Source organism: Amblyomma mixtum, chromosome 9 (assembly GCF_055824585.1).
Source record: "Amblyomma mixtum isolate Tamu chromosome 9, ASM5582458v1, whole genome shotgun sequence".
Lineage (NCBI taxonomy): Eukaryota > Metazoa > Arthropoda > Arachnida > Ixodida > Ixodidae > Amblyomma > Amblyomma mixtum.
Genome location: NC_143020.1, coordinates 17,561,176 through 17,705,354, shown reverse-complemented (window position 1 = coordinate 17,705,354; position 144,179 = coordinate 17,561,176). Strand labels below are relative to the sequence as shown.

Genomic DNA, 144,179 nt, shown 5'->3' with positions numbered 1-144,179 from the left:
GTAAGCGGGTATTCAGGCACCTTCCTGTCTGGCCTATATACCTTGTTTCATTTCAGAGCTGTGACTTCCAGGGACAGTTGGACTGCATTTTAAAGATTTTTAATGATTGCAGACAGGGCTTAAAAATCAAATTTAGAACACCACAAAGGACTCAGCGACAATTCCTTAATTCTTGTTTCATGTTATTTCAGAGGTCAATGAAGCCTTTGCTCAGTTAACGTTCTGGCCAGAAAAAGCAAATGGCGCTAAGGTAAAGCTGATCTTTGATAAAATTAGCATTGATAGTGTTATGTTTGCTTGGGATGCCCAGAAAGGAGAGCGTGTCAGATTGGTCAATAAGAAAAATAACTGACAGAAAAAGCATGATCCTACATCTTTGAAAATCTTAAACATTAACTGCAGAAGTGTAATCAATAAAGTAACCGAGCTTGAAGGGCTCCTTTTTACTAACGATTGAGACAATGCTGTGCTAACAGAACCATGGTTACATGATGCAATTTTCGACAGTGAATTCGTGCCTACTGGTTACAATGTACTCCGGAAAGACCGTACTGGAAGAGGTGGCGGCGTCTGTATGATATACAAGAAATCATTACGAGTTTTAAGGATAACTGACGTGCCTAATGTAGAGTGCATTTTCAGTAAAACGTATTGTGGTACAATCAGGTACAATTTAGGTGTGTTGTACAGGCCCCCTTCTTCTTCCATATCGGTTTTAAATGATTTGAAAACTTACATGAACACATATTTAAAACCTGGCGATCGGATAATTCTAGCTGGCGACTTTAATCTGCCTAATATTGACTGGCGCACGATGTCCCTCAAAAACCATAACGACAAAACAGGTGATGCCATGTTGGACATAGCATTTGCATTTGATTTATCCCAACTTGTTGCCGAGTACACCAGGGTACACGATAGTGCTAAATCTATACTGGACCTTTTCTTCGTAAGCGGATCTATTAGTACTAAAACAAAATGCGAAATAATCCCAGGAATCTCTGATCACCAGGCCGTGTTCCTTACCTTATCTGATGCCGCTATTGACAGGCATCCTAAGCAGACATGTTTTCCTAACTTCTTACGCGCTGATGACACATCAATAATCGATACCTTATCCTTTTATTTTGATAGCTTTTCGAGGTCTACCGCAAATGTAGACGATCTGTGGATTTCTTTCAAGGATCTGGTTATGATGTGTATTAGCCGTTTTGTGCCAAGCATTGTTAAAAAGACAAAACGTGACAATCCCTGGATTTATCGCACTTCAATACAAATGTGTAGAAAATTAAAAAAGTTGAAGAAGCAAAGGCAAGCAGTTGTCCATCCTGAAGGCCTGCTGGATAAAATTTCCGCTCTGTCAAGTCAACTACGAGGACAAGTAGCACTTGATAAAGAAAATTATTTTGGCGATTTGTTGCCTAATTTTATAACTAGCTCACCTGAAAAATGTTGGCGTACACTCTCACCAGTATCTAGGGATTCCGATGCATTTGAAATCAATGGCACATTAACACATGACGGAAAGGTAATATCAACCGCTTTTAACGAATACTTCAAATCCGTTTTTACTAACGATAATGGCATACAACCTGTGTTCGAAACATGCTTACCTCCGATGCCTGATCTTGTCATCAGTGAACAGGGTATAACTAAAATGCTTTTGAATCTTAACGTAAAACAATCCCTTGGGCCTGATAAAATACCCAATGCATTCCTAACGAGGTATGCAGAATGGGTGTCCAAGTATTTGTTTATAATTTTTTCTAGGTCTCTAAACGAAGGACAGGTTCCGGGCGACTGGAGGACAGCCAGAGTCCAACCACTTCATAAAAAAGGGAAAAAACAGTACATTAATAATTACTGACCGATTTCATTAACATCGACAGTTTGCAAAATTATGGAACACATAATACACACCCACATTTCCCATTTTCTTGAACAACACAATTTTATTACAAATTTCCAACACGGATTCCGGAAAGGTTATTCTACTTGTACCCAATTAGTTCAGACTATACACGATTTTGTGAAAGCTATTAACAATAGTAGCCCAACAGATGCCATTTTTATGGATTTCGCCAAAGCATTTCATAAGGTCTCTCACAAAAAACTGCTTTCCCAAATTAATAGCACACTCAGAAATAACAAAATCATTAATTGGATTTCAGCATATTTGAATAACCGTCAGCAATATGTCTCTTTCGGGGAACATTCCTCTCAAACTGTTTTTGTATACTCTGGCGTTCCTCAGGGCTCAGTGCTTGGGCCACTCTTATTTATCATTTACATTAACGACATCGTTAAAGACATTCCAGTTAATATTAAACTATATGCGGATGATTGTGTGCTATACTCCGAAATTAAAAACATGTCAGATCAGGTAAAACTTAATGAGGCTTTTCAGAAAATTAATGCCTGGTGTGATGCATGGCAGATGCCTATCAACTTTCAAAAAACCGTGTATATGAGAATCACTCACAAGAAAAGTCCACTGATGTTCCAATATTCATTTGATAACAACATTCTTTCCGAAGTCTCACACTACAAATATCTAGGGCTATGGATTACTAACAACCTTGACTGAACTAAACACATTGATCAAACTGTAAATAATGCAAACCGTAAAACTTTTTTTTTTCTTAGGCGTGCATTGAGACTTTCCACACCCCGAGTTCGGCTTCTAGCGTATAAATCGATTGTCATTGCAATATTAGATTATGCGGCAAAAATCTGGGATTCATTCACCAAAACAAACGTAAATAAAATTGAAAAAATACAAAAGAAAGCAGTACGTTTTGTTTACAATAGCTATGGACGCACATCAGTAAGTGACCTCTTAAACAGGGCTGCTTTAATATCTATAACCGAAAGGAATCGCGTTGCTCGACTAAAGGTCTTATACCAATTGGTCAAAGGTCATTTTAAAATTAACATTGATGGACTATTATCCTTCTCTTCATGTTATTCTGCAAGACAGCGTCACAATCTTACAATCACCCCTTTCACCCAGCGTAATAACTGCTTTAAATATTCTTTTTTTTTTCCGCGAACAGTAACGGAGTGGAATCAACTTACTAATGACGAAGTCCTACAGCTATCTGCAACATCATTCATCGGCAACCTCAGTACACAATAATGTCCTCTGTCATGCATTCCCGTTTCCCCTTTTTTTTTAACTGAATTTAATATTGTGATCGTTTTGGTGCTCTTTCTTCATTTAATTAATTCCCTGTTGGCTATGTTCACTGATGACTTGATAGTACTGTATTTATATGCCCCAAACCTTAGTGTTTTTTGTTGTGTTATGTCATTGAGCCTTTCATTTTTGCTGTTGTGTTTTTGTTGCTTATTTTTAATTTGTGGCCTTTGTACTTTTTTTCTTAATATTTGTACTTACCTATTTTCTGTATGCTCACCCTGCGAAAATCCCTTCCTGGGATTGCAGTATTAATAAATAAATAAATAAATAAATAAATAAATAAATAAATAAGATAGTCAATTGTGGTACAGCTATTTCTTGTTTAGGTTCTGTGAATAAAAGTCGTGTGTGCGTGCTGTCAGTCAGAGTTTTAACCAGCAGGTTAAGAGGCTGAGCACAGCAGGCTTTGCAGATGATGCTATATCACTTGCAAAAAATAAAATACTTAAAAAGATCAAGTCAACTTGAAAGCACGGGACGCTAGAGCCTTCAAGTCTGGAAAAAAGAAATTTGCGGTGTTGCCCTACGTTCACCAGTTCTCCCAGCGTTTAAAGCACGCAGGCCGCAGATATGAAGTAGTCGTACTTTTTTCAGCAGCTATTAAGCTACACGAGATATGCGCCATTGTTGCTAGGAAAACCAGAGAAGACAAAAAAGAGGGAAAAGGAAAAAAGCGCGTCAAGTAAATCATGACTGAAAGTTTGTCCCTTGTGCCAAGGGTGGGGTGTATAGTGTTCCCTTCACGTGGGGCAGGAACTATATAGGGTAGAACTGAAGGTGCCTGAATACCTGCTTGCGTGTACACACCACCTTATCGGAAGGCGCCCTTTCATCAAACCTATCCGTGCAGTACAAATAATGTCGTCGTAACACCTTAAAGAAAACTGCAGAACCATGTATTCTTCTTTTTAACGATTATAAGGTCCTGCACAATTACAAAGACAAATTAACTAGAGAAATCGGTAAAGCGTTTCATATTCACAGAAACCGCGACATACGCGTGAGCACCCTATCCGCACTATTTCATGATTATGAACTATTGTATCTTGACCAGCATGAATTAAGTTGACATCTTATGAGTGTTGGTGGTGTAGCTGACACGTGCTCCTGGTTGTTAAGAGAGTATATTTTATCTGTTCCTTTTCAAGAAACTTTCAGCTTCTACTCAGCGCTGTCCAGTTATCTCTCGTGTACCTGTTGCTGCGCTGTTTCCTTCAAGATTAATAGGGAGATGGTGTCGACTTGAGTCGAACGGCGGCTAGTTTTTGTGCCCGTTTCCGGCGGGCGTCCGGGCATGGCGCAGCACGATGTTGTTTACGATTCTGCGAACTGCGCAGTGGTGTCCCTGCTCATCACAGGTGGGTGATGTCCTCGGGCACTGTTTGCGTCGTTCGGATATTTTTCAATATGCCAGGCCTTCGGTGGCAGTACCGCCTGACTCCAATTTATCCTCTCAGCCTCATGTAAACCTCGCTCTACATGCGTCTACTCTGTGTTCCAATCGAGATTACAGGTTTGAGCGCTGCTACGCCAAGCCATTGCTTCGCGGGTGGGTGCAATACGCCCTCCCCGGCGTTGAAATAGGAGACAGAGAGGGAAACGCAGCTCAGCCAAGCATCGGTTCCGATGTGTCACACTTGAAGAAGTTATTTCGAACCAACCACTTATTCTTGTAAAATTGACCAAGATTAATCTGCTCAGAAAGCACGGGAGTGTGATCAGACGCTGACCTCAAATCACTGTCGAATATTGGACAGAACGAACGCCGATCGCGCCTGCGACTGACTTCTGGTGCATTCCTAGTTGCAATCACAGGCAGTGACGAGATTCCCAGCCTACATACCAAAAATGCTTCCGACCTTCGATAAGTGTAGGCTCTAGCTCTGCCTTACTGGTTCATGCATGCGCATTACGCCCGCAGGAAATTCAAGTCTTGTTTGAGATTACAATTAGGTTGGTATAAGTAAAACTCTAGTTTGGGCGAGTTGGTTCATGTTGAAAGAAAACTGGTAATGGTGCAAGAAACGGGGACACAGAAGGCACACAGGCATCAGTCCTGTCTTTTTTGTGCCTTCTGTGTCCCAGTTTCTTGCGCCATTACCAGTTTTCTTTCAATAGGTTGTTATCTGGGCCTAAGGATGCAAGATTGCGTTCGTACAGGTGGTCCCTCATTAGGCCAAGAGCCGAATATTCGCTATCACTGAGATGCACTGCTCAGCGCTGTTCGAAACACAAAAGTAGTGGAGAAATGAAAGCTGAATGGCGTAACGATAACCGACAGGCCCGGTCTTTGGCGGGCTCATGCTCTGGTCACCTACTTAGTGCGGCCAAATGAAAAATATGCGTTTTTAAGCGGAGTTTGTAGTCTGGGATGATTAGTGAGTGCTGCTTACAGTCAGTCTCCAGCGCTACCTGTTCGATTGTGCACCTGAACACACCCTTCGATCGCCCCTTGGGCCGCGACAAACGCAGGACTACATTCTGAAGCATTGAAAGTGCGTGTATATCTTATAAAATGCTTGTCTAGGTATTCACGGCGCAGCCGAATCAACTTAGCCGTGGCTTCCATAGAACGCCGAAGCTTATTCTTACGAAAGGAGACACGTTGGGTGGGAAAGCTCTGTGGGTGCACAAAAAAAAAAAAGAAACACTTGCTCCTCTCGATAGGGTACATGTTACAATGGAACGATCGATGATGACTTCTACGCAGGTTTCTGTAGCACGCAGTAAGATATATAGCCGAGTACACAACAGGCTAAAAGCACTGGATGCCAACAAAAACAACACTACGAGTGAATAACTGTTTTGTGATCAAGGCGCCGGTTCTTAACCATGTAAAAGGTCCAAATAACTCACCAATATGGGGCGCTGATTTATGAGTTACTTCGTGGCGGGTAGAAAAACAGGCAAAGTTTTCAGGGCGCCTATAGCGGGTCTCAACCAGGCGGTCGTTCTTCAATTTCCAGCGGCACTGCCTATGGTCAGGGTGTCGAACCGGAACCGAACCTGAAACCGAAACCGAAGCCGAACCCGAATTTTCACCCGGAACCGGAACCGAACCAAACCCACATTTTTTCGCCCTCTTGGAACAGAACCCGAACCGGAACGATTCAAAGGAACCGTTCCGAACCGGTTCAGGACTCGGTTCAGCCCCATTTTTTTTTTTGCACATTTGCCGCACTTTTTTTTTCAGACAAAATGTGATAGTCTAGCGCGTAGGTTTGCCCATCCGAAACTGTCTGCGATGGAAAGTGCGAAAATGGCACCCAGTACATCCGACAACAAAATTGAATGAAGTCTGGTGTCCGGGATGAAGCCTAATTGACGCTACTGTAATGTTCTAGAACCAATTCTAAAGCATTATACTTCAGGTTTATGTAAAATTTTGAGTTACTACCTCTCCCCTTAAATTTTTGCGTATGGTGTTAATCAAATTGCTAGCACTTATCTAGCCCAATAAAGGACTATAGACACCAATTTTTGCTTCCGTGTTTTCTTCTTTCAAACGATGCTTCCGACATTGATGTATAGGAGCTCCTCGTGCTATTCGCCTCCGACCAAGAAATACTTTATATTTGAATTTCTTCTTGACGCGCTTTTGGTTTCATCACCAGAGCATTATTTTAATTCATAAGAAAGGAGACGTCAAGGACTTGAAATATTACAGGCCGGTAAGCTTACTGTCTGTTGGCTACAAGGTATCTACTGAGGTAATCGCTAATAGAGTAAGGACAACCTTAGAATTCAATGAACCAAATTATCAGGCAGGCTTTCGTAAAGGATACTCGACATTAGACCGTATTCACACTATCAGTGATTTCATACAGAAATGCGCAGTATATAACCTAGCCCTATATACAGCCTTCATTGATTCGAGGAAGCATCTGACTGAGTGGAAAATTCAGCTCTCATGCAGGCATTGCGCAATCAGAGCGTAGAAGACTGTTATGTGAAAATATTGGAAGATATCTATAGCGACTGCACAGCTACCATAGTCCTCTATTAAGTCAGCAATAAAAATCCAATAAGGAAGAGTGTCAGGCAGGGGGACATGATCTCGCCAATGTTATTCACCGCCTTTTTACAGGAGGTATTCCGAGGCCTGAACTGGGAACAGTTGGAGATACGAGTTAATGGAGAATACGTAAGTAATCTGCGATTCGCTGATGACACTGCCTTGCTAAGTCCTTCAGTACATGAACTGCAAAGCATGTAGAAAGGGAGAGATAAACGATGGGTCCAAAAATAAACATACAGAAAAGAAAAGTAATGTTCAACAGTCTAGCAAGGGTAGCGAGGGGCTGGAAGTAGTAAGGGAATATGTCTACTTAGGGTATGCAGTGACCGCTGATTTGGATCATGAGAGGAAAATAACTAGAAGAATACGAATGGGGTGGAGCTTATATGACAGGTTCACTCAGATCATGAATGGCAGTTTACCGATATACCTCAAGAAAAAGTATACAATAGCTGTATCTTACCGGTACTCACCATGGAGCAGAGGCATGGAGATTAACAAAGAGGGTTCAGCTTAATTTAAGGACAACCCAGCGAGCTATGGAAATAAAAATGGTAGCTGTAACGTTACCAGATCGGATGCGGGCGGAGTGGGTGAGGGAACAAACGCGGTCTAATGACATCCTGCTCCAAATTAAGAGGAAGAAATGGGCTTGAGCAGTGCATGTAATGCGAAGGAAAGATGTTCCTTAACAACAATAGAGTTTATTCCAAGAATCGGCGAGCGTAGCAGCGGGCGGCAGAAACAATCCGCCTGACAGGTGGGCGATGGGTTGACGGTGAAGGTTGTTGAAAGTGCGCTTTTAGCAGTGAGTGCCCGGATGTGCGCCCACCGGGGTGTGGCGTGCACCAAGAGTAGAGGCGGCATGCAGCACCGCACGCGCACCCCCCGCACCCCCCACACACACACTATGGTTCTTTTTGGGAAAGGAGGCTATACTGCTGACGCAGTAAAAAGAACAACTAAAGGGTATCCTTAAGCCGAGATGAATTCGTACCACTTGCGGCTCAACAGAAAAGCTCCGTTTTGAGATGCCTTAGGCTACTCGGCCATCTCCGAGGCTTCTTGTTATCTTTGTTGCATGGAATATTCGGAACCTTTTTGACCCTCCTCCTGCCTGCCTTGATCTCGGTCGAATTCAGAAATCTCGGTATAAGCGCTGCGGACTGCAGTGCCGCCCTTTATTGCATTTTTGGGTCGACGTATTCTTTCCCGGGGGGTGTTTTGAAGGTTGAGGGGCGCTCTCTCAACTCCGCGCTTACTTGAAGCACAACGTCTTCAACTCCGGGGGTAGTTTACGGCGCCTCCTCTTCGTTCGCTATAACCGAGTGGTACGGCCAAATTTTTTGGTTGTATCTGCGACGAATTGCCATTGATCGTATGCATATTTTGACGGTAGCACCGTGCCCGTTCGTAATAAGCAAGCGTTCGTTATCTCTGCAGTCGTTATAAGTGGGCTCGACTACATCCGCTGAATTCGATTTAATACACTGGCATCAAAAAGGCTAAGTAAGTCTGCATATATATGGGTAAAGGAAGTAGTGACCGTTCAGAACCTTTGTCATTTGCCTTGTGGAGAGGTCGTACAGGTGTCCCAAGGAAAAGCGAATAGTGAGAAAACCGATTGTATCAGTTTAAAGTTCTCTCACGAACATGTCCAGCAAAGACAGACGAGCACTTAGTCGCTATTTAGCACAGCGGCCACAAAGTGGTTGTTTTGTAGTTTTTGAAATAGATGCCCTGAAACAAGTTGGTGGACAAATGGTGCACGGCTGATTCACCAGACTCCATCAAGGGCCCAAAAAATCTGCAGACGCACAGGCTCCCTCTGATAGCACTCCAGAAAAGTTACAAAAATTCTATTTAGTGCAAGCATAGTTTCTTCCAAGCAGAATGCTGAATTAGCAAGAATGATGCAACGCAAGATCCCAACGAAGATGTTACCAGTTTGTGTCTGTGCAGAAAAGGAGAGTTCTCAACCCATCCAAGCGTCTTTTTTTATCATACTGTTTTTATCAGAACAAAAGAGATCGTCGTCGTTATAATAGGCAAAGTCGTAATTTTTCACTCTACTAGCGAGAAGCCACGATTAGCTGTGGTTTTGAAGATACTGAGCTTAAGGGGCTCGAGATATATAACGCGGGTCACAAAAGTGATATCGAAGAGGTTATTTAAATAAAATATGTATAGTAAGCTCTGAATAGGGAGAGCCAGTGTTCCGAAGAAGCTCTCGTTGGGTGGGGTATGGGCGGCTGAAGGTGTTCTCGCATATTCTTGTACCATGTAGAAAAGGAGGAGGGTGACTGGCAAGTCGATTTCGGGATGACGGAAAGGTATCTGTCTGTATACAGGCGCCGATACATGACAGTCTCGTTAATAGTACGCGGTAACGTAGAGGCCGCGTGCGGCGGTCATGTCGGTACCCGCGTAAGTGCGCTGCATACGAGAAATTCCCGACCGACTCGACCTTTAGGGTTGCCAATTACTGCCGCGACGGTGTCTCCGAAACTGCTCAAGCTGTTTCGTTTTGAAGATGCTTTTCGCCTTACACCTAACCAGATGGATTAAAGCATACGCAGTTGATATACATTAATTTCGAGTTCATTTCGTTTAGCGGCAATTGCCGCAAATTCATCCTTTTGCCACGGACAATAAATAAAGTTGGTAAAGTGAGAACAACTCACATTAAGGTGGCGGTCCCATTCTGACTATGAGCGGGAATCATTTTTGGTGATATTTGTACGTCGACTGTACCTCGCTCGTTCACTTCATATATATTGTTCAGAGATCTCCGAAAAGCTAGTTTTCTCTGCTTTTAAAAGATGCGTTTTGTTTAACGATAGCTGCAAATTTGTTTCAACTGGAAAAGAAAACGCAAAGATGAAAACTGGCAGTTGAGCTCAACTTGTCTCAGGAAATGCAAAATTGTGAAAAACCTCTTCCACCTAGAGAAAAATCTTTCGAGATACTTTGAGATCTGGTGCTAGTGAGCGTGGGTAAGCATTTAGGAGTACGTGTATAGGTTGGTTTATTAGTCACGCATGTCTGAAAAGCATAGAAAACAGAACAATGTAATCAACAATAACTTTTGGGATATGCATTCTACTGCGGCGAATTTTTGCACAGTTTGAGATCGTCTAATTGCTCTTCCTTTCTGAAAATATCATTCATCTGCCTTGTTTAGTTTAAAAGTAATTTCTGATCAGGGGAAGAGAAAGAAGTTGTTCGGTGTCAGAACACCGGCTTCATGTCTTTGCAGTTTTTTTATATTATTTGTCGTAATTACGGAGGCGCCGCTCCTTTTGTGTCACGGCGATGGAAGTGGAGGCCGCTGTGCCTTCTGTGGATCCCGATGGGTCGGCAACGGCCGCCCAGAGGAAGCGCCTGTACGCCCCGAGTGACGCAAGCAGCCAGGACACCGTTGTGTACGGCGATGACTCCTCGACTCCTCGAAGTGATGACTCCTCGACCGACGATAGGTTCGTACCCGTCGTTAGTAAGAAGGCCATGCGCAGACTGCGCAGACAAACTGAGTCGACGTCAACGACGTCCTCAAGTGAGGATACGATCATCAGGGTGCGAAGTGCCGAGGCACATACAGCCTTGTTCGTGCCACTGGAGTCTACGGACAACTTGAATCTTCTAAACAGCAAGCCATCTCTGTGTTTCTTGAGAGTCTCGTACCAGGAGGGATTAAAGACATTAGAATGAACCCCCACAAGAACATCATTGCCATTAATGCCATGAAGCGAAGCGAGCTAGACAGTTTGGCTGCCATAACCAAACTTGGCAATTTCAGTGTACGTGCTCTTATTCTAAAAGACAGCGGAACCGCGGCTGGCGCTATTTACAATGTCGACATCGCCATCCCTGACGCCGACTTGCCCCTCTTAATCAAGCCGGCAACCAACAGCATTTCCATAATTCAAGTTCAGCGCCTTGGAAGGTCTACATGCATCAAGCTGACGGTCAAGGGTGACTGCAATCCATCATACGTGAAGGTGGGGCACTTTCGTCACCCAGTTCGTCCATTCGTACCTAAGCCGCTGCAGTGTAGGAAATGTATGAGGATTGGACATGTGAGTGGCGTCTGTCACAACTCCATCGTGTGCCCAAGATGCTCTCCCCAAGGTAAAATTAATGTTGTACAATGCACTGGTGGTATCTGTCATGCAGTATTGCATCATGGTGTGGGGCACAACTGGCGTGACAAACTTGCAGAAACTACATTTGCTACAAAAAAGAGCTGTACGTTACATAGCTGATGTCCATTATACATACTCCATAAAACCACTTTTTCCAAAATATGAAATTCTTCCTGTGTTTTGTTTTTATAATTACAGGTTGATGTTGTGCTACAAAGGTTTTGTAAAGTTTGGCATCGATTACATAATTCGTCTGGCAAAACTCCAAAGAAACACAAATATTCGTCAGACCCGACATAAAGAAATGTGGTTTGTACACACCCCAAGAACCTCCTATGATGAACAATCTCTATCTTATACATTACCTTCGCTGTTAAACTTACTAGACCGACAAAATTTTGATCCCTCCAGAAACCGAAACTGTCGCATTAAACATTTTTGTCAACTTCTTCATTTGCAAAACTAAACCATGCCTTCCTATTCGCCTAATTTTGTTCACCACTGTTGCTTATGTGTGTTGATTTATCTGTATTACCTTTTGTTGCTTCTCCGATTGATTGCCGTCTTGTTTCATTCTGTATTACCCGTTGCTTTGTGATATTTTTTCATTTTTGTGTAAGACTGGCCGTCATCCTGCTGTCATGCCAACTAACAAGGGGTCGGGACCTCGTCAAGCTGTTCGAGCTTTTAGTCCCGTACTCCTCCTTTTCTAAGGAAATAAAATGATTGATTGATTGATTGATTGATTGAACAGCTGCCGCGCGACTGCCTTGAAGTGCGTCAACTGTCGTGGCCCTCACGACTCTTCCTCGAAGGACTGCCCTCTCCTAAAGACCGAGAGGGCGGTACTGAAGCAAATGGTGCGTGACCATTCCACCCACAGAGAAGCCGCTGCAAAGGTGCGACGATGTTGTTCGCGCCGCCGCCGAAGGTCGTTGAAGGAAACAAATACCTTCGAAGAGAAGACCCCAAGCGGCACTGCAGTTTGTCCGCCTCCACCGACAACAAATCAGGAAAGCCCGGCGACCAGTGACTCACGACCTGCTGCCTCTGATACCACGTGGCCACCACTACCAAAGCCTAGAGCGCGCACTGCGTCAGGTACGTTGCCGCATCCCATGTATGCGACACCTACGACTGATCTGGACAAAAGGCATGATTCCGACCATGGCCAAGATATGCAAGTGATTCCAATCCTCACGTCACTGCTGAATGCCATGCGTGATCTGCTGTCCAGCTTACGCACGCCAGTAGCACACAACGCATTGTAAGTACTGGACGCGCTACAGCCAGATCTTGCAGCTCTACAATAGAAGACACCATGGCTCCCCCGGAACTATCTTTTCCGAAGAAAGTCAAGCAAGTTTTTATTTTTCAGTGGAATGCCCGCGGGCTCCAGTCCCGGATTTCAGACACAACCGCTTCCCATTCTGGTGATCTGTGAACCGAATATGCCCAACATTTTACGATTATCCCCGCCCTTTCACAGAGGCCAAGACCCTCGGCCCGTGGCCACAACAGCCGACTACCATCAAGGCTCACAAGGCACTGTTTTGTCTTTCCGAGAGACTGCCTTGCTTGCTAGATTGTGACTTTGTCTCTCGTTCCTTCTCTCTTGCCTTTTTATCCCCTCATTCCCTTCTCCAGTGCAGGGTAACCAACCGGAAACCTTTCTGGTTAACATCTCTTCCTTTCCCCCTCTCTTTATCTCTCTCTCTATTCCTGATCAAAGTTAGCGTTTTTTCGAAATAGTTAAAAACAGAATGCTATATTCTTCAGGTAACCATCACGTGGCAGTTCTGAGATTTTGCGGGAAGAAACTTAATACTTCTCTCTACGCGGCTAAGCATCGCCTTTACTCTACGGCTTCTGGGGAATGTGCAATGTCTAGTTGATTTTAGCTATCTTTTCTGTTCTCCTCATGAAGGGCACAAGCTCTTGAAACGTTCCGCGGCTTCTTTTTTCTGGTAAATATACTCTTAAAATGTCGCTCTGTCATTTTTTTAATCAACTTGTAACCATTACCAACAACAAAGTCCACAAAATACAAACAATAACAGTAATAACGCAGCGACATGCGATAAATGTAGATCAATGTAGTAAGCAGCGCCATCTACACAAATGCACGTGTACTAAATAATCACAGAAAAAATAACGAGTGTGCCGCTGTTAAACATTTAAAATCTGGAGGTGTTCACGAGAGGGAAAGATATCTCTACGATGATTGCACTTTTCCCTCCATTTTGCCCTCTGTAGTGTGTATCGAACTTCCCAGCAGATTTCCGTGTTTTGTAGCGTAAAGCTACACTACGCGGGTCAGAGCCGAGCTTTGCTAGGGTGTGCGCCGCCGGTTATGCGCATGCGCGAGAACCGCGTGACGTCACGAGAGGCGCAGGTGCGTCGCCTCCTCTCCACAGCCGGTGCGAGCTCCTCTCTATCCTCGCTGCTAGCGCCGCCGGCGCGCCCTTTAGGCGTGACCTTTAGCCGGAGCCGCGTTTACGGCAGTTCCGCCGCGCGCTACTGCGCATGCGCGAGGAGAGTGCGTGAAGAAAAGACGGTCGCGCTTGACATGTAAGCAATTTTTTTCACCTGACGGTACGAAACGCATTCTGGGCGTCGTATTATTTTTCGAGGACAGCTTTGGCATTGTTAAAGCGACAGGAAAGGGAAAGAGACAGGCTTTCGCTTCGTGCTGCCAGTTGTTCGTTGTTCCGGCTGGCGCTGTGGAGAGGAAGTTAGAGAGCGCTTGATTCTCCTGCACTCACTGCATCAGTTCGGCAAAGTTCTGCGGGGTGGGGTCCCTGGTAGAACCCTGGTAGAACTAAGGGGAGTGCGTTGCGGGGAAGCTAACCACAGAGAACTAGTGAGTTGCGGGAAAGCGAACGCAAGCTAATTTTATCAAAGACCAGCTTTACCTTAGCGCCATTTGCTTTTTATGGCCAGAACGTTAACTGAGCAAAGGCTTCATTGACCTCTGAAATAACATGAAACAAGAATTAAGGAATTGTCGCTGAGTCCTTTGTGGTGTTCTAAATTTGATTTTTAAGCCCTTTCTGCAATCATTAAAAATCTTTAAAATGCAGTCCAACTGTCCCTGGAAGTCACAGCTCTGAAATGAAACAAGGTTTATAGGCCAGACAGGAAGGTGCCTGAATACCCGCTTACTTGAACAAACCAGCTCTTTGGAAGGAGCCCTCTCCCTAAACCTAGCCTTGCACAACAAAGAACGTCGTTCTAACATCTCAAGGGCCTACAGAGCCATGTACTTTCCGTTTTAACGATACTATGGTCTTGTACAATCAGAAATCAATGAAGCATTTCGTATTCACGAAAACCGCAACTCTTGCGTAAGGACCCCATCCATCCTCGTGCATGGCTGTGAACTATAGTATCTTGACCAGCATAACTTATATTGACATCTTACAGTGTTGTCGGTGTACCTCATGCGCCATCCTGTTATTAGGATTGTATAATTTACCGGTTCCTTTTCAATAAACCTTCAGCTGCTACTCAGCGCTTCTCCTGACTTATCGCTTACCCTTTTGCTGCGAGGTTTTCTTTAAGTATACACTAACTCCTGTGTTGTGTTATTCAAGTTTGTACCAATTCGCCCAACTCGTCGTTTTCCTACTTGTAACAGCATTTTTCTTCCTTACAAAGCTTTGTTAAGCTTGGTTCGCCGCTACTGGTCAGGTTCCGCCGTTCTCTATTATTTCTCGAAGAAACTTCGGCGCTCATATTGTGTACTGCACAACAGAGCCAAACCTAACTGCTGGTTCTGTTCGAATACGTACCATTTCAGTTCCTAGCGGCTCATGTTGTAGGGTGTTCTTCACGCAAGAAGTTAGGGAACGATGCCATCTCCATAGGGCGTTCAGAACTCCCAGCCATATGCGGACGTGTGATTACTGAAGAGTTAGGGTCTGTTCATTAGTCATCTTGTACATTGGTACAGCGTCTTAAATTTTCGGGGCAAGCAGATGGTCATCGTCTTAGTAAATAATTGGGATAAGCTTGTTGGAAGTTCATTTTCGCGGCTTCTTTTATTAACTCGCACATTGTCATCGAACACTGAGAAGATGAGTTCAGTGTTCACGTAGCGCTCAACTGCTGCTCTCTCTATCTGTCCGCCCTACGGGGTCCGTTTTCATTCAAGCAGCGCAGTTCTAGTAACGTAAAAAGTAGCGCACGAACCTGTCGATCGCAGGCTTAAAACAGCCAACGCAACATAAAATATCGCCCTTTCCTATACAGTTGTCTGGAGGCGCACAGAGTTCACTTCCATGCCCAGGAGAAGTTGAATAGGTACTGAACAACTCCTTGACCCCAAGCCATCGGTGGGAAACGTATCCCATTTGCTATGGCATTTCTCGGTTGAAATTAACATTGTAAAACAAACCTTGAGTAAATAAATGTTCTGCTGTTTTTTGAGTAGAAGCCAGCAAGCCGCGGTACCTAGAATAAACTTTCATTTATCTATAGCATTCTATGCTAGTTTGTTCCTTGAGAGTGGATATTTTATAGGGATGTATGCGCATGTACAATTTTTGCCGCTCATCAACATGGAAGACGCCTCAATTTCCGAAGTACCCCTCATACTCAATAGAGTACTAAGACATGCAGAAGATTCTCTCAACGAGAGACGGTCGATGATGCAGCCGAGCATCGAAGCTCTTGGCGCGAAGACAAGGTCGATCTTCCTCTAGTGCTGTACTTGCTCTTGCGTCGTCTTTCTTTCCTCAACAGGTCATTTATCTTTTCTATCGACTATTCATTGCTGCAGTTTGCGTTGTAATTACTTATACCTTGCTATTGTTTCATGATTTGCGAGTAATGGGAATCCAGTCAAACCAACTATGCACTAGAAAGAAAACACACGAAGTAAAATGTTTGTCAAGCTCCCGTCAGCATGAAAGTCTTTGCGATGTTAGCGTTCCTACTCTTATCTCGAATTCTTTGTTCACTAAATTGCAGAAAGCATTCCCTTAGGAGCAATGTGGCTACCTGAAAAGGGGAGAATTAAAAAGTTATGCTCGAATTCGTTGCTAACATATCTCTACAACTGTTCTCAGCAGCCGGCTCTCATCAAATGAATCGTTAACTATGAGGATTTTTACAGAGAATTAGATACAACAGTAATTAAAAAAAAACATTTTACGAAACATAAGCAGCCACAACTTGGAGTCATTAAGGAAGTGCGTAATTTGAATGAAAGAAATGAATGCATAATGAGAAAAGCCTATGCGACCACGTCGACATCTGTGATGTCTGCGCCGCCACTTTATATGCCCCTTTATGCATGGCTTTAATTAATTCCATCGAAGCACATGGGAAGTGTGTTTTGAAATTTTCAAACTACTATTGCGCGCATAGCCTTTGCGAAAATGACTTTTTTGCAACTTTCTGCAAGAACCATTCAAAAAGCTGCGCCTACGTGCACAGTTTGGCTGAAGCGACGTATAATTCCGGAATCAATCATTTATACTTCGCCTTAAAACTTTTGCGGAAGACATGCCTGACTTCTCTGTTGCCTCTGCTCCGCTCGCGAATTCTGTCACTTCATCATTGGATTACTTTTCTTTTCACTTCTCTCTTTGAACTCTTTTACATTCGCTTGTTGCTGACAAAGTAGCCAGGTTTGGGAGTGGACAAGCCCGTGGTGTTTTTATGTTGCTTTATAGTGCTCATTCACCGATAAATGCTCAGCTTTAGCTGCAAACAGTGCATCTTCATTTAGCTCATGGCATGTTAAATTATGCCGCTGACACCAGGCAAACAGAGCTGCCGCCGTGGCCCAATACACAACAATGCCATAATACCTGCGCAGCACAAAGCAGAGACACCGCTGCAGACGACACTCTTCTCACCTCGGCTCTTGCCGACTCATAGTGAAGGCTATGCTCTGTTCGCCTTGCCGCGACAGAAGCGCTGATTAGGGACTTATTGAGCCGTGCGAAATTGCTCTTCTTCCTCTAATGTTCGCATATTGGCAGCGCCATAAGGAACGCTGTTGAACACGAAATACAAGAGAAGCCTGAATTTCCCGGCTTCTTGTGCTGGGGATTTCATAATTAGAGGTGCTCTGTTGAAATAACGAAGCATAAAGCACAGCCCGTTGAGTAGTTTCCGGCTCTGTAGTTAGACTGCTGCGTACGAAGGAGTTTAGCTATTTCTGCGTTGCGAAAACCTTCCCATTGCGCGTCGAAGCCCGAAAAGACAGAGGAACGCTCAAAGCAAAGCCTAGCTGGAAAAATTGTATATGTCTACGGCGCCTTCGCAACCCGCCAATGTAGGCAGACAGACCAATGTCACTACAGAGCGCTATAGGTCAGCAGACGACGAAAGCTGTGGTGCTACAAACTGTCAAAAACACAGATAATTTTCGCCTGGTTTGCATGTCATAGCTTTTGAAATTTCGTTGCGTTAATATGAACAGAAGTCATGGGAGAAAACAAGATAACAGTGGTAAAGAAAAATACACGAGGCACAAACAAGCCCTTGGCTAGAAATTTCAGGGGTTTAACTACTTCCATACAATTTTCCAGTTGTACAAGAATGTGTTTTATCATGCATGCAATCCATGACCTTGTGACTACTATCGGTGAAGACATATACTGAAAATGTTAGTAAAGATTTTCATTTCATTTATTGAATTGAAAATCTTTACTATCATTTTTAGTGTTTTATGTGTTTTATCATGCATGCAATCCATGACCTTGTGACTACTATCGGTGACGACATATACTGAAAATGTTAGTAACGATTGTTATCCATTTTTTAGTCTGTTATGTGGGCATTTATTAAAAACGGTGTGTAGTTGGTTGAGGTACATCTTGTGAAAAACAGCGCTTGTAGACAAAGGACCAGAACGAGAAGGACAACCAACTAAAAAAGTTACAAATTCTTGGTGTGCGCATGGCCCCTCTCACTTGTCGTAGTGAAGTCTCACTAGAAAAGTAAATAGACAATGAAGAGAATTATTACAAAGCACTGCAGCAGTTCCTATCTTATTTGTGACGCATGTTAATGCCTCCATCTCTTTTCAGAAAAGCAGATATTTGAGGTAGTTTCCGTCTTGATTCTGTGATATTACTTATTGGACGTCAAGAAACTATTTTCAAATGTCGTGTGCATATGCACAGTTTCCGTCTTGATTCTGTGATATTACTTATTGGACGTCAAGAAACTATTTTCAAATGTCGAGTGCATATGCGCAGCGTCAGGGACTATGTATAGCATCTGCTGCTGCCCCTACTTCATGCAATATTTTTTGGGCTGCTATTGGCAGTTGATTTTATTTAGCTTTTCACACTAGAAACGTTCTCAAATCGAGGATGTTTGTCGAAGACTATTTAATTATTTTCATGAAACACAACTACAACGTCAATGTAAGAGCAACAAACAACTCGCCGAAAATTATCAGATTTGATTGTGAAGTCGAGTGATTAAGACCTGTGCTGCTGTCACCGCCTGAAAGTTTGTAAGTACTAGCTTCCACAATATTTCACTGGATCGGAGATAACCAACAGGGATATAGCATGGCAGGCTTTACATTGTGCCTTTCAACATCCTTATGTCACCTGTTTAAGCTTGGCCTTAAGAGCCAGCGCCAACAGGCTACCTTGATCGCATGGGGTTGTTCTAACAGAGCCAATGCTTCAAATTATTAATAAACGGCCCCGCTAACCTGATGATGTCCTGGAGGGGGGGGGGAAGGGAAATTCAGACCCGCTGTTCTGTTTTAAATTCATAAGGTGGCAGATAACCCTAAGAGAGTGGCCAACGATCATGAAATCATGACGATTTCTAGCGCCGCCCTAATATTGCTTACCTCTAAAGGATCCGCAAGAGGCACTAAAACGACAAGTCAGTTTTGCAAATGAAGGCACATGCGGAATCCGCTTTTTCATGTGGGCATGTTTACACCGGCCACACCGATGTATATGTGAATGATCAAGCAAGAGAACACACATATTTTGTGGATAGTATTTAGAACTGGCATCGGTCAGCCCACTGCTGGTCTTGCTACTTCAGGCAAAACTGTGAGCGAAGACTGACGCAAATAAACACTTGGGGGACACATCACTACTTGAGGCACTGCGATGCCTTAGCGCCTCCTCTGCCTTTGATACAGAGCTGCAAATATACCACACGTTGTCCAAAGGCAGTGTACACCTAGAGGCTTCCTCTCAACGCAACGGCCCTGTTTCTATCTGAGAGGAATTATCAATATTTGTGAGCATTACTGTGGCTGACGGGTTCCTGAATTGCTTTCTCAACGTTCTTTCTCGAGGAGTGGCAGAATGGTTCCTGAAGGTATGCTTCTTTTGGTGTTTTGATGTGTCTGTGATAACGTACGTACAAAACCTTGAATCTAGATGTCACTCTACGCTGAGCTAGGCTATGTATGTCTGTTTTCGTTAGTAGATTATCTATGTCCGCATGCCAGGAGTAGTTTGAGTGTAAAAATCATACTGCTAGGCTCGAAGTTTTTTTAAATTCCTTTCTCTTTTTATGGTGGAGTTGGTATAAGAGCCATTTCTTTTTATTTATTTGATTTCGTTACTTAATTTTCTCTTTTTCTAAGGGATCAGAACGCATATCCATTATCCATTACAGTCTTTGTTTGCCCATATTTTCTGGTCAAGGATAACATGAAAAACAAATATGACGACAGTAGTGTTACAGTTTGGCATGATGTGTTAGAACAAGAATGCTTTAGGGTCCAGAAGCTGATTTTATTATAGGGAGCGGAAACTCACATAGCATTAATAAAATAAGGGAACGATTGCTTCCTAATTCCATGGACAGACTTAGACAGAAGCATCTGATGTTCTGAGCTCTTAAAATCAGTGGCATTGCTATACTCTCCTCTCGACCAGCTGGCTTAACAGCGCTGTCTTCTTGACTTCTAGTAAGCATAACACCTGCCTCATTTTTAGCGTTAGCTCTAATGCAGAAATATACATATCATGTAACAACAAAATCGTGTAAAGTTGTGCCACGCCAGAAGCACTTCTTCGAACTGAAGTCATGACGATGGTGATGATTTTTAATGACGCTGCAGCAGCCTTGGTCAGAGAGCAAATGTTTGAAATGTCACAATAAATTAACCCAAGAAATGCTTGCAGAAGAAACCTATACAAATGATACACATTATTAAGTGAGGGCATCGCATCGCCACCGTGGCTGTAAATGGCAGACAATATAAATACTGAAAGAAACCTACAAACAAAGCAGTTTAGAATATAATATAAGGAAAGGAGGAAAGTAGTACAGATAACAAAAACTAAAACAAAAAAATTCACAGACATCGCATAAGCTATATTATGCGCCAAATGCTCAGCTGCGTATATAGGTCAGTAAAGTGGCACAGAAATCAGATTTTGAGAGCAAAGCTAGAAATAGGCAAGTGACATTCAACGCGCTTGCCGAACGTTTGTTATGTGTCAGCCTCAATATCGACAGGGCACAGGTACGTGTCCTTGCATAAAAGAACATAGCATCAAAGCTGTTTATCGAGTCTTTCGTTATTTAAGTGACAGGGCATGCGCTGAATTGCAACGATGGAGATTTCTCACTTGTATGCACATTATGTGAGGCTTTTGTCATGAGCTCTTTTTACAGCGACAATACTATGTTTCTCCTTCCTTTTGAACAAGGCTCCGGTATGGGAGCCAAACTATCATGTAATCTTCAATGCCGCTCATGTTTCCTTCAAGTTTCATTTCATGTTTCCTTTATTATCTATTAGTTTTATTAACTGATGTATGTGCAATGAATATGGGCTATAACTGCACTGCTAATGTGCAGAAAGTGTACTAAGGCATCCACAGCAGCACACTATCTATAGCAGCAGTGTACTTTATAAACCCTCCATTACTTAGAGCCCAGTCTTAAACGTATGAAGTAAGAACCTTAAAATGAGCAAAGATTTCCAGCCAGGCTCAACCAACGACCGTAAAAATTCCACACTGGGCAATCCAGGCTGTTGCAATCTACTCTGTACCCTGCTGAAACCGAAACACTGTTGCTATGTGCTGGCGTCAGTGCGGTGTGGATTGCTTTCGAAAGCTTTTTACTCTAAGCACGACACCTGCGCAGAAAAATTCTCCGGGATTTTTTCATATGTGTTTAGATGGCGCTTACAGTTTGCCGTGTAACAAAAAAAAACGGATCATTTGCGTCAACGAGACACCAGGAAGCAGGTTCACGGGGTTTCACACACAACCGCAACAAGTTTTGGCGTCACAAAAGTAGAAATTCCTCCATTAATGTGCAGTGGAGCTGTAAATGCGTCTCTAGGAAGTAACGAAACGCCAAAGCTGGGTTTATTGCAATGATAAATCGGCGGATATGAAACTGCAATGTCGCCACGTCGCAAATAAAGCTACAAAAAAATCTATCGGTCAAATGTTTAAGGGAATCTCCCAAGGTGGAGTATATTTGTTTGTAATAAGGAAGTAATTACTCATTGACATCCACCCAAGCGCAGTCAAAAAGCTACAAAGGAAAGCTGTGCAGGTTTCTCAGAAACGTCGCAGTTAAAGAAAAATTCGTCTTGGTCCGGGGTTCGAACCGGAGCAGGCGCTCTACCAACCAAGCTAACCGGGACGGCAAGGTTCTGGTAGGGCGAGCGCGAACAGTTTGGCTGCGCTTGGGTGGATGTCAATGAATAATTACTCCCTCGCAAAAGATGTATACCTTATAAGTAACCCATATTTCACCGAATTCATTTTCTAAAACATTAATAGTCAATGATTGCAAACATATTTTTATCTTTCTAAGCGAAAGTTAAAAGTAAGGGGAGTACCAGTACTTAAAAAAATTAAAATTTAAGCTACCATCGCGGTTTGATTTTGTAGGCTATAAAATCTGATCCCATTATAAAACTCCGGACTTCTGAGCTATTTTACAACACAACAGGTCATTCGCATTCACACCGTCAAGGTTTTGTGCGTACTATGGTAGCAGAGTAAATTCTAATGGTTGTTTATTCAAACTTCATTTCCGCAACGATCGTTTCACCAGTTAACTATAGCTGACGCTTAAAGTTGTATGTGGAGACACCGAAGGCCGTGTCGTTGGAAATTAAAGCAGGACCGCCTGAATAAGACGCGCTATAGGCGCTGTGAAAAAGTAACCTGTTTCTCCCTTCGCCACGAAGTAACTCAGAACTGAGCGCCCCAATTTGACGCATTATTTGAACCTTTTACATGGTTGAGAACCAGCGCCTTGATGGCAAAAGAGTAATTCCCTCGTGGTATGTTGCTTTGTATTGAAGTCCAGTGCTTTTAGCGTGTTGTGACTCACCTATGCATCTTACTGTGGCCGACGGCAATCTTCGATGAAGTCCTCACCTATCGTACCACTGTAACACATAGCCTATCGAGAGGGCCCATGAAGCGGTGCATACAAGGTAGAAAAAAATATTAGCGTAGTGAACGAGGTAAACAAGTATACGCACAAATCAATACAAATTAACCATTCATCTTCACAGAAGCATCACGGTGGCAATGATGTTAGATCAAGGCTATTAACATGTTATAAGAAAGATTGGACTGAATACCAGTTCACCACAGTAGATAGCAGTTTATTCTAGTAAGAGATAGCTGAGAGGAATTAGGAATATCTGTGAGCATTACTGCGGCTTACGGGTTGATAAAATACTTTCTCAACGTTATTTCTCGTGGAGTGGCCGAGTGGTTCCCGAAGGTATGCTTTCTTTGGTGTGTTGAAATGTATGCGACAAAATAGGTACAAAACCTTAAATCTTGGCGTTACTGTAAGCGTAGCTAGGCTATGTAGGTCTGTTTTCATTAGTAGATTAGGTGTGCTCGAATGCCAGGAATAGTTTCAGAATACAAATCGTACTGCTAGGCCCGGAATTTTATAAAATTCTCTGTTTCTTTTTCATAGCTTTTTTCTGGCGAAGTCGGTATCTGAGCCATTAGTTTTTTTATTTATTTGATTTCATTTCTGAATTGTGTTTTTATTTTTGGAAGGGAGCGCAACGCATATCTATTACATATTTTCTACGAAAGGACCGCAGGAGAAAGAAATATGAGGAAGGATTGCTTCGTAATTCAAAGGACAGACTTAGGCAGTAGCATGTGACGTTCTGAGCTCTTAAAATCAGTGGCATTGCGATCCTCTCATATCGACTAGCTGGCTTAACAGCGCTATCGTCGTCTCTCCTGGTCAGCAAATCAACTGCCTCATTTTTAGCGTTAGTTCCTATGCAGAAACATACGTAAGATGGAGCAAAAAAATCCTGTCTCATTGTGCCAGCCAGAAGCAGTTTTGAGAACAGAAGTCATGACGATAGTGATGATTTTGAAGGCCGCAAGAACAGCTTTGGTCAGAGAGCGCATATTTCAAATGTCAAAATAAAATAACACACGAAATGCTTGCAGAAGAAACGGCTAGAAATCATACACATTATTATGTCAGAGATCGAAGTCACCACCTTGGCTGTATAAGACTGATATAATAAATACTTTAAGAAGCCTACAAACACACCAGTGTAGGATATAATATATCCAAAGGAGGGAAGTGGTACAGGTAACAGAGAAACTCATGCACAAAAAATTCCCAAGCGTCGTACACGCTATATCATGCGCCAAATGAGCAGCTGCGCATATAGGTCAGTAACGCGGCATTGAATTCGGATTTTGAGAACACCACAATGAAGCAAGGAATAGGCGAGGGACTTTGAACGCGCTTGCCGATCATTTGTTATCTGTCAGCCTCAAAATCGACTGGGCACAGGCACGTGTGCTTGCAAAACAGAATAACAGAGCATAACAGCTGTTTACCGAGTCTTTAATTAATTAAGTGACAGGGCGTGCGCCGAATTGCCACGGTGCAACTCTCTCACTAGTACGCATATTATTTGAGGGTTTTCTCATGAACCGCATCTAAAGCGACAAAACTATGTTTCTCCTTCATTTTGAACACTGTACCGGTATGGGAGTAAAATCATCATGTAATGATAAACGCAGCTCATTTTTCTTCAGTGGTTATTAATCGTTGGAACTTTGTTATTTATTAGTTTAATTAACTGATGTGAGTTCAATAGATATACATCCCGGCCGCGGCGGCCGAATTCCGATGAAGGCGAAATTATAGAGTACCGTGTACGTGTCAGTGCACGTTAAAGAACCCCACGTGGTCGACATTTCTGAAGCCCTTCGCTACGGCGTCCCTCATAGCCTGAGTTGCTTCGGGACGTTAAACCCCAATAAACTTACACCAGCAATGAATATTTGCTAGAATTGCAGTTCCTGTCCTCACAAAGTGAACTAAAACATCCTCAGCAGCACACTCCTTATAGCAGCAGTTGTCCTTTACAAACCCTCCTAACTCGAAGATCCCAGTCTTAAATGTATGAGGTAGCAACCTTAAAATGAGTAAAGATTTCGAGCCAGGCTCAACCAACGAACATAACAAATTCGACACTGGGAGAGCCACGATGTTGCATTCTACTCTGTACCCTGGTGAAACCGAAATGTGTGTCTCTGTGCTCGCGTGTGTGCGTTGTGGATTGCTTTCGAAAGCTTTTTGCTCTAAGCACGACACCTGCGCAGAGAACCGCTGCGCAGTGAACCACGTCACACATGAAGCTAGAAAAGATGTTTCCGTCAAATGTTTCGGGGAATGTTCCAAGGTGGAGTAGATTTGCATTAAGGGAGTAATTACTCATTGACATCCACTCAAGCGCAGCCAAGCAGCTACCAAAGAAAGATGTACAGGTGTCTCAGAAGCGTCGCAGTTAAAGAAAAATTCCTGGTAGAGCAGGCGCTCTACCAAGCAAGTTAACCGGGATGGCAAGGTTATGGAAGGACGAGAGGGTACTGTTTGGCTGCGCTTGGGTGGATGTCAATGAGTAATTACTCCCTCGCACAAGATATATACCTTAAAAGTAACCCATAATTCACCGAATCGATTTCTAAAATATTATTGGTGAATGATTACAAAAAGTATTTTCTTTCTATGCGAAAGGTAAAACGAAGGGGAGTACAAGTACTTCCAAAAATATTTAGGTAAAATATATAGGTAAAATTCACGCTGTTACGATGGTATGCACAAAACCTTGACGGTGTTAAAGCGATTGACCTGTTGTGTTTTAAAATAGCACAGAAGTCCGGAGTTATGATATATGAGCAGGTTTTATAGCACACAGAATCAAACCGCGATAGTAGAATAAATTTTATTATTCTGCCATTTAAAACACAACATATATAAAATTCATTTCCGCAACGATAGTCACACCAGTTAACTATAGCTGACGCTTAAAGATATGTGCTGAGATACCGAAGGCCGTGTCGTCGGGAAGTAAAGCACGACCACCTGGATCAGACGCGCTATAGGCGCCGTGAAAAAGTCACTTGTTTCTCCCTCCGCCACGAAGTAACTCATAACTCAGCGCCCCATATTGGTTCGTTATTTGAACCTTTTATACGGTTCAGAACCAGCGCTTTGATGACAAAAGTGTAATTCCCTCGTGGTGTAGTTTTGTATTCGCATCTAGTGCTTTTAGCGTGTTGTGCACTCGCCTATACATCTTACTGTGGGCTACGGCGACCTGCGTTGAAGTCCTAATCGATCGTATAACTTTGACAAAAAACCGATCGAGAATAGCAAACGCTTTTTTTTTGCGCACAGAGGTTTTTAACATAACATGTCTTCTTTTATAAGAATAAGCTTCGGTGTTCTTTGGAAGCCTCGGCTATTTTGATTCGGCTACAAACATAGCATCTAGGCAAGACTTTTTATCAGCTATACACGAACTTTAAATGCTTCAGAATGTAGACCTGCGTTTGTCTCTGCCCAATCGGCAATCGAAAGGAGGAGTAGCGGCGGGTGCGGTAGCGCATGGCTTGAGTGGCGTGAACGGCTTTTCTGGTAGCCGCCATTGCCGATATCAACCACAATCCCCGATTTCGCCAAGAAATCTCGTCCGAGAATGATGGGGGCCGTGAGTCCAGGCAGGCGAATGAAGCGCTGTCGTCTTCTACGCTGACTACAGCGTACGACCAGGCGCGCATCACCCGCGGAGCACGCCTCTCCGCGCGCGTGTTGCAGGGTCTGATTGCGCTTACGCAGCCGAATGCCGTTCCGCCCCAGATGTGAAACGACCGCGTCTCCGGTGAGCGACGTGCTCGCGCCAGTGTCGAGTAGTGCTTTGAACGTAAATCCTTGGACTGCAAGGTCTATGAACGGAACACTCACACTGCGCGGCGCGCCGAACCTGAACAGCGAAGGGGCTATTATTGCGGCTGCATCGCCCGGTTCTGCCTCGGCCACCGGCGCCACTACCGGCGACCTGTGTCGTTTCGCTGCCCGTTAGGGCACGCACGTGCAATGTGACCAGCTTGGCCACAGTTGAAGCAGCGCACAGAGCTCCGTGCATTGCGGAGCGATGGGCGTGGCTGCTGTAGCGCACGGCCATCTGTGGGCGGGTTCCGAACCGGCATTTCCACCCGGTAACGCTGTCCGTCTGGAGGCGTTACTCCTTCGGGATCGTTTGACCGAGTTTGGGAATCTCTGTCGGGCGGGTTCGCTTTGTGGGCGCCTGCTGCCGGTCCAGGCGTAGCTAGGCTGCAGAGATTCCGATGGAGGTGGTGGGGGTCGGTACGCGCGGGCTGCAGAGATTTTGGCGTTTACACAACGCGCTTCTACAGGCAGCTCGTTCAAGTCTCCGCAGCGACTTCTCCGCAGATAGAGAGCACACGTGGGGTGGCTCTGTCGGACCATGCTTTCTACTCTCTCCGCATTAGAAGCTCCGGGATCGGCGTAGTCGTATAGCTCCTGCATCGCCCTGACGTACTCAACCAAGGATTCGTCAGAGGCTTGCGTGCGCTGTTCCAACTCCCGCCACATCCGCAGCTGGTAGTAGTAAGGCAGGAAATTCTCCCTGAACATCCTGCGGAAATCGGCCATCGTGCTCGCGGTGTGGCCGACCAACCGGTGCCACCGAGCGGCCTGTTCGACGAGCGGGACGGGGATCACTCTCCGTAGCATCTCCTGCTCAGTCGTGCCGGTTGTCTGACCGTACTTGTTGAGAGCCAGAAAAAATAGTTGGCGCTCGTTAGATCGCTGTAGCCACTGTATTTGGGAATCGGGGTTCCGATTCGCGGGGTGGGCTGTGCGGACCGCACTGCTTGCTGTAACGCGCTGGCCAGAACTGCGAGATTTGTCGCGTTTGGGGGTGTCTCGCTGTCAGGAGCCGGATGAGCGGTCACCTCGTCGCTTCTGGCGCGGTCTCGGCTGCGCCGTTTGGCAGCCGTGAGACAAAGGGCGTTTTGCCCGCCTGTGCCCAGGCGGCACGCGCGGATGGTGAATGGACGCCAACGCTTGGCGGGGCCGCACCGGGGTGTCTGGTGGAGTTGACCGGCGTCCACGGTGCTGCACGCGTCGTGCCTGCGGCGATGTGTCGTCCCGTCCGTTTATATGCATGCACTGGGGGTGTGCCAGGGGTAGGGCCTTATCCCTAGACCCCTGGACGAGCTCTGTGAGCCACCTCAGATCAGTCAGCGTGCACTGCGGATCCGCCTTGTTCGCCGGGAACGAGGTGCTCCAGCCCGTCTGCGCGTGAGAACCACGCTGAGGGGCCAGTTGTGGGAGTTCTTACTAGGCCGTTGGGCCTCCTTTGAGGTCTAGGCAGTGAACTCTGAGCTCCCGGTGTTTCAAACCACGCGCGGCCGGTCCCACGCCGGCGCAGCGGAAATGCGAATGAGGACACAGCACACAGGACGATTTGCCCGGAGGCAAACGTTTATTGGGTTCTCCCAAATCGCTGGGTGCTGGATGCTTAATATTCGACCCTTACCGTCTGCCTTGGTCTTGCGGCTGAGGAGGCAAGATGACGACTACAAAGAGAGAAAAAATTGAAGGTATCCACCTGACGCCCTCTCGCTGTTGTCTCTTCCCGGCCGCTGCCGTTCCCCGCCGATGTCGGCGCACTTGCCCGTTGTTACTTTCGGCCAATCAGCGACCGCATCGGCGGCGCCTGGCGCTGCGCGCTTGCCATCAGTTTGGGGAAGAGGGCAGCGCAGCGCTCACGAGGTACCATCTGGTTGCTCACCCGTGAGGAGGGCCGGCCGCAGCCGGTCTCCGCCGATCACGACGCACTTGCCCGTTGTTACTTTCGGCCAATCAGCGGCCGCTTCGGCGGTGCCTGGCGGTGCGCGCTTGCCATCAGTTTGGGGAAGAAGGCAGCGCAGCGCTCTCGTGCGGATCATCTGGTTGCTCACCCGTGAGGAGGGGGGGAAACGACCGCTTTTCCCCGTATCCACGGCGCGCTTCGCCGGCCAAGGAAAGATACGGCATTCCGAAATTCCAACAAGTTCTCACTCAAAAACCTCATTTTAAAATTGTCAACATCTTAGATGAAACACCGTGAATATTCAGCAGTCTCATAAGATAGGGCTTCTCTCTCCTTTCTACCTTTCTCTGCATTTCCAACAAAAGTTGTTCCGAAATACAGTTCAAGAAAGCAAAGTGAACAGGATTCCTTTGTTTCTATTTATTTGCCCGAAAGTTCAATCGTTCGAGGCAGGTTTCTAGGCCTTGTTGCGAAACGAAGTTGGCCGCAACCTATCACAGGGGAGTAATTGTTTCACGTGAACAAAGTGCGGTATTATGCGGTCTCATAAATCTCTGTAGCACGCTCATGACAAAACATATAAAGAATAACACATCCTTCCTTGTCCAATTAATTTAGAGAGGGCTGTAAATGAACACGCAGCTTTGCGGTCGACATCCACGCTTCAGAAAATCAACGCTCAAAAGCTGAACCCTTTTTGCTGTTGTTTGATATTTTTCTTCCTTGTAGCACCCCATTAATTCTGTTAGGCATAACCTTCGCTCGCCGAGCACAGCTGAACACGAGAGCGCTAGCCGCGAAAGTTTTTTATACATGTTTTTTACTCATCAGCGGTGAATGAATCAATTTTTAGGAAAGCAGGTGTTTAAATTGAGCCTGTGGGCGTGTTTATAAATTGCGAAATCTAAAGGAGGCTGACATGAAAAAATTGCGCAACAAGCTCCGACGCAAAGTATCATCAAAAATAACAAATCATTCGCTATAAATGCAGCAGTTCACACATCTTCATATATGGATGCTCGCTCCAGCCACCCCCTACACTGGACAAACATGCGACGGCAGCTTCATGACGAGGGCTTTTCCATGAGGGTCATCGCTGTTTTGTTGGCTTTACAAATTTGCAGCTTGAACGTCTTTGGCGATGACGTGTCCCAACAAGCCAAGCTTACTACCGTGAGTTTTCCTTTATACAGGTCTTGTCCTTGTGTGGGCATAACAGGGGTGGAGTTCTTTAAGGCTACAAGAATTCACATTGGTCGATGTAACGCTTGGGTTTCTTAGAAAGGGAGGTACGAGCAACATGCCTAGCGGACAGGGAGCACTAGGGGCTAATTGCCATAGCATGGTTTCAGTAAGAAGTTCCCATTGCCTTTTGGCTTCAGTTCTCGGCGGCAGGGAGTTCTTAACACAGAACTACGCACACAAAATGTTCGTGGTTTTTTTCATGTTATCCTTAATGGTGCAGCAAAGAAATTTTACCATCCAAAACAAAAGTGCACACCACTCGATGGCCTTCTCTTAAAGTGAATATTTTGTGGCATATTCTGATTGTTAAATCACGCACCACTGTGAGAATGAAGGTTCCTTTCAATGTGAACTTTTCAAGCGCGAGCGTAAGTCAGCTGCAGAAAGCGTTAGCCTTACTGAGAGCGTTGGGTTGTACGCGATAGTGATGCAAGTGGGCGAGAGAGCTAGCCCCCTCCAGTGGGAGTGACAGCTACTGTAAATGTTAATTTCAATGCACGCTAGCCCATGGGAGCACCACTGCAACTGAGCGTTCAGCAGCATCTTCTAAGCATTTATTCACGTTCAGCCCTTGCATTTACACAAACCGATTACGAGACAAAAAAAAAACTACCCTCTTATAGAAACTAAAACTCCCATCCTTATGGTGCCTCGTGTCACATATTTCGCAGAAATCTCGATTACGGAGTGTTTCTTTTTTTACATTCATAACATTCGCCTCAATGTGAATCACCTAACCAAGTAATTGTCAAACCCAGGCCCTCGCTATCACATTGCTATTGTCGTATTCTGTCTTTACGTCCAGATCGTGATGTTTTCAGTGACATTCTTTAAACGGCCGTCTGTTGTTCACTGTACATATCGATTGCCATCATAACCTCGTATCAATCTTCACGCTTTATGAAAATAACCTGTCTTTTCTTCTTCAGGCTACCAAAGCACGGGTCATTTGCAATCCGTGGTCACAGCATATGATTCGGCCTCCTATTGCTGTGTGGCTACGATCAGGTTATTAACTGGGCGAGCTCCTTAGGTAACATTGGAGGGGAAAAACAAGGATATCGGTGCATATACGAAAGCACCTCCTTTGTAGTGAACTTTTTTGTCGAAAAAAAAAGTGTCCCAAAAGTATACTCACAAAGAGCTCAATTCTCAAAATAAGTAGATCCAAAGATCGGAAAAACCAATACACCGAAGAAAAAAAAAGTAAGTGCACAGTAATATATATGTCTTTAAACCTGCGCAGCGCTATTCTTGCATCGCTTATCAAACTGCCTTCGCCTTTAGTTTCCACCTGCATAACCGATGCATTCAGTTTCCGACAGAGAGAGTCCTGGCAGTCAGTCACCAACTCTGCCCTTCTCGCTTGTCATTGGAAAACGATGCTTGCGGCCGCAAGGATGGATTCTGAACCGAAACTCTTTATTTCAACAGCGCCGGCCGCTGGCTAGAATGACCACTGAAACATTGGATGCTGATTCGAAAGAGGATTCATAGTTCAACCCTGCGTGCTACTACGCAACAGTCGAAGCTTCTGGTAGCGAAACACGCGTGTGCTTGCGTTTGTGTCTGCCTGCGTGTGTTACTTTGCCGTGATGTTTTTCTATATGCCTCTCCTCTGTTTGATGCAGACATTATCAAGGCATAATAGACGTGCATGCATTTATGCATACACACTTATGAAGGCCCACCGCACTACTCCTGGTGCGATATAAAAGGTCAAGTGGTACGTACAGTCTTTGTTAAAAGTTTAGAGCCCAAGGGGTTAACTTCCAAGCTTTATATCGGGACTCCAGGAGCATCCACGGAAGTCCTACCCATTGCAGGAGGCAGTACCAGAAATCTTCTCATGTCCAGGAAATTTGGAGCGCTAGAGATACTGTAAGAACGACACAGTGTGACAAAGGCTGTACGCCCCCAAGACACAAGTAATAAAGGCGTCCCTGTGTGCGTGTAATGCAGCGTGGCTTTCCTGTTGCACCATTGCAGCATGCAACATTTCCTGTTGCACCATAGTAGCGAAACTTTCAAGCCTCACATGGCTTTTACTGACCAGCAGCTGCAAACCCCTTATGGGAACCAGCATTTGAACTATAGTAGGTATCAAGTTAATTATTCGAATTTTGTTATTCACTTGCAAGCTAACACGATACACATCTTTTTCTCATGTCCCACACTGATCTTATTGCTCTCGCCTCAAAAGCCATTTCTACACATCGAACGCTCATTTTCACAGTTGGTGGTGATATAACCTGATATGCGCAGTATTCGAAATCGGAAATAGTGCTGCGTTTCAAGTCACAAGCCCGCTTTCATTCTCGCAGTGTGAGTTGGTCCGATACTTCGGCTACACCTGCGAGACAGTCACGGTCACTACGGACGACGGCTACATCCTAGAAGCGGACAGGGTGGGCACAAAAACCCAGGACAATGGAACCACATCGAGACAAGGTGGCACACGTGGAAGGCCTATTCTTGTGGTGCCAGGAATATTTTGCGAGTCTGGGATATTTTTCGTCAACTTCCCGGACCAGTCCCCAGGTGACAAAATTGTGAAATGTACCGGAAGTGTAGCCCATACAAATATGAAGATTTCTCGAAGCCCATGAGCGAAAACCTAGTGGTTCACTAGCTTGCATCGCTCTCATTAATTCACGATTCACTTGCAAAGTCTGTGGAGAACCTCTTTGTGCAGTTTACTTCCTGGGTTTTCTGAACTGAATTTAGCCTACTTCAGGCGTGCCAATTTCTATTGTTCGAATGCCGACAGCGGGTGAATATAGCATAAACAATTCCTGTTTTCTATGTCATAGAAGGTAGGTTTTCTGGTTTTTCTCATTTATAGGCCTACACTAGCTTCATACGACAATCACACTTTTTTTCTTAACCGACTGTTTTTCAGTGGTAAATAGGACCCGTACGACCCAGTTTAGTTTTTCACATGCGTTCACAAGGCAATGGGACGCATGTGTCCTATTTTCTCACGCGAACCCTTAAAGCTAGAGCGCTCAAATTTCGAATGCCGCCTCTTAGAGGTTCCGTCGTCATGCCACCTTTAATGGGAGGCGTGCATCACTCACAGGCTTTTGTCCACAAACATAAAATATTGACTGTATCATACTTCAGCATCATAAAGGTCTCAAAACTAGATATGTGTACAGTATATAGCTTAATTTTGTTTTTATATAATAGTGGATTCTGCCGCCTTGTCATCAAGAGAACTACGACATGAACAGGCTAGTAAAAGTCATTAGTTGTCTGGTATGGCCGTGCTTTATACTATTAATATACATGTCGACTAAAAAACGCAGTGATTCGTGGGGATATGCAGAAAGAAAAAAAAATGAGAGAAATACCGAACACTTCGATAAAAACTGCTAAGCGCAAAGAGAAAAACAGGACCTGAAGAACACTAAGTACAACGACGTGTTTCACGTTGACATTAACTGAGTAGGGACGAAGAAAAATCAAGCAAAGGAATTTTACAAATTTTTAGCACACAATGCTTCCATACAAACAAAAACAGATTACTGAAATTTCGACACGATTGCGTCATTTGTTCTCAAGTTACACAGGTGTACTTGTTGTAGTACGCTGTGTCCCTCCCATAGTGCATATAGCTGCTTCGCTGCGGTCCTACTTGATGGGGTGAATTTTGTTAATATTTTGTTTTTTTTTATGTAGGGTGACATAAATCTTCCTTTTCAAAGAAGCAGCAGACACGATCGAAGCAAAGTGTCTGCGAACAGATGGTTGCTGCCTATCAAGGTTTAGATAATGTTAGGTAACTGAGAGTAACGTTTTTACGAAAGCAAAAATAGTTCGGAGGCTCGTCTCTAGCAGTTTGGTAGATTGTTCAGGTGTTCAGAATTGGAAAGTTCAGCTTTCATGTCAACAACCATTCCACCACCTTTTTGTCCCTGATGCCGTTGTAGTAGCAGTTGGTGGCTTGTTCTCAAAGGTCGACACCTGCCGTACCACTATTCTATAAGGAAAGAAGCATTGGCTTAAAAATGTCCCGTTTTTGAAGCGAAAAGCTTCCCTAGGCTAGTCAACATCGGGTCTGGCGTGCTCCGTGATCAATTTTAGCCACATCTGCGTCACGTCATTGGAGAGACGCACGTGGTCGGCGGCGGCTCCGTCGGTGCCCTTCGCCGTCGTTCGCGCACTCTGCACGTCTTTACCGAGTGTGCATCGGCGCGCGCTCCGCTTCCTATTAAGACGCTACTGCGCATGCGCCACCTTCTCGCCCTCCTTTCGCCCTTCGTTGCGGCGCATCTGATAACGCTGCGAGGTATATATATAGGAGCGTTCATAGAAGAAATGCACACGCCTCGCCATGAACGAAGATCCCGAAGTGGTGGCTTGCAAGTTTTATAATGTGTGCCGATATGATTCACATTAGACAATTACACACTGCCAGGAGTAACCGTGGTATATCTAAGGGGAACCACAAGTTCACAACCATGGCATAACCACAAGCTAAACCACAAGCATCAACGAAGCTTTTCGCTGATAATCAGGCTTAACCTAAGCTAAGCCATAGCCATTTTTTTTGCGCTCTAGGTAACCAACGCTTTGCAAAACATGTAGGCTGAATACTGTTATACTTGCAGGCTATAGTGAATACGCTGCGGTTCTTAGATTTCAATCACAATATGTAAGCTATACTACTCAAGCAAGAACCAATTTTTACTGGCTGCTTTTATTCCATTGCTTTCTTTGGGCCGAGTAGACACTTCCTAATCCGTTTTTGGCGAACGGTTCCTGTAGCCGAAAATTCCTCCCGGAGGAGAGTTACAAGAATGCCTTCACTGGTCAAAAAATTGCCAAAAAAGGTTTAGGGTTTATTGGGGTTTAACGTCCCAAAGCAACTCAGGCTGTGAGGGACGCCGTAGTGAAGGGCTCCGGAAATTTCGACCACCTGGGTTTCTTTAATGTGCACTGACATCGTACAGTACACGGGCCTCTAGAATTTCGCCTGCATCGAAATGCAACCGCCGCGGCCGGGATCGATCATGACCACTAAGCATTGAAATAAGCTTAGGCAACGACAGGACAGCATGCGCTTTCAAGAGTTTCTTTTCCGGACCCAACGACTGTAAACAGTGGTTGGGAAATGCAAAACAGTAACAGTCTGCTCTGCAGAACATTCAGTTCTTATAATCAATACTTTCTTATAACCAATTAAAATCACATCATCTGTCACATTGAGGATAGCAAGCGACAAGCACAGCAGTCTATGAGGCCTCGCTGAGCAGATAAAGTGTTGTTTCTTCCGAAAAATTGGTAGGAACCATGAGATCTATGACCTCGAATAGATAGCCGCCGTTGTGCACACAGGAAGACCCAGCGTACTATAGAATGTACAGCCTCATATAACTCATCATAACGCAAAAAAAAAAGCCAAAGATGAAGGACATTCAAAGCATCCATTGTTTATTTTCGTCTTTCGTGCTGCTCTATACTTGAAGCTAGTATAATATGTACATAAACGCGTCCGCGAGAAAATTATAAGCCAGCGAGAACCGGTGGAGTCGGTGGGAAACAAACATCCTGAAGTTTCCCTACGGAAAAGTGACGTGCTGAGCAGAGGAAACGCGTTTTCTTCGTTAAGGAATGACAGCTGATCCCCCTGGTGACAAAGCATGACCTAATTGAAAAGAAAAATTCAGTCTTTAGTGTGGAAACCACAAAAAAATTAAATGTACTTTTACAATGACGCGTCGCGCTAATGGGTTAAAAGTCTTCGAAAAATCTTTTCTCCTAACCAGGCAAAAAAAAAAGCCCGGAACATAAGCACAGCTTCTAACCGCTTCACACTGTGGTGAGCCACATAACAAAGGTGTTTTCAAAGTTCCCGCGTCGATATAGCGCCGTGTTAAAGTGCGAAATTCCAAAAATGTTTAACAACAACTCCAATCACCAGGAATTTTAAATCCGGATGCTCAAGATGCTTAGGAAGACTTTTCGCAAACACGCAATTACATTACGAGTTGAGGACACGAATGCATTAACGCTTTTTATGCAGCTTACTATGTGTCTTTGCGTTCTTCTCATGTCTGTGTATTTTGCCGTCCTGCTGCATTGGCATCTTGTTTTTTTTTTGCTTGACATCACAGTTGAGCCGCATCATTCATCCCTAGGGATGCACAAGTGAGAGTGCGAGCTCGCACTCTCACTTGTGCATAAGGGTGGTACAGAAGGGTTTTACCGCGAGACTTCCATCGCGTCTGGCAATCTCCGATCGCGTTTCGCGCTTTCATGACGGCACTTGGTTTGATTGCGTCCGACTCTGGCGACCAAACAGCAATTTCTATAGCACGCACTACCGGAGGCCATGTTTTTTTATTCAATGGAGCTTTATTGTTACCGCATTATTACGTTTATAATTCTCTCAACCCCGCACTTCGAATAATCCGAACAGCTGGATTAACACTGTACCTCAACACTTTGTAAACCAGAAAGCGCACAATCATTTTCTTTACAGGCATTCGCACAACACATTTCATGATGAACAAAACCTGTGGCACTGACTTCAGTTCTGAGCAAACATGAAGTGAGCGGTGTTGCCAAGATAAAGGGCTATGGAAAGAAACTCCAAGATATTTAACTCATTCCGCATATTCAGAGGGTGTACATGTATAAGAAACGGAGTCCAACTTCTGTAAGTAAACAGGCACGTTAATTAGAGTAGTTTTTAGTGGACAGCGCAAGAACGAAGCTGTTTTTATACATTGGCAGTCATTTCGCATGAGTGAACAGCGCAATGCATTGTAGGTGTCCTTTTGCAGCATACCAGGGGCGTTTTGCTATAAAAAAATAACAAGGAAGTAACACTCCGTCGCCGGCACAGTGGAACACCGGACGTTCAGAAATTGCCGTAGGCAGGTTATTACAGAAAATATTAAGCAACTTTGGCGATAAAATTAATTCGCGAGATATACCGGCATTAAGCGGCAACTTACAACTTAAAACCCACTTAGCATCGAAGCGACAATTTGATGTTCATCTGTCATGTAGTTCTCGAGAATTTTGTCATAAGACAGGCGGAAGGTAAAAAGAAACAGTATGCATACAATACTAGGTAGTTCATGGTCAGGAGCGATGACGCAGTGTTATCGCATCCACCTCGCGTACAAGAGGACCATGGTTCGAATAACGGTGCCGCAAAACTCTTATTATGAAATCCAAGCCACGAAAGTGTCTAACCTTACAGGCAGAATACAACAGGCAGAGCTATCGAAGGTAATCATTAAGCGCAAGGTAGCCGACATATGGATGCTTATTATGGAGAAAATCAAGCTTGATCTAAAAAAAAGAAGGTAGCCTAAAAGCGGGGACCAGGAAAACGCGCGCCGGCAAAAACAAGATATATTCGTTATGAGACAAAGAGGGCCATGTAATTAGAAATATGGATAAGATAGTTAATGTAGCCGAGAAGTTCTTCACAAATCAATACGCTAGCCAATGTAAACATGTCTTTAAGGAGAGAGGCAGTAGAGCACAGTACTGGGACAACCGCCAGCAACAAAAGAGGAAGAAAGCTCTAGGAGCAGTGAAAAGAGGAAAAGCAGCTGCTGAAGATCAGGTAACAGCAGATCTGTTGGAGGATGGAAGGGAGATTTCACTAGAGAAAGCTTAGCCAGCCTGTATACGTAATGCCTTTCATCATCATAGAGAACCTGCCATATGCGCTCCACCCCATTCTTATTCTTCTAGTTACTCCCCTCTCATGATCCGGATCTGCAGTCACTACCTGCCCTAAGTAGACACATTCTCTTACTACTTCCAGCACCTCGCTACCAACTGCGAACTGCTGTTCCCTTGCTAGGTTGTTGAACATCACTTTGGTTTTCTGCATGTTAATTTTTAGCCCCACAGTTCTGCTCTGCCTGTCTAACTCATTGATCATGCATTGTAGTTCTTGTCCTTAGTGGGTTAGCAAGGCAATGTCATCAGCGAATCGCAAATTACTCAGGTATTCTCCACTAAGTATTATCCCAGACTCTTCCCATTTCAGGCCCCGGAATACCTCCTGTAAGCAGGCGGTGAATAGCATTGGCGAGATCGTGTCCCCCTGCCTGGCACCTTTCTTTATTGGAATTTTATTGCTGTCTTTATGGAGAACTATAGTAGCTGTGCAATCGTTATAAATATCTTCAAACATTTACACGCCACACTTTTCCACACCCTGATTCCGCAATGCCTGCATGACAGCTGAGGTTTCCACTGAGTCAAATGCTTTCTCGTAATCAATGAAGGCTATGTATAGGGGTTGGTTATATTCTGCGCATTTCTCTATCGCCTGGTTTATCGTGTGAATATGGTCTATTGTCGAGTATCCTTTACAAAAGCCTGCTTGATGATTTGGTTGGCTAAAGCCTAAGGTTGTCCTGACTCTATTCGCGATTACCTTAGTAAATACCTGGTAGGCAGTTTGCCTACAATTAAAGGCAGTTTGCCAATATCCCTCAAGGGGAAAGCATACAACAGCTGTATCTTACCGGTACTCACCTGTGCGGCAGAAACGTGGAGGTTAACAAAGAGGGTTCAGCTTAAGTTAATAAGGACAATGCAGCGAGCTATGGAAAGAAAAATGATAGGTGTAACGTTAAGAGATCGGAAGAGGGCGGAGTGGGTGAGGAAACAAACGCGGGTTAATGATATAATAGTCGAAATCAAGAGGAAGAAATGGGCTTGGGGCCATGTATTGCGAAGGCAAGATAACCGCTGGTCCTTAAGGGTATCGGAGTGGATTCCAAGAGAAGGCAAACGTAGCAGGAGACGGCAGAAAGTTATGTGGGCGGATGAGATAAAAAGGTTTGCGGGGATACACTGGCCGCAATTGACAAAGGACAGGGTTACTTGGAGAGACATGGGAGAGGCCTTTGGCCTGCAGTGGGTGTAGTCAGGCTGCTGATGATGATGATACGTAATGCCTTATTACGTGGAGTGTATCAGAAAGATGTAAGAATGCTAAGATAAACGTAATCCACAAGACGCGAGATGTCCTGGGCTTGAAAAATTACAGACCGATCCGCTTTCTGTCTGATACCTAAAAATTATTTGCTAAAGTGATCGCTTATATAGTAAGGATAACCTTTGTTTTCAATCAACCAAATGACCACGCAGGCTTTAGTAAGGTGTACTTCGAAAATGCGCTGTATTCACACTGTCAATCAGGTGGTAGAAAAATTCGTAGAATATAAGCAACCCCAATACAGAGCTTTTATTAATTATTGGAAACCTTCTGACTAAGTGACAACCTCAGCAGTTATGCCGAAAACGGGGAATCTTGGTGCAGATGACGTATGTGAAATGACAAAGATATCTAAAACGACTGCACAGCTACTACAGTACTCCATATGACCAGCAATACAGTTCCATTAGAGAAGGGCTTCAGGCAGGGAGGCACGATCTCACCAATGCTATTCACCGCCTGCTAACAGGAGGTGTCAGAGGCCTGGATGAGGAACCGTTCGAGATGAGAGTTATTAGACAATACCTTAGTAATGTGCGATTCGCTAAAGAGATTGCATTGCTGAGCCACTGAGATGATTAACTGTAAATCATCATCAGTGAGCTAGGCAGGCAGCTCAAAACAGTGCGTCTAAATATGAACCTGCAGAAAACCCATGTAATGTCCAACAGTCTCGGAAGGAAACAGCAGTTTACAAATTGTAGCGAGCAGATGGAAGCGGTAAGAAAAAACTTTTATTTAGGGCAGTGAATGACCGCATATCCGGATCACAAGAATGAAATAACTAGGAGTATACGCCATATTTACAGCGTTGAAGACAAAACAAAAAGGACGACAAAACACAGCGCTGTCTAAGTATGGAAGATCGTCAACAACTCTACCAACAGCTTGCTTTATTGAACTTGATTCCAGGTACAAAGGGCTTTTTGAATGTTATATAAAAAACAGCGCTGTGTTCTGTCGTCCTCTCTTGTTCTTTCGCGCTGTAGGTATACAGAAGAGCTGGTCTAAAAACCAACATGCAGAAAACCAATGTAATGTGCAATATTCTAGGAAGGAAAAAGCAGTTTACAATTTGTATGGAGGTGCTGGAAGTTATAAGGAAATATGTTTCCTCAGCGCAGGGAGTGCGCGCAGATCCGGATCGCACGAGTGAAATAGCTACGAGTAGATGCCATATTTACAGCGCGGAAGACACAAAAAAAGAGGACGACAGAACATAGCCCTGCGTACCTATGGAAAATCGTCACCAACTCGCCCAAGAGCTTCTTTTGTAGAAGTATATAAGTGGGGTGATGGCATTTGGCTGGCGCATTTGTCTATATAACAGTTGTATGTTCCCGTTACTGATCTATGGGCCAGAAGCGTTTAGGCTATCAAAAAGAGCTAAACTTAAGCTAAGGACAGCCCAGCCAACTATGGAAAGAAAAATGATAGGTGTAAAGTTAAGAGGCAGGAAGAGGGAAAATACAGGAATCAAATATGCGTTAATGACATCCTAGTCCGTATCAAAAAGAAGAAATAGGCTTGCGAAAAGCATACAATGCTAGGGCAAGGTAACCATGGTTCCCAGAGGTAACAGACTGGATTTCTAGGGAAGGCAAGCGTATCAGTTGGCGGCAGAAAGTTATGTGGGTAGATGAGATTACGAAGTTTGCTGGGATGGGGTGGGCGCAGGTGTCACAGGACAGGCTTCATTGGGAAGACGTGGGAGAGGCCTTTGTCTTGCGATGGGCATAGTGAGGCTGGTGATGAGAGATGAATATGGTGTGAAAGGCTTTCTTTAGATCTAGGAAGAGGGATTTTGTGAAAATATTTTAATCAAATGATGAGAGCAGTTAATCCGAGAATTCCTCATGGAATGAACCCGTACCAGTGCCAGTCATAAAGCCAAACTGCGGAGTGTAACTATGATAAGCGAAAGTATATACCTTAGGAAATCAGATCTAGCAAGTGGTTGGTTGGTTAATGGGGTTTAACGTCCCAAAGCGACTAAGGCTATGAGAGACGCCGTAGTGGAGGGCTCCGGAAATTTCGACTACCTGGGGTTCTTTAACGTGCACTGACATCGCAAAGTACACGGGCCTCTAGAATTTCTCCTCCGAAGGAATTCCAGCTGCCGCGGCCGAGATCGAACCCGCGTCTTTTGGGTCAGCAGTCGAGCACCATAACCACTGAGCCACCGCGGCAAGTGATGTACTGTATAGAGTCTGCTGGAATGCACCTAACCTAGTTCATTCAGTGATTTAATTTGCCAAGCAATAGTCCTCGGTACAGTGGACGTAAATTTTATCATTTTGGTGCCGTATACGATCTTCAAGTTGGGGACTTTCGCCCATATATTTGTTCCCACAAGCAGTTCTCTGGAGTGTTCGGCCCAATTGTCTTGATTAAAATCAAAGTTTCGGCTTCATGAAGAGCCGATTGTCTATCAGACCACACGTCTCCTGCTTCTCGCCTTTAAGTAATGCTCGGTATCTTATCGGCTTTTGCCATGAGGCGAAAGGTCAACCTTGTCAACGGAGTTATAGGTAGCATCTTTGCTAAATTGCTTATATTGTAAGGCGGAAGCCTGTAATGCCTCATCGTTGTATGCAGGAGTTGTGGACAGAAATTTCCCGCTTTTCAATTGGTCCATAGGATCGTGACGTCAAAGTGCGCGAACTTCAAATGGGGCCAGTTGTACTTTGGCTATTAACCACGCAGCCAATTAAAGGGATGGTATAGTGATGCTCTAAGTGGGACTGAGTTTAGTAAATTAGTTGGTTAACTGTTTAGCTTAATTAACCTTTCTAGTCAAACCGGACCAATAAATAAAACCGAGTAGGAATTTGTTCGAGTTGGGGAACCGAATCAGGGTCTCCGGAGTGCGAGACGAGCACGCTAACCACTCCGCCATGCCAGCTGGATGGTTTGGAATCAACAAAGGCGCGTCTAGTAAATTCGATGTCTTCGTTCACTCTCATCTTCCTCCCTTACCGTCACAGCGAGGTTCAGGTGCCCACCGAGATATGCGAGACAGATATATTTCCTTTAATCAAAAATCAAATTACCGACGAACAAGGCGGAGAGCCAAACTGGCGATGGCGTTCTGGGGACTCCCTGGCAGCGTTGGAAGACGCTGTCGCGTTCCACTCTCAACGACACAATGACATCATTGACACAAGCAGCAACACCGCGCTTAAGGCTTTCGCCTCACCGCATGTCTCCCTGAATATTTTCATGCTGTTTTCATGCTGTTTCTTGAATTTTCTACCATTATTCGAGCTAGTAATTTTAGTAGAAGAAATAAAGATGGAAATTAATTTGGCTGTCAACACGCAGTAAACCGGAAGGCACAAAGTGCACAAAAATACGTCCCATCCATGGCACAGTTTGAACTTCATCCAATGCAACTGGTCCCCTCGTTCCGAATGTTTGGGGGTTATGGAAACCTGAGATGGCGCCTCGTCGTTTCACTGCCCCACTCACCGCTCATCGATGTGAGGGCGTGGTAGGCGCGCACGTTGCGGTAACTCATTAGACCAGCACAGCTAGAGGACATGCTGCAGAATGCAGGCCTCCTCTCTCGTCGACGTGTGTAATTGTCTAGTTTCTAAATGGCCATAAGCTGCTAACTGCCAACTAGATAAAAAATTGCCTGCGGTTTAGCCCTGGTTAAACCTGGAGTGACGCGATAGCTGCAGCTGGCAGAGTAGAACTTGTGGAGTCGAATAGCAAAGTCAGTCTGTCGCCGCTGCGTTTCTCTGGGCGTTCCTTCATCTTCGTCCCTGGACGTGGATTCACAGTTACTGCTAATTTCCTTTCCTCCAATTCAATTCCTTTATTACAGCCCCTATTTCTGTTTGTTCTTTCACTCGCACTTGTTCCCTTCCTCTACAAACGAATGACGGGTGTCCACCGAGATATGCGAGACAGTTACTCCGTAATTTTCTTGACTAAAATACAATTTTCATTTTCTTCATTACAGCCCCTCTTTCTCTTTCTTCTGTCACTCCCACTTCCTCCCTTCCAGTACAGTGTGGTTCAAGTAGAGTGTACAAGAATAGGTGTCTACCAAGATGACAGAGAACTACTGCGTCATTAATTAGCTAGCTACAGGCCATGGCTGCGCTTAGGCGTCCCTGTGGTTAAGCGATGTAATGGTAATTATGATTTACTTGGGTAATCTCCGACTTCATCAAACGGATGAAGGCTGGCCACCGAGATTGGAGAGACAGTTACTGCGTAATTTCCTTTCCTCTAATTCATTTTCTTCATTATGGCCCCCTTTCTCTCTCTTCTTTCACTCCCACTTCCTCCCTTCCTCTACAAACCGATGACGGGTGTCCACCGAGATATGCGAGACAGTTACAGCGTAATTTGCTTTCTTCAAATACAATTTTCGTTTACTTCACTACGGTCCCTCTTAGTCTTTCTTCTTTCACTCCCACTTCCTCTCTTCCTGTGCGGTGCGGTTCAGGTGTCCACCACGGCGGTTGCTAGGCAACGGCTGTTGCGGCGGATCAAGCGCACAGCTGCGGCTTCTAGGGCAGCGACCCTGGAGGCTAGGGTGGTTAGGTGAGATTCAATGGCGGCCACGTGGGGGTCGATACTGGTTTATTGGGGTTTAACGTCCCAAAGCAACTTAGGCTATGAGGGACGCCGTAGTGAGGGTCTCCGGAAATTTCGACATACTGGTGACGCTCCTCAAGTTGCGCGACGCGGGCCATGATGCGCTGCTCAAACGGTTCCAAGAAAGGGGCTGTTTGGCAGATGACGTCACGCTCGGGCGCGACAGCGTCGGAGGCGGAGGATCGGCGTTTGTGAGCGTCGGGTTGTATGTAGTACGGTGTCGATTTTAGAGTCTCTTGCCTGTTTAGTTCGTGGTAGCGGAAGCTGTACGTGACCCTGATCGTGACGAGGCTGTCTATGAGTCTTAGGGTGTCATGTTCTCATTCCCTGACTCTTAGCACGATTCTGGCGACTTGCTCTGTTGTATTCATAATAGAGGCGATGGTTTTGCTACACCGCCCAGTGTTTTGAAGCCACATTCCAAGTACCCTGACTTCTGTTTTCTCGGGTATTGTCTGGTTCCCGAGTTTCAGGGTGATTTGGGAGTCGTATTTTCGTCTACCATTTTTTGATTCTTATATATTATGATTTTTATGCTGAACACAATAATCCTCTGGCCCTGGCGTATTGTTCACTATGGTCGATCGCTCTTTGTAGCCACACTTCTCTAGTTGCTAGAGAGACTGTGGTTGTCCATATTTTTATGCAATCTGCGTACATTGCGTAGCTGACGTTTTGTATTTCGTCGAGTACTTTCGTGAGTCCTATGATCGCTATGTTGAATAGTGGCGGTGATATTACTGAGCCTTGCGGGGTACCCTTGTTGGGGCCATGAAGCTCTTTGATCTTGTATTTCTGATGGCTATCGTAGCCGTTCGTTCCGTCAAAAAGGCTTTGACATAACGGAAGGTTCTGTTTTCGCAGTTTATGTTATTTAGACCTTCCATGATGGCCGCATATCCCACGTTATCGAAGGCTCGCTTTATGTCGAGCGCTAGCACTATGTGTTCGCCGCTTCTTGGTATATCAGTGAGTACATCCTCCTTTAATTATAGGAGTAGGTCTTGCGTGGACAGCCCCTTCTGAAGCCAAACATGTCATCGGTGTAATATCCCATGTCCTCCATGTAGTCTGGTATCCTTTCATTAATCCCTCTCTCGTATATTTTCCCTAAACAGGAGGTTAGAGAGTTTGGTCTGAGGTTTTCGATTTGGAGGCTTGCCCGGCTTGGGTGTCATAATTTCCTCTGCGTGTTTCCATTCCACCGGCACGATTGCTTTTTCCCAGATAGCGTTTAGGTACTTGGTAAGCTCGGCAACAGCCGTGTCTCTTATGTTTCTAATGGTAGCGTTATTTATTCTGTCCTTTCCGGCTGCCGTATTCATTTTTGCTTCCCCTATGGCTGCCCTTACTTCCTCCTCGGTGATTGGACTATCCAACTCGGCATTGTCTTCGCCGGTGTATTCTTGGTCTTGCTTTTGGGTGCGTGGTTGTGCCGTAGCATTTCTCCCTCAGTGCCTGTGTTAGTTGGTCTTCCGTTCCAGAGAAGGTGCGGAGTAGTCTTTCCATGGACTTGCCGCTTCCCGTTTTGGTTTTTTGTTGGGTCTATCAAAGCTCTTAGTATATTCCAAGTTCGGGCCATGCCTAGTTTTCCTCTAAGAGTTTCCGTGAACTGTTGCCTGTCTTGCGTGGCGATACTGTTTTCGTGCTCTGATGCCTTCCTAGTTAGTTCTGCGACTTTTAGCTTGAGTTTCCTGTTGTGTTTTTGCTGCCTCCATCTCCTGATATGGCTTCTTCCTGCTTCTCATAGGTGAAGAAGGTGGCTGTCTACGTCTGGGTGTTGTTCCGTGCGAACGATCATCGTGTAGTTTTGTCTGGCCTTCGTAAGCTCCGCGCACCACTGTTCTATGTTGGTTATCGGTTTTACTGTTCCATCGCGGTGGTTTCTGAAGGCTTCCCAGTCTGTGTTTTTGCCAGTCCCTAGGCATCTCCATTTCTCCTGCGGCTATTTCTAAGTTAAGGATGAGGTTATCGCTCCCTAAGGTTTCCACTGTATTTTCCCATTGGATATTTTGTTGTTTTTTAAGAAATTTAGGTCAGGCGTGCTGTCTTTGCAGACGCTGTTTCCTATCCTCATCGTAGTTGTGGGATCGTTAGCTAGCTCCATGCAGTATTTTTCTGCACTTTCTGCTATGCTTTTACTTTTGGCATTGAATTTTCGGTACCTTCAACTGGGCTTTGCGCATTAAAGCCTCCTAGGATCAAGAGTGGGTTCTGGCCTGCCATATCGCTGGCTTTTTTGAACAGTTCGTGTAAAAAACTTTGCCTTAGCTGACCTCATGTAAAGCTGCCGTGCTCTCCCCTATGAAACCTCCGCCCGTCGCCCATTCATATCGGTCTCACGCGAGACATAGACCAGGAAAAATGGGAAATGCCTTGGCATTTCTTAACGAGTATCTTAAACACGCAACTGTGGCGACTAAAGGCAACAGATGAAGAAGAAAGATGCGGTGTGAACAAGGCGTCGGTGCAGTGGTTTAGCAAAAGTTAACAGTGAGTAGAAGCAGATGTTTGCACTGTCCAACAAAAGGTGTTTGTAGTTGTTTGAAATATAGCTAAGCAGTCATTAGTGGGGTCAACTGCTTGTGAGCGCATTCGAACCTTGCTCTTGCAGAATATCACAGGTTATTTTTTTACATTTACTTCTTCATGGTAGAAATTAACAGTGCTAAACTGCTTCAGAGGCATTTCAATCTATTTTTAGGTGAAAGGTTATTTGCAGTGTACACTACTTGAGGAAAAGCAGGCTTCATGCTGAGGCAGTCGAAACTTGCTTTCCTCAGAGCGAAGGGCGTTAGTGTCGCCATTGTAGTCGCATGTCGTAACAAGAAACTCCCGCGTTCAGCCATTCGCCCGGAGCAGCGTTCGCTACGTAGTCCTGAATTTTATCGGCGTTGCGTACCATGAAGCTGCCGCAATTCAGACTCTCCTCTATGAAATGTTTATTTTGAAGATTTCCACCACTTTGCAGGCTTTCCATGCGGTTGTTATGGAAAGCGCAGAGAAAATACTGTACTGTCGAAGTGAGTTATACAGACGATACATTTCGAAAAGCATAACTTCATACCAGACTCCATAGGACGTCATGCATAGCATCTAGAAATCGTCTCTATGATACACAAGAAGGATATCGGAGTACATGAAAAAGATATGCAAGCCATACTTTCAAATGTCTATCGGAGCTACTCATACCTTTAAATGGGTCCATAAGTGTTCATGTAGTTCTGGTAGATTTTACAGTGTGGTCTTTCGTTAAGCGAAAATCTGAAAAAAATTTCTCTCTTGATTGGGTAACGCCTGAAAACAAATGCCGTAAGCTCCGTTAATAGTTAAGTCTATAACAGCACAGAAAAACTACTCAAAACGTGGAGACATGCAGAAATGTTTCTTCAGTACTCCATTTTGCTATTTCACTAAAAAAAACTCTTTATGGTGCAATAGTTATAGGACCAAACACCTTCCGTGGTTATTAAACACCCTTCATAATACCGTGCGTGTAAAAGGAGTACAGTTCCTCGGTGGTATTTTATAAGCTCATTTTTATTCATTTCGAATGGAAACATGTTCTACGATCATCAATAACGCTGAAACTGCTTTGGAAGCACAATCGGGCTTCAGTTTGAAAAAAAATGGGGGGGGGGGGGGGGGGCATTACTGCAGTCTGCTTTCATAAGCACTTTTCAAATTATTATGGTTGTGACACTAGGCGCGCAGGTTACCGGAAGATAAGGCATCAGTGATGACCGCAGAACCTATAGTGTGCTACGAAAAGAACACAGGGACAAGACTACTACTACATTAGGCGCCGCTGGCTTCCCATTTTAACGAATGTAGTTGGGGCTCACAACCCCTGAAGTTAGGCGTCTTGGCCGTGTTACTGTTGTGCTGTACTCCAGTAATGATTAAACAGCGTTAGAAACGCTAATACGAACAGAGATAAGACAGAAAGAGTCAATACAAGATGACAACCGGCGCTAAGACATTTCAGCTGAAGTATTATCTCGCATAATACACCCATTTTTCTCCAAACAAATCTTTAAAGTTCAGGGGGAGGGGGGTGTCCTTGCGTAAGGGGAAACTTCATCCAGCCCCATCAGCCTTAAGGATAAAACATACACCATCTTCACCATGGTTTCTTTGCTCTTGAGCAGATGGGAAAACTTTTCTGTTAGAGGCACGTAAACTCACCTACCCACCTATAATGTTGCCTAAAGATCGGACTAGATTTCACTCGTGCCACCTAAGTGCACTCAGTGCGAAGATCTAAGAAAACTCTTCATTCAGGCTTTGCTTCTATACGTTCTCCGATTTCTCGCGGATCATTCTGATTTGCTGGTCTTGCCGCCCCGCGCTATAACAGTCTTTGTATTCCATATATTGTTCTTTATAGCATTCCGTAGTTTCTTCGGCTTTCAAAAACATACGGTTGCGTGTATTGCGGAAGAGAAAAGTGCTCTTTTTAATAGGCAAATTCGAAGGTGCGTTCTTAATGCGAGCCCATTGCTCGAGTAAATGCGCCATGCAGAACCGATCCGCCAATAACATGCTTAGCTAAGTCCAGGAGCAACCAAGCCGCAATTGGGTGTTGCCGAGAACACTCGGTTTCTGATTTTAACGCTGCCAGCGATCATTACCACTTCTTCCCCTTGGAACAGGATAAGAAACAGGGAGCTGTCTTCTAGTTGGCGTCCAAACGAGGGTAAAATCGCCAAGTAATTGAAATATTGGCAGTGGTTTAGCTCTGGTTAAACCGGGTAAATTGCGTTAGCTATGGCGCGCGTGTTCATCTGGCGATTCTTCAGCGCGTTGCCTTCGCCTAGTAGCAATGCGGCGTTCCAGGGCAGTCAGGGATTGAGACTCATCGGTGACCTATGACGTGGAACCACTCTGTGAGGTAGAACGTTGTCGCCGAGCTGCATCCTTAGTACGACGCTTTGCAAGGCATGCTTCACTCTGTTCTGGCGTCTCTTGTGCACGTTGTCGTTTTCTCGCTTCTTCCTGTCGCTGCCACTTCTCCTTAGAGGACTGCATAGCAAAGCATTCACGCCAAGGCAAGCGCGCATTAATAGACGCTTTACAGCGCGGGAGCGTTGGCGACGCCTTATTTCGTCATGTGAACATTCCGCCACGCTGCCAGGGAGTGCACAGAACGCCGTCGGCAATCCGGCTGTATGCCTTGTTCGTCGCTAAATTGGTTTTTGTGGAAAGGAAATGTATCTGTTTTGCATATATCGGTGGACACCTCAACCTCGCGGTAACGGCAACGAAGGAAGAAGAGAGTGAACGAAGATACCGTATTTACTAGATGGTGGTGGTGAAAAACTTTAATCAAAGAGAGCTTGAGGGTTAAAAAAAAAATAACCCTGCTGCATGGTCGGTATCGTTAGTCCGGGACACCGCATGACGAGGCCCCGTCTCGCGCCCGCTTGACCAGAGCCCTTTGGGACTCCAGTGTGGAGCAGTTGAGGAGGGCAGTCTCCCATGCCTCTCGGGTGGGGGTGGGGGAGGGGGGAAGGTGAGGATTCTGAGTGCATTCCCACACCATGTGAAAGATATCGCAGATCTCTCCACAGTGCGGGCAGCGCCCATCTGTGTTCGGATCGAAGTGTTTTGCTATTGCAGGACAGAGAAGGGTTCCTGTCTGCAGGCGCCGCAGAGTTCGCTCCTCCGCCTTACTCAGCCCCTTGGCAGGTGCCGGGTAGAGACGGTGGCTGTCGCAATAATAAATTAGGATTTCGCGGAACCGCAGAAGCGCTTTATGAGCTTCTGAGCCATGAGAGCTAGGATGAGGAGCCCGGTGTGTGAGCGCTCGGGCGGCCGCATCAGCGGCCTCATTGCCTCGTAGACCCTGGTGGCCAGGAGCCCAGATCACTTTTGTGCGAGTTGGATCGGCGAGAGCGCGTCTTAGAATTTGCGAGGCCAGAGGTGATATTTCGCCTGCAAGATAATGTTCACAGGCCCGGCGAGAGTCTGTGATAACCGTTTTCGATTTTGGATCGGCGGCAGCGAGAGCTATTGCGACTTCCTCCGCTCGTGTTGAATTTGGGGCCCGAAAAGATAGCCCATCGACATTCATTCCCCGGTGGACTACGGCAGCCGTGAAGAATCCCGCGGGCGACGGCCCTGTGATGTCCACGTAATAGACGCCCTCTTTATACCCATATTGCCTCTCAAGCGTGCGAACCCGCGCTTGTCGTCTGCCTTCATGTGAAGCCATGTCCATGTTACGCGGGAACGGAGCGACCAAGACCATGTGGCGCCACAGCATCGGGATGTTCTCCGTTCCCTCTGGTATGCATGTGTGTTGGATGTGTGAGCGGTTTAGCAGGCGGCGCCCAGGCACCGTCTGCGATAGCCGCGTATATTAGTTCACGAGGTGGGCCTCCCGCAACTCCTGATAGGAGTTTACCACTCCCAACGCCTTCAGTTTGGCGTTGGAGGTAGCCACCGGAAGGTCCAGTGCTCGCTTTGTTGCCTTCCTGATGATGGCGTCAATGCGGTCGTCTTGTTGTTTGGTGGTGCGTAGGTACACTCTAAACACGGTAACCTTTGGGTAACCTTTGTAAAGGTGCACATTTTCACATTGAAGTATACCTATAATTTAAAGGTTACAGAATGTAACCTTTCCACTTATAACCTTTGTAAAAGTTACAAATGGTAAAGGTTACTTCCTTTTACGCATAGGTTACGCGACTTTTTTAGCGCTGTAACCTTTACAAAGGTATACATCATTGAGCTAGCCATAGGTGACGTGCTCCAAAATGTGTAATCTTTGTAAGCCACAATGACTGGCCTAAAAATGGCAAAAATGTCGCTGCAACTTGCTGAAGTTGATGAAATACAGAGCTCTGCTGGATTTCAATTTGAATGGAACAAAAATTGGCCAAACAAGAGAATGGTTTAGAAAGGAAAAAAACGACAAACATCGGCATATGATAGGCAAAATTTTAATTCACTGCAACATCTTCAAGACTAGAAAAAATACAAAACAACAAAACTTCCCAAATATTGTCTACATTGAAGAAAAACTAAGGAATGTAACAGATGCAGGTATGTTCAAGGCACCATTTTTGCAAACATTTTGCAAAAAAAATCACAATAAATGGGCATGGAAGGCACTAAAATATGGGCCCATAGTACAGCATTACTGTCGGAATGCGAAACAGAACCACGTTGAACAAGCAACTCAATAAAGCATGCTCAGATGAAGTCTCGCTTCGAATAGAGCTTGGCTACAGCATATCACTCTTATTGCAATGTAGATAAGAAAATAGGCACTGTAATTGTAGTACCAAAAAGAACAAAATAAAAGCTCTATTATTCACGACCAAGTGCCAAGTCAACTTGACATTGTGTAAGGGATATATCAGACACAAAATATGAATGGCAAAATTATCAGAGAAGGCAATATTTTGATCACACATTTTACCACACTTCTTAAAAGAAAGATTAAAATGACTATACAATATGAGATCAAGAAAGGTGGCCCAAGCAGTGCAGATAAAATAAGTTCTTTTAAAACTTGTGGCCACATACAAACGCAAACAACAATCAATCGATTTAAATATCTTGGCTAAACAGCAACCAGAGATATACATATACCTAACAGCTTTCAGAGGTACATAACATCAGCAAATTCAGCACAACTTGTCTAGATCATATGCACAAAATCCCTTTGAGACTCCTCCAGTCACTTCATTAACAAATATGCAGAAGGACATGACCAATAACTTGTAACATTAACAGTGCTATAAGCCTGACAACACTCGCATAAGTACATCAACTTCCAATACACTGTAGCGCAGCAAAAGACAAGGACACAAGAGACGAGAGACGAACACCACGAGCGCTAACTTCCAACAAATTTTATTCTCCTCAAGCATCGCATTTATACGCCAGAAAACAGTAATCACACGTGCGAACAGTATCAATTTCTTAGAAAAACGAGCTCGTTATCTGAGAGGTGGTGGTGGTGACATTTTTTTTATTCGAACATCCTTTCTATTAGGCGTTCAGTACATCCTGGGCCAAGGCGACGAGGGCACGTTGCAGTCTCAGATCCAGGGAGGCGAGCCAGACGGGCCACGGTGGCGGTGGGGGGAAAGGATAGGCGGGGGACTGGAAGGCTGCGTGACACTGTGTAAGGCAGGAAGGTGTGCTTACACACGAGCATTCTGACCTATTTATTTTTTCGGTTTCAATGATTTCGCGCGTTACCCTTTCGCTGCTTTTTCTATTACCAGACTTTTATCAAAGAAAGGCTTACAGGTTTTCAACTTGCATGCGAGAATGTGGTCAACCAGCGATCCGCCTTGCCCGTTTTTGACGTTGCGAGCGTGTTCCATTAGGCGCTCGTTCAGACGCTCGCAACGTCAGAAACGGGCAAGGCGGATCGCTGGTTGACCACATTCTCGCATGCAAGTTGAAAACCTGTAAGCCTTTCTTTGATAAAAGTCTGGTAATAGGAAAAAGCAGAGAAAGGGTAACGCGCGAAATCATTGCAGCCGAAAAAATAAATAGGTCAGGATGCTCGTGTGTACACCTTCCAGTCTCCTCTCAGATAAAGAGCTCGTTTTTCTAAGAAATTGATACTGTTCGCACGTGTGATTACTGTTGTCTGGCGTATAAATGTGATGCTTGAGGAGAATAAAATTTGTTGGAAGTTAGCGCTCGTGGTGTTCGTCTCTCGTCTCTTGTGTCCTCGTCTCTTGCTGCGCTACAGTGTATTGGAACTATGTACCAACAAGCCCAAAAAGCCACGCTACATCAACTTGTGTAATGCGGTTAAAAAAAAAACTTGCTCAGTTTAGCTGTAGAAAATATACTTCAACATATTAGAACTTGAACAATTGAAACACATTTCTTTCCAAGAAATTAGAACAAATTATTCTTTTTCAAGAGCATGAACAAGCTCTTAAGTCGGTGGATAGTCGAGGTATTTTATGTAATATGTCACCAGGCAGAAGATGAGGGAACACTCTAGGTTGCCGTTGCTGATCGAGATCACTTCTTGATACTTCCAGCGTAAACACTCAGCGCAGGTATATACATGAGGTGCAGTCACTTGCAACTCTTCCGGCAATGGGATCTGTGGAATGTTAAATTAGAGCCAGTGAGCAACCATTCATACTTAAAGCATGGCTGATATTCTCACCAGAGTGAAACATGGTATACAAAGAACACCGCAGTGCCTACCGCATCGCAGCGCCGCTGCTACGATTGCTGCGCTGTTGCTTCCGCAATTCACTCAGGATGGCCAATGGTCAAACCACAGCCAATTTTTTTAATGAGCCCAATTGTATTGCCAAAATCGTATGGCGCACCGATCAATTGATCAAAAAAGGACACTCACCCAAGTCCGTTATTCTTCCATGAACCCCTGGAACGTGATTGCAGTAGTCGCAACGAATAGCGCTGGGCGCGGAGCTGTCCGCCGAGCACACAGCGACGTAGCGTCTACAGTCACATTGAAGTTCGTTGCAGCTGCCGCGCAGCGTACCCCACACGTCCCTGCTGCTTAGCGACATTACCCCAAACAAACCACTGCAGAAACGCCACCAAAAGACGGCGTGGTTCACGAAGGGTTCCAACTCTCGGTTCCAAAAACAAAGCAGCCTCCGCAAAGCTGCAACGCCCGAGCCTTCCCGCCGTCCAGACTTGCCGGCGCGCCTGCCGGCGTGCAACGATGCCAAGCGTTTTGAAACAGAAGCGCCGCTTTTCATTGGGTGAAGCGCCGGCCGTCTGCGCATGCGCGTCTCACGCATACTGGAGCGGCCGTCATGCCATATTTTGAGTAGTTCTTCGCAAATTACTCGTTTCTTATAGGCGCCGCCGTTCGTACCGTGGGCGCATTATGTTCTGATTTCTGATACATATTTGCCACCTGAAATGATACATTGGAGGCGTATGCAGAGAGCCACATGAAGGGAAGTCGAATCGCGCACTCGGCGGCCTGCAAATGCGGTTACGTCCGCTGTCGCCTTCCCAGGTGCTGCCCTTCCATATGTCTACTTTTTTACTCTTAATTGCGACCGTTGTTATCGCGTATCGGTTCGAGGAAGATGAGAAATAGGCACTATCTGAGTCATCGAGAAATTACATGCAATTTGAAATATTTGTTTATTAACGTTTATTCGCGCAATAAAATCGGTACAGACCATGCTTAGAGAAGTAGCACGTTGGGTTTCTTTGCAAAGCTCATGGATAGGAATCGAACATTCAGGATGTGTTCTCATATATATTCAGCCGCAAAATACTGCATTTGCATTGCATTCGCAGCCTCCTTTGGTAAATGTGAAGACAGATATCTGATAACGCGCGATTCAATGTGGCTGCGACCCAAAACAGCAGTATCGGTCTCATGCGATAGCTTACGTTGATGTCTCCGCCATATTAAAGCATCTCCTTTGCGGTCCAAACGCAGTTCCCGCACGTAAAGCAGCATACGTCCTCTATATGTACATATCTCCTGGCTTGACGACGCATATAGGTTACCGTGCTGACCAAAAGTTACTGCGCAAAGGTTACTTGGCAATTTTTTCACCGCAACCTTTGAAACGGTTGACTTCTGGCCGTTGTAACCTTTGGGCTCCACAAAAATAAAGAAAATGTAATGAAAACATAAAAAAACATCAATTGTAACCTTTGTGACAAAAGTTACTCACGTCCAAAAGTTACTTTATAGGTTACTGTGTTTAGAGTGTACGGCACGGCGTAGAGGATCCGGCTGGTCACGAAGGCATAGGCGAGCCGTAGCGCGTCCCTGCCCCGCAGACCACCCCGCTTGTTGGAAACACGGCGGATCATGCGCCCAACCTGTTCACCTATGCTCTTGAGTTTCGCTATAGTAGAGTCCGGCCTAAGTTTGTTATTGATGAACAGACCCAGGATCCGGAGCTCCGCCACTTCTATGCTGGGACCGCCTGACAGAGATATGTGTAGAGACGTGTTGTCCTTGTGGTTTGTCCTGACGTGTAGAAGCTCTGATTTGGCGGGAGCACATTGGAGACCACAGTCGGCAGCATATGCTTCGACTATGGAGGCGGCCTGCTGAAGGCGGTCCTCTATCTCCCCAAGGCTCCCCTCGGTGGTCCAGATTGTAATGTCGTCTGCGTAGAGTGCGTGTTTTATGCCATCTACCTGAGCCAGTCGGCCGGGCAGGTGGATCATGGCGATGTTGAAAAGGAGCGGTGATAACACCGCCCCCTGTGGTGTACCTCGTGTACCCATAGAGTACGGGCCGTACTCCTCGTCCTCGATCCGGAGGAGTGCCTGACGCGCAGAGAGGAAGTCTCTGACATAGGCGAAGACCTTCGCCCCGCAGTTAGTGGTGTTCAAGTTAGAGAGTATGGTGGCATGTTTAACATTGTCAAACGCCCCCTTAAGATCGAGGGCGAGAATGGCCTTGTCATTTTGTTGCATGGCTGTGGGTCGTATTATGTCCCTGTGTAGTTGGAGTAGGACATCCTGTGCAGAGATGTGCGGGCGGAACCCGAACATAGTGTCTGCAAAGAGGCCCTTACCCTCCATGTATGGAGAGAGGCGATCCCGAACCATCGTCTCCATGAGCTTTCCCACACACGAGGTTAATGAGATGGGTCTCAAGTTGTCCGTAGTCACGGCTTTACCTGCTTTGGGGATGAACGTTACAAGGGATGTTTTCCATTCGAGTGGGAGCGGACACCCATCCCAGATCTTATTTATGTATTGTAGCAAATGGAGATATGCACAGTCGGAGAGGTTCGCCAACAGTTTCACTGTTATGCGATCCCGACCCGGTGCCCCACCTCGGCGCATTTTAGCCAGGGCCGCCTTAAGGTCATGCAACTCAAAAGGGGCGTCTAAATCCTGATTTTCCTTGCCGGAGTACGTGTACTCGGGCCCAACCGGGTCCTTTGTGCGGCAGAGATACCTGTCGCACAAAGTGTCCGCAAGTTGCGCCGTCGTACCTTGGTACCCGTGCAGAGCCCGCCGGAGCTGTTTTTGCGTCTCCCCTTTCGTTTGAGAAGGGTCGATGAGGCTGCGCAAGAGACGCCAAGTCCCCTTCGAGCTCATCTGACGCGCTGCCGAGTTGCAGCGTTCTATCCAATTGGTGTCTGTGAGCTGGGCGGCATATGCCGCAGCCTGCTCCGTAAGTTGCGCAATACGAGCTCTAAGCTTGCGATTCGTCTTGTGTTTCTTCCATCGTTTTGTTAAGCTCCGGCGCGCCTCCCACAGATGCAGGAGGTGATTGTCCACTGCGGGGATCACGTCGGTGGTGTGAAGTGTTTGCGTGTGTTGTTTCTGTATGTTGGTGACCTGTGTTGCCCACTCCGCATAGCCGTCGGAGAATAGTACCGGAGGGACTTCCTGAATTCGAAATTGGTGCCAATTGGTTATTTTCGCCTGGCCCCATTTTCTACGGGCTGCCTTCGCCAAAGGCGTGATGCGGAGAAGGCAGTGGTCGCTGCCCAGGGTATCCCCCAGGTTCTCCCATGTGGCGTTTGTAGTGTTCCTAACCAGAGATAAGTCAGGACACGTGTCACGGGTGACCGAGTTGCCCACACGTGTGGGGCAAGACGGGTCCGTGAGCAACGTAAGACGAAGGGTGGAGATGAGCTCCGCCAGCTTGCGTCCCCTGGATTTCTCGAAGTGATAGCCCCAATGTAGACTGGGTGCGTTGAAATCCCCAATGATCACCAGGGGTTCATTGTCAGCCGACTTGAGAGCACGATAGAAAATTTCGCTGAAAGTAACACGCGGCTTATGCGGGGGGCAATACGCATTAAGCACCTGTATTGACGGGTCGCGGCGCCTGAGAGGCAGAACCCTCACCATGGTGTATTCTTGCTCAGTCTCCAGATCAAGATCGACCTGAATCGCGGTGTATGCTTTATGCACCAGGATGCAGGTCGAGGGGCCCCCCTGAAACGAGCTATACCCAGAGAATTTAGCATCATTGCCGGGCTCTTGCAAAGCAAGAAGCGCCGGCATGTCACCAAGGGACTGCAGGTAGAGCTGGAGATGTGACCGTTTTTTGCAGGCTCTGAAACCCCTGCAGTTCCATTGAATGATTTCGAATTGGTCTAATTTTTTAGCTTTCTGAGAAGGTTTGCCAGCCATATTGATGTTTTTATTTTACAGTGCTGGGTAGCCACTCGGTTCGGGGGCCGGCGCAGCCCCAGGTAGGGGTTGCATCAACGCCGCGGCTATCGGCCCGGAACCGCTTTCTTCCGCTGCCTGTCGAGGAGCTATTTTACGTTTTAGCTGCGGGGAGTCGCAGGAGAGAGAATATTTTATTTGGGAGCTGACCCAGGGCTGCACCGCCTTAAGGACAGAGTCAGTCACCTGGGCCGCAATGTCGGCAAGCATTGTAGCAAATGCGGAACTGAAAATGTCCTGAAAGGACTCGCGGACCGCAATCATAATTTGGTTCGGGAGCGCTGCCACCCGCTCCTCCAACTGCTCGGCTTTACTCTCCAGGGCCTCGAAGCGGCCGGCGTCCGCGGGGGCCGAATCGACCACCGTGTCCGCGGTTTGCCGCGAGACGCTAGTTAGGCAAGATGATACTGAGGATCCGTCATCGCTATCCTCGGGCTCAGCGTTCTGCATGGGCTCGGACTGCCCGGCCTGCTTAGCTTCTAATTCTTGAATTTTACGGGCGAGAATTTGATTTTGGCGCCTGAGCTCCTCTACCTGCCGCTGTAGGGCGGATTCGGTGGGGGAGGGAGGGGGGGTGGGCCCAGAGACTAACCCACTCCAACTGCTCACCTGATTTTGGCGCGGTACCAGAGGTGGGAAATCCTCGGCTTTCAGGACCGGTGGCCTCGTCGGGTTCCCGGACTTCACAAATTTTGGCGGCCCGGACTGGGCCTTCTTGGGTTGGGGCTTGGGCCCCGGGGCCTGCTTGGGTCCGGCCGTGGGCGTCTGGGCCTTTTTGGGTCCCGGCGTCTGCTTCTGCTTTGGGGTGGGTGGGCGTCCCGGCTTGACGACCTTGCGGTACTTGCCCGCGCAGCCAGGCGCTCCGGTGTGATGGCTGCCTCCGCAGATGAGGCAGCACGGGGAGCATTGATGTTCAGCTGGGCCACCGTCAGGAGCAGCAGCAACCTGAGCCCCGCAGCGTTCACAGCGTCCAGGCTGCGGCCGCGGGCAGGCGTCGGCCCGATGCCCCACCGTGCCACAGCGAGGGCAGGCAGGGATCGTTTTCTTATAGAAGCGGACGGGGAGACGCTCGCAACTATAAAGCACGGTCCGCGGCACCCTTGTCCCCACAAAGGTGACCACAGCAACCTGCGTTTTGCCCAGTTTGCGCACGGATACTACGTTGGGGTCCTCACTGAGTTTTTTCTTGACAGTCTCAGATGTCTCGTCCGGGGAGACGGTGATGACGCCCTTGCAGAATTCGCCGGAGAGCTTAGGGTGGCCCCAGAATAGCAGCGTGCGGCCTCCGACCGGCAGCATGACGTCCCGGAGCAGCTTCTCCGCAGCTTCCACTGATTTCAGTGTGCACACGAGCACATTTTGCTCCCACACGGGCCACACTGCAAGCCCCGCACTTGCGGCGTCCCCGAGGATGCTGCGAACGGCAGCGCCGGCTTGTCCGGGACCTAAGGTGGCCTTCAGGTCGATGGTTTCTCGTGGCTTAAGCACCACAATGATTTCGTCTTTCCCGATGCGGGGCGTGTGTTGCGGCCGCCACCGGGGCTGTTTTGCTTGTTGCACAGCTGCATGTTGAGCGTTCTCGCGCTGCACATGTGCAGAGCGTCCCGCCACCCGTTGCTGGCCGGCGTCCGTGTTGGCGTCCCTGGAGGCCTTAGTCTTCCTGCGTCCGCGCCATACGCGGACCATGTCTTTGAGGTATTCCTCCTCGCTGGGAAGAGGCTCTTCATGTTGAACGGTTTCCATGTTAACGATCCCTATGGAGGTGGGATCGTATCCGGTGACTTGGCCTTGGACCGCCATTGCCGAGGAATCCCAGAGGAAACCCCGAACGCTGCCGGCGCAGGACTTGCGACCGTCAGACTTAGCGCCGCAGAGATGGGGCGAGGTCTTCAGAGCACTGAAAATGGAACAAAATTCAGCGCACCTTGGCAAATGTGGTGTCCACGGATGCCGCTTAGGTTGCCGGAGACGATGGTGCCAAGCTTTCTACGGGAAAGAGTTGAGGACCGCAAATAACAGCGATCATTGGTAGAGCCGACGTGGCGTGCGACCGCTCGCGCTGCCTGCCACCGGCGTTCCCTATTTACTAGACGCGCCTTTGTTCATTGCACACCATCGAGCTGGCATGGCGGAACATCGTCACCGCCCACACGTGGTTAATCTGATACGCCCCCAACGCCACGACGTCGGGGAGCGCACCTGCGTTGGCCAGGGCATCCCGAAAATCTTCCACCCTGTAGGGCCTCGCTCTCACGTCTCCGTGAAGAAACACCGTGTTAAGAACAACACGTCCTGTAGGCAAGGTAGGCAAAACAATTTCGTATTCCTGATCTCCGTCGGCAGCTAACCTGTTTCCGCGGCCAGCAAGTGCCGCTATCGCCGCTCCGCCGGAGCTCATGATCCTGCGTCCGTCACGCTTAGTGGCCGGAAGCTCGAATTTGTACGCGCGTTCAGCGAAGTCACAGGTAGAGGGGTTAACTGGTCCAAGTGCCTTGGGCTCTGGCATGGATGGTGGCCATCCCACCCGGACCATTTCGCCAACGTACCGTGGGCGACGACCCCGGGCAAGTATTTGGGCGTTCCGCTCGATGCTTATCGCGATAGCGAGGAGTATTGGAAAGAGCAAACTAAAGACGCACGTGATCGAGCTGGGAAATGGAAAGGCACCAGCCTTTCAATTTTCGCCAGAGCTACAGTCTGCAATCTTTTTTTTATTAGCAAACTCTGGTATGTGATGCAGGTTTTGCATTGCTCGCTTGTGAACGTTCAGAAGCAACAAAGGATATTTGCAGTTTTCATATGGGCGTCCGAATGGGAACGTTGTAGCGGAACGAACCTGTTCCGGCGGGTAAAAGACGGGGGGCTAGGGCTAGGGCACCTCTTTTTAAGGCAGCTGGTGAACCGTTTTTTGTTTTTTCGCGACGTCACAGACCCGTTCTTGCGCACCGTGTGCCAAGTGAAGCTGCGGAGTTTGTGGTGCCCACAGAAGAGCTCTCTGGTGGAACTTTTGGTTACTACAAAGAGATTGTAGCAAGCGTTCGGTTTCTTTCGGCACGTTTTTCCAGCGATTATTTGCGGAAAAGTAAGAGGAAAAAGTTGTACAATGATCTTTGTGATATTGTTTTCCCAGAGCCCATGTACAGGGCCTTGTACAGTGGAGGCCCGGGAGGGGATGTTTTAAAAAGGGTGAAGAAAATGCAGGTGCCACCACGACTTTCTTTTTTAAGTTACACACCGGGACGTTACCAGTTAAAAAGTTTCTAGAGGGAAAGGATTTATTTTTACCGTGGGGATCGAACTGCTTAATTTGTAAACAGCCTGAAACAATAGACCATGTTTTTTTGCATTGCTGGGAAGTGGTTTATTTTTGGGACGTGTTACAAAGAACCATAAAGAAAGAGCTACCACTTGACACGCACGGAATTCGCTATTTAAGCACTGATAATGAGGATGGGGCACCTTTTGATCTCATATTTCTCTTGGGCCTCCACTGTATATGGCGCTCCAGAATGGCAGGCTACCATTGTGACAAAGACGCACGACCGGCCGGAATTTATTTTCGGGAAAGCATGGACTGGTTTCTTGCAATCCAAAAAGCAGCTGCGGAGCCTCCCGAGTGGCTCTCAAGACTAGATCCGTTCTGTATGTTGCGGGAATTTTAAGCTGACGAAGCCAGTCTCGTGCTGGCTGACCACGACAGTGTCGTATGTATATAGCGTTATGTGTATTTTTGTTGTGCAATGTCATGAGCCAAAGACAGGCAATAAAGAAAAAAGAAAAGAAAGCTGGCATGGCGGAGTGGTTAGCGTGCTCGCCTCGCACTCCGGAGACCCTGGTTCGATTCCCCAACTCGACCAATTTCCTACTCGGTGTTATTTATTTATGCGGTGTAACCAGAAATTAGGCTAATTGCTTAACTATTATTACTCAATTAGCCGTTAATTGTCATGCAATTATCATAGAATGCCTTAGGTAGCGTTCCGATATCATTCGAATGCCATCGATGCACTCCGCGCCAATGCTGCTAACGCCGGCTTCGAAGGGCCGAAGTGGCGGACCTCCTAGTGGCGCCATCTGTTGTAGACAGAGAAAGCTGGTCGGTGCCCCTGCTGCGCCGACCGCTCTGCCATCTGGCGGAGCGGGGCTGAAGCAACGGCTGTTCGAGGTGATCCGTATCTACCGACCGGGGCTACGCGACTAGTCGAGTCCTACAGTAGTATTGCGAACGCTATAAAACTCCACTTGTCACAGGCTTCCTTCTGGCCGACGCTGGCTACGACGTGTGGGTAATGAACACGAGGGATATTGGATTTCGTACCAGCCACGTCACGCTGAAGCAGCAAAACGACCGGTACTGGCAATGGAGGTAAGAGGTCTTACGTACAACGCTCATGTTCGCTAATGGGTACGAATTACTCTCCAGATAATTTTACTGAGAATTTGGGTAGCACTCCGTGCTTGTTAAAAAAATTCGGAGTGGTTTAGTCTAGTTAAACCTGGAGGATTTCGAAAGCAACGAGGAGAGAGAGAGAGAGAGGCGATGAAGAGCGCTATGCGCCGCTACTGCGCATGCGCAACTGGCGAGAGTGGCGGCAGCACCTTTGAGTCACCCGCGCCACGCGCAGCGCCGGCGGACTGCTCCTCGCGCAAGCGCAGTATGGCCTTTCGTCAGCTCCGCGAAATGGCTGAGTGTTGTGCCTGAGCCCGCATTCCGCTGGCCTCTCTGAAAACCAGAGCCGTGCGCCCGCCATCACGCAAAGGAAGCCAGGACTGGCCGCCATGGCACGGCTTGCAGGGAGTCATCCTGGCTCACCGGCGCAGACCCTTCCTCCTCCTCCTCCTCACTAGCGTCGGCTCGAGCCAATCCGAACGGTGGCCTGTGTCGTGACCTGATTGGAGCAGTGGAACGCCTTGCTGCCGCGACGGTCACCGGTGGCTATAAGAACAGAGCCGCACTGAGACGCAGCAGCAGACGGGTAGCAGACGCACCATCGTGCCAGAGAGACGCTCTCCGCTGGGCCTAGTCCTAACCCGTTGTGCTCTCGGCCCTTGTATATATGATGTAAAAGCCTTGTAAATACTGTATATGAACGTCCGTTCACTCACCGTCGCATCGACCGTTCTTCTCTCAGCTCTGCTCAACAGAGGCAGCAGGCTGAGACGCTCTAGTTACAACGGTGGTGGCAGCGGTGGGATGCCTCAAACCACAACATCAGTGAGTCGCATAGTGTTGCATTCGTAAGAATAACTGCGTAGGCCTAACATCGTCCTAACAATTGAATGATTAATGCAGTGTAATATGCAGATATTCTTAACCAGAAGTATAGCATGTCCTTCACGGTAACCAAGGAGAATGTTAATTTTGCTGAATTACAGTACAACGCAACTTCTTCTTAAGCTGAGCTCCTTCTCCACGCGGCATTGTGAAAGTATTGTCACGTCTGTCGAATCTAATTTCCGGTAAGATAATAATTTTCATACTGCAGTGGTATTTTATGGAGCAACAGCTTATAATTATTTGGTTGTCATTCTACTTTTTGGCCTGTTGGCACGCGGGCTATAACAACAGTAGGGCATCGAAGGGCATTCGTGTTAACATTTATCATGCAAATTATCAATCGTATACAGCTGTGGTAATCATTGCGCACATGGATCCGATGTATGAAATATGCATATTGAGCACGAGCATAACAATAACTATTGCCGAAACTCCAGCCTTCCCCTTCTTTCTCCAACAATACCTCGTCACATTAAATCATCTTCCAGTCTTGCCCGTCTTAATTTCTCGCCTTTTTTAGAGGGGCAAGCTACTGGTGCGTTCTCCGTGCAGTGTATGGCAGTGTAAGGAAAGTATCAGGTCACGTGGCATGAGAAGTCACCATTAGCTGGCGGGTTACAATCCTATGACCGCTATAACCTAAGCACAGTCCCCACAGGATACCATCGACAACGCCGTGCAGCTTATAGTTAATGAGAGGAACGCAAGTTGATGTGACGGCGGCGTAGTGAGTGAGCTTAAGGAACTATGTGAGCAAGTGTCACCATCTCTCTAGAAGGAACTAATAAGTGGAACAGCCACAGTAGTACTCTTTATCGTGCGCTGAAATAACAGTTGTTTATACTTTCTGCTTGATCGGCCATCAAGGTAGCAGTGGTGGAAAAAAATCTCCCACGTTTTGTTTCGCATCATTTGTTCGTGGGGGAAAATAGTGCCACTGACTCGTGGAAACCGCTACTCTTAATGGGGCGCAGGATTGTCATGGACGTAAAAAGTCCGCATCTATATCACAAGTTTGCCCCACACCATGCGAAGATTTCTTTTCCTTGCAGGTTATATCAGCAACAGAAAGTATGCCACTAACGAGTAAATTGCCCTAAATTACTTGAACCCACATCGATAAAAGGAGCCACTGAAATCCGCAGTGTTGTTGCGCTCCCAAACGCACGTTTGTTGCAGTTTTTAAGGCGAAAGCCTTTTATGGCTCATTCCATCGTCCAAGGTCACGTCCGGTGTAACGCTGTCTTCCACGGATAACGCGGCAACTAATCAGCATAGGAGAACACAAATGGTAGTATCAGATAGAGGGGACAAAATGTGACCCCGACGCCAAGCTTGATGACCGTAGGGTAATTAGTTAATTATATATAGCCATTTATTGCAAAAAACAAAGAAAACAACGAATGCATCGACATAACGCGGACGTCGTTATATCAACGGGAACGATGTGCCGCCACATCCACCAGAACTCGTCACAGCATAGTGAAAATTATCATAGAATGGGCGGAAAATGCCGGATTTGGTTCAAATTAGATTGAAAAATGTGTAATTAAGCGTAATTATTAGTTAAGATCACCGAAAGATCTATAATTTGGGTAGAAATGGCTAAAAACGAGGAAAAGCGGGTGATGACGTCACAACAGACCCACCGCCAAACAACAACTGCCGACGCGCTGTGCATGCGCAGCGTGGCGTCACCGCTTCCTCTCGTAACCCTGGTCCCCTCTGTCGTGAAAGGAATTCAAGCGCGGCAAATTCAAATTAGTGCAGTGAGTCGCACACAGCTTTCGGCTTCCTGCACTTAAATACCGAAGTGTCTCCAACGAATTCTTATTAATGAAACAGTTTCTGTTGTGTAGCTCTCACGAACTTGTTGCATTACAGGTAAAATCACTGCAGCACGTTGGCACTGCAATATGAGGTAGATACTGGGGCTGATTGGCTTATACAGCCTGGGCATGTATGTTGTGTTTCAGGTTCAATCCCGGTAGACTGAAATAGGTTTGGTGTTTCGCCAATCTTTGTGAGCATATCTACTCTTTATAAACATCTCATCCTGTCGCCATTTGCGAAGACGCTGGAATGGCCGCGGAAAGTGAGACGGCCAAATACGCTTTCACTCACATTTCATAATGTACACACTTTCTCATGAGCCCATAGTTTAAGTGCCCTAATAACGCCTTCATCGGTCGTTCCGCTTATATCGATCTCTTGGAGCAGTTTTGAAGAGATCGGCCGCTTCGATCTAGCTGCGTTCATCGACCTCGTCCTCAACACCACCGGTGTGGACCACCTGCCTCTGCTGGCCTACTCGCATGGATTCACTGCTAGCCTTGTCCTCCTCTCCACGAGGCCCGAGTACAACGACAAGGTACGTGCATCTTGGGAAAAATGTGGCACTCCGTAAGAAAACACGGACGTTATATTCCTTGTTCGTATTTCAGCTAGGGCTGCCTATTTAACGCCTTGTTCGAGTTGTTCCAACTAGGAAAAATAAACGCCGGTGTGTCCATTTGGTTGCACAGTGACAATGGAAGTGTATTTTAAGCTACTTATTTTACTCTTCATTAATTTTAAATTTATAGATAGCTTTTTGTGTACCCCAATGACACCTAGCATCTAGCGTCCTGTGTGCCAGAGCTGATCGAGAGGCTATGAAGCCCGTCCTAAGCACGCACGCGGATTTTTTTGTCTGCCACCCAGGGTTCGTTGCAAAGTAAATAAATATATATTTTTTTAACTTTCATTGAAAGAGCTCGTCGATGCCAGAGATATTTGGTGAAAGATTTCAAAACTGGTCGCCGTTTTTAATTCAGTGGAAATGAATTTTAAAGTTTACGATCTCATGGCCACAACACCCCGATTTCTGCGGGCAGCCTTGGGATTGTGACGTCACGAATAAACATTCCGATGTTAGTCCCTTTGTTTTCCCCGAATGAGAAAATTTCGATTCCCTGTTTTGTTGAAGCAGTCGTCAATATTAAATATTCAGACAAGCTATCGGTTACTATTGCTATTTAAGCCACTGAACATGTTCACTGGACCTTCGTTGATACTCTTGGTAACGGTGACGGCGCTGATGGCCGCTCGTGACTGCATATTGTGGTCGCAACAGTGTCTTCGTTTCTGCTGCTCTGAAATTGTTTCGTCATAACTTTTAAAACGCATTTAGCACAGCTTATCTTGAGGGAGGAGCGACATATCCTCCGTTTGCCTTTTACCGGCTATCGGAACGTGGGTATAGGACGCCTTTTGCATTTGGCTGACAGAGAATGCACTTCGAGCGGACGGGACGCTATTGACAAGCTCGCGCTCAATGCCAAAATGCCACAAGATTTGACCCACCGCGGCTGGTTATAGCGCCTTTACAGCAATCTCTACAACGGTCGTTACTAGTAGCTCCTTTATTAGATCTGCTTCTTATTCAGAGCATGGCGGCAAATTTATCCCGGATAAAATTTCGATTACTATGATGCTTTTCGGGAAAGGAGGCAGCATAATGTCGAGAAGTGTCATCATTAACTGCATGTCTTTGTTTCCATTTTTTTTTTATTTCAAGCACGCTAATTTTGTCTAGTTCACCTCTACGCTCATATTGTTTAATTACACTCAGTACTCATTATTAACTATCATTCGCTATCTTTGGTCTGCTTCAAAACGAGAAAAAATTATTTTAAAGGTTAATTGTATCAATTTATTAATTACCAGGAGGCTTCAGAAATGACCGGTGTGCACTGATGTGAAAATTGTAGCCTCAATTCTTAAATTACGTGCCATAAAAAGCCATTCGTGTAATAACATTAATAACAGAACTCTCAACCAATCTATCCTCATAACACATTTTAGTGGTACATCTAACTAGAATGAATAAAGTAGGCGCTTCTTCTTTAGTGATGCTATCGCATGTTTAATCAGTCTTCATTTCGGAGTTAAAAATTCTGACGTGACTGATAGGTTGTAAAAGAACTTTGACTTCTAAAAATTCTGACATGACGTAAGTCCTTCTAAAAGCACTTTGACCACATTTTTAGTTACAGCGAATATCAAACAACCAATCTCCTCCATGACCACCTTTTTCATATTGTGGTAATTTCTTGGGGACAAAAAGTAAGAGCTTTACAACATTTTTATATCTCATTTATATGCCTAATTTATATGACCGTCGTCCGGTTGAAGGGCATGGAAGCATTTTCTGTGAAGTAGCATGATCGGGAACACTCTTTTGCAGGTCGATATCTTGCTCGGCTATGCTCCGGTGGCGAACGTCAGTCATGTGAAGTTTCCTTTTCCACAAGTGATCGGTATCTCCGGAGCTTTGTTTGTGAGTACCGTTTATGGAACGCCTGCATTGCCGTGTCTGTATGTATGGCATTGGCGGGCTTCAAAAATATAATGCAGAAGGAAAGCTACGGGTGTGCATCTGAAATATACTAGGGTATGGTTGACCAACCTATTGCAGTTTTGTGTTCCTTCTTCAATCAGCGGCAGATTAAGTGCTCAAAATACCCTGGAAATTTGTTCATTCTGTTTAGACTGCACGACTTTTGGAAAGCTCCTATGATAGGCTCCTATGATTGCTAATCTAGCCTGAACGAAATCCCAATGCAGCCAATTGATACTGTTCATATTAGAAAGGCAAACAACTACAGAGACGTCGAACCGGCGTGAAACTCATTTAAACAAATGCTGAGCCCTGCCTACCTTCTAGTGTTGTTTTCCAAACTGTGCTTTTTGCGTGGCTTTGTTACCGCTTCCTATAGTCTTCGTAAAAATTTCATGTAACTAGAACGTTATTTCACTGTCATAAGCGCCACACACAGAAACACTGCTCTGGAAAAGTGCGTAAACGCGCGCTGTTTTGATGGGGTTTTAGTGAGCTACAATCCAGCCTTAGGCAGTAGTTTGCTTGAGTTCCCGCTTTTCTTGTCAAATCCGTTCTTAGCGACTGAGTGTTAGCAATAACCATGTAGAAAATATGTGTTAACCAGCTGCGTCCTGGCTTTGCGAAAAATGCTCCTATGTACTCCTATACATTAGTTCATAGCAGCCGCTTGAACCTGGAGCGACTTCAGGGTTAGGCAATAGATAGACATTTGCACGAGATTACTAGCTTCCTCCATATCTTTAGGAGCAAGAATTTGGGCAACTGAAGCAGCGCCGTTTAAGTGGATGTGAAGTGACTGTTTCTGGATACGAAATGATTTTTTTTTAATCAGTGCGATCAGGTCGCAGGTTTCTTATAAACCATCCAGAATGTTCGCCACTGCAGTTTCTTTCAGTGAAACGTATTTTAGATTTCAGTTGCTTCAAGTGACAGTCTATATATTTATCAGCTGTGTATATTTTGCGACAATCTTAAGTTCCTTGCCCAAATAAACGAATACCCGGCTATGGCACTGAGAAGCACTGCAAAGGAATTGAAAGCCTAACTTTTCTAAATGATATTCTCCCGTTCCTCTGGTAGTCGGGGCCTGGTAATTTAGGCATTGAGAACACAATGCATATTGTTAGTATCATGCCTCTATTCAACTCTGTAGGCAAGGTGACTGCAGCGCCTCCTAGGCGGCGTGCTGTGGCAACAGTCAATGTCACGTTAATAGAGATGCATAGGTTTTATAAAAACAACCACAGAGCACTGAGGTTGGCTTCAAAATGTTCTCACCGCAATATTACTAGCGATATTTCTCTCAATGTACGCAACCACTTTTTCCGGTAGCAGCCTTGTTGATGACAATGCACAGCGATTTTGAAAACATTTTATGCGCTGCAGCTAAATCATGTTCAATGATGCAAGAATTAATGACTAGCTTGCAAGCGAAAACATTAACACGTATTATGTTTTATTCCAGCAAAAACACCAAGAACAACCGGATGCACTGCGCTCAGTCTTACTGACCAAGTTTAGCTTAACCACTCCAGGCGACGTTGTCCGACCGCTTGAGCCGCGACGAAGTTACAAAACAGCACAGCGCAACCTTCTGCTGTGGGACCATTTCGATTTACAATATAAAGTATGAGTTCCTGCCAAATCCTTGAGTTCTGCACTCTCTGTTGTCATTAGACCGAAAGTTCTACAAGAACATACCAAAATTTTGAAAGTCGCTTCCGTCATTGCACTAGTAAAGAGATTGAAGCTATTTCGTTCTCCTAATTTGCAGTGCCCTACATGTCTGCTCTTCTTGTGGATGATGATGACGATAATTATGCTGGAGTAAAACATTTATTTCCTTCCGTAAGAAGCTTCACTAAGAGGGCGGGTCAGGTCGGCATGCGGGTCATATCGGCATGGTGCGGGTCAGCATGGTTAGGTCTGCGCTAGACTACACGGCTTCCCAGTGGCCGGGTGGGACTGCGGGTAGGGTCGACTGCCGAATTGAGCTGGCATGCCCAAGTTGTGTGGTGCAAGGAAGGGTATTCATTACAACGTGGACATTTGTTACTGCAGAGTAGATAAACCTAACTGCTGCCGCATGTCACTCCGCACTACCTATATACAATTGTGAGGGTGCGGAGTAATTTGTATATGGCACTTTTTTATACTACGAAGTTCCGCATGAACTGTTCCTGCAGTCGCAAACTCCTCCATTTTTGCTTCGATAATATTTTGGCGCGTAGATATTGCATTCATTTGATAATACGTTACGACGCAGTTCCATTTGCATGCGTTGTTATTCATTTCGTTTTCAGATGTTCTCATTAGCTACAAGATTCACGTACCTAACGCCTTCTTTTTTTGTCTAAAAATCCTTTGTTCATAGTGGGAAAGGAGCTGGTTAGATTTATGTATTTAAGCTCGCCCTACCCCGAATGGCGTGTATCTGCTCATCCTATTCGTCACTGGCAGTTACATTCGCTCCTCTTAACCGGAAGTTATCTCTGGTGCTCCACACCGTACACACGTGCTGAGAAACATTGTACAACGCCGAGCTGCATCCTTCAACTGCAGCTCTTTAACCAGAGGTATTTACCCTGGATCAAGATTGAAATTTTCTGTCTATTCTTCTAGTGTCTTCTGATCGAAGTTAGTGTCCTTGCTTTCGGGGTGTGCAGGTATTTCCTCGTCAAAAGGATTATGACTGCCGCCGATTGCGCAGAAGGTCGGCAATAGTACAGCTGTATGTACGAGCCTGACCACTGCGTTCTTTTTCACCATGAAAGGAAAACGTACTCAGATGATCTCTATATTGCCATCCCAAAACATTTCGCGCAGTTAGGTTGTAGTAGCCGCTCGTTCCAGGCACTAATTCAATTATACCTCCTGCTATTCGCTGCCTGCTGAAGCCAGGTGCCTTGCGAGAGTCGGCAACATGCTGAGACGTGCCAGAGGATGCAAACTGCCGCGAAACAGCCTGATGCAATACAATATAACCTGCAATACGGCAAAATTTGCAATACGACATAACCTGCAATATAATTTAACCTGCACAACGACATAACCTTTTGTCACTGTCTCAGCGGGAACGCCGCTGCAGCTGCAGAGCATCTGGTGCTATTCCGGAGCATCGCTGTGTCAGAAGTCTCGGCCAGTGCTCGGAACATTCTTCAATACTACCACGGGTACGCGAGCTCAAATACCGAGTAGAGGACTGCAGAAAAAGACGCAGTGAGCAGGTCTTCGACGATCGTCATCAACCGAGCCCCGTCTTGAGAAACCGTCGGTCCCCTTGATGAATTGCTGTACAAACCAGTTATAAATAAACATCATATTCGGCTGGCCTGCCCATGCGCGGAAGCCGCTTCGACTCCCAGAAAGTGTCGGCCTGACTACCATGACCACTCAAACGTCACAGAATGCGTTCGAGAGGTGGGATCCCAAGTCACAACAACGCGGAACCTCTAGATTTCTGGGGTAAAGAGGTTATTCCTTTTGCAGCCAAAAGCTAAACTTACGTTTAGCAAGACACAATTCGGGGAGTGGGATGTCGTGTTTGCTCTAGGCTCTAGCTGCTCAACTGCAGCTGCTCAAGCCCGAGCGTCTCGTACTTCGCCTTCTGATGGCGTCGTTCGATTCTCGATGTTACGCGGCGCGTCGATCGGCGGCTCCTGCTAATGTTCTTCTGGCTGGTCGACCGCGTATTACCGCTTCTGTGGGCAGCTGAATGTCTGAAGGAGGCGGCAGGGTAGCGATGAATGATCGCATGGCTGTGCGCTGGTAGGTATCTCGGGCCGCTTCGTATGCGCGTGATGCTGAGTCATGGCGCAGCTGAGAGCGTTAACTTTTTTGGTGGATGTGTGCATACTTACAGAGAAAAGCAGCAACGTGGCATGCGATCTCCAGGAAGAAAAAAGGCTCGCTCATCGACCGAGCGTTCAATCATCTCTCTGTCGGGTCGGCTAAATAACTAGCCGTGCCACAGTTGACTACACTCGCTGTGCTAAGTTAAGCTGAACTTAAGCTGAGCTGTTACTTCGATCTGCGCTATCGGGTTTTCCACGCTGACCAGTTCACGCTTAACGAAAAAGCCGTGACTTCTTAAAGACTAGGTTTTTTAAAGAACAATGTTCATTTGAGTGCGCAGTGCAACATTGCATGGTCATCGTATACCTTGAACTGAAGTCAGTGTCCTCTGCAAATTGCTGCTTAGTTATCATAGATTTGGTTTTGATATTTTGAGATATTATATGAGTGCTTTCTGCAACGCAGTTGGCTTATTTCTAACGATCAGAGATTTTTTAGTTTGCTACACTTCCTATATTTTTCCTTTTTATATGCACTGTTTTACGGCTCTCCAATGTGTTCGCTTGACGCAACCTCTTCTCTTTCTCCCCGAATAATTCTGCTACTGCGCTCTTTTCATCTTTCGCACTTCCTCGGTAATCAGTCCACAAGAAGTTCGTGTGCATGATTCCACAGCAGTCCGCTAAGAGTATCCTTTCTGCACCAACAGACTGCTGGCCCCTTCAGATGTCGTCTGCCATAGCTCTGGCACCCTTTACCGAACTCTTACTTTCAGTAAACTCAACACTTTGCGTGCTTTTATCACAAATGTTGCCTTTTTTCAGTTTCTTCCTATGTGATCTCCTGATGGTGTCGTTTTGACTTTTTATTTCGTGGCGTTTCATGCTGGCCACTGTTCTGATCAATTGCTCGACTTTAAATGCAGGTCCTCTTGTAAATCTCGTTTTATACAATAAACCTTGCAACCATTCGTTAGTTTCCAATACAACGGCTAAATTTGTTTCCCGCAGTTGATTCTTGATCCACTGGGAGACAGTGGGTACCTGCATCTGCCCAGTCTCCCCAGACAGGCTGTAAAGCTTATCTGTGATGTCTTACAAGGACTGCCGTGCTCTTTGGCCTACGCCATTACGCTGATGACGAGTCCAGAGCAACTGAACAGGGTAAGGCGCTTACCATTTACACATATTAGAGACAACCAGCAAGCCCACGCGTGAGTAGATGCCTAAGAAAGGCAACGCCGCTCTGTAACTTACAAAAGGCTGTAAAATGAGTCGACGAGGTCAGAATAAAAGCGATGTTCTCAACTATGTCAACGAGAACACAAGGCGCACCATACCACGTGGAGAAAATAAACGAAAACATATTACAATCACTTCAGCGAATGTGAAACCTCGTCTAAGAAAGGAACAACCTTTTTCTGCACCCATGTGAATAATCGCATTTCCTCGGAGTACGCACCTGCGCGTTGGGAAGGGGCGTTGACTACTCCCTTCCAGAAGGCACATACAAAGACCTTGTAAGGACGAATAATAGCCCCAGAACAAGACACGGAAACTGCTCCTTGAGGACGACGCGTTGACATGCTCAGGCATCGAGAATGAAGCATTAAACGTAGTTTAGCCTGCCTTATATTTACTTCATGATCAGCTTAAATAAAACAACTGAAATCGCACACGAATACAGGCGGCTGAACATGACACGGGCATTGCTGCGTGAACAAGTTCCCGTGCCGTGCACTGTTGCTGGCGTCCATAGCTTGAGTGCTGCTTGGGCTGAAAGCCCTTCGTAGCTTCTTAAGGGAAACGCGATATCATGCCCCTCATGAAGAACGCAACATGTGGATGAGACCTTTTGGCGCAGTAGCTTTAATGCTACCATTGTTCAGAAAATCCGACATCGTCGTCGTCAGCAGCGGCATCCTCGTGAGCGAAAAAGCCACTGGGCCGCCAACCACCTGCGCTACCTTTCCATGGGGACGACATCACAGCGCGCCCGCCGTAGCGTGAGAAAACTTACCACCGTGGCATTTCGCAGGCAAATATTGATTTGTCGGGAGAGATTGATCAGCAAGAGCAGCCTATGTTTCATAAGTGACATAGCTAGCTGTGCTTGAAACAGCCACCTGACCTTCACCTTCCGGAAGTGGATCATCGCTTCTAAGCTTCACCATTGCGCCAGTTGTGGTAGGAGGACTCCTCGGGATCTTTGAACGTACAATAGAATATACTAATTACACATAGAGAGGCATATAGGCAGAACCTCTTCGAAAGGATAGGCAGAGTTCCTCAGGACGCTGAAGGGACCCATTAAAGACATGGAGCCCTACCTTTAAGGCAGAGCCTAAGTGTTCCCACATGTGGTGCCGTAATGTTCCGGTAAAAAATGTAAAACAAGAAATAACCGCGAACCGTCATGTTGTGCATGCGTTCCTGCCGCACTAATGGCGGCAAGACTACAAGACATGTGACACTATTCTTTTATTCAGTCTAACCTTTTCATCAATGTGCAATACACTGTGCCTCATCTTAATCTTTTGTGGTATTATCAATTTCTCTTGATATTTCTTCCTCCTTTCATGCATTCCTCTGTCTTTCTTATGATTTTTATTCATCTGTACTTTACACACAAAGCAGAAGGAAACCAGGATTTTAATGTTGCTTCAAGCTAGAAAAGCCCGTCCGGACTGTATAACAAACAAACAGTCAGCAAACTGTTGTGGCTTCTTCAGTGTAGTAAAGAGCAGGTAAAAGATTATATATAATGCGCATCTAAAGTGTAAAATAAAGTGCTGCACAGTGGCCATTGACTCCAACATTAAAACTAAAGAAACGGAATGGGAACAATTAAAAATGCATTTTTATGGACATCACCGCAATGCATGCGTGGTAATGCAACCATAAATTTAGATGAAAACAGTTTAATGCGCACAAGATTGTGGCCAGACTACCCGTCGTGTCAGCGATATCACTTCAAGTCAGAAATTCTCTAGCCCAGCTTCTGTCTTTCAGACAAGGACACCGGTAACTTTGGCCCACTTCCCCATAGGAAGCTCATACCAGAACCTTCGCCACTTGGTCCAGGTGAGGACTACAATAAAGTACCATGTGCTAAACTTCACACTGTTCTATAATAAGAGGAGATGCACTCATAGTCATTTCTGGCTACAGTAAATGACTTATTGTGTATATAAAAAGAAGCACCAAATTCTGCGTTCACAAACATGGGAGGAACAAAAACTGAGGAGTAAATGTTTTATTTTTATTAAAATAAAATGTGGTGCACACTATCGCGCACGAAATAATTCTAAACTTACGATATCCCAGTAACGAAAATGAAAGCTCCTAATTTTCGTTCTATAAGGACGGCAGCTTAGAAGGCGTAGCTATATAGAGAGTATCATTTCTTATTAATCGCAGTATTGATAGCGGAAGGCTAAACTAGTTGATGTTTTGACTCACAGGGATAACAACTAGTGCATATCAACAAATAATTAGCCAGAAAAAAAGATACCACGAATATTCGATGTAAACTAGTGTCATTCATGGAATAATGTACACCTCATAGGCAGAGAAAACGTTCCTAGAGGATCAAACAAAACCGCATGCACAACTGTAGAAAGTGATAAAGGACGTAATAAAGAGTGTTTACCCACACACGACTCTTTCTTTTGAATTAGGAAGACTTGCAACACCTCGCTTTTTGGTGTTTATTCAAAGAAAGGACAAGTGTCTCTTCACGGAGTGGAGCACAATAATCCATACGGTGTTTACAGTGTGAAGCTCAGGGCCCTGATCCCATTAGTGCCTCGACGGTAACCCTGTGTTTCATTACCCGAGAACTGATGCAACAGCCAGTTTAGGCGATGCAACAATTTCCGCATTACTATGCAGTTCGTAGACCAGATTCATTATGCAGGGCACTCACGTCTTCTGGTGTTTTATTGAGCGAGACAATTTTTCGCGGCTGTCGTCAATAACAACTTTACAGAGTTTCGCCGAGTTTATCCGGTGCAGCAAGTTAAAGTTGAACACTCAGGACGAACTGACGGGCTAGTTGGTTACACATCTCAAAAATCCGAGCGCACAAGAACGATACGAAGACTGATAGATAGGACACACACCACAAAGCGCCGTTGCACACACACCACGGCGCTTTGTGGTGTGTGTCCGTTCTATCAGTCTTCGTTTCGTTCTCGTGTGCTCGGAAATTAGAGAAGTTGAACACGCGTTGCGTTTCTCTATCGCCTTCATACTGCGGTGTGTTAACTAAGGAACGTAGGGTAGTGCCAGTCATCTGGGCAGCTCATGAGCTTGCTGCTCAACCATCGATCTTCGTTCACCAGTTTTTAACGTTTTTATCAGCCTTCCAGCCAAGGATGCCATAGTTACTCTGGAAAACCTACCTTTGTCATTCGACCTGCCTGTAAGTGCACAATTCCAGAAGTCCTTCATGGGCAGGACACGTGCTTTCGAGGAGTATCAGCAAATATTAGATTTTAACAACTTCCTCCGTGCGGTTTGCTGCTTTTTGTTTTCTTTTATGAGTATTTTTAGGGCAAAAATTTAGTAAGTAATTGTTATTTTGGTTTGGTTTGGTTTACTTATGGGGTTTAACGTTCCAGAGCGACTGAGGCTATCAGAGACGCCGTAGTGGAGGGCTCCGGAAATCTCGACCACCTGGGGTTCTTTAACTTGCACTGCTATCGCACAGTACACGGGCCTCTAGAATTTCTCCTCCAAGGAAATTCAACCGCCGCTGCCTGGATCGAACCCGCGTCTTTCGGGTCAGTAGCCGAGCACCATAGCCACTGAGCCACAGCGGTGGCTAAATAAGTGTTCACAGTTTTCAGTGAAACTAAATTATAGGCAATAATTAAAGGCACTTTGATGTAATAGAACGGGTCAAGAAGCACAGAGATTCTCTGTGGTGGACTTGAAACACAGGTTTATTTGGTTTATGGCATGTTTAACGACCCAAACCGACTGAGCCTGCGAGGAAAGTTCAAAAATAGGGCAATAATGGAAGTAATAAGCTGGAACTCTAGTGTTCAACGTATAACTACTGCAATCACGCGCAAGACTGTACGCGGACATTTCTAGGCGACGTTAGTGACCCCCATGTTTATCTCTAAAATTTGGAAAATGCGTTTACACTCACCTTTGGGCACGGTGACTATTGAACCGTGCGGCACGCCAAATCACCCCCGCTGAGCGTACGCAGTGACGCTCAAATGCTCTTCTTACTCCGTCGCACACGTGACCGCTGCCGTGCAGGATAGGCTGCGACAGCGAGCAGCGGCGAGGATCTCTCTTATGGGGACAGAGAACGTGATGTGACTCGTGGGTCACGAAGTGATGCTTGCATGCGAGTGTGGCTGAACCAGTAAGGTCTGTGTAGCTTCCAGTTAAGCAGCCGGGCGGGCGAGTTCATTGTGACGCTACGAAAATCAGAATATTGTTTTCGAAATTCTTAACACTGATGGGACAGATGATTGTTAATACCGGTCAGGAGCTAGTTTGTTATTACAACCAGGCACGTAACTGCCTTAATTCAATAGTTGACTAATATAATATAGTTATTGGGTTTACAGTTAAACCGATTAATTTTTCTTTCTGACGTCTGCCCCAAACGGCATTACTAGGCCTGATGAGTCAGCGTTCCTAGGGCATCACTTTTAATAGTGAGGAAACTGCAGAACATTGTGCTCTTATGAGCATATTCATGGAAATGATCGAACCTTCGTATGCGTTGCAAAATCTTCCCTTTAAAGTGTGCCTTGCGATCGCACCGAGTTGTTAAGACTGCCATTGGAAACCTATAAGGTTCTTTTCGAAAATAATTGAGAAACAACAGCGGAATTTCCTAATTTACTGTGCTAACATGCAGACAGGAATGGTCTAATCTTCCCATTCCTAGCGAAATCTTGCTAAAATGTTTGTCCGGCTCACGTATCCATTAGTTAAGTCTGTAATAGAAAACATACCGAGTGTGTTTTAGGCAATAAGTACCGAAATCTATAAGCTGCTCTCATATCTGCGCATATTTGACTGTTACGGCGCAATCTTACGCCATGCAAAAATATCCGTTCATAAACAACTTCCAGATGAAAAAAAAAATGTGGTTGTTCAGACTTTCAGAGCGTGCTGGGATCTTCCAGATACAATAGCTCGATGGAATGCCCTGGCTGCTAATATTGCGTTGTGCACAAATCGAGCAATTTTTCCCCCTATTTTAGCGAGTCACCTGTGGTTCAAATGATCTTTCTGGCCGTACTAAATAATCTGATCCTGTGCTACTCACTCTTCTCATGATTTTTTGCTTTGTTTTGTTCCTTTGCTTCTTAAGTTCTTGTCATTGTTGAACTCATATCAATACGATGTTGCGCGCTCCTCCTGCTTTATGTAATGAAAACGGGCCCTTGCAGCTTCAATAAATGAAATTGAAAGTGAGAGTGACGGGCTTCGCTGAGGGGCTGTGTATAAATTGTAATCCTCTCGTCTGCCATTTGCAAAGTTTTGTAGAATTCCCCCAAAAAGCTGCATATTTTACGAACATGCCTCATTCATTCACTCGCCATTCATTCTGTAACCGTACACTGTAGGGGCAAATATATTCAGGGATTGAATGCCAACTTTAAGCTTCCCAAAGCACGATACAAAAGACTTCTTGCATGACCGGCTGTACACCTCTGGTTTTTCTTTTCTCCGCGAAGGTGAAATTTGCCTGATAGCCACAAACATTATCTCTGCCTACTAACGTGCAGATAAATACAACAGAGGGTTACCTGTGAATGTATTTGAAGTAAGACACTCCATTTGCTAATTCCGGTTATAAACAACGAATGAAAAGTTTATGCTCAGCTGTACCTGCAGATAATACCACTTCAGTGAAGGCTCAGAGAGGCTAGGGGCCTTTAATGTGTAGGATCTCACGGGTTGCAACATGTTTTCATTTGTGGTTTGCGTAACATTAACAGGAATTATTTCCAGATCTACAGAACCAAGAACTTCGTCATGTATGACTACGGGCTTTTGGAAAATAAGAAGCTCTATGGACAGGTGAGGAAAATATTTTCACGCTAGTTTATTGCAGCCCTTATAATTCCTAAACGCAAATAATCTTCAACAAATCTTCCAGAGTGGTCGCATCATAGCTTTCAGTAAATATATCTTCTTTCTTAGCTGGGGACACTATCATAATGCGCACGTTAATCACGGTGAAATATTCCTTCAAATTATGCATTTGGTTCCAGGAGTACTTGTATTTATCTCGAACAGAAAGTTACTTAATATAAAACTTCTTGTTGAAGGCTATCAATATGAACAACTTGTGTAAGCACAAATAGCGCGATGACAACGCAGAGTGGCGATTGGGTCTAGTTGTCTCATGATTACAAGGAACAAACGGCAGCACAGCCAGAAAATGGACGAACAGAAGCGCTGACTTATCCGCGCTTGTGTTCGTCCATTTTCTGATAACAACGCACTTGGCATGAGGGCCAAAGGCTAACATGCAGTTCCATACCTCCACGTTAGTAACTATAAGAACGTCCGCGGCACACCAAGATTCTGATGTACCCTGTACCTGCAAATACCGAAAGGAAAAAGGAACAGCCTGAAACCACGATCTGTAACCGTATGGCGTGTGTTATTAGCAAGCAAGCTCGCGCTTTAAGAGTTAGTTGTACCTTGTTCCTCTTTAGTCCGTTGAAATATCTTAAAGAACGTCATGAACGCTAATCTACTTCCACTTTTGCGGCTGCGTTCCAGCCGTGCTAACGCTGAAGGCTTTGTAGCTGGTGCGTGGCCAAGTCTGCATAACCAAGCCGACAGATCCTTCTTAAGACTTCAAACACTGCCGTAGGCGTAATACTTTGTGCCCTTCTGCAACCTGTGATCTTGTAGAACCGCTTTTGACAATATCTTCGTAACGCGAAGACTTTCATACGTGGAGCTTTCAGACCGCACCCCTGCGCGTATCCTCACTTCGCGTGCGTTATATTTTCAGTAAACCAAAGGCTATTAGAATTTGTTCCTGAAAAATTATCTCTGCATGAATTTCTGTGCACACCTATAAGTAAAACTTCACAGGCACTAAACAAGACGTATTTGCACACTTGTTTGGGGAAGTCGAAATAAGGTACGCGTTCCTAATCTTTCCGAGCACTGTTCCTCTAGGTTCTGGATTAGTTCCCATCCTATCAGCCCGTGTAATGCCCTTTCGTCCACGCCGTAGTACGGCTTGGATTTGGGCTGCTATGCGTAAGGCGGATATATTGAATTTCGGCTGCGGCGGCCGTATTTCCATGGGGTCAAACTACGGAAACAAACGCTCGCTGTGCGTCGTCATTGCACGATAAACAACCCTAGCCCGTCCAAATTCAATGCAGCCCTTCAATGCAGCGTTGCTAATGTCTCATGTAAACCTTCTGCAAGCCAAAGCAAACGTATTTTTGCTCTTAACCAAACTGGCAGTGCTAAAACATATTTTCTTGATATCATTAAGGAATCCAACTACTCGGAATGCGCTCGCATTCGGCAGCGAAAGTATATATTCGTGCATAAACTGATCTCATTAATTTGGTTGCTGATATCTCCAGTCAAACCTCGGTGTATTCATATCCAATGGGGTCGCAAAATATTTTGATATGTATATACACTTCGATATTTAAAAAATGTACATAAGCTTATCCGCAACGTCGAAGCTAGAATAAACAGCACCTTGCTATTGACGTGCTTCTTTCAGCGACGTGGTCTAAATGGACGGTGCATTGCAGTATTTGTAACTGCTTAGCGTAAAAGATCTAATCATCTTAACGATACACTATCAATAGAATAATATGTTAAAATTAAATTACAGTTGCCTTCCGCACTTCCTTCGGCAACAAATCGAACATGGCATGGCATGGAAAATGAGCAGCATAGACCGCAGGCCATTCTCCGTCACACCCCACCTTCACCTCGTAACGCAATTTCACAGCACTAGCTCTGCCAGCAGGTGCCTGAGGCCACCCACCGAACCTTCTCTACGCGCTTAAAATTATCGCTGAGTGCCGTTAGGGAAACCATCAATTGCAGGGGCACGGCGAGGCGTACGAAATATCGATTGTTCCACTGAATCCGAGCTCGATAAATGTGAACAACAGTGTTACACTTTGCAATGAGATTCTCAAGATTATGTTCTAAATATACTATATACGTAATAATTCCATCTATCCGTGATTGACTGTACTGGCTAATTCACACGTCGTTGCCGTCTCAGTACACAAACGCTGCCTTGAAGCTTCATGAATTACGTAAAGAAGGCTAGTTATGACACTGAGGAAACGGCGTGAAAAGCAAGAAGACAAGAAGCGACAGACGAGTGTGGAACTTGCACCCGACAGTATTTCACCCGATATCGCAATAAATACAAAAGGCATACAGCACAAGCAAATACAGAATAAATCCGAAATAGCCACACTTACTGGCCCATGTCTAAGAAACCTATCTCTTTCTGCCATAAGTGAAGAAAAGGCGCACTCGCTTTCGCTTTCAGTGACTTGCTTACGTGCCAAGCACTTTCTATTGTCGGCACTGAGGAATGCATTTGCATGCTGTCACTTGCGTGACTAGTGTAATTCCTGAGGCTGTTTGCATGCTCTCTTGATCCGTCACTTAAGCAACGACAGTCTGGGCGACATAAGTAGCACCACATGACAGAAATTGCTCGAAGAAAGAGATAGGCTTCTTAGATATTGACCAGTAAGTGTGACAGTACTGAACTGATGATGGTTTGCTTGTGCTGTATACCGTATGTACTCAGTTGGTTCATAAAATTTCTTTTCTCTTTATAGGCAGTGACTGTGGTTAATGTTAACAATTTCGGCGCGCTTATTTTTTCAGACCAGGCCTCCTCCTTACCCTGTAGAACGCATCACCGTTCCCGTGGCTCTGTTTTCGGGCCTAGGAGACACAATCGCTACCCCTACCGACACAGCTATCCTCGTAGAGAGGCTGGGCTCAAGGGTGCTCTTCAACAACATCTTACCGCAAGAGGACTTTGCTCACCTAGACTTTGCCTTCGGCTACCGAGCGACGAATTTCCTCCACCAGCCAATGATCGACACTCTGGAAAGTCGCGCCGAAGGAGGGTCCTGAAAAGAAACAGCGAAGTTTCGCGCGTGCACTCGGAGAATTTGTCGTTTTGAAGTGAGTCGCCAAACGTTCGCTAAATCCGGTGCATGTCACAGCTAAAAATAAAACAGTATACTTACTGCTCTTCAACTGCATCCTTTCACACATACGCGATCCCCAGTCGCCTGGTCAGCGCCTCACTTTGAGGCAAGTCTACAAAATGGACTGAAATCCGTGTCAGCGCGCCCACTGCGACCATTGTTAACAGGTGTGCACGCCTCAGTCCGTCGCAACGCCTCCGACTTGGGTCGCTGGCTCCCATGCATAGTCGACGCCTGAAGTGAATGAAGGAAGCACAGAAGCTCTGTCAGTATTTTATTCACTTAAATGATTGTTTTCGGACTGCAACATTCTTTGTCTAGGTTCCGCCAGCATTTGACGTTATACAGCTGTAACCGGGGAACGTCGCCAGCGCGGCGAACACTTATATTTATTGTATATTTTAACTCAGCCGGGGGATTCAGCACCTCTTTGCTATCCTCTTGAACATGCACTGATCATGGACGTGAAGCAGTGCAACGGCACACGGAAGAAGTAAGCCTAGGGTAGAGTAAAAACGAATACAACGTAGTGCAGAACTAGCAAATGGCATTCGTTTGGAGCGCTGCGGGTATAAATAAACGTAAGCCAATCGAGTAACTGAATGAAAAGTATCGCAATGAGTACACCCACATACACCAGAGAACCTGCAAGATAGCATTTGCAAGTCATACAGTTCAAAAAAAGAAATTCTTTTTCCCACAAAAATATTGACGGGGCGGCCGCGTTTCGATGCAGGCCGAAGGCAAAAGGCGCCCGTGTTCTGTGCGATGTCAGTGCACGCCCTCAAAAGGTTTCTAAAATCACATTCCATTGCACCCGCTCTGTAGATGTGATGTCTGCGAGTATTCTAGTCGGATTCAAAAGTTTGCGCTCAGAACCAGAAATTAACAATTTCTAAAGCTTGCCGCTCACAGCCGATTAGGGCGACACCTCACCGCGCGTTTTTAGCCGCCCCTGCCCAGTGACGTAAACTGGGCAGCCTGGGAGCCATGGACTGGGCGACCCTTATTATTGGCTCTTCCAACCGACGTCACGCGCAATTTTCGCAACAATTCATGCGCAGCTTAGCGCTGATGTTCCTTAAAATACTATTTTATTGATTGTTTATACAGCAGGCGTGCTTTGTCGCTGCTCGAGTATAGCTGTAAGTCTTTCTGATAGCAAGGCGATCTTGTCTTTTCTTGTGATATTTTTGTACACCATCCCAAGGCTCAGGCTCTGCTGCATGGCGGCGCAGTGCGACACCTTAGTGGGTGGAGCTTGGGTAGAGCGGCGCAGCGGTGCTTACCGCTCCGCGTGTCCCTGCTTTCTGTGGGGAGGCGGTTCGCAAGCGAAGATCGGTGCGGCGCGCCGGCCAAGTTTTCGCACATGTGTCCCCCGCTTTAGTCCAGCTGTTCGAACGGCATGGATCCGGAGCTCGAAGCGCGGCTGTGTGCAGCCACCGCTGAGATGGGTTTCGAGCCTTATCACTACAGGCCATACCTAGACCCACAGGACGACGACAGTGACGACTGCAGCGACTCGCCGGTGCAGCTAGGAAACTCGTAAAGGCGGGCGAAAAGATTTGGCGAGAACACGTGCTTTTGTGACCAGACGGATTTCCTAGGTAAGAATCCAGCGCATTTATTTAAAGTAATGTGGTACTTTCGGTGGAGAAGGAAATCCGTCTGCTCACAAAAGCACGTGCTCTCGTCAAATCTCCACCTGTATGCGCCTTTAGATACAAGAACGCACGAAGGATTTTGCAAGTAAGTTCTTCCAGAAAAACAGAAGGACATGTTCCCAAGGGACTTCACCGCACTGCGTAATTATCTCACTACTACAAGCGAAATTAACCCTTTTGAACCGCTCAGAGTTGACAGCCACCAATTTCCACGGTCTTGTAGAATCCAGGAGAGCTGGGCTCGGATGACTTCATTTGTGCATCAAATGCCGATGGTCTTCCCACTTATTCTTCCTCACATATGAGCATCATGGGGAATATTGCCAGAAACACAGACTTTTATTCTGAGCCAGCGGCTACTGCCTTCCACCGCTTCTACACAATATGCCTGAGGGAGATATGGCAGCGGGAACTGGGTCTCACGAACACAGTGACGGCAGTGCGCCAAATCGCAAAATCGAAAACTTCTCTGAGCTCCGCCGACATCCTCCGCTTAAAGTACCATTGTCTACAAACACGGAAGCGGCATCACATTTCCCAGGCACTACCTGCGCTTCAAACGTTACAGGCCTTCCTGCAATGAAAATTTTTTTCGCCATTGCTCGCTCAAGAATCAACGTTTTTTTTGGAACCAGGTGCACGCTTCAAGACATAATTGAGTGGGAGCGCCTCCTCCCAAAGAGTGCCGGTACCCACACTTATGTTGAGTTAACAATTGACGAGCTTAGCGACGCGCTCAAGTTCTTCAATTCGTCGCAGCTGAAGCAATTTTTCAGTTCTCCTTAGACTTAGGCGAAGGATAGCTTATATACGCACGGTCGAAAGACGTCCTACTGGATGAAATTCACCACTTGTGGAACAGCTCAAGGCAGCCGTTGTTCTTGTGCCACATGATGATGTGTGTCGAGCCTGAAGCCGTAAGCTAGGTTCAGCTGGTGAGGGGACTCGATTATGGCACACAGCAGGCCTTTAGGTTTCGCTGCCTTCATACACGGAAACTTTAAGAACTGCGGCGCAGGAACTCACTTGAGAAACATTTTTAAACCGATGCGGTATGCAATCGTGGCCTACGCGCCACATAGCAAAATCATGGCGGCCGGGAACATCATAAACATCGAGGCTTTCATGAGAAACATCACTCTGTTGCTGCCTACCGGCCTCATTACGAGAGGCGTTGCTGCACCCAATTTAATGGCTGAAGGTATTGTGGGAAACTATTTCCTTCGACTCAGCTTCGAATTCGAGGCGACCAGAGTGAGCACACGCCGCGGCCTACGCTTCAATGAACAATATATGATAGGTAAAAGAAGGATATAATGAGATTCGAAAAGGCAATTGCCTTGTACACCCCTGCGACTTTTTTAACCTCGCTACCTACCAACTCCACAGATTTCATTCTGGTCAATGCTCCCGTAATTGCGAACCAGATGGCAGCTGTGGCATTGCTCCAACTTGCAGGAAAAAATATTTATATCCCCCATACGCAACATACCATCGCGCTGCACAGGTAATTCGACTGCTCTTCTGCGGAAATGTGTCCGCTTTGCGGGAAGTGGTGGCTTATAAGCTGAAAAGAAATGACTCTTTCAGTTAGTGTACAAAGAAAACTATGTGGAGTTGCCGTGGGAATAAGTAGGATGTCATGCGCGTTTGACCACAATAGATCTGCTCGTTTATTCACGCAAATTTGACAGTAAAAACAGGGCTGCCTACTCTTCCGTCATTCTTTATTTGCGAAACTCCAAATTTAGTTCAGGTGGGACTTTTCACAGCGCTGCCCTTTGGTGCCGAGTGCCAGTTTGGCCTGGGACTTTTCAACAGAGAAGATTTCTCCAGTCGTGGTGGTTGATTAAGTCCTATGTTCTTTGGCCGTTGACTGACCGGATAGTTAAGCTAGGGTAGTTAAGGCAGGATACTGATTCTGCAAGTTTAGAGCACGCACGTCGTCCGTCGTTTTCGATCTTTGCCTTTTCGCTCTCAAAACTTGCATAAAGAGCGATCGCTGCTATGAGAGCTTGCTCCAGTCGCGCCAGAAATATTGGTGAAAGTGCTCGCCAAGAAGCAAACTTAACAGGAGGGCACACGATCATTGGCGAGTATTTACGTCAGCTGTATATCACAAGTTGCATCTTTAGTGAGACCATAACTTTCCACAACAGGGTGCTCTCCTATAAATAACGCTACTTACACTGCCAGGCAGGGCTTTAAATTTCCTGGTAGCTGTGAATATTGGAATGAAAATTTGCAACTCAGGTGTGCTCACTTTCTTTCTTTAATAACTCATAGAGAGGTACTAAGATAAATGAGTAAACGTCAATATTATAGGAAAACTTAATGGCCCAGCTCTCACAATAGCATATCGCGACGGAATTGTTCTGCGCTCATCGGCTAACTGTCCCGTATGGTCCCCATCGGGTAGAGTTTCAACATCTACGTATTGTGAAAAGGGGCTAAGTGTTTTTTTTTTAACAATGCATATCATGCGGCTCCTATCATGTCTTTCGGTGGGAGAGTAGGATTCGGTGGTTATAAAAAATATTGATTCCAAAAACTGATCGCACAAGGTCACCAGCCTTACACACAAGGATTTGACCTTTCTGGTTTTATTTTCCGAAAACTCGGCGGACTCTTTTGGTACTTTATTTCGAGAACAGCATTTTTTGTTTCTTTTTTCGACCAGCACTATTTGTGCATTAGCATTTTTGGTTTTGTTGATGAAATGTAGATGTCCCTGTGCGGTAAAAATTGATTATATTAACCGTTCATATTAAATATTAACATGTTTTTAATCCATCCATTCATCTTGAAGTTTGTATCACATAAACGGCCTAACTGAAGAGCAGTCTTTGCTCAAGAAAGTCGTTCACTCGTACCAAAAAAGTAAATATGCCGAAGTTAAATGATTTGGCCTTGAGACAAAAAGGTAACGCGCCCTGTATACTTCACATACTGACGCAGCGATGGAACTGCTGCTTAACCACGGCGGAGGTCAGCACCCGAAACGTTCGTGAAGTTTATGCATGATTTCGCACTGACGGTTGCTTGCTACGGTTCTAAAACTTCAATGTCCTTACATCCAGTGGAAGAACCTACTTAATGCACCGACGGTCCCAAGTCGGTGACAAGTGCGAGCGGAGGACACCACACTGGCTAGTAGTGCTTAGATAACTGGTCGAGCGTTTCTGTCTGCAATGGTTTGTCTGAATTCACTGATCAATGTGTCATGACTCAAAGTTACTGTACTAAATTCCTAAAATACCTTTATATCACCGAGTTCATTCGCCCACCACTTTGTTAGTCTTCTGCTGTGACCTTGTAACGAGCACTTGACAGTTGTGATATGCATGCCACAAATACTGGTCTTTCTTGTTTAAAACCGAATTCAAAAAATGAATTCAGCATATATTCGGACAGAAAAGTCCAAACCCTATTTATACATCTGTTTTTATTCAGGCCAGTTTCTCACTCTTTCCAAATCTTTCTCTTGTCCGTTCCTTTACTTTTTGTATGTACTTTGGAAATATTTGAGTTAAATTGCACGGGTAAAAAACCAGTTGTAAGAGAAAGCTGTAATTCCTATACTGTAGCTATAAAATATTTGGCTACAAAAGACAAATACTTATGGTGGAAGTAAAAACAGTATGCTGTAGCTTGACTAAATTGGCATGCCAAATTAACCTTAAAACTGCTATGCTTTCGTTTGGAGCTTTCTTGCAGGACCTACATCGAGAGCTCAATGTCGGGGCTTAGCAACAAAAACATGAAAGCGGTCACTGGATCGACTATGGACCTTCAGATAGCGGCCCTTGTTGTACGAGTGTTTCCATCTTTGACATCCACCCCCCCATATGCAGTAGATCGGTACGCACCAAAAGCTGCATGCAGCATCGAACGGATATCCTGCGCACAGTTCTTCTACCGGCGCTACATCTACTTCCGGTGCAATGCTGCTGAAAATTGGCGGAGGCTTAGCTTTGGTTAAGCCTGGTAGGTTGCGAAAGCAAAAGCGCAGCGCCTCCAACCGAAGGAACGCAGTGCGCCGCGTCTACAGGACACGCATGGCTACCGGCTGCCGCTGCGTGACGACTGAAAGCGTCTTCAGTAATTTTGGTCTATTTTGTTTTTGATGTTGATGCGACTGAGAGAAAGAAAACATAATCTACAGCTGGTACGACGTCACAGCGGCATAGCGCCACAGGTGCGCGGCGCGGCGTAACTGCAGCCGGGCTATCTGAAGGAGCGAGTCGGTCGCCCATATTCACTCCGCTAAAGGTCAAACGTAACTGCGGCCGGGTCACGCGAAGGCTTGAAAGTGCGAGTAGTATTGGTTTCGCAATAAAATCCGAGACTCTTAGTGAACACACTCCTGAAGCTGGGCCCCGATTCCGCAGCCGCCTTCTGGCGACACGGCGACGAATACGTTTTCATTAGCCAGGACTGTGGAAACATCTTACAGGCGACGACGACTGCTCATACGCGCAAGGCCACGACAAACGGCTAGCATTTCGCCGAACCGAAATCGGAGAATTGTAGTTTTGCGTTCCCGAAAGCAGCCAAAACGCGCCTAAGAGTGTTGGAAAATTTAAATGAACGCACAAATATATGCAACGCAAAATGTTTCACCAGGACAGAGAGGAGGAGGAAAACTTTTTGCGTTGCATATATTTGTGACGTTCATTTAAATTTTCCAATGCTCTTACGCGCGTTTTGGTTTCTTTCGGTGACGCAAAACTACAATTCTCCGATTTCGGTTAGGCGAAATGCTACTCGTTTGCTGTAATCTGGTGGATGAACTCGCTATTTCTGAAGGCTGAGCAGAGAAGCTCCCATTTAGGCACACGTCTGTGAAAAACAGTGCTCTGAAGCACTTAATACTATTATGATACTTTGCTGCCATACTTGACACAGCGCGACTAAAGCTATCTCGCGCAGGTGAAGAACGTTTTCTTGGCCTTGATAGCGCAAAACCGGTTCTAAATGAGGGCTCATACTTGATTCTTAACCCCGAAAATAGGACAAAACTCGAAGGTTGACAACAGAACCAACCGCATGCCCTCTACGTTCGTGTTTTGTCCTCTTTTTGCGTCATAAAAAATCACGTGTGAACGAAAATAAACTGGCCCAACATCAAGTTCTGTTAAACTATATGGAGATTCTGCCCGGGTTTCAAATTTAGGCTGTTTATGCAGCGATTTGCAGGCGATCAGTGCATCCTCCGAGGTAGGTCAAGGCGGCGGCGTTCCACTGCTGAGGAATGGGTCTGATATGGCTGTCGCGCCATTCCCAAGTTTTGATTGATGTGAAAAAAAAAAAAATGTTGCATTGTCAGGTTACGTTATGCGGAAAAATAAAACAAGTGGCCAAAAGTAATCTCGAGTCCTCTACTCTACGCAAATTGGAACAATATTTAGGCCGTAGGTGCAGAACACATGATTAATATGACCAACATCTACATTATGGGGACTTAGGTGTTTCGGCTCTGAGACGAAAAAAAGCATATGCGAAAGTAATTTGCACAAGTATATAGTAGGCTTCAACAATGCAAACCATCAAACTTACACTAGACGTTCCTGTGCGAAGAAATTTCGCCTTATAAAATAAATATTATGAGGCACGCCATCTAAGCCCAGGGCCTATGGTTAGAGCGCCTATGATTTCCCATCTGCGCCAATGGCTCTGTTTCCAAGTCGTCAATGGGAAGAAACCTGAGATTATTCATGCGCTGCCACCTCGCCTATTTATTCTAGCGCTTTCTGATGTGGATGCAGGTAGATGTCATGGTGCAGCTGTACATCCAGCATGCTTTAGCCCACATTCACCGCCGGTACGGAACGGACGGGGAATAAAAAATAGCCCAATTTCAAACACACAGTGCTGGCAGCTGCGAGCTAGAATACATGGCCAGAGGGGATGCGCTGGTGGCCGAGTAATGTGCGTCGTCGGGAATTAACGATGCTCTGTTTCGAACGCCCCAATTTGAATTCCGCACACGGCTATATTATTCGTAAATTATTTTTTTCTCAATACCACTCGCATGGAAAGTTTCCTATTTCACAATGGTTCGGCTCCATGTTCGACTTCCTATGGGGTTTGATGTTCTCCGTGATTTCAGGAGGGCGTTATCTAGTTTATTTATTCATTTTTACATACTGCAGCCCCTATTGAGGCTATTGCAGGAGTGGGGTGAACAATTTGTAAAAATTGTTTGTAAAATTTGTTGACCGAGAAGGGAACCTATGAAGCCTGAAATTCGTGGACTGCAAGTGTAAACTCTTTACGCCGAATCTAAATAGAAAGATATCGCGGCGTGGGCTTGTCATTTTACTTCACCTGTCTATACTTCTGCAAACAAAGGGCTCCTTTCTGTCGAAGAATGTGCCTATAAACATCTTTCTTTATTTCATTTCGGTTTACTTGCCAGTAATGTAAATAGTGGAGAGAGCAACAACAGCTGGGGAAGCAACCAGCCACTCACAGATCCTATAGGCCTGCGCACCGCGCCAACTCTAGCCAACCTGCTACCGAGGAATAGAGTCTACCTCACATGGAGCCCTCTAAGTCAGTACATCGCACAAACGACGCCCTGTTTCTTTTCGTAGCTGGTATTGGCAGTGATAAATTTGATGTGACGTGGTAAGCGCGTTGTCGCGCTCCGTCATTGTTCGCTGTCCGCGCTGGACACCAGTGAGATTTGGGCGCATAATGCGTTCAACAGTTGGGTGGCATTATGGGCATGTTTAAGCCTGGCGACCTCTGTCACGCCATAGGCGACAGGGAGCAGAGACATACAACAGAGGACCAAAAGGAAAAGGAATAGGTACCTAGTTACATGGTTCCTAGTTACATCCAAAGAGAACCTGAGCGAAGCTGGGCATAGAAGCAGACAGCATACCGCCATGACACCAAATAACTACCGATGTGCTGAGCTGCAGCGAAAGTTTGGTGCTAGGACAGGAAACCTGGCTGCGTTGTGCGCGCAAAAACTGTGACTTCACATGCGGAGAATCTTGAACCAACGTGATGATCAGGCAGGCCTTCATAAAGTCCAATAGACCATATTCGCATTAATAGTGAGATAATACAGAGTACAACCAACCACTCTATATAGCCTTTGTAGATTTCTAGAAAGCATCTGCGTAAGTATGAACTTCAGCGGTCAAACAGGAATTGCGGTATCAAGGTGTAGAAGAGCCTTATGTAAAAATACTAGACGACATCTATAACGGTTGCACACCTACCATACAGCAATGTTTAATTTCCAAATTTCACCGCGTTCTTAACAAAGACAACAACTACAGGCATGCAATAACGCTACAGTTGCAATTGTATTCTTCCCTGTCAAACTAAGTGAATTCGCTGAGTGAAAACAATGATAAGTTCTGAATAATGTTGGCTTCTTTATAGGCTGATAAATATATTTTCAAGCCTGGAAATAAGCACATTCCAGAATTGCTAATATTTGGCTCGAGTTACAACCCATTTTCGATGAATAAGTAGAAAAACGTGAGGAAAGCTTTGTGAAGGTAAGCTAGCAAGTTAGTGCAGTATTCAGCGAAAGCTGCCATAGCTATGGATTAGCCATTTAGCTACAAATGCTTCTCAGAAAGGATTATTCATCCAAGCAAAGAATGGTGAGAATTTTGTGATCGCTGAAGTCGCTGGAAATAGCGTCACTCACTGGACGACAGATGACTTATTCTCAAAGATGAATTCTATAGAGGTACTGTCATTCCTGGTTTTCTCTCGCGAATATGACGCCAAAACGAGCCTAAATTTTGTCATGGCTTCGATAAATGCAGCGCGCTGCATAGGAATATTGAAACCTCAAGCAGCCCAGTGCAATATTTTATGTACAGCTTCAGAAACGTTAAACCAAACGTAATGACATCGCTTATTGGTGCATTCGGAAGAAAATAGAAACAATCACCTTGGCTTTAGGCAAATGCGGGGTACACATTTCATCAATGCCAGTGTCGAAGCGTAGAGTCGTCGTCCAAAGCATAAGTGTGGTTGTGTGCATAGAATTGCACCAGCCCAGTTGGCTGTCGCTTCGCTGTCATCATCAAACAAACGTGTAGTCAGGGATTTCCAAAGGTTCTGTCGCGGCCATCCAAGTCTCTAACAAGCACGACACAGCCGCTACGTTCAATACATGATCGGGCACAATATCTGAAGCGTGTTTTAGAAGAGGAGTAACGGTGATAGCGGCTGGGGTTGTAGTAGTCGCCTTTACGCAGTCAGTAAAATGTGCAATGCGTCGTTAATGGCTAACGTAGATGCGGACTGCTAGCGTGGTTTGTATGGGCACCCATGCGCTCAAAAATGTCTGCTTATGGCGTGCCGCCACCACTGTGTTCGAAATCAGTGAAGTAATTGGCAATAATAACACCTTTGCAGCTTAGAAAAATAAGTTCGTAACATCAGACTTACCTGTTAATTAAAAATAAATGAATAGGCAAAATAAGTTTTACCGAAACTCTAACCATTTCAGGCCACATGCCACAATTTTGTTTAAGCCGTGGTTACCTACAATCTACAATGATTGCATGGTTGTGTTTACACTCTGGAAATCATGGCTAGTTAAGATTGGGTTTAGCAGGCAAAAATCTTTTTTTCCCAATTATCGTTTAAGAAAATAATGCTAAATAAAAATTTGTATTGATGTTCAATTTCGAGAGAAAAGGAGCGCAGGGAAAAAATGCAGTGGCTCCTACACCTAAAGCTCATTAAGAATATTGCAATGAGTCTATCACCAAAATATACCAACAACGAACTACTCGGCTGTACAAACATCACGCCACGTACTGCTGCCGAGTAATGACACTTTTCTTCTTGCTCCTGCAATAGGAGGAAGTGAATGCAATACGTGCACCGTCACAGAACCCTTTCCACTACTGGGTTTCAGCAGGTAAGTAAAGCAGCTCTGAAGGTGTTCTCTATCACGTGGTCTCTGCTGGAGTGAGAAATTAAGGTAGTTGTGCTGGTCTAACGACTAGTTAGCAGTCGGATTATTGTTTTTTGTTTCATACTTTTCTCTCATAAAATTTAGCTATATGATTAGAACTTAAGCGGGCTAGAAATTTAATTATGTTGGCTCTTTGCTTTATCATTTTGTGAGTGGCGTAATAAGTGTTAACAAAATAGAAGGGCCAGGAGTATGGGCTATGATGTTAATTATACGGTATACAAGAAAGGAGAAACACACCGCTTAAATCACTGAGACTTCGGCATCCAGTGAAAGTTTCTCTATGCAAGTCCTGACATGTTTCTTTTGCGGTCAGTTTGCTTTCTATCTATTTCTGAAACGTTAACAGACCTCTATAGTGATTATTGCACCGAGAACTGCCGTGTACGTGATAAGTATAGTTAATGGTAATCAAAATATTACAAATACCTTCATTACAAATGCCACAGTAATGGCTCAGTGGCTGTGGCGCTCGGCTGTGTGTTTCTCGTCTCCCGTTGTGTTCTGCTTTCTCTTGTGTGCCTCGTTTCCAACATCATACACCAGCTAGCCCTTCAGTGTGTATCACTGGGCGTTCGGCTACCGATCGCCATGCTGCGCTTGAGCTCGGCAGTGGTCACGATATTTTGAAGGGAGTGAAATTTAAAATAGTACGCTGCGGCTAATTATGATTATGCAGTCACAACGCGTTACCTTAAGAGATTCCCCATGCTAGTAATTGATTCTCGTGTATACTGCAAGGTGGCTCTTCCATGCCCCAACTGTGCCTGATGGAAAGTGTACACAGCACAACGTCGGTAGACGCCGAAGATTTTTGTTCTCATTGCGGCCTATTGCTTGTGTTCTGAACGAGAATCGAGGGAAATTTCTCTGGCTCTCCGCTTTGCTACCTGCGCACTGTGGAAGGTGAAAACTGAACAGTACACTAGGACGCTGCACGCCAGACACTATTCAATTATGGTGGGACTTCTAATGTAACATTCTGCCGTCCAAGGGCGCTACAGTGCCGGCGCTTCTAAAGAACCTCAGGCGGTCCAAATTATTCTGGATTATTCCGTACATAAACGCAGACCATGGATGGAGATCACACAAGGAACTGGCTGACCTCATGATTGGCAGATTTTGATAACTGAAGCAAAGGTGCACAATGGTGTTGATACCTACAAGTTTCGGTCTGCTGTTAAGGAAGGTCTTCTTAAGGGCAAACAATAAAAGGGTTCAAGTCTAAAAGTAATAAACGAGCGGTGATAAAGTGCGGATGAAATATAGCAATGCCTTTTGAAATCAAAGTATAAAGATCAGGGTGTATGTTTCTCAGTGGTAGAAATTCACGTGTATGGGAGGCCGATACGCAGCTCACAGTGTTTTGCACGAAAGGATGTGAAATAATGTTTTACACAGCTCATAGTGTTTCGCACGAAAGGGTGCGAAGTAATGTTTTGCAGATTTTCTTCATGATTTTATTTCGCATGCCACGTTATCTTATGAGGCCGTAAATGAGGACATGTGACTATCTGCTAGGTTTAATGAAACGACATTCCTCACTTTGCAATCACTAGCACACGGCCACAGTACAATTACTATGTTACTAACAGTGCCACAAAACCTCTTTATTTTTTATTACCCTTATTGCAATATGACCTCTTGCGCAGGAGAGCTTAATAAAGATACTGAAGCCAATATGGGTATCATTGTTGCTGGAGATTCATGGATCACTCAGCGAGAGAGCATCGGGAAATTCAGACGAACGGGACCAGAGGGTAGGAAGTTACTTCGAAAGGTCTAAAGTTTTCTGCTGTGGCTATAAGGCTGCACTTGGAGTGAATTGTATCCAGGAGTTTCTCTATTGTTACAAATTCACTCCCTACTTTGATTCTGTTGACCAGTTCCCTCTCAATCTATCAGCTTACCTGCCGGCCGCCCGTCTTAGTTAAATTGGTGTAGCCATGATTCCGCATAGGCGGTGGTCACGGCTAGAACCCTAGAGTAAGAGAAATTTTCCTTCAGAAACTACAGTTTGTAGAGTTGGCGTGGCTTCAAACCCCAAGGCAAGAGAGATTTGTTCTTCCATTTATTGAATGTTCTGTTTCCTTTCCATTCAAAATCCAATAAACTCCTTGAAAATGTGGTTACTTTATCTTAGTAACGACGCTTATGCTTTAAATGAGCATGGGTAGACACTACGTGCATGAAGATGAAGCTGCCCTTCCATATTTTAATGTTAATCTGCGCAGGGCAAAACAAATCAAATCAAATCAAAAATTTATTTTCAACATTGATACAATGTTGATGGCTTCCGTGACAAAAAGCTGTGAGGACAGCTTGACTAGGTCAGGGAACCATTTTGGCAGCAGCGACTTCATATACACTTCAATAATTCAAATACAAATGAAATGTGCAACCGAATACATACATTGTCCTACTTACTGAGTACAATAGTTAAAATGCAAGTGAATATTGTAATGGAATACACGGACTTCATTCATCAACTTAACTACGCCACAAAAGAACAATGTGCCCTACAATAAAACTACGCAACAAACGAATAAAAATTAGTACCATAAAGCGTTTTACACGTGAGACCCCGATGAGAAGGCAAACACACACACTCACTCTGTATGCCCAATTTCACAATCACCACTCAAAATCATAAAACAGTCTTAGAAAATTGCCCAGAAACAAACATGCTGCGCAATGCGGTGCGCGTTAGGGCAATGGAACCAGAAAATTGTGTTTTAATCTTGTTTAATAGAAATGGTACGTTGTACGTTAATGTTTGCAGAAGATAATTAGTGCGTGGCCGCGGTACAAACCATTCCTCAGACGCTCTGGTTCGATATGTGCGAGTTTGCAAAGTAAGAGTACACAGCTCCTTCAGGAACTGCTGGTAAGATACACTTGAGAAGTACAGCAGGTATAGTAGACGGTAATCGTAAATCTGTTGTATACTGACCAACTTGAACTGAGTAAAGAGGTCATGAGTGTGGTGAAAGTATGAAACATTAGCAATGCAACGAACAGCTTTCTTTTCGAGCCTATGTAGTATAGTTATGTTTTTTTTAGTAGTCGTGGCCCAAATTAATGTGCAGTAGTTAATGTGGGACCGAAAGACGGAGTGAAAAACTTGAAGTTTAATGTTAGTTGGAAAAATATCTCGAGATCGACGTATTAAGCCAACAGCGGAAGAGAGTTTTTTCACCAGTTGCTGTATATGCGCATCCCAAGTCATACGGTGCGATGGTACCACTCCTAAAACCTTGTGCTCTTTGACTATATCGATTGTAGAGCTGCCCAAGCGGAGCCCGCCAATCAAACTGACTGGTTTGTTTTTTGAAGCAAACAGAATGGCTTTTGATTTTTTAGGGTTTATTCTTAAACAGTTTTTGCTCGACCAATCAAGCAATTTGGAGAGAGTTTCATTAGCGGTATGCAGTAGGTGAAAACTATTATCTGATGTGAAAAACAAGCTGGTATCATCAGCGTACAAAACAAACTTGACATGCTTATCAATACGAACCACATCGTTCACATAGATATTAAACAAAAACGGTCCCAAAACGCTGCCTTGAGGGACGCCGCATGGTATTTCTTTAAAGGACGACAGACTGCCATCGATAACTACAGATTGCATGCGTGTTGCAAAGTATGACTTTAAGAGTGAGTGGGGTACGCCCCGAATGCCATAGTGATACAGTTTATTAAGGAGAACAGTATGGTTGAGGCAGTCGAAAGCTTTGCTATAATCTACAAACACCCCAAGCGTTAGTTTATTTGCATCCATGTTTTTGAGTATCAATTCCTTTTGAATCAAAAGGGCAGACTCGGTAGAGCACCCTTTTCTGAACCCATGCTGACATTCGGAAAGAAGTTTATGCTTGGTAAAAAAGGGGTCGAGACGAGACAGAATAACTTTTTCAAGACCTTTTGAAAACACTGGGAGAACTGACACTGGTCGGTAGTTGGCAGCATCATTTTTGTCGCCGCCTTTATATATAACTGAAACTTTTGCGCGTTTCATGTTTAGTGGAAAAAAACCCGTCTCCAAAGCAAGGTTATAAATGTGTACGAGGGCTGGACAGATGACGTCGAGGACGTATTTGACCGGTCGGACCTGGATATTATCTATGTCAAGGCTTTTACTGTTCTTCAGTGACGTAAATATGTTGTAAACCTCAGCTGTATTAGTTGGCACCATAAAAACAGTGTTCAAGAGGTTGTCGTCAAGGACGCAAGACGTTACAGAAGGAGCAGCATTGTTAGTCATGGCAGTTATGTAGTGGGTGTTGAAATGCTCTGCTAGAGCACCTTCACTAAGCAGTTGACCTTCGACAGTCATCTGAAACTGATTAGGCGCAGCTGTACGCAGGCCGAGTGCGTCGTTCACAATCTTCCAGATCCGATCAGGACGAGATGTCGAGGCATCCTGAATCAGCTGCTGAAAGTACTGCACTTTGGCTTTCCTTAGTTCTGATGTGATTCGATTGCGTAGTTTCTTGAACTCTGCAAATATGGAAGGCTTACGCGTTTTTAAGAACAGAGCGAAAAGCTTATTTTTATCTTCAATCATTTTTACCTGCTCGATGCCGATCCAAGGTTTTCTTATCGATCGACGCTGCCTAACAGATTTCAGTTTGAAGCATGCCTTGTAATGGGCAGAAAAAATAGTCATAAAAGTGTCGTATGCTTTATCTGCAGTACTTTCTGCAAAAACCTCAGACCAGTCAGTGCTAATAATTTTGTTCCTAAAATCATCGAGACTGGTGTCATTTATAGATTGAAAAATGAACTTTGAACGAGAAGGTTTGCGACGCACAGCGACGTCTGAATAAGCCATAAAAACAGGACAATGATCACTCAGGCTGCAATTGACTGTTCCGGCTGCGGTTACTGGTGTGTTGCTGTTCGTAATCAATAGGTCCAAAACCGATGAAGTTGTTGATGTGACACGCGTTGGTGTTTTAATGACGTTTTGAAACCCACAGGCTGCAAGTTTGTTGTTCAGTTCAGTAGAAGAGGTATTACCTGCAGTAACATTAATATTAAAATCTCCACCAAGAACTAGCCGCAATCGTTCGAAGGATGCATATTCGAGTAGGTTATCCACAAAGTCCATGAATCTTTTAACATCGCCTGAAGGAGGTCGGTATACGACAGCGAAAAGAGTGCTCTCTTGTTGCAAACAAAGTGCTTCATAATGTTTGGTGATATCGGTAAACTGGGACACCTTCTCACCTGATAAACTGTCAGAAATGTACATGCCAACGCCGCCACCACGCTTGTCGGTTCGATTGATAAAAAATTATTATAACCAGGTAACAAAGGTGCACAGTTGCTCGTTGTGCACCAAGTTTCAGTTAGCATGATAACATTAAATCGGAAAGAAAACTGATCAATGAAAAGAGCAAATTCATCGTGTTTTTTTGCCAGAGAACGGATGTTAAGGTGAATAAAGGATACTGTGCTTTTTGCAGATGAGCACAGTTTAGCTTTTCTAGGTTCAACAAACTGCTGATATAAGACATCAGAAAGACTGAACATTTTATGGTAGCTGCAATTCGCACCGCTTCATTAACAAACCATTCAGGAGATCTTAGTAAGGTCGTCCACAGACTCAATGTGAACAACATCGCTACCCTCAGTTTTCCGTGCCAATATTTTGCCATTGCGTGTCCACACGAACCGCCATTCACATGCTTTTTTACGTGCAATGGCCGATGACAGCAGCTTTTTTAGGCTTGGACACAAGTGCTCGTTGACGAACACTGGAGGGCTGCTTGCAGAGCTATCTGTACCGTCAGCACGGCTGTCAAACAATCCTAGACTTTCGTTAGTGATGCGCTTCCTCCTTGATTTTTCTAGAACTTGGTCACGTTTTTGGCGACTTCTGAACTGCACAACAATATTGCTCGCAGCGAACTTTTTTGTTTCTTGATTTTCGCTCAGCTCAACAATGTCGCTCTGTCGAGCATTCCGCGCTGACACACGATGGCAGGCCTCAATATCTAAAGGCGAGACAGGTTCGCCGACAGCAGTGCCAATTTTACTAACAAGCTCGATAACATCCTCCGTCTCTGTTTGAATTACACCTTTGATCTCAAGGTTGCATTTCCGAGAGTACTGGTCGTTGTGAACAAACATTTTTTCAAGATCTTTTATGCGTTTCTCATTTTCCTCACACTTCTTCCGAAGGCACTCATTTTCCTTCTTAAGCTGTTTATTTTCGGCAAGGACCTCCCCCAAGTCTTTTCTGAATTGCTCAAGATCCTTATTAATATACTCCATACTTTTGACCATTTCTCTCATCTCAGCCCTCTCCTCCCGACTGTCGCTCCGGGCGCCCTTTTCAGATGAATTATGGCCCTTTCCCATTCTAGACAGGTCCTCCTGATAGAAGAGCTACCACGAACAAGAATCTACAAACAGTCCAAATAAAACTAGCGGGAAGTTCGAATACGAAAGCAAGTCCATATAATATTTAGACAAACGCTTCTAGCCCTAAGCTGCATTCACTCGGATTACAAATTTGCTTTTACACATTGTTTAGAGCGCCGCCGCAGTGGCTCAGGGGGTATGGTGCTCGGATGCTCACCCGAAAAATGCAGGTTAGATTCCGGCCGCAGCGGCCGAATTTCGATGGAGGCAAACTCCTAAAAGCCCGTGTATTGTGTGCTGGTTAAGGAACCCAACCCTTCACTACGGGGTCCCTCATAGTGTGAGTCGCTTTGGGAAGAGAAACCACATAAAACCAAAATAAAAAGGAATGCCAGTTTAGCATTGCTAGAAACAAAATATTGATCGAAAGCACTTCTTTTCTCAGGTGGACATTATCGCCATAGAGCCGCCGCGGTGGCTTAGTATTTGTGGCGCTCTGCTGCTGACCCAAAAGATGCGGGTTTGATTCCGACCGCTGGGGTCGAATTTCGATGGAGGCAAAATTTTAGAGGCCCGTGCACTGTGCGATTGTCACTGCAGGTTAAGGAACCCCAGGCGGTCGAAATTTCTGCAGCCCTTCTCTACATCGTCCCTGCTAGCCTTAGTCGCTTAGGATCGTTAAACCCCCATAAACCCATAAACCCCAAACATATATGTAAAAACGCGATTGAGGCCTTCATTGACCCAGGGGAGCCAGTTATGCTCCCTTCCTTTCCTAAAAATCTAGAATGTGTAAACCCTGTCCTGTTTTCAGAAGAAGAAAGGCGCATAGCTGTTCGCGCCGTAGATGGAAGCTCATGAAGCAATTGAAGTGGAAAACATTTCATTTCCTCATCGAGAGCTTGGTGTTTTGAGGTCCGTGTTAGGTGGTCCCTAATCCATGACTGTTGGCGACCTGGTTGGCCCACTCGACGGCCCGGATTTGCGTCTTCGGGTCTGATCTGGCCAGCACAGTCTCCCTTCGCTGGAGACAAGAGATTTCTACCAGCTCCACCGGAGGCGGCTCTTCGATACAATCCCATAACATATATATGGTGGTAAGTGGTGCTTTCGCCACCGCGGAAATATTGGGGTTCGTATTGCGAGGGGTACATGAGTGACAGTTACGCAGGGATCGTTAGCGAGTGCTTCTGAAGCCGTCTCCGCGTTGTTTCTTGTGCTTTCGACAGCATTTTAGCCAGTTTTATCAGGAGAGGGGGGGGAGGAGGTTAAGCTCACCTGCCCAAGGTATGATGGTTTTTAATGTCATGAAAAGAGGTTATGCCGTCTCTCGTAAACCCCGGAAGAATGTGCCAGCTCCCTGCCCGGTTGAGTTTCCCAGGATTGTCCGAGTGGGAAGGCACCCATGCAGTTTGACCTCTCTGGGAGGTTGGGCTGCTTTTTCAAGAATGCTTAGATGGCGGGTGCTATTCGACCACTCGCGAAATTGCGAACGGCGAATTTTGAGTCGCTGAAGATGATATCATCGGTGGTATTAGCTATAGCTGAAGCTATTGCCGCCTCCTCCGCGATATCGCGATATCGCGATCCGCGATATTTCAATAAGCGTCGAAGGTGTTCTGAACCTCAATCTGAACATAAATGTGAAAGAAAGTAGTGGTCCTGATGATATCCCTAATGTATTTCTGCATCGTTACTCTCTTTGGACCAGCCGCTATTTGACTACCATCTTCCAAAAATCGCTATCATCCGCAACCGTCCCCGTAGCCTGGAAGCTTGCAAAAGTTATTCCCCTGTTTAAAGCTGGCAGCACCCAAATCTTGTCCAACTATCGCCCCATTTCGTTAACTTCACACTCATGCAAATTACTAGAACATATCATTCATAAGCACATTACAGAATTTCTTGAAGCTAACAATATCTTGTGCAAATTTCAGCATGGGTTTCGGCGCGGGCTCAGTACCATTTCACAACTTGTAGAATTCACGCACGACATTGCTAGTTCCCTCGACACGGGCTCACAAATCGACGCTTTATTTATCGACCTTTCTAAAGCTTTCGACACCGTTCTCCACAGCAAACTTCTTTGTAAACTTAATGCAATACTCAAAAACCCGTTACTGGTAGACTGGATATCAAGCTTTCTTTCTAATCGTACACAGTATGTTTCTTTCAACTCCTGTTCATCTGAAACTGTTAATGTATCATCCGGTGTACCACAAGGATCCGTGCTCGGGCCACTGTTGTTCTTATTATACATTAATGATTTGCCAGAAAATATTATTTCTAAAATTCGGTTGTATGCAGACGATTGTGTCATATACAGTTCAATTAACACCCCTGAGGAGCACGCGCAACTAAATCAGTCATTCGTGTCATTCTGCTCATGGTGTGAAACATGGCAAATGCAAATAAACTTTCGTAAATCTGTATACATGTCATTCTGTAATCGCACAATACCATCTTCTTACACCTACTCATTCAAAGATAATTCTCTGAATCAAGTGTCCGAGTACAAATATTTAGGTCTTCTTTTTTCTTCTAACTTGTCCTGGTCAAAGCATATTAACACAATATCCAATAATGCAATTCGGAGGCTCGGTTATCTAAAACGTACACTAAGTGTTGCCCCACAAGAAACTAAACTGGTAACATACAAAGCTTTAATTCGTCCACTTTTGGAGTATGGGTCAATAGTCTGGAATCCTCATAAACAGTCCGATATCAGTAAGCTGGAATCCGTCCAAAGGAAAGCAGTACGGTTTATTTGCCGACGGTATGACAGACATTTTTCACCTTCATCCACTCTTCCTGCCATAGGCCTTTCCCTCCTTTGTACCCGCCGCGACAATGAGTGTTTAAAATATTTTCATGGTATTGTTAATTCATCCCGCTTTGCTTCACTGTCTGAGTATTTGCATTTTTCAGCATCTTCATCTACAAGGAGCTACCACCCATTGAATGTAACACCCATTCACGCGCGCACTGATATGTTCAAATTTAGTTTTTTTCCTCGTGTTATCGAACGATGGAATTCTTTACCCGGTGATATACGCTCCCTGGAACCAAACCTATTTTTCAATGTTGTTGCAAATCTGTGATTAGTCTGTTGCTTTCTGTTCTGTATTTTAATGGTGTTCACTTCTGAATATGTTGTCCCTCTCTGCCTTTTTTTTTCTTCCCCCCACTCCTGCAATAGCCCCATCGGGGCTGCAGTATATGTAAATACATAAATAAATAAATAAATAAACTAAATAAATCGGAAGAGCTTGTTTTGATAGTCGCGGCTCCGAGCAGCCTGTCGGGCTCATCCACTGTCACTAATGCGTAGGCCTTTTTGCGTTGGTACTGAGCAGCATCCCCGCACACAACTCCCATGGGCTGTCTGTACTTTTCATGCGGAGCACGTGCTCTGGTCTGACGACGGCCCTCATGGTGCACGGAATGCATGCTCTTGGGGAATGGTTTAATGCGCTGGTTCTTCCTAATATTTTCACGTAGTGGTGTGTGCAGTCCGATGAAGAGGAAAACAGCGAGATTGGCTCCTAAACGAAACTCTTCGGCGGCGGCGTAGCAATACGTGTGCTCGACGGTCGTCGAACAGAGAGCCCGCCGCTCTCGACCATGCTCTTTCTAAAGCTGGCAGTGACCTTAAGAGATAAAACTTGGAAAGTTAATAGAACACTCTGGAAGAACGTAGAATCGGTTCCGCCTGGATGCTATCAATCGAGGTAAATCTAGGCACGCCTTGCATCACAAAGTGACAAAGTGGCTTGCCGGCAGCTTTGACGAATGAACAAACAAACACTACAAACATTCGCGGCAATATGTTTCTGTAGCTGAGTTTTCGTGTCTCCTCTCAGAGGTACGATGCCCATTCCTAGTCGGGAGAGATTGGCTCTGCCCGCACTAGTACGAGTGAGTCTTACCGCTTGTGTCGTGAGGTTTGCCTTTTCGAGTTTATCTAGCGTGTTGTGTAAGCGGAGACCTTGAGCCTCTCTGTTGACGTGTAACGCGGTAGACCGAGGGCGGTCTGGTACGCTTGTCTGATGATACTATCGATTTTATTCTTCTCCGCTGAATAGAGGCGGAGGTAGGGGACTGAGTATACGACTATGTTTAGAACTTAGTCCTGAATCAGAAGACAAAGATCATTTTCCTTCACGCCCTGTCTGCGGTTGGCTATTCGTCTGATGAGTCTCGTCGTCATACTGACAGTAGATTTGAGTTTTTCAATATTTTGGGTGTTCTTGCGGTTAGTTTGCATGTATAGCCCTAGGATTCGTCTGGTGGATACCTCATTCACAGGCAAACCTCCTACGCATGCGTTTAAGGGAGGCGACGGAACGTAGTTTTTGATGTTTTTGCCTCTGGCCTTGTTTCTGAATGCAAAGAGTTTAGATTTGTGATGCGAGCACGAGAAGCCCGCCACTTGGGTGGATGTTTCGACCATGTCTACCGCTTACTGCAGTATACTGTCCACTTGGCGATCACTTCCTGTTGTTCCCATAGAGTGGTGTCGTCTGCGTAGAAAGTATGATGCAACCCGGGTACGGCCACGAGTTTAAGGGAAGTCTGATGGCAGACAGAGCTAACAGAAAAGGCGATAGGACTGAACTTGAGGTGTTCCTCGGCCCCCTAGGGGGATGGGGTCAGACCTGATCTCACCCACTGCGAGCTTCGCAGTCCGTCTTCAGCGGAGGGAGTGGATATATGTGAATACCCACACACCGGGAGTAATGGAGGGTACGTTCGTGAAGATAGTCTCGTGTTAGACGTTGTCGAATGCCTTGTTCAGGTCTAGCACGAGGACTGCCTTCGTGCCCGTCATTTGCACGTAGCCTATAATGTCGGACTTCAATTGAAGCATAACATCCTGCGTAGACAGATGCGCTATGAAGCCAATTATGATGGGGGAAGTAAGACGCTGTCTTTTGCAAATCCTTGTAGGTGGTTGAGGATCACGTGTTTCAACAACTTTCCTAAGCAGGGAATGAGTGATATGGGTCTCATATTCTCTTTGTTGCCAGGTTTGGGAATGGTGACTTTAGCATATCTCCAATCCTGTGGGATTTAGCATTCGCGCGAGTAGATCTGTAGATCTTCGTGAAGTCTGTGTGAGCAACGGCCGAGCCAGGGTCGAGGTTTCTAAGCATTTTGTTTGTAACTCCGTTCTATCCGGCCGCCGAGGTGCTGAGGAGTTGACTGAGGGCGTACCACACCTCGGCATCCATGATGTCTGCGTCTAGCTCATAGCTGGGGAGCCCCTGATAAACCGGGAGTGGGTTACCCAGGGCAGTGTTTAGGTATCGCCTCTGTAGGTCTAAAAGAAGCACTTTGTTAGTGGCTGTGTACTGGTGCAGCAGTAGCGTAAGCTGACTACGTTGCGTAGGCATTTTATGTGTGGGTATAACAGGTGACCTGGCAGCTGCCGCGTCTGTTTAGAGCCCATTTTCCCGATAAATCGCATATTTGGCCTAGCGTATGCTCCTCTATCTGTTGCTTACGTTGTGAAATTCGTTTCCGCAGAGATTTCTTGTGTGTTTGCTTTTTCCGCTGATTTAGCAGGCTGAGGTGGGCCTCCAACATGTGCAGTTGCCAAGAGTCAGAAACCTGACCCTGTTCCTCAACCGGTTGCTCGACGGTGCCAAATTTAGTGTCTTTCTTGAGGGAATCAGCCCATTCCAAAATCTTTGTTATTTATTGTTCTGGGTACGGTTAAGTGGCGTAAACACATAGAGCTACCCCAATCGGTGTCCATCGCTTTTGCAAACAAGGCTTTGTGTGGTGTGAGGTGAATTGATGGATAGTATGTAGCGATCACTACCTAATGCATGGAATGTGTTAGACCACTGAACGTCCTTAATGTTTCTAGCTAAAGTTAGATCCGGGGAGGTATCCACCCTCACGCTGTTGCCTATGCGTTTGCATTCCTGGGGGTTATTCAGGACAGATAGCCCCAGATTCTGTATTCTTTCGGATAGCTTTCTGATACCTCCATTCTTCATGCTGCGCGTTAAAGTCGCCGACAACCTGCAGCTGTGCTTTGGCTACAAGTTTAAGGGTTTTGACCATCAGGTTGGCCAGGCCAGTGCCCTTGTTCTTCGGGGAGCAATACGCGTTTAGGATGAAACAGTTTGCGTCCCCCTTCTTCTTCGGTATTATTTCCCATTGTGTGCCGTCTTCTTTAGTGTCCCCTAGAGTGTGTGCCACACAGGTGGCAGTAAAGGTGCCCGACTGCGCCGTAGCGTCGTAACACTGTGGCAGGTATACCTTGAAGCCCGGCAATTTTGCCGCGCCATTAGCTTCCTGGAGTGCTATTATATCTGGTGGACTATTGAGACTTTGAAGGTGTCACTGCATGTTCCCTCGCTTGAGACAAATGCTCCTGCATTTCCAATGCCAGGTCTCGATCACGCCAGGATTCGATCACCGCTGTGGGGTGCGCCATCGAGGAGGAGATCGCCTTGTTTATGGCCTTCATCTCGTTTGCTAACTGCTCTATCCAATCGGTGATCTGGAGTTTTTGTGTGGTGGTATTGATATATGCACGTAGTTCTTCCGGTGTGTCGGGGGACAGTCGGGCACTACTCTCCTGAATTCTCGTAAGTCGTTTAAGGCTCGACGCGTGCGACGACTACGGGGTGCCATCTACTAATGTCCCTGGCATGCGTTTGGTGCCCTCGACTTCCTTAGGGGAGGCCGGGCGTTTTGTAGTTGTGCGCATTTCAACCTCTATCTCGTTGTTGTTGTTGCCAGCGTTGGGGGATCCGCATCGCGCGGGTGTTATACAAGCGCGCACGAGCGGAAGTGTAGAGGCAGTTTTACCTTGGCCTTGATTTGCTTTAATTAAACGCTTTATCTCAGCTATCTCTGTCCTGAGTTCCGGGTTTTTTTTCTCGCGCCTGTAGCTGCACTTTAAGTTCGTTCTCTCAGGAGGTATAATGTTACTGGGAGGTAGTGTCCGGTCAGCGCACCTTCTTATACGACAGACTCGAGCTTTTTCCCCGGTTCGAGCTTCTGCTTCTTCCCCTGCTGTCCACGCTGGGTAGTGGCGGAAAGGAGCTCGAATGGAATCGGGACTTGTTGCTGCTGCCCCAACTGGATCAGTCTAATGATGGGGACGACGATCGGGTTCTGAATCGCGAGTGGCAGCCGTCAACCAGGGACTGCGCGCCACTAGCCCCGTTCTCTTGTTTCTTCATGAAGTTCATGAAGAAGCCGTTCTACAATCCACAGCGCGAGCTTGTGTTGCAGTTTAACTCGAGGCGTGCAAGAAAAAAATGCGCGGTTTTCTTTTTTAAATCTGCAAACCATCCCTTCTTCCTAGCTACGTTTAACACACTATTAAGTGTTCGTTTACCAATCCTGTTTGCGCCCACTGGTCATAGAGTGAGGAGCCCTTGTGGGGTTTTGTTAAAGAAGTAGTGAGCACATCTCATTTCCTCACTGTACGGTTTGCTTTGAATTTCCTATACACTCTCTCCAGAAGACATATGAATAAAGTTCTGATTGAGACGTTGTTTCTTGTACTGTGGATTGGCAGCCTTACCATTCCTTTTTGAACAACAGTGTACTAAAGAGGGTGCAACGGATGTGTGCTCAAGTGGCTGCACTGAATTCCTTTCAAACTTCACACGTCAACATTACCTGTCAGAATGTCGCCTCATGAAAAGAGGATATCTCAGCCATAGCCTATGACTGTCGCTTGTGTCAGCGGCCCGAAACTATTAATCATTAGTTTGTGTTCTGCCGCGCTGCCGTGTTTTTTGGGACATTCTTAAACAGACTGTCAAAAAAAGGACATTGCGATTTCGCCGTATAATATGAGATTCTTAGCTAGAATAGAAAGTTCTAAAGCTCCATGTGATATCTTAGTGCTCATGGGACTGCTTAGCTTGTAGAAGAGCCGCATGACAGATAGCCAAGCAGAGCCGCCGCGTTCATGGAAGTCTCCTTTCAGAGAGCAGTGTGCTGTGGTGCGGGGGGTATGAGCTACACAGGATCGACCTGATCCCCGGCTCCCTATCCTGGATGTATGCATGTGGCTCCCTGAAGTTTTATGTGCGGGCAAAGTGGATGCAGGATGCTGGTGCGATTTTGCATGACGCGTTGTGGCATGCAGCCTGGTTAAGTCAGGCTTGAAGCCTGTTAGTGTTTGTGTACTTCCAGGGAACAAAAAAAAATGCAGCGATAGCCTAGTGGCCTCGCGCAGTGGAATTTAAAGCTCAGCTGCTCGCGTCGCGGCGCGTTCGACTCCCGATTGTGTATACTGATGATTTTTTCCGCCTCATTGTTTATGCTCCCGAGGTGCACATACAAGATACGATTTTGAAAGGCTTCGAATCTCCGCATTAGTGCTTTCGCTTTAAACCATTGTTAAGACTTGAGGCGCTGCTGATGCGGTGGGGCAGACACCAGCTTACTTGGTCAGGTAGTTTTGTTTGCTATATGAAATAATGCTAATAGTTTTGACAACCAATGTTATCTTCGTGGCAGGGGAGGTATCTATGCTCATTACCCAAGCAGAAATTTCCGGCCAGAAGGCAGATATTGTCCGTATTTTCTCGCGTTGATTAGGCGCTACACACAGCATAAATACACACACGAAGGATCGCTCCAGTTTATAGAGCGCAAAACCAAAGCAGGAAACCGCCTCGCTGATATTCTCTGCGTTCTTCAAAAGGAAGAAATCGGCTTGCGCAGGGCATGTAAAGAAAAGGCAAGATAACCGCTGGTCCTTAAGAGTAACGGAGTGGATTCCTAGAGAAGGCAAGCGTAGCAGGGGGTGGGAGAAAGTTAGGTGGGCGGATCATATTAAGAAGTTTGCGAGGTTACGGTGGCCGCAGCTGGCAAATGATAGGGTGAATTGGACAGACATGGGAGAGGGCTTTGCATTGCAGTGGGTGTAGTAAGGCTGATGATGCTGATGATGTTCCTCTATAATTACGGGAACCAGGTGCCATTTGAATGTGGATGAAACATGCGTCCTCAGGTAGCGGTTACAATAGTTACTTTTAATATATATTCATTTCTGAACTATACACAGAAATACAAAATGACCGTCGCAAAAGGTTATTTTTTCATTTCCGAGCTGCGGAGTTTTCTTGCTGCTGCTGTTCACATCTTCTGTCCAAGCTCGATAGTAACTGCTTGTGCGCTCGTGCTCTGTTTTGTGACTATGGTCGGAGTTGAGCCAACTTTGAGATGTTGGGCGGAAACATTGTGGGCTTTTGGTTTACATGAAGGCGGAAACCGTCTTTCATGAACACTGTTTTCTCATTTTTCATTCGAAGCGCACAAATTGAGAAATGCTTGCCGAGAGGATGCGCAGCCTCAGTCCAAAAATAGAAAAATAGAATACTTCAGGCTTCGGTTGGTTTGTTGGTTTTGGGGGGTTTAACGTCCCAAATTAACTCAGACTATGAGAGACGCCGTAGTGAAGGGCTCCGGAAATGTCGACCACCTGGGGTTCTTTAACGTGCACTGACATCGCGCAGTACACGGGGCTCTAGAATTTCGCATCCAGCGAAATTCGGCTGCCACGGCCGGGATAGGACCCGCGTCTTTCGGGCCAGTAGCCGAGCGCCGTTACCACTGACCAACGCGGCGGGGCAATATTGTTGCCTTGATTTGTGGATATATTCTTAAAGACACGCTGGGTTGGTCATTAACTGCTGATAATCGGAAAAGCTAGACCTGTGCAAGAATACAATTTTTCTCAGGCTCTGTTACAGTGATGAAGCAATTCTTTTATTTGTTTTTCAAAAATACTCCAATAGCTGCAAAAGCTTCCAGGAAAGAATGCAGTCCTGGCGGAGCGGTGCTCGAATTTCCGTAGGAGCCATACTTCTCATCGCGGTGTCCATGGTCGATCACGTCTTTCTATGCAACAGGAAACTGCCCCGTAAGTAATGTTTTAATAAATTCTATATCCATACACATAAGTATCATTCTATTATACAGGGAAAGTGGTGTACAGCATCTTGTAGAAAAAAGGTGTTGTTGCTTGATTCTTTCCCCGAAGTATTTTTCCAGTCAGACTGCAAAAATTGATGCCCAATGATTTAATAAACTGAACCAACCAATAAGGTGTATACTGTTATTCGCCGCCAGGCAACACGAAAATTGGAACTTCAGTTAACCTTAGCGTTTTGTTTTTTATTATCTGGGTCATTGCCGAATTGCCAGCTGCTTAACTGAAATATACGCTATATTTGGTTCTACTTAAGGATCGAGGAAGGGGTTTTGCTAATATTTTGTTCGCTGAAACGCTGCCAATGAACGATCAGTTTAGAGCTCCTGCAACTAGGCGTGTAATCTGAAGCGAGTATTGCCTCACGTTGTCACTATATATTCCGGTTCTAATTACGACAACCAGAAGCCTTTCCCTCACATATTGCATGCGCAGAAGCTCTGTTCAGTGTAGCACACATGGAAGGCAGAAAAAAAGATCATCTACTGCCTTCGACTGCAAATTATTACCAGCCACTCAAAATATACTCCAGTAGGGGTTGCGGTAGTTTGCAAGGAATAACCTAACAATTTAGATTGACTAGCATCACAATCTTTAACAAAACTGATGCTAAAGATTTGCATGGAGCCAACAATAGTAAGCTAGGGCAAACATTTGAAGCCACAGAAAAGCTCCTTGTAATGATGAAGACAGCGCGGCCAGCGATACAAAAGATAATGAAAGGTTTGGCATGGGAACAAAGAGAGCGCCACTAATGATGGCGAGCGAACAGGAGTTTTTTTATTCAAGCGCGCGAAAAAGAGGCGGTCATTGGCTCGTGCCAGGAGGTAATGCCCAGCACGTATATTCAGTGGGCTTCGAACAACACCTGCATATAATCACTATGTTGTTGACTATATAATTGTGCTGGGCATGTAAAGGCCAGCCAGTATGCCAAAACGCCTGGCGTAATTTGCAACCATTACTTTGAGTCAAATACCTACTTCTATAATAATTTATTACCAGCGAAGCCCACTGCAAGGTCTGGTTGGTTTATTGGGGGTTAACGTCCCAGGGCCGCCGTTGTGAAGGGCTCCGGAAATTTCGACCTCCTGGGGTTCTTTAACGCACACTGTCATCGCACAGTACACGGGACTTTAGAATTTCGCCTCCATCGAAATTCGATCACCGGGGCCGGGGTCAGCAGCCGAGCGCCTTAACCACTGAGCCACCCCTGCGGCTCTACTGCCAGGCCATGGGATCGCTTGTGTTCAGCACCAATGGGAAGTGCTGCAGTTGGTTTATGTTAAGCCTATCTCTAGAAGTATTTCCTCGCTACCATCAATCTAACTACAACCACTGAAGGCCCAAGCCTCTCCCATATGACTTCAGGTGTCATTGTTCTCTGCACACCGGTAACCTTGCTCTCCTCTCTGTACTCTTAATCTTCCCCGCCCGCCTGAATTTGTGCCGCCTCTTGCTACGCATATCCTGAAGTCTCAAGTGCCGTACCTCTCTCCCTCTCGTTGCTTTTTCAATCGCACCTTCCTCCCTTCTTTCACGGCGTGTTGCATGTTTCGTCGCAAACAATCATCCCGCTACCCTTCCCTTCTGTTAAAATGTGTTCCTTTTATCTTAACGACCGTTGGGTCCATATTAAACCTCTCTTGCTCTCTGACCCTCTTTTCTCTCGTCCTGTCCCTTAACTTAGTCATTGTCGTATTCCTTTCCATAAGCTCGCCACATTGTCCTGAGTTAAAGTTCACCCTGTTTCGTGAGCCGCTGCGTTTCTGCCATTCAGGTTAGGGCAGGTACAATACTTTCCCCTAGAGGAATACTGGCCAGCTGCACACCGTGCTCTGCGACTACATGCAAAAAGTGCTTCACCCTCGTCATACTCTCTCCCGCTGTAACACCGCTATGATCTGGACCTGATGTCCCAACTTCGCCCCATTAGCTTTGTTCCGCTATCGCTTTTGAGCACTTCGATACAGGTCGAATATCTATCATCAGCTGCTGGCGGGAGTGTGATTGACCTAATCGTACTCTCTGGCAGCCAATTTCATATCAGGGACCAAGGAGGTAATTATTATGATCGTTATTAAATTATTTCTAAACGCAACATTCTAAAAAATCACAGCACTAGCTCCTAAGACTACTTTTTGGCTTGTGCTATCTAACTACAGCAATTGGGCCGCGCCTCTTCTATGCAAAGTCCCTCTTTGGTGAAGTCATGCGACTATGCAACAAGGAACTCGTCGCCCACGCCCGCAATATTCCACCTGAAAAACTCCGGAAGGTATGTTTGTTGGCGTTCATTTCGTTCAGCCAAATATTTCTTTCTCTTATGTGAACATTGAAAATCTCCTGGTTTCATGTTACGCACCTATTCGGTCATCGCTTTCAATTTTATTATGCAAAAAAACAGCGCGAACAAACGGGGACCAGACGAAGAATACACAGGAACAACCGCTGACTCTCAACTAAAGTTTATTCACAGGAAACACGCTTATAAAAGTAAACAGAAAACAAAAACACCGGTTGACCAGGGAAATTATCGAGGCGTACAACATGGCAAAGTAAGCAAGATTGTGTGTTAGCAAACCATCCCTGCTCCTGCGTGACTTTGAGGTTGCATATCTGCACATCACATAGTAACACATGCGTTCTGATTTTGGTGTTTTTGTTTTCTGTTTCCTTTTATAAGCGTGTTTCCTGTGAATAAACTTTAGTTGAGAGTCAGTGCTTGTTCCTGTGTATTCTTCGTCTCGTCCCCGTTTGTTCGCGCTGTTTTTTTGCATAATGTATCACCAACTCGCCCGCTTATCTATCCTGTTTAATTGTATGTCTAGAATGCTATTCTCTGAAGCTACTTGTGTACTGCATTTATTGAGTGATTTCATGCCCAGAATGACTATATCTCAGATGGTTGTCGTGGACTTTTTCGCGCACCATGGCGCTTTTGCTGAAAACTGCTCCAGAGGAATGCGTCTCACTCCATCTTCGTCATCATCATGTGGAGCGCGCCTCATTTGGGTTCACGTGGCCACGCGTAGCGCCCCCGGGTGTAATTGCGCCAAAGAGACACCCCATAGGCGTGCATCACAAAATTGGTTCGCATTACAGCGTAGGCTATGCAAAAAGCGGAAAGAATGGATATCCCCGCTTATTTCTCCCACGTTTTCTGCAAAACAAACTTTCACCAAGAATGCGGCAAAATTGAATTGGTTGAACAAACTTCGCAGAGCGCTAACCTACGTTTCTACATCCAGCATGCATGCCCGGGTGTAATATGATTAACTGTTTTGTTGTTTTGATGTCAGTGAAAAATATACTCGAAAGGTATTTTACTGTAATTCAGGAAATGTCCTACACATAATGCTTGGACATCAGCAATAAAAACTGTGCCCTTTTTTGATAAAATGGTGGTTTTGTTCATATTTCTGTGTACAAAAGTTTTCCTGTTGGTTTTTGAAAAGCCAAAGTACTTTTTTATTTTTTTCAATTCTCGCAAAAGCACCTTTGTTTGCCAATAAGAGTTACAGGTAAACTCACATCTATTACTTAAAAAAGTTGCGCTAATAATGTAGCTACATCTTGCAAATAATAATGTTGATCCTATACCAGACACACCTTTTTCAAAACAGCTACCAGCGCGATTCTTAGTACCGGTGTTGCCATCTCTCGACACGCAAAGCATTTTGTTTCAACAAGCACTGCTCAACTTAGACGCAGCACAGACTCTCAGAACCGGCAGAAGCTGAGCTCCTCATAAGCAGAAATGACAATCGTCTCATGGCGAGCCTTACTCGACCATGTCTCATAGGGGCGTAATGGCGTATTGTATGTGGAAAAGTCTCCTGAAATGCGAAAAAATGGGCTTTAGAAATTACCGTTAAAAGCTTGGTTGCGCAACACTATCCTTAATTACACAAGGCACATAGCCTGGCCTGGTGCATTCTTTTTCATTTCTCCTTTTCTTGACAATGGCAGTTGCCAGAATACGTGTCCTATACATAATGCTGTAGGCCATGTCGTCTACCGACACATCACAAAATGTGCTGGTGTGACATACTGACGTGATCAGAGAAGTCGTTCGTTTTGCTGAGTGGCAGAAGAATGATTAACCATGGTGTCTACAATGGATTGGGCAAACAGAAAGCAGGTGTTCGATTCTGTGAACTTTCAAAACTAGAGCCCCCGAAGAGCGCAGCAAGTGATGCCAATACCATACCAAAAATGCCGGTGTGCACATAGCTAAAATTTATGGAAGTCAATTTTTTAAAATATATTCCACAGTTAATAAAAGAACGTCTTCAGAGATTTTTAGAAAACCTAAAGCAGCTACAAAAATGGCGCCTGCTTCCATTCGCACATGTAAACATGGAATTGCTGTGATTGGCAGCGTGTTCATTTACCTGTGAATGCTGACATGAAGCCGCTGTTTGGAGGCTACGTAGCTCAGAAATCTGTAGATTTTTTTAGGATCAAATGAAAACTAAGGCTGCAATTTGGATGAGGTGGTTATGATTCACTGCGAAAAACTGCGCTAGAAGGCGGTACACTCGGGCACGCAGTAAACTTTACGCATGACTGAAAAGAGGCGACAAGCCGAAACCAAGAAAAAGAAATTTGTTGTAGTGCCATAATCACATGGCGCCGCCGCGGTGGCACAGTGGCTATGGTGCTCGGCTGCTGACCCGAAAGACGCGGGTTCGATCCCGGCCGCAGCGGTTGAATTTCTTTGGAGGAGAAATTCTAGAGGCCCGTGTACTGTGCGATGTCAGTGCACGTTAAAGAACCCCAGGTGGTCGAAATTTCCGGAGCCCTCCACTACGGCGTCTCTCATAGCCTTAGCCGCTTAGGGACGTCAAACCCCATAAACTAAACTAAACTACAATCACATGGCATGGCGCATGGTTTAAAGAATGCAGCTGGTAGGTATAACGTTTATATGGTTTTTGAGCACCCGAGGAAACACCATGGCGTCTACAGGCAAGCTCAAGAAAACAGAGAAGACAACCTATGCAGAAAAGAAGTTGGGGGGGATTGCCAGATCATTTATAAGACTTCTTTTGAACCAAGTAATGTGGGGTGGTGTAGAGGATACCCCGTACTTGTGAAGCGGTGTCCAGGCCATACGGGACGATGCATAAACGTTCGTCTATGTGCGCACTATAATCCATGCTGCAATGATTCGTGACGCAACCTTGCCCGTCACTCGAGGAAAGGAACAAGCACTCCTCTTTTTTCTAACACACAAGCTGTATCTAACACGCGAACTTTTAGAGGCCTTTTGTATTCATGATAACAGAGATGGTTGCAGTAGTTTGGTCTGCTTCATAGGGTTTAACGTCCCAAAGCGACTCAGGATATTGTACAAGCCGTAATGGATGGCGCCGATTAATTTCGACCTCTACAGGTTGTTTAACGTGCACTGACATCGCACAGTACACAGGCAATTAAGTTTTTCCTTCCATCGAAATGCGACTGCCGCGACTGGGATCGAAGCCGTGTCTTTCGAGTCAGCAGCCGAGCGCCATAACCACTGGGCCACCGCGGCAAGCTGAGTTGCATTAGATCCATCATTTACACTCAATGATAAGCATATCACCTAAGTATCCCAAAATACATCTGCCTATCATGCGCGCTTGCACTGCGGCGATGGGGTACACGTTCTTGGCCGTTATGTGTCATGAGTGGCATTGGTTTTCTTCTTTTTACTTTTGATGTTCGTTGGGTTTTCTTAGGAAAGGAAAACTTTTGAGGACCGTTTCTAATAAAAATCAGTGGGAGTCAGCGCTTCATTTGCCTCTGTTTTCAGTGTCCCGTCTTCCGGCGCTGTTTTAAACAATCAAATTAAACACCATATTCATATCAGCGTCTTGTACTATCTCTCTTAAGCTATCGAAGCAGCTTCATTGATTATTAGAGATGCTGAAATGATAATATTTTAACACACATGGACCTTATGGGCTGTTTCTTGACCACTGAAAACGCGCGGCGCATATTCGTATGCTGTCTAGCTGAAAATTGCTACTACTAGTTCTCGCAGCCCAGTAGCGGATGAAAAATGACCTAAGTCTCGAACATTCCACGCACATAAGGCATCAGTACTAAATGGCAAAGAAAAATAACCGCCACCCCAATCTGGTGCTGACTTGTTTTCTTCATAAGAGTACAAAAAAGAACAAAGAGGGATGCCACACCCTGAAACAGTGCGTTCATTACTGTATCATAATGCTAGCAGACGACATCTGTAGGCTGATAAAGTGAGTGGAAATTTTTGAAATTACTCTTCACACTGTAGAATTCGGTCATAGCTTTGAAAGATAGAAAAGCCGAAATGCGCCAGATATGTGCAAAAGTTGACAACAATCGAACTTTAACGACAACCAGCGCCAAGAAAACACTCCTCACATATACAGAGTAGAACAAAAGATAAGGGCAAAAAGCCAGCGAGATAGTCGGGCCAAATCAGTGCGGTCAAATCTGCTAGAAAAACCCCTTTTCACATATCATATTAGTTGTAAAGAGTCAGTAAACAACGAAAAAATAACGTCTAGCCAACAGTTTTGCCGGATAGAAGCAAACGGCGAACAGCCACGTGGGGGAGAAAGGTGCAACAATACGAGGGGGTACCCAAAAGAAACCGGACTAAATTTTTTGGTCGGCAAAGCTTCTGTGGTATCGCGTTTTGCCACTAGGAGCGCATAGAACGAACATTCCAGAGTCAGTAAGCCGAGTGCCGTCGTTGAAGGAGGTCAGACTAGTTTAGGCAGAGTTTTAGAATGACGACTGTTTTGTGTGAACGTCGTTTTTGCAATGGCTGATTTTCGTGAACAGCGTGCGCCGGTAAAATTCTGATTTTTGCTCGGAAAAAATGGAAACTCTTGAAATATTAAGAAAGACGTATAAGGACGATGCTATGGGGACAACTCAAGTGTTCCTGAATCGAATCCTGAATCAAAGCAACAATCATGCCAATGGAAAACTTCAAATTCACCTCGCCTCAAGAAAGCTCGTCAGGTAAAACCAAACCTCAAAACAATGCTGATTTGTTTTTTCGACGTGAGAGGTGTCGTCCATTGAGAATTCGTTCCGCAGGGTCAGGCTTTCTACTTGGATGCTTTGAAAAGATTGGGCAACAGTGTGCGGTGGAAGCGGCCACATTTGTGGCGGTCGAGTGACTGGTTTTTCCATCATGGCAATGCCCCTGGTCACACAGCCCTGTCTCTACGACAATTTTGGACCAAAAATGGCATGACCCCTATTCCTCAACCCTCATACTCTCTTGACCTTGCCCCGTGCTACTTTCTTTGTTTCCTAGAATGAAAAAATAGGTGAATGGAAAGCGTTTCGCTGATGTTGCTGAGGTGAAGAAAAAAACGACGGAGGCACTCTCAAGCATCACAAAAGATGAATTTAAACAATGTTTACAAAAATGGAATGAAAGATCCGACAAGCGTATCATTGCAAGTGGGGAATACTTTGAAGGAGATTGAAGGTCTGTGCTTAAAATGTGAACAAATAAGTTCAAACAAAAATAATTCCGGTTTCTTTTGGGTACCCCCTCGTAGAGACGCCGACGGCAAGACGACCGTAAACTGTTGACAACTGCGAAGAAAACGGAAGCTACAAGCATGGCAACAAATTGTCCCGAAAACCAAAAAAAAAGTCAAGAGGTTCAAAGTAGTTACGATGATGAGCTTTCGCACTTGATGAGGGCCAAGGGATTAGGAATGTTAATGTACTACGAGATTTAGAACTGCCGAAGAATTCTAGAGAGTGCGTAAAAGCAGTGCAATAAAGGCAATGTTTATCATCAGTTCCATCGTCTACAGACGACGGCACTGATGATAAGTCTAGCAGGAAGGACTGAACCGAAAAGCAAACGAAGGTAAAAAAGCGCATGGAACCGAGGAAGAGAAGTAGTGATCAGCACTTTACACATAGATTACAAAGGTGGCACACAAACAGGCGGAATCACAGAGAAGGCAGCAGCACCAGATACAGAATTACCGGCCGTTAAATCAGGAACAATGATTATCGATGCAAGCATTGACGAGGTAGATACTCATAGAAGGGCGCCTGCACAGACCGACCCCAATACAGACCAGAAAAGAAAAATGTTCACCATTAAAATATGGCGTCGATCAAGGCGGAACAAATAAGAATAAAAACAACTGATAAATGGAGCACGACACTGAATACAAGGATCGCAAAACTTCACGAAGGAAACGGTCAAGAATTAAGGTGGCAGAAGTCTCCAGAACAATAATAAAGGCCCTCGTGTTGATCTCGGCAGTCTCCGGAGTAGACGAAATAACAAAAAAAAGTCGGACCACATACTGAAAGAAGTTTTCAACCTTTAACCACCGATAATGATTATCTCTGGATCACCCCTTCTAGGATCAGTATTTGGAAGAACTAAAGAAGACAGTATCGAAAAGGACGTTTCTGCAGGGGAAACACTAACATGCTATGATAAGAAAGTAGGTTATGGAAACTTAATAATAGATTAGAGAATAAATTAGAGGCCCTAAAACTCAAGCAAACGCATAAACAAAAATATAACACCTAATAACAGTACGATTACACAAGGAAGAAAACAACTGGTCTTGCTTTCAACTTCAAGAATCCTTCCGTTGCTCGAGAAAACACCGGTGGGTCCGATATTAGTGCGCTCCACAGTAGCACTAAGTTCGGCTATGTAGGATCTGGCAATTAGTTTTCAGCCTATACGGGCAGCGTGGGCAGAACAGGCAAATAGGGTAAGAGCTAGATTTCAACCGCCCTAATAGTTGTCACGGCCCATGGAGGCGTGCCGATAAACGCCATGTGACACTAAAGGCGGCCCCGTGTTCGTCATCAGGACGATGCAGAAGATTTCGGCGTCAGGTCTCTACACTGCGGCTTTTTTATATCCGCTTGAGCCATGCGATCTGTATGGCTGAAATAAAACTTGCCTTGATTGACCGGTGCCACATTGTGGGTATGGCGTTAATGACTTTGATCTAAGATAATTTCAGCTTCAAGTCGCCGTTCGGGCATTGTGGTATTAGCTTTGCGTTGCTGTCTAGATTGCTAACTGTCGGTGTAGATATGAATGACCGTTTAGCCGACAAGAAAACGTTGGTAAAAAAAGTCATTCTTGCAATTTCATATAGCGCGAAGTGATACTGAGGCTAGAGGAGCACACTGAAGTTGATGGTTGAAGGTTTATTTCTGCAACTTGGTGTTGCGAGGACAGCCAGGGAAAAAGCTGTATAGACAGCTTGAGAGGTCCTGGCTTCCTCTTACAGTGCAGCATTGACGGTGGCGGAGTACGACATCAAACAAAATGTAAGTAAAGTATGTTCGGTACAGAGAATGAGACATGTACGTTCAATACGCAGTACATTGTGCTTATAAAAGAAAAAAGAACTACATTAGATCAAAGAGCCTACAAAGGCAAACACAGGGAGGAGAAAATAAATGACAGCAAAATTGCCAGGTGCACTCGAAGTGGTAATAGGAAGAAAAAACTACATGAACATTTGGGGCAATTCTTTCAGAGAAATATTGGATACATCAAGATTCTTGGGGCAGTACAACTAGTTCAGAAGTGTCGGCAAGGTATGCTGGAACATTTGTTTGCCATAGTTTGTGCGGAATTTCTTAACATTCCAAGGCTCTGCTGCGCGGGTATCATACACAGTTCTGCTTTGCACTAGCCCAGCTAGTGTAACTAAGGAGTCATCATTTTTCATTATGGCAAGTTTATATTTATAGCACAGCCTATAGTTATACATGGACTTCATTGGTATGACATTGTGTCGATGGAAAAGGCTCCCAGTGTGGAAGAAATACGGCACTTTACATGCAATGCGTATAATACGCTTTTGTAACACTGTGAGTTTGTTAATATTTTCAGCTGTTGTTGTCGCCCACACTATACATCCGTAGTTGGCTATAGAAGAGAACATAGCGTGGTAAAGGAACATGTTGACTGACGTAGGAAAATTAAAGCAATTGCGGCGCATGATACCAACTGTTCTGGAAAGTTTCTGAACTACGTAATTAATATGGTCATTCCATGACATATCTGCTGCAAAGTAAACGCCCAGAGTTTTCACAGACTGCACAAACTCTATTCTGGTATTGTTTAATTCAATTAGAGATTATAATGCCTTAATTAGAGGTTATAATGGTTATAATGAAGTTATAATGTCTTGGAAGGTGTGTGGTTCCGAAATAGCTGCCGCCGGCGCAGCCATGGAGTTATACGCTCTAAATAAAAAGGTAGCTTCGTAATGAGGCCTGTGAAGAGCTCTCGCGTCTTTGCTGTGGTGTTATTGGATGCCAGATTTGCATTGAAACAACGATATATAAAGAAATGTTGAAACTATTATGATCTCGTAGAAACCATGGTTAGAGGCTGCAGTTTCAAGGAAAATTGGGCACACATATCTAGCGCTTGCGAAAATATTTTGCTCAAGATAGGTTTCTTCCCATGAGGAGTGACATAGTTGCTGTCTAGGAACTTTACTCTGTTAATATAGTTACAACTGTTACTGTCGTTAAGCATTTCTTTATGTTAATGGGAATTCCCTTGGATTCTTATATATTGTTACGCATATGTCACATATGATGTTCTTCTTCTAATAAGCCTGAAATCTATGCCGTCTTCATTTGCAGCTTGTCATTGTGTCGTGCCGGCATTACAACACGTGCAGAAATTCCGTTGAAGGAGCAGCTCTCAAACCGGTAAGGAAACGGCGCATCTATTGTAGATTTGCAAATGCTTTGATCGTTCAGCCACGATGAACGAATTAAAATACGCCGTGCACTTGCTGGCAAATTTATTACTTCCTGATACACTCTGCTACGCTGTGCGTTGTGCTTTCTTTCCTTTCTGAAAAACCCATCCAGCCGCCTTGCGAGGTGGCCCCTTCGCCTACAGGAATGTGATATCCGTCTCGGCCATCGCATCAGCCGCAAGCATTAAGACGCCCACGCTCTATCCTGCTGCCCACTTCCTGCCATTATTTCTAGCCTTTCCACCTCCGACGCCTCCTAGCCGATGCTTCACATCAGCGCCATGCCTTCGGCGCAGCGTGCCGACCGACGGTTTTCTTATCGTCTTGACTTTTCTAACATCTTGTTTAGGAAAACTCTATGTACCGGTCCTCTACACCCGCATCCGAAATTATATTAATACAACGATCCCCTCCCCAAACTATGGTTAGGTTCAGGCCAGGGCTTTCGGCCCAAGAAGCCTCCCTGGTCCAGCGAGAAGTGCTTGCCAACATCCCAGGAGGTAAAGAACGTCTTTACTTGGCTTTAGATTTAAAGTACTTCTTCGACAACGTCTCTCACGAGGCGATCGTTCAAGGCATAGGTGACCTGAACGGCGACGAAAAGGCCGTTGCTTACGTGCGTGCAGCCCTCACGGGCTGCATGACCACGATAGGCATCGGTCAAAGCCGCTCTGGCGTCAAGGATGTGCCATAACAAGGCACACCTCAGGGTACAATCATTTCTGCCCTACTTTGCAGTATTGCTACGCTCAGACTGTGGCGCGGACTACAAGCACTTTCAACTGTAGGCTTTGCCATATATGCAGATTATATAAATATATTGGCCACAAGGGTTCCCGGGACTAAAAAGAAACCACCCTACAGTCAGCAGCACGCATCGTCGAGGACTTCGCCTCTTGAAGTGGCCTTCACTGCACCCTGGCGAAATCGGAGGTCATACAAGTACATGGCCCGAGATACGCCTCTGCAGGTTCCATCAAACTCACGATCGAGGGTCAAGCCATCAGAGCCTGATCCTGAACCTGGTCGGCAATCTTTGTCTTTGAATACAGAGCAACCTCCGTGTCACCCACACCACCCAGAGTCTTAAAATCACCGCAAACCAAATGGCTCTCATGATCAGCCGCATTCCCAAGCATACGGACTACATACGGACTGCCCTTTCTCACACTAACAAAGAGGGGGGAGCAGCAAGCAGACACTATGATAAGGGGCTGGCACGTGAGGGCTATTAACCTTCCTGAGAACACCTCAGCCGAGTTCCTGACCACCCTAGGAATTTTCAACGCCTTTGCAGAACTAGCAGAAGCCATCCGTGATTCCCAAACACTAAAACTTCATACCACTCATGCTGGACGAGCTCTCTTACGAAGAGTAGGCACAGTTGCGCTCATCCGCGCAATGGGTGCTTCGTCCTCCTTTGAAAAACAACACAGGAAACATATCAGCGCGGCTCCGATGCCGAAATATATGCTTAAAGAGGTTCACTCAAGCAGACGACGAGCGCGAGTATCCTAACCTACGGCGACAGTTCCCCGAACATGGTTTCTCCGAACAGGCCTGCCCTACACTGTTCCACATTTTGGTGGGGATGTACGGCCAAGCAAAATACTCTATAAACGGAAACCATGTATTTTGAACGGTGGTTAGCGCTGCTGCCCAGCGATAACCTGGAAGACCAACCGGCCCTCATACAACAGGTCCGCAGGGCAGCTCAAGCCAGTGGAGCCCTAAAATGAGGACCCCACTTGTAAGCTCGCACAATACCCCATTTCTTCAATAAAGATTTTTCTCCTCCTCTTCTCTAACCAAAAGGCTGCTTCTTCATCACGTTCTCTTCGCCGCCATGCTTCGTCCTTTGTCACGGCGCCCTCGAAAATTGCTGAAACACTTCACTGCAGTGGAGTCAGGCGGGGACACAGGGGCGTGCCCCGAATTCTTGAATTCCGAATTCATATCTGTTGCGAAAGTATTGTTCACCAAGTGTAATATCCCTTTGATGGATGCAAGGAGAAAAACTTAGACACTTTTTTTCATCACCAGAAACTTTCTGGGACAGGTTTATTATTAACACATAAAAATGAGTGGAAACTGTCTCTTCACAAAAGAGAAAAAAGTGGGACAGCGTATGTCCTACCAACCACATAGGGTGTATTCATCATGTGGGACAGGGTATGTCCCACCATCCACCCCAGGCAAGTTGTCAGCGGCAGTGAAACGGGCCAAAGCAAGTGACGCAAAGTGGTACGTTGCACATTTTGCAACCGTATTTGGTGCGCACTTCCTTCTGCTTTGTAAAGCACCACCGCCACCGCAGTTGTTTCCCAGTGAGGACGGGGTGGTGGCCATTTCCGGCAAATCGGAGCTCATCAGGAACACCACTCATTGCGCGTCCATTCTTCTTGCCTTTTTTGTAGTAGTGCGCTTTCAGAGTGTTTCTTGATTTTCGAAAGGTGTTTTGGGCTATCAGTTGACGCCCAAGCATCAGGCTGAACTGCAAATAGGTGACAGGACTCATGGAGGAAATTTGAATGAACGCATTGACAGCTGCTGCGTCCAAGATGAAGTAAAAAATACGGCTCCACCAGCGCTTTGAACGGCGGTCTGCTGGATAGGCATTCCTGGTCGAATTTATCCACCCCACCCATCCATGTGTTGTATTCTTTCACAACACATGGACATTGCAGTGAATTTTTCTTCCCGTTTTGAACGGTTCGCTGGACTGCCACAACACTTTCTGGATCATGATAATTAGACATGATGTGCACATTTTTTAGAGTCTCGCCATTGGTAGGCTACCACATCAGCCTTCTTTCTCCAAATGTAGGAGCCTCGCTCCAGCTTGTTGTCAACTTTGACTTCGGGGGGTAGATCCCTCTTGTTCACACGAAATGTGCCACAAGCAAGAATATCTTTCTCTCGCAGCTCTTGAAGCAGCTTGGTAGAGCTGAAGAAATTGTCAAAAATAACTGCGAGCCAAAAAGGACGGTTCCATCGGCCAGAGTCAGGACAACCTGTTCGCCCAATGTTCTGTCTTCTGGCTTCTGCGCACTCTTACCTTCATACAGCTGGAACTTGAGGAGATAGCCCGTCTCAGAATCCGCTACAGACCATACTTTGTAACCTCTCTTGATTTTTGGTTTCATTGGCATGTGCTGTTTCATGCTTGAACGGCCTTTGAAGAGAATCATGCTTTCATCGACAGCGAGGTGACTGGACGGCGAGTAGTGAGCCTGAAATATCTCGTTCATCATGTCTATCAATGGCCGAACTTTGTACGAGCGGTCTAATTCTTTTGAGCCTTATTCCCGCATTTTTTCATTGTCATTGAGATGGAGACAGTTTGTTATCATTTGAAACCGTTTGTACGTCATCACTTGTGCGATTTCTTTCACATGAAATAAGCTGTCTGAGCACCAGTACATTTGCAGGTGGTGCATGCGATTCATACTCATAAAAACAGGACGCCAAGGTAAGCACGAAACTCCAAGCACGTGACTGTCGCCCATCCTTTGCGGCTTGTTTGTGGTGCACACAACTTTGTTTGATCCAGGATATGTTTGATCACGTTTTCATCGAAATACAGCATGAATGCTTCAAGGGCAGTGCTTCCTTCCAAGATCTTTTGGGATCCAAACGCATTGTGATTTGTCGGAATTGCCGCAATTCATTTTGACATGTCCCACTGGCTGGCTGTAATATCGTCTTCTAACAATTCAGGAGGCTTCTTGGTCTTTTTATGTTTTTTTCCTTTTTCCTGAGTACGGCTTGCGCGCAACTACTTTACGCTTGCTTGTAGAGGCAACAGCTAATGGTGGCGAAACCTCGTCCTCTTCGCTGCTCTTATCGCTTCCAAGCACTAGGTCCTCCTCGTCCGAACTATCGCAGTACTCATCGCCGCTGTCGTTCGATCTGCCCGGTAAACTAAAATACAGCTCCAACGCTTCCTCAGGGCTCAGGTATTTTCGTTCTCCTACACACAAAAAAAAAAAACAAATAAATCGCAGTATTCAGCTCCAGCGTCAACTTTGCGCACGCACTAGACTCGCTGTCCCTAACACTATAGGCGTCAAAACGCGTAACTGCCGCAAGATTCCTTCATACGAAGTTACTTTTGCCAGAAAACATCAACTTATACTCTCTGCTTTTTCTCTGAACGTTGCTGTAGTGCAAGAAACAGGTAAATTCACTTACCAGGCATATCAATGCAGTTCAGCCTGCTTCCAAAACACGCAAAAAAGACAAAGTTGAACCAAAAAAAAAAACAAACTGAACCAAAGCATCTTGTGGCTCCCCCTGTTGGTAAGCGCTGAAAACTGCACTGAATGTTTTCTTTAAAGCCTCATAGAGGAAGCCACACCACTCAAAGCCGAATTGGATATTGCTTTCTTGTTCAATGTAAAAACAAAGCCAGCGCGTAAAGTGGGACCTATGTGTCCCATCATCCATTAAAGGGATATACTTCTTCGCACTACCTCCTCATATCATGCGCAAACCAACGGCCTCACTGAGTGCTTTAACCGTACCCTTAGTAAGGCGCTGTCTGTGTACGTCTCTTCAAACCACCCTAACTGGCACCTTGTTCTTCTGCATGTAACCTATAATAAAATACCTCAATGCAGTCCGCAACTGGCTTCTCTCCTCTCGTTCTCCTTTACGGCCGACACTTTTCTGCTACCATAGGTACCATTCTGCCGTAACCGCGCCCTTCGGAGTATACACCTCTTTATGAAGCCACTCAGCACACTAAAGACTGTCGCTGCATCGCTTGAGCTTTTAAGAATGATGTCCAGTACCGAAAGACCTTCCGCCACGTCCTCAGTCAAACGACACCCAATTCTCCAATGGCTTACTTGTGTGGCTATGGATTCCGACACATACAGAACGCCTGTGCTCAAAATTTCTCGCAAAGTACCGCACCATGGCTCCTACCGTGTCCTGGAGTGCATATCACCTGTTAATTACAAAGTAGAACCTCGCATCCCATCCGATCTCCGCCCACGGGGACGCGAGACTGTTCACATCCAGCGCCTCAGGCCATTCTACGGCCCTGCCACCCTGCCTGGTGGTGGTGAAAAGCTCTTATTTAGTTGAAGGCCTAAAAATAAACGATAATTATTCAGGAGCACTGCGAGCGGCTTTCAAGCTGCCGGTTTTGGCGTCCAGGTCGCGCCTAGAGGCAACGTGCTCTGCCCGGGCCTCCAGTCTAAATTGGAGATTCAGCTCGATGCTAGACAAATCAGCCTCACACTGCTGCGGACTGTTTAGGTGCCAAGAGGAAGGGGGCAAATGTACTCGCTACTCGTACGCGGAGCTGAACGGGCGTGCCTCTCATGGGCGCCGCGCTTCTTGGCTCCATTTCAGCGGAATTGTTCATCCATCCTTCACAAAATTTCGCCAACGCATCCGCGAAGGTGACAGGATCCGTTTGACTACTTTGGTGACCGACTCCCCCTGCTTTCGACTATTTTGGTACATTTTCCTGCTGCACCTTGCCACCCAAGCACTGCGCCTAGCCCGCGGCGCAATGCTGCGCTCTTCGCCACACCTGCGGTCATCGCGGCTCGGCTTCGCTGCCTGCGCCGCTGCCGCTCGCAGGCCTCCAACATGGCCTACCAAGTCGATGGCGTCTCTATCACCCCTGCCGAGCTTGTGCCGACTCACACTGGGTACGTGCCGTAAAGGCACACCGTGCAGCCGGGGCACACCAGCCGAGCGTTTCGCCTGCGCCTGTCTCGAACGCATCCACGACCTCTCATCTACCGGCCAACACCACCTACTTTACTGCCACTCTACGTCGTTACACTCCCCTACCTCGCCTCCTCTTAAAGGACTTCCAAATCGTCTTCCGACCGGGAAGGGGCTTGACCTCAGCACTACCACCAACGAATCCCTGCTGCAAATCCCCTCTACCCTTGCCAACATCGACTACACCACCAAACGCGTGCCACCCTTGTGCGGGTAAAGCAGTACAATAAATCCCTTGCTGGTAGCACCCCATTTGAGCCGCACTCACGTCTATGCCTCCGGGTCGCGGAACTCCGCTTGGGTCCAATTTCGTAACTCTTACGTGCCTACGTTTCCGTGCTCGACAACGCTCTGCGCGGCATCATATACAGCGCCTTGGACTACCAAACTCAGGAATAAATAGTCCAAGACCTCCAATCCATGAATTTCGAAACCCCTTACGCCATCTCCCAAGCTCGTCAGATGAGACGCTCCAAATTGATTCTCATCGCTTTCGAGGGGACCGCCACCCTCCTCAGCACCATCGCCTTTCAGTACAGAATCTACTTATGCCCCCGTTCCGCCCTAAAGATGAGGCCTGCACGAACTTCTGGGCTCCAGGCCACAACACGAATGTCTCCACGAAGCCCAAGTCTGCCCTCTGCCACCGCTCTGACCAGGCCCACAAGGCAGTAAAATCCCCGACTTCCGTCACCGGCTGCATCTTGTGCAAGAGGGCCCACATCACGGGCTCGCGCTCGTGCAGGCACCGAGTCGACCAGAACGGCCCGTCGACACCCCCAGCCACCACCTAGCCCCAACCTCTTCCAACAACTCCGACCGGGCCCATCCTCAAGGCCTCCCGCCTTCCTGTTACGCCGTCACTCTGCCTCCCGTGGTGCCCGGTCTGCCAGCTGCCACCGATTCGCCTCCTTCCCGAATCTACCCAATTCCGAGCCAGGCGTCCACCGCCTCCGTCACCATCACCACATCACCGGTAATCTGGAGATCGCAGCTCTACACGCCGGACCCCAAAATTACGGCCCTCCAAGCAACTATCGCTACCCAGCAGCTCCAAATTCAGCAGTTGCGTGACCTGCAGGCTGCGCTAGCGCGACTGTCCTCCCCCGCTCCTCCTTCTTCTACACCAACTGCCGCACCTCTACAACCACCGCCTCCGCCGGCACCAGCTGAGTAGTCAGCTGCGTCTTCGCGTACCTCTACTCCCACCCGCTGCCCCCTTCAAGAATTCCGAACGTCCTCCTCCGACTCCATCGTGCCAGAGTGTGACGTCATTCGCCAAACGGCCTCCTTCTTGGAGGCGTTTGAGCGGCTCATCATGCCCGCTTCGCGCAACCTGAAGAGAGCGTCGCCAGTATCGACTCATGCGCGGCCGCTATTGAATCTCACCTGACCGTCGTATACACCAGTTTCGCGGCCCTAGAAGTCCGCCAGAGCGCGACTGAGGCCACCTTCGCGCATGTCTCGCTCCCTACCCTACCTATCTCTGCACTTACTCTAACTCCGTCTGAGGACCTCCGCATCCATCACTGTCAGACTCCCCTCGCAACTTAATCTATGGGAGTGGAGCTGTCAGTGGTTCCGCGGAAAACGGAGCACCCTGAAGCTCCACCTCCGGAACGTCCCTCCTGATACTCTCTCCTGCGTTCTAGGACTACAATCCAGTGAAGCTGCGCAAATACGCCTCCTTCCATCCTCCTTCGGAGGCCCAACCAACCATCACACTCGTGCACCGCAACCTAACTGCCATGCTGCACTAGCTAGACATTTGGGAATGTTCCCATCTCCTCCTTTGAAATTCTACCAGCCGTCGCACTGAGGCAAACCTCTAGTTCTCAAGGTGTATAGCCCTCGCAAAGCCCCTTCAACCCCTCTTCTCCTTGTCTCCTTGGTCATTCTAGGAGACTTCAACGCATCCTATACAAGCTGGGGCTACTCCCAGAACGCTCGCAAGGGCCACTAACTTTTGACTTCCATCCAGAACGAATGCCTTTCTCTCCTTCATGACTTCGCTTGCCCCACCAGGATCGGATTCATTGGCTAAAGAGATGAAGGGACGGTAAGTGAGCAAAAAGGACAATCACGAGAGAAGAGACAGCACGGGACGAGTGCAAACTTCAACTGATGCGCTTGTCCCGTCCTGTCTCTTCTCTCGTGATCATCCTTTTTGCGCACTTACCTTCCCTTCGCCATGAACCAACTCGCGAAACAACGTATCCAGCTGTCTAACGAGATGCCATTCCAGACCTTGCCCTCGCCAAAAATGTTGCCGTTCCCTCATGGATTATTAAAGGGGGTCTCCCTCGGCCGTGATCACTACGTCCTCTGCACCATTGTCCTTCTCCCCTCTCTTGCTGGTACCTCTGCTTCTCTGACTCAGACAGTTGACTGGGACCGTGTCCGCTCCACTCGTCTCTCTACTTCCTCTTCTGCTCCTAGCACCGACCTCTCGCCCTGTACTGAGACCCTGTTGGCGGAGGACCGCACGCCACATCCTTACTCCTTGCAGCACTACACTCCATTACGGCAGACAGCCGTCTGCTGCACCTTTGGGAGGCTTATCACACTGTCCAGCGCCTCTGGCAAGCCCAAAAACACAATCGCCACCTGCGCTTCCTTTTGCCCCAGCTGGTGTAGGACATCGAGAAATATTGCTGATCTCTTCTCTGGCAACACTGCGGCCAGACCTACGATCGCATAGCTGGCAACTTGAGCCTCCGCGACACGTGGTTGCTTCTCAGGGTGCTGCTGAACCCTGCGCACACCAAAGCCTCCCAGCGCAAGGATATCTCCCACCTCCTTCAGTCCAGCCCACCCTCCGATACTGACCTCCTGGCGGCCCTCAGGAACCGCTACCTCTGCACCGACTCCCCTACTCCTCTTCCCACCTACTGCGGGTTCCTGAACCCCGATCTTGATGCGAACATTTCCCTGGGCGAGGTTCGTGCGGCGCTACTCAAGCTCCGCACCACGTCGGCTCCGCGGGGTTATCGCATCATTTACAATGCACTCCGAAACTTTGATACCCTCGCCCTCCGAAGCCTTTACTAATCTTGTCAATGCTCTTTGGCAGGCTGGCACTCTTCCCTCCTCGTGTACCCATGCACGTGTCTCTTTCATTTCCAAACCCGGCAAACCTGTTGCCCTAGAACACGTCCGCCCCATCTCTGTCAGCTCCTCTCTCGGCAAGCTGTTCGAGCACGTCATCCTGGCCCACCTGCAGACATATGAATGACCGCGACATGTATCCGGACTCCATGCTCGGCGTTCGTCTCCAATAGCCCAGCAAGCATGTCATGCTCCAGATTTCCGAGGATTCCCAACACCCCTCCCACCCCAAACGCACTCCAGTCATTCTGGCGCTGGACCTTACGAAAGCATTCGACAATGTGCATCACACTGCCATTCTGAACGAACTCTACTCCCTTCATGTCGGACCCCCCGGGTCCATGCTTGCATCACCGCTTTCCTCACCCACCGCACCGCCAAAACCTCATACGGCCAACTTTCTTCTCCTTCTTTCTCCCTTGGAAACAAGTGTACCCGCAGTGTTCTGTCTTGTCCCCGCTTCTTTTTAACATAATCCTCTTCCCGGTATCACGTGCTCTGCGCGCTATTCAAGCTCTATCTCATGCTTTCTACGCCGACATCACCCTCTTGGAGACCACCGACGATCTTGGCGATATCTAGACCACTCTCCAGACGGGCGTCGACGCGTTGTTGACTGATGCCCGGGATATCTGAATGAGCTGCTCCCCGTCCAAGTCGAAGCTTTTGCTCCTTCTGCCTCGCGGGGTGGCCTCATGTCGCCTCTTGTCACCGTCTACCTGGGCGGAAACCCATTCCTCTTGTCTCTACCCTGCGCATCCTTGGACTCTTTCTTCAGTCTAATGGCAAGCAGACCACCCTCATCACTCGGCTCACAAACACTCTATACCAGACCACCTGCTTAATGCGCCGCATTGCCAACCACCACTACAGAATTCGCGAAGACGACGCCCGCTACTTGGTGATGGCCTTTGTTCTAAGCGGCTTCATCAGTTCTCTCATTATCTCTACCTTTCTCGTAACGAGGGGGACAAAGTCAACCGCTTCATTCGCCAGGCATATAAGTCCGCCCTATCCCTTCCCACATCTACCTCGACGGCTCGGCTATTCTCTATCATCATCATTATCAGCCTGACTACAACCACTGCAGGGCAAAGGCCTCTTTCATGTCTCTCCAACTAACCCTGTCCTTTGTAAATTGCGGCCACCGTAACCCCGCAAACGTAATTTCATCCGCTCATCCAACTTTCTGCTGCCCGCTGCTACGTTTGCCTTCGCTTCGAATGCACTCCGTTAACCTTTAGGACCACCGGTTATCTTGCCTTCGCCATACATACCCTGCCCAAGCCAATTTCTTCGACTAGGATGTCAGTAACCCGCGTTTGTTCCCTCACCCACTCCGCCCGCTTCCTCTCTTTTAACGTGACACCTATTATTTTTCTTTGCACATCTCGGTGCGTTATCCTTAACTTCAGCTGAACCCTCTTTGTTAGCCTTCACGTTTCTGCCCCATAGGTATGTACTGGTAAGATACAGCTGTTGTATACTTTTCTCTTGAGAGATATCGGCAAACTGCCGTTTATGCTCTGAGAGAACCTTCCATATGTGCTCCACCCCATTGTTAGTTTTCTACTTATTTTCCTCTCATTATCCGGATCAGCGGTCACTACTTGCCCTAAGTTTGACATATTTTCTTGCTACTTCCAGTACCTTGCTACCAATTCCGAACTGCTGTTCTGTTCCCTTGCTAGGCTGTTGAACATTACTTTGGCATTCTGAATGCTAATTTTAGCCCCACCGGTCTGCTCTGCCTGTCTAACTCATTGATCATGCTTGACTCATGTCCTCAGTGGCTTACCAAGGCAATGTCATCAGCAAATCGCTGATTATTTAGGTATTCACCATTCCCTCTTATCCAAAATTTTCCCATTTCAGGCCACGGGATTGCCTGCTGTAAACAGGCGGTGAATAGCATTGGCGAGATCGTTTGTCCCTGCCTGACAACTTTCCCTACTGGAATTTTATTGCGGACTTTATGGAGGACTATGGTAGCTGTGGAATCGTTATAAATATCTTGCAATATTTTCACATAACACTCTCCTACACCCTGATTCTGAAGTGTCTGCATGACAGCTCACGTTTTCACATAGTCAAACGTTTTCTCGTAATCAGTGAAGGCTATATATAGCGGTTGATTATATTGTGGGCATTTCTCTATCGCCTGATTGATAGCGCGGATATGTGATTGATAGCGTGAATACCTGATTTATAGCGTTAGTACATTGTAGGCAAGGGGATGTAAGCTGATCGCTCTTTAATGCTCAAGTCCTTGACGTTTCCTTTCTTATGAATAAAGATAATATTAGCGTTCTTCGAAGCTCCTGGTACGCTGGAGGTCACAAGGCAGTGCGTATACAGGGTGGCTAGTTTCTCTAACACAGTCTTTCCTATGTCCTTCAACAAATCTACTGCTACCTGATCCTCACCAGCTATTTTCGCCCTTTGCATGGCTCTTAAGGCTTTCTTCACTTCCGCCTTCGTTACTGGCAGGATGTCTCATTGCTGTCCTCTACAGACTTTCTCAGTAACGTTCTGATTACATTCGCTAATGTAAAGATTTGTGTAGAACTCTTCGGCTACTTTGACGATGTGATCCATATTGTTAATGACATTGCGAAAGACGTGGGTTCTATCCCGGCCACGGTGGTCGAATTTTCTTGACTGCGTACTTTTAGGGGCACGTGAACAGTGCGATGTCAGTGCACGTTAAAGAACCCAAAGTGGTGGATACATGTGGAGCCCTTCACTACGGCGTCCCTCATAGCCTGAGTCACTTTGAACGTCGCTGTATACCAAACAAAACTTAAGGCGAGGCTTTAAATTTAGCTTCCCTCCAACTTTTTGTCGGGCTCTGCGCTTCCGAGCACTGAGCGGGAACAAGACTTACCAGGATGAATTTGCGCTGACAGCGCTCCGGTTGCTAGCAGAAAAAAATTGGCAGAGGCTCAGCTTGGTTAAGCCCAGAAATTGCTAAATCAACTTCATCCGTTTCAGCCCGCATCCGCCGTGTCCACCGCCGCTCTGCGCCGAGGGCCCGAGCTGGAGCTCTGTTTATACAACTGGTATGTTGAAATGTGTCGTTCCATACTATTCATAGATTCTTTACCCATTAAAGTATCTTCGGCATTAAGAGCGTCCATGAAACTTGTCTCCAAACTGGCTATCTCCATAGTTTCGCTACCGTTAACACCACTCATTAAACTTGGCCCTGCACTTGTAGATGCACCCGCATCAAGCGATGTTGACCGGCGTGCCCGCCAGGCTGCTACACACGCACGTTGTTTAGCTAGCCGTTCTTCCCGTTCTTCGTCTGTTTCTTCGGCGCGGCTCCGTCGCTTGGCCACAGCACATCATCCGACATAGCGCACTGCAACGAGCGCAGCCCCCCCCCCCCCTCCCCCCCGCTTTATCCCGCTCTAGCGAGCGCCGTCTCTCGGCAGCGGCGCAGCCGGCGTGTAATGCTGTACCTCCACCATCGATGGCGCGTGCTGGGGCCCCGTCTCTCGGTCTTTCGTGACGTCACACGCCCACGTGACGCGCCGCTGAGTAAGGAGGCGCCACGACCATCGATGGTAGAAAAGTTCAAGCAGTATTTCTTTCGCAATAAAAAGAAGGGTGGTATGAAAGTTTGGTTAGTGATCGCTTATGGTCCGAAAGAGGTTCAGATTTATGGAGGTTTGAGGTCGCAAAGCGACTCAGGCGATGAGAGACGCCTTAGTGAAGGGCTCAGGAAATATCGACCTCCTGTGGTTCATTAACGTGCACTGAGAGCGCCAAGCACACGGGCGCCTGTTGCACTTCGCCTCCATGGAAACTCGGCCGCCTTGGTCGTGTTCGAACCTTGGTACTCCGGTCCAGTAAACGAGCGCCTTAACCATTGAGCCACCGCGACGGGCCCTCAAATCCGGAAGCGCAATGGTTATGGCGCTCGGCTTCTGACCCGAAAACGCGGGTTCGATCCCGGTCGCGCGGGCATATTTCGGTCGAGGTGAAAGAAATGCCATAGGACTATGTAGTGCGCGATACCAGTTCACGTTAAAGAATCCCAGTTGGTTGAAATCGCGGAAGCTCTTAAGCAGGCGTCCCGCATAGCGTATGTCGCACGGTACACAGACCTACTGCATTTCTTTCGCCTCCATCGAAATGTGACCGCTGCGACCGGGATCGAACCCGTTTCTTTCGGATCATCAGCCGAGTGCCATAACCACTGAGCCACTGCTGCGGCCTTTGGTACGGAAGTGTCATTTTCAGGCTGTCGTTTTCAAACTGAGTAGGATGACAAGTGTGCTGAATGCTGTCGCATAGAGATGCAATATTTCAATAGAAAAAATGGCTGAGGCTTAGCTAAGGTTAAGCCTAGTCAGATGCGAAGCATATTGTTACGTGGCAGGAGACGTTCACACCCCGCAGAACACTGGTGCAGTCACACTGAACACAACACAAGCACAGGGCGCACCGGACGCCAAGACACAAGCCACCGCGCAGGATTCAGAGCCCGAGCACGCGCCAAGCGCCCTCTCACTTCGTCTGCCTCATCGTCTCTGCGTCGACCCGTAGCATGACCCCCGGGCGTGAAAGCACCGTCGCGGTGCGGCTCAGCGAGTGTCAGAAGAGGGTAGATGGTAGGGCTTAAGGCGCGACACGTGCACAATATCGGAGGGTGGAGTACGGGAATTGCACTCGGTGAAGGCAGGCTCAATCTCGTATGTGACGGCTGTGACTTGGCGCAGCACGCGATACGGGCCCACATATCGAGAAAGAAGCTTTTCCGAGAGCCCTACACGGCGAGAAGGCACCCAGAGCAATACAAGGGACCCAGGCAAGAAGGCACTGTCCTGGTGGCGGCGGTTATAGTGCTCTTGCTGAGAAGCTTGGGAGGCTTGCAAGCGGGAGCGGGCGACTTGGCGAGCATGGTCAGCATGGGCAATGGCTTCACGGGCGTATTCAGAATGTGCGGGAGGAGACGGCCGATACAATGTATCAAGCGGCAGTTGAGGCTCACGGCCGTACAAGAGGTAAAACGGAGAGTATCCGGCAGTGTCGTGGCGGGAGGAGTTATATGCAAATGTAACGTATGGGAGTGCGACGTCCCAGTCTCGGTGATCAGAGGAGACGTACATAGCGAGCATGTCGGTGAGCGTCCGATTGAGGCGCTCAGTGAGGCCATTAGTTTGGGGGTGGTAAGCGGTCGTCAACTTGTGCTTAGTTGAGCACGCGCGAAGAATGTCGTTTACCACTGCGGAAAGGAAGGTGCGGCCACGGTCAGTGAGCAGTTGGTGGGGTGCTCCATGATGAAGAATGACGTCCTGAAGAAGAAAGTCGGCGACATCAGCGGCAGTACTCGTGGGGAGCGCACGCGTTATCGCGTACCGGGTGGCATAATCTGTGGCGACTGCAACCCATCTGTTCCCAGAAGTGGACTCAGGAAATGGGCCGAGAAGGTCCAAGCCGATACGGTAGAACGGCTCCGGAGGGATGTCAATGGGCTGAAGAAAGCCAGCGGGAGCAGAGGCAGGGCGCTTGCGACGCTGACACTCATCGCAAGCACCAACGTAACGGCGCACGGAGCGGTAGAGGCCAGGCCAGAAGAACCGACGGCGGATGCGGTCGTACGTGCGAGTAACGCCTAGATGGCCAGCAGTCGGGAGGTCATGAAGTTCGTGGAGAACGACTGTGCGTAAGTGCTTCGGGACGACGAGGAGAAGGTCAGGACCAGTTGGTTGAAGATTCCGGCGGTATAAAATACCATCAACGAGAGCAAAGCGGTTCAGTGAAGGGTCGGTTGGGGCGGACGTTAGGCGATCGATGATGGAGAGAAGCTCCGCATCCCGACGCTGTTCTTCGCCGATAGTTGTAAACGGAGTTACAGAGAACAGGTCAATGGTGCTTGCGCTCGTCACAGTATTAGAGTGGGCAACAGGGTAACGAGAGAGACAGTCGGCATCTTTGTGCAACCGGCCAGACTTGTAGATCACAGCGTAGTCATATTCTTGGAGTCGTAGCGCCCAACGACCGAGGCGACCGATAGGATCCTTCAGAGAAGAAAGCCAGCACAGTGCGTGATGATCTGTCACAACTGTGAAAGGCCTGCCATATAAGTAGGGACGAAATTTGCCAACAGCCCAGACGAGGGCCAAGCACTCTCTTTCGGGAATGGAGTAGTTCTTCTCGGAAGGGGATAGGAGACGGCTAGCATAGGCAATTACACGATGTGTGCCGCATTGACGCTGGGAAAGGATTGCACCGATGCCATGGCCACTAGCATCAGTACGGACTTCCGTAGGAGCGGACACATCGAAATGTGCCAAGACCGGTGCAGTGGTAAGCTTTCTTATAAGGTGGGCAAAGGCTTGGTCTTGGGAGGACCCCCAGGAAAAACTAACATCCTTTTTAAGAAGATCGGTGAGCGGCTGAGCAATGTCGGCAAAATCTTGAATGAATCTACGAAAGTAAGAACAAAGGCCCAAAAAACTTCGGACGTCGTTGCTCGAACGGGGTACTGGGAAGTCTTTTACTGCTCGGATCTTGTCTGGATCGGGACGAACCCCCGTAGCATCGACGACATGGCCTAATATATTGAGCTGGCGACGCGCGAAACTGCATTTTGAAGAGTGGAGCTGCAGCCCGGCATGGCGAAAGAGGGAAAGAACTTGTGAAAGGTGGCCCATGTGGGACGAAAACGAGGGCGAAAACACAATTACATCGTCTAAATAGCACAGGCAAGTGGACCACTTAAATCCTTGCAGCAAGGAGTCCATCATGCGCTCGAAAGTGGCTGGGGCGTTACATAAGCCGAAAGGCATAACCTTAAACTGATATAAGCCGTCAGGAGTAACAAACGCAGTCTTCTCCCGGTCCTGGTCATCCACAGCAATTTGCCAATAGCCAGATCGGAGGTCTATGGAGGAGAAGAATTTGGCTCCGTAGAGGCAGTCTAAGGCATCGTCAATTCGAGGAAGCGGATAGACATCTTTTTTAGTGATCTTATTCAAGTGACGGTAATCCACACAAAAGCGCCACGAGCCATCTTTCTTCTTGACCAAGACGACGGGTGAAGCCCAAGGACTGTGAGAGGGCTCAATGATGTTCTTCTCCAGCATTTTTGCCACTTCCGCCTGGATGACCTGTCGTTCTGCATGGGAGACCCGGTATGGTCGGCGGCGGATAGGAGGAGCATCGCCGGTGTCGATGCGGTGCGTAACTGTAAGAGCTTGGCCGAGGGCGCTGTTATGGAGGTCGAAGATGTCGGAATAGGACTCGAGAAGCGCACGCAGCTGACAAGATTGGGCAGGGAGCAAATCGGTGGGCATCATTGCCGTGATCGCGTCAGTCGAAGTAGGATCGTGAGCAGGGGCTGCAGGAGCTGATGCATGGGTAGTGTCCAATGGGGCAACTTGGCAGGAGCCAATAGGTGAGAACGTTGCCACGCATATGCCAGGTGGAAGGACTTGGGCTGAATAGCTGAAATTGATTAACGGAAGTGACACACTGTTTCCCCTGATTGTAGCGACAGTATGGGGCAGTGCAACGTTGCGGTGCAGCAAGACATCTGAAATAGGGGCGACTAAGTAGTCACCATCGGCGACTGATGAGGTAGGACGTAGGGTAACGAATAAGGCGGCTAGGGAGGGCAGAGAAACTTGGTCGGGCGAATACAGTCTGGGAGAAGGCAAGGGTTCAGGATCGATGGCTGGGAGATCGAGGTGGAGGATGCCGTGCGAGCAGTCTATCAGGGCGGAGTGTTCTGATAGGAAATCGAGGCCGAGGATGAGGTCATGAGAACAAGGGGTCAAAACATTGAACTGCACCGGAAGGTCATGGCCAGCAACACTAACGCGTGCAGTGCAGAGTCCGTCAACACTAACTGTTCCGCCGTCCGCGACACGCACTCGAGACCGAGCTGGCGTGAGAACTTTACGTAAACGACGACGAAGTTGTGCACTCATGACAGAGATATGCGCTCCAGTGTCGACAAGCGCACGCACGGGAACACCATCAACACAAACGTCTAGTTGGTTCAAGTGGGAGGTCTGTAGAGGATTTGTGGGCCTGGTCGTGGATGCAGCGTCACCTCCGGGAGCTGCATCAGCTAGTTTTCCAAGTCAGAGCGGTCGTATGAGGCTGCAGCCGATGATCGAAGGGACTGCGGGGATCGGAAGCGACGGCCTCGTGGAGATGGAGAGCGGGAAGAACGACGGGGTCGGGAGCTGTTGAGATCGTTGGCCGAATCTGATTGGTCATGAGGTGGTCGGGGCGGAAAACGGCGGGGAATATCTGAACGGTTGTCGTAGGAGAGCTCGGTGCGAGGAGTCGGAAACCATCTATTGCGGCAGTGCCGGGAAATGTGACCGACACAGGAACAGTTGAAACATATGGGGCGATCATCAGGCGTGCGCCACTCTGCTGGATTTCGGTAGCGACGAAAGTTCGGAGCCCTGGGACGGTAAGCATTCCTGGTTGGTGGCCGGACGCTAGAGTTCCCGATGGAACAGATGGCAGGTGAGAGATTCAAATTTGCGAGTTCCTCTCGTACGACGGCTTGAATAAGGGACACATCGGGCAAGGGGTGACTGGGGATGGTAGGTTGGAGGGCCGCAGGTGCACAGGCCTCCATTTCGCGGCGAACGATCCGGGTGACTGTGTCGTTGATGTTGAGAGGCGAAGTTGGAGGTGGGCTAGTTGGCGGCTGCTGCAAAACACACGAAGATGTGGCGGCCGTATGGGGAAGTCTTTGAAATTGTGGAAAAATGCGCCGGCTCTTTACTTGCTCGAAGAGACGGCACTCCTTAATAAGGGCATCCACGGTATCACTGCCTTTGCAGAGAAGTAAATGAAAAGCGTCGTCCGCGATCCCTTTTAGGATGTGGCCCACCTTTTTCGATTCCGACATGGAGTTGTCAACCTGGTGACATAAGGCAAGGACGTCTTGAATATACGTGATGTAACTTTCAGAGGTGGACTGAGCACGCGAGTCGAGATGTTTTTGGGCTGCGAGCTTCGAAGCATCCGGAGGTCCGAAGAGAGCGCGAAGCTTTTCTTTAAAGGTGTCCCAACTCGTTAATTCGTCTTCATGGGTTTCGTACCATTGCCTCGCTGTGCCAGACAAATAGAAAATGACGTTGGCCAGCATGACGGTGGGGTCCCACCTGTTATGGGCGCTGACGCGTTCATACATCAAGATCCATCTGTCGACGTTTTCAGTTGAGGCACCGGAGAAGATGTCGGGGTCACGGGGATGAGCCATGACCATGAATGTAGTGGCAGTGGGACTTGGCGAGTCACCGGGCTGCGTCATTGTAGCGGTCCCGGTGTAGCGACCGCTGCGAAGCTCCGTGATGGAATAGGCCAGAACGAGAGGAAGGGGAAAGTCCTCACCTCCACCAAAATGTTTCGTGACGGCAAGCCGATGAAGACAGGACGACATGATGGATGGCGATGATATGATTTAATGGCTGCGGGCCTAGCACGAGCGCTCCTACCCGCGCCACTGCCCGCTTCGTCGTCTTCTAGTCCGTCACATGACTCGGGGCCACGAAGCGATCGTCCCGATCGCGCGAACTCGAAGAATGCCACAGACGATGACCAGCAAGACGTGACGATGGGCGTGGCAGAACGTATGGACAAAGAAGAGAAGATGAAGGGCTTGCCGTCACGATGAAAGAGATGATGAGCGTGTGAAGCCAGGTCCACGAAGAGTGAGGAGCCACCGGTTTCTGGAAGTCAACGTCGAGGCCCGTGGACACACCCAACGGCAGGGGCTGGGCTACTTGTTTCTCGTGTGAGTGTCAGTGGTCAATGGGTTCTCTGGTCAGTGGCGGCGGTCTCGGTTCAGTGGGGTCGTAGGTCGTTGGGTCTCATGTGGGTTCTCATGTGGGCGGCGAGTGGGGTCACAGGGCAGTTGCGGCGGTCGTTGTGTCGTCGTGTCTTGTTGTCGGGGCTTGGGGCGGTGCGGTGAAGAGCGGCAGCGTCGGGGCATACCTGGCAGGCTAGGGAAGCGCCGGGAGGTGCGAACCCGTGAGCTCTCCACAGAAGACCTCGGTGTACCGCAGGCTCCTAAGCTCCGGGACCGGGATGAAGAAGGTACCCAGCACCTCCACCAAATGTTACGAGGTGGCAAGCCAAGGAAAAGCACGACATGATGACAGATGATAATATGGTTTAATGGCCGTGGGCCTAGCGCGAGCGCTCCGTCCCGCGCCACTGCCCTCTTCTTCTTCGTAACACTACCCGGGTCCTCCGAGCGATCGTCCCGATCGATGGCTTAAATTCTCGAAGATGAGGTGGCGATGACCATGAACACAAAGGATAGAAGAAGATGAAAGGCTTGCCACCAAGATGAACGAGATGATCCGATGAACGGTTGTCCCTGGAGCTTCAGGTCCAGCGGTCGGTCGCCCACAGCCGAAGGTCAGGGATGGAGGACTCGCCGCACAGCTTGGGCGGGGGTGCCGTCTTCATTCGGGTCGTCGTCGGGTCATAGTTCGTCTGGTCCTGGTCGTCGTGTCGTGTGGTCGGGGCTGGGGACGGGGCTGGGGAAAGCGGCTGGTCGGTTCTGGTCTGGTCGGGCTCGGGTTGAGCCGGCGGCGGAGTCCAGGTCCCCTCGGCCAACGACGAAGGCGAGCAGAAGGCGGCGATGCTCCAGGGTCCGAGATGACGAGGAGGAACCCGCACCTCACACCAAGATGTTACGTGGCAGGAGACGTTCACACCCCGCAGAACACTGGTGCAGTCACACTGAACACAACACAAGCACAGGGCGCACCGGACGCCAAGACACAAGCCACCGCGCAGGATTCAGAGCCCGAGCACGCGCCAAGCGCCCTCTCACTTCGTCTGCCTCATCGTCTCTGCGTCGACCCGTAGCAATATTGATGGCTAGGCTTGGTAATACATGGGTTTCCTTGGTTGGCGTTCATCCCGCTCTTCACCGGTCTCTGTGGCACGCTGAAGCTTTCGCTTCTCGTTCAAATCAGCCCTGCTTCTAGGCGGCATCCCAACACCTGGCCGCCTCGTAAGTGCCCGGAGAGCGAGGCAAGCTCAGCTTTATACCGCTGCTGTAGCGTCACGTGGTCAGCTGCAGCGCCTCTGATGTGGAGCCTCCACCGCCGCGGCCGACCGCGCGAGCCGGCAGCCCATCTCTCCTCTGCTGTGACGTCATGTTGTCACGTGGTGTCACGTGGTCACGCTGAAGGTCAATGGTAGCTCCACCGCCGCGCTCGACGGGCTGTAGTGTAGCTCTAGTAATATGCTTCGCATAAAAGTATAAAAGCACTTAAAGGCGGAAAGCGACAATCACATGATGTTCTTTCGAGATTATGCGTGCATTCCCTGGTGGCAGCTGGTACTTTTCGGTGATGGACTTCAGCCGTCAGGAACGCATCCTTACTTACCGCTTTAATACCATAAGAAGCAATTCACGAATGTAGCAATTGACACGACTATAGTACATAGGGGGATTGTCTGCGATTATACCTATTGAATAACTGGCACAGAAGTACGCGATAATGCAGGACTACGGTGTGTAGATTACAAAAATTAGCATCATGCTTTTCACTCAGTTTTTCGCAATATTTCCACGATTTCTCGGCGTTCCTCGCACGCTTAGCAAGATCACATATTACACCGAAGGCCGCACGAGAGCGGGAGCGATTTATCGCGAATAAACGGAATTAGCTGTTTGTACTGGAGTCTCCTGCTGTTTTAGTTAGACAATTTCACGTTGTTTCTTCTGAATTCAGACAGGCTGTTTTTATTCTACGCACATCTTTCAATGAAAGGAAGCCGCACTAGATGAAGTGGAGAGTGACCTCACAAAAAAGCAACCAGCGTGGCTAAAATGGAGCCATCGTGAGACCCTGGCGGCGGAAGACTCGCCGGTAGGCTGGATCCGACTTTAATCTAATCATCACCGCTATTTGTGTAGGGCAGTGGCAGTAAAAGTTCTGTATTATGGTGACAGAACACGGGATAAAAATGGACGTAAAATACGTTCCGGTGAGAAGCCCACAACTGACGCTTGACTACTCCATTTCCAGCTAGCCGACTGCCTAATTTCGGGATTGCAGAATAAGGTGCGTACACATAAAAGTCCGCGTGGAATAGTAGTCGAGCACCTCAGGAAACCAATTTCTCATCTTAACTCTTGCAAGAAATAAACATCATGCTCTTGCCGAAGTAAGGATAAGCTGTCATCGAAGCATAACGAAGTGTACCGAGAAACAACCATAGGTTATTCTCTTCTAACTTATTGTCTGTGAGCATGACAAGGACTGGTGAGCATCTATCACATTTTGGAACCAGCCGTCAAAAATAAATTGATTTCACCCAGCGCCTGTGCGCCAGAGAAGTGTACAAGTAGACTTCATAAAGTTTCTTTCATAGACCTCTTTGTGCTGGGCAGAAGTTGCTTAAAACGAAAGCCCTTCGCCACAAAATAAAGCAGCACAGGAAGAAATTCAGCGTTATGAGAAGTAGCAGCCTAGCTAACATGACCAATTTGAGATAATAGTACTTCAGCTGAGTGGGATGTTGGTTCTGGCGGGGTTGTGCGGTTGCAGGATGCATTAACCTCACAGTTGAAATGTCGATTACGCCTCCAGTTTTAGATGCAGGAAAAATGTATCTCATTTCGCTAAACCATGAGCAGACGCCAGTATAAATGAAAAACTGGAATTGTAAAAGGAAAATATTAGATTCATGGCCTACTAGAATAATCGCGCAGGTTCGAGTGCATGAAAAATTGCAGTCTTTTCTTCAAGCTTAGCGGCATGGACGAAATATATTGCAGGGAAGCTTTTGCGTATCAAAAGACGGTGTATTAATTCTGGTAGCCGTGCAGTGTTGGTCCCTGCTTTTGGCTGCTGCTGTCGAACTATTGCGCCTGAAAAGTAATCCTGACAACTTTCACATAGGTGACGAAATGAGTTGTAAAACAAGTACACAACCTTTGTAAGAAGTTGGGAGCAGAGGTGGTCTAAGCCGGCTAATTAGCCGCCTCTTGTGGCAGTCGCACAAGTCCTACTCGAAAGACTGGGCAGGACAAGAAATCTTACCTTCAGGTCATTTGCAACGCCGACGATGCATTACATGCCCATGGTGTGGCTCAGAAGCAAGCTTCCTGGGCTGCACACTTTTTACAAAGGCTGTCGCTTCAGTAGCTGCGATGCCTACCTCACCCGATGCTAATACTATACAGCAGGCTACTTCCAACTATCAAACCTTAAATTCCACGTGGCTGTCATGTTGAGGCAAGCTATGAGAACTGTAGTGATTATAACTATGCAATGGCTGCACTGCGCCCTTGTATGGGAACTTTAACCCCAAGATTCAGTATTCAAGATAATTAAGCCTTATTTAATGTTTTCGTTATTTCTTTTTGCAGAGCTCGCCTTACTACACCTACCTGAATTTCTCAGAACCGTTCGAGCACACATCCCAGAAGGCTATGGTAAGCACTAAGAGCCAACGGATAAAGAGCGCTAGCCAACTTACTACAGCTTATAGAGGGCGCATTTACTCTAATGAAGTGGTGACGAAGTGAGGAATCTCAGTGAGCGAGGGAATTAATCATCACAAATGTGTGTGAACTTGTAAATTATTTCCTTCATTGAAGCAGGAAGAATTCTGGGCGTCATCAGAAACACTGTCATGGCAGGTTCATCAACGAGACACACGAAGAACACGATTATAACAGTGCAGAATGCGTATTATTCGCTTCTATTCCTTCGATAATCAAAAATACTTAGCTTGGGTACTCGCTTGAGAATGTTCGATTTTATATCCCATTGAAATGCATGGCGAAGGAAACCGAGTGGCCGAAACAGATTACACAAATCTTGATTACTAATATATTTAAGCATATAAAATTCAGCAGCTGCTTCACCACAAAAAATAAATCCTGCTGATGATACTACAAATGTCGTTAAAAAGCTACTCATACCTCATGAAAGCGCTGTAAGCCCTGACTGAGGCTAACCCGTGCATGATTGTACAAATGAATTAGTTCGCGCAAATGAAAGAGTGACACAGGAACCTCCCCTCTGTATAGATATTCTTCGTGGAAGCGACAGGTTATGCACTATGCCGTAAGGTGTTCAGCTTAGAGAATGAAGACATAAATAAACAACTTGAGCTTTTGCATACGAGGTACCGGCGCACACTACTGAAAAGAGAGTCAGGCAGGAAACAAAATACCGGTCATGTTGTCAGGGACTTTGTCTTCGATCGTGTGCCTTCGCACGTGGTCTGCAATGGAACACCAACTCGCCCATTAGTCTGTGCTTTTGAGCTTGAGCTTCAGTCCTTGGAGTCCGTGTGTTTCTGGATGCCTAAGCTACACAATCAGTGAATGGACGCTAGAATAATTAAAAGAAATTTCCGCGAGGCGTGTTTCGATTGTGTCTTTGCGAAGGGCGTAAATATTGTCGATACACTTTCTTTTGTAGAACAATAAAACATGGCCTTAACTTCCTATAGTATCTCATACAGTAAGGAACTGCAGAGCTGCAAAGCTGTAAAGCCACTTGCGATCCTACGACTTCCGGCGCGTTAAGTCGCTCTTGTCATACTTTTTGTACATTGGATAAACGCATATAAACTACTTTCCTTGGTAGCACATCCACTCCCCCCCTCCCCTATGACAGAATGCAAAAGAGTCGGTGGCACAATTTTCGATAAATTTTTTATTTTCGCTGAAAAACCCCTCAAGAAGGAAGTGAAATTTTCGTACAAGTGGTGGAACAAGTATATCCAGATTTTGTAACTTAAAAGCCTTTGAAAGTACCAGGTACTGGAATTACAATACCAAAAAGAAGCCACACAAAATTGTGGTAGTTAGCTTAAATCGTCTGCAGGTATGTACACTGCCGGAAAGAAATTTCACGAATTTCTTTCATTTTCAAGAAGGGACCGCATGTCGCGTTCAAAACATTCCGCGGCACGAAGGGTAACACTATTACTACATACATTAACATGGCACATGCGCCTATTTTAGGGCAATCTATTTAAAGCATTCTTTGCAGGCTGGCCATTTGCCCCGAATTTGAAGGCCTAGAAGTTACTGCTGCCCTTGGCTTTCGTGCATTGGATAATCTCGGGGCGTTCTAGAGAGAGTACATGGCTTACAGCTGAGCTTTAAACAGTTATGTAATGCGACACATAAGTTTCATGTCTTGTTGTGCCCTCTTCTACAATTCTCAGATCTGCGTCTGGAATGTAAGCAGCTCTTCACAGCCCCACACCATGCAAACTATTGACGACAGCGTCGCATTTGCGAGTAAAACAATGTTGGCATTTGGATCGAACTGAATAAAGCTACACACCAATAAAAGCAACGCTCAGATAGCGAATACACAGTTCCCGGCGTCTTTCTCCCGCAATAGTTTCATACAATGATCAGGCGATAATCGTCGCCATTATTATTTACTGTATTCGAATAGCATGCCTCATGGCTCTCGATGAACAAGAAGAAGAATACGTCACATAGAAAGAGCGTTATGTTGGGTTGGAATGATTTCCTCGATTGCAGTGCCTCCACGTTCGGTGCAACTGTAATCGTGCTTAGCAATCGAGCGCTCTGAACACTTAGCCACCACTGCTGGAGGCTTCGACTTAGCAAAAAGCACCAGCGGATGATTCAAACTCCAGTCGAGTTTGCGCAGTTCACGCGACAGACCTCTATATTCGTATCGACGTCACTTTTTAAACATCTCATTTAGAAATAAAAGCTGTCTTGGGGGGTGGGAAAAAGCCAGATTTGCTCTGCCTCACAGGGCCCTAACATTCGTGCTCTACTGAGCAACCGGGATCATGTCCATATAATGCACTGGAATTGTGTACGCTTCTGTTGGCCACTTGTCAGCACTGCTCATTTCGCTCTTAGAAAGACGTTATCGATAAGCAGTAACTGCTACGCATCGAAGCGTGCTGTCACCGTTCATACTGTGCTTGCTTATTATTCCAGCTCGGTGAAGGCGTAAGTACCTGCGCAACAAAAAGCGTTTAAAGAGGTCACTGCGTTCTTCACTGCATGTGCTACCGTGGGCTAACACTTGAATCTCGGCGACAGTGAGCAGATGCTCGGCACTGTTGCGGACGACTCAGTACTGAAGAGCATCTTCCATGAGCTCCCCATGAATTTTTCTGCTGTAATATTTGATTGCAAGTTCACTCCACATATCTTTTTAAGAACGCTTCAACAAGTTCAGACCAAAGTTAGCGACCGTATCGAGATGGTTCTGCACCAGACCAACAAGACAGGACGCCGAACGGGATTCAAACTTTTAAAAAGCCGGCTCGACACTCAGTTAGGAAAGGTTCTCTCCCTTTACGACAACTTTACGCTAGCGCAGACATATCACTGGGAAGCTGCAGATGACCTGGCAGAAATCAATACTCCTAACGTCACGCTCTAGATAACTAATGGCGAAAGCAAAATGCGCGAAATTCTGCGAAGCGCGTTTTTTTTATGGGGAAACTAATTCTTTGGTGCACTTTACAATGAAGATACTGCGCTAAAGGTGACTTGGGTCAGATGTTCAGCGACTGACTTTTCGCGTTGGCGTTGAAGTGCTTCCCGAACGCAGCCGCCCACATCGCATGGTACTTTCTGAAGTTTACGCGGAAAAAAGTACTCAGCTCTTGCGTAACGTCGTCCCTCGCTCGCTGTTTCCGCCCTGGATTACTAAGTTCAGCGTTCCGATGGAAGTGAAACGCAAAAGCGCCCATGTGCTGTGCGATGTCAGAGCGCGTTAGATTTCGCAAGGTGGTCGAAATTCTTTCGGAGACCTCCACAAAGTAGGCCACTCCATTTCGGGCGGGGGCGAAGTAAAACTATGATAATGCCCCAACGCCAGGCTGAGGTCGTCCTCTCGACGGAAAAAGGCGGCAGGGAATCGATCGGCCTCTGCGGTCGGTGCTCAAACTATGCGTTCAGTGTTCCGCGCACCCGGATGCGGGCCATCTCGAAGGCCGGCGAGAGGTGCCTTAACGACACCCCTTCCTCTCTTTCTCTTCTTAGAGCAAGTTTCGGGTGGCCTCCGAGATGGGCGACCCTTAGTATAACGTTTGCTTTCCTCAGAAACCAGTTAAAAAAGGTGCGACTTCGCGTCTATATCTCTATAACTATACATCTCTATATCTCTATATATCTTTTCTCCAGCCATCGGCAGCGCTACCAAGCACTGCTTGCAAGAGCGACGACATTATAGAGAGTAGAGTAGACAGCCGAATTTTCTTTCCTCCTTCAACGTGGTTCACTGCTAGACAATCCTTGGAAAAGTCCAACCCACACACAGCTTTGGCAAAGCAAGACTAGAAATAGCCGTGGCACCGAAGCAAAGCCGGTGCCAGCCTTCATCTTCTGAATAATTAGACATTGCCATAGTCACGATTCTGTGAGATCGAAGTGAAATGTGCGTTCGCAAGGAAGACGA

General features: G+C 46.5%; 2 protein-coding genes across 2 annotated transcripts; both read left to right on the top strand.

Annotated features, from left to right (window-relative positions):
* Positions 1–29,402: 29,402 nt before the first annotated feature.
* On the top strand, positions 29,403–80,133 carry LOC149328412 (lipase lipl-1-like). The gene is made up of 9 exons (XM_089560309.1): positions 29,403–29,648; positions 32,045–32,261; positions 60,709–60,823; positions 63,956–64,106; positions 65,964–66,056; positions 70,925–71,077; positions 72,926–72,997; positions 76,907–76,975; positions 79,802–80,133. Exons 1-9 carry the CDS (start codon positions 29,487–29,489, stop codon positions 80,054–80,056), a joined length of 1,287 nt encoding a protein of 428 aa, XP_089416435.1. The 5' UTR covers positions 29,403–29,486; the 3' UTR covers positions 80,057–80,133.
* Positions 80,134–90,661: 10,528 nt separating this feature from the next.
* On the top strand, positions 90,662–142,063 carry LOC149328411 (uncharacterized). Its single transcript, XM_089562206.1, has 6 exons — positions 90,662–90,705; positions 106,917–107,041; positions 109,276–109,388; positions 117,770–117,838; positions 140,129–140,194; positions 141,946–142,063. The coding sequence occupies exons 2-6, from the start codon at positions 106,939–106,941 to the stop codon at positions 142,051–142,053; spliced, it is 459 nt and encodes a 152-aa protein (XP_089418332.1). The 5' UTR covers positions 90,662–90,705; positions 106,917–106,938; the 3' UTR covers positions 142,054–142,063.
* Positions 142,064–144,179: the final 2,116 nt, after the last annotated feature.

Bases quoted from the DNA above. Each gene is read 5' to 3' on its own strand.
- LOC149328412 (XM_089560309.1), top strand. From the start codon at position 29,487: ATGGATGCTCGCTCCAGCCACCCCCTACACTGGACAAACATGCGACGG. The intron at 60,824-63,955 runs GTAAGAGGTCTT...CTCTTGGAGCAG, and splicing joins GACCGGTACTGGCAATGGAG to TTTTGAAGAGATCGGCCGCT. The intron at 76,976-79,801 runs GTGAGGAAAATA...TTATTTTTTCAG, and splicing joins ATAAGAAGCTCTATGGACAG to ACCAGGCCTCCTCCTTACCC.
- LOC149328411 (XM_089562206.1), top strand. From the start codon at position 106,939: ATGCAGTCCTGGCGGAGCGGTGCTCGAATTTCCGTAGGAGCCATACTT. The intron at 107,042-109,275 runs GTAAGTAATGTT...ATCTAACTACAG, and splicing joins ATGCAACAGGAAACTGCCCC to CAATTGGGCCGCGCCTCTTC. The intron at 117,839-140,128 runs GTAAGGAAACGG...TTCTTTTTGCAG, and splicing joins AAGGAGCAGCTCTCAAACCG to AGCTCGCCTTACTACACCTA.